This window comes from Chelonoidis abingdonii, chromosome 8, assembly GCF_003597395.2.
Source record: "Chelonoidis abingdonii isolate Lonesome George chromosome 8, CheloAbing_2.0, whole genome shotgun sequence".
NCBI classification, from domain to species: Eukaryota; Metazoa; Chordata; order Testudines; family Testudinidae; genus Chelonoidis; species Chelonoidis abingdonii.
The window spans coordinates 43,508,947-43,653,125 of NC_133776.1; the positions used below are offsets into that span (position 1 = coordinate 43,508,947).

Here is a 144,179-nt window from a genome sequence, read left to right on the forward strand (position 1 = left end):
TACAGGCCAGTCAGCTCACCTCAGTCCCTGGAAAAATCATGGAGCAGGTCCTCAAGGAATCAATTCTGAAGCACTTAGAGGAGAGGAAAGTGATCAGGAACAGTCAGCATGGATTCACCAAGGGCAAGTCATGCCTGACTAACCTAATTGCCTTCTATGAGGAGATAACTGGGTCTGTGGATGAGGGGAAAGCAGTGGATGTGTTATTCCTTGACTTTAGCAAAGCTTTTGATACGGTCTCCCACAGTATTCTTGCCAGCAAGTTAAAGAAGTATGGGCTGGATGAATGGACTATAAGGTGGGATAGAAAGCTGGCTAGATCATCGGGCTCAACGGGTAGTGATCAATGGCTCCATGTCTAGTTGGCAGCCAGTTCAAGTGGAGTGCCCCAAGGGTTGTCCTGGGGCTTTTTGTTCAATATCTTCATTAATGATCTGGAGGATGGCGTGGACTGCACTCTCAGCAAGTTTGCAGATGACACTAAAACTGGGAGGAGTGGTAGATATGCTGGAGGGTAGGGATAGGATACAGAGGGACCTAGACAAATTAGAGGATTGGGCCAAAAGAAACCTGATGAGGTTCAACAAGGACAAGTGCAGAGTCCTGCACTTAGGACAGGAAGAATCCCATGCACTGCTACAGACTAGGGACCAATGGCTAGGCAGCAGTTCTGCAGAAAAGGACCTAGGGTTTACAGTGGACGAGAAGCTGGATATGAGTCAACAGTGTGCCCTTGTTGCCAAGAAGGCTAATGGCATTTTGGGCTGTATAAGTAGGGGCATTGCCAGCAGATCGAGGATGTGATCATTCCCCTCTATTCAACATTGGTGAGGCCTCATCTGGAGTACTGTGTCCAGTTTTGGGCCCCACACACTACAAAAAGAATGTGGAAAAATTGGAAAGAGTCCAGCGGAGGGCAACAAAAATGATTAGAGGGCAGGAGTACATGACTTCTGAGGAGAGGCTGAGGGAACTAGGATTATTTAGTCTGCAGAAGAGAAGAATAAGGGGGATTTGATAGCTACTTTCAAATTCCTGAAAGGGGGTTCCAAAGAGGATGGATTTAGACTATTCTTAGTTGTAACAGATGACAGAACAAGGAGTAATGGTCTCAAGTTGCAGTGAGGGAAGTTTAGGTTGGATATTAGGAAAGACTTTTTCACTAGGAGGGTGGTGAAGCACTGGAATGGATTACCTAGGGTGGTGGTGGAATCTCCTTCCTTAGAGGTTTTTAAGGTCTGGCTTTACAAACCCTGGCTGGGATGATTTAATTGAGAATTGGTCCTGTTTTGAGCAGGGGGTTGGACTAGATGACCTCCTGAGGTTCCTTCCAACCCTGATATTCTATGATAAGACAGAAAAATATCATAATGCCACTATATAAATCCATGGTACGCCCACACCTTGAATATTTCATGCAGTTCTGTTTGCCCCTTTTCAAAAAAGATGTTAGAGTTGGACAAAGTATAGAAAAGTGCAAAAATATGATTAAGGGTATGAAACAGCTTCTATATGAAGAGAGATTAAAACGACTGGGATTGTTCAGTTTAGAAAAGACATGATTATGGGGGGATATGACAGAGGTCTACAAAATCGTAAATGGTGTGCAGGAATTTAATAAGGAAATATTATTTACCCCTTCAGATAACACAAGAACCAGGGGCTACCCAATGAAATTAATAGGCAGCAGCTTTTAAAACAAACATGAGGAAGTACTTCTTCACACAATGCACAGTCAACTTGTGGAACTCATTGCCAAGGGATGTTGTAAAGGCCAAAAGCATAACTATGTTTTAAAAAAAGAATTAGCTAATATCACAGAAGATAGCCCCATCAGTGGCTATTAGCCAAGTTAGTCATGGATGCGTCCCCATGCTCTGGGTGACTTGAAGCCTCTAACTGTCAGAAGCTGGGCTGGATAACAGGATGATCATTCAAAAATTGCCTAGTTCTTTTCATTGCCTCTGAAGCATCTGAAACTGGCCACTGTCAGAAAACAGGATACTGGACTAGATGGACCATTCGTCTGATCCAGTGCGGCCATTCTTACATTCTCAAGTCTGCATTCACAGCAATGATGTCTCAGCCATGAAACATAGCTATCTTTAGCCATGTGATATAACTGATTTGTTGCCCGGGGGGGAAGGGGAGAGGAGGAAGAGAAGTTTGGTGTAAGAGAAAAATGAGGAAGGATTTCTTTTATAATATAAATTGGTTGTATATAGATCTGATTCATGTTCATATTTTTATAAATGATTTTCCTGAATTTAAAACCCACCCATTGTTAAAACACACAATTATTTTAACACCCCTCTTCAGTACTGTATAAGTAGAAATAGCACTGTTTTTATCACTGTCAGAAATTATCCTGCAATTCTGGGGTTTATAGCACTATTTAGCAGTTTTGGTGATATTTCTAAAATTAATTTTCCACAGATTTTTGCCAAATGGCTAAATGTAAATATATGTACCATCATATTCGGCAACAGGCAATTATTGAGAGCATTTTAGGTCTGCCTACGAGAATCCTAAAGATAATATAACTGTCGGCCAAGGCTACTAATTTTAAGCTTCACTTCCTTTCCATTTGTTTTGGTCTCCTGACCTAAATGCATAGATGGTAATGTGATTCCCCAGTTCTTCTAGTGATTGTTCATATGGATTCCATTCTGTGTGCCTGTTCCCCATGCGTTCAGAACATTCCATCCAAAGGAGGAAGCCTCAAGTGGATTCATAAGTTTCAAGGCTAGAAGAGCCTGTTGTGATCATCTGTCCTGTATAACACAGGCTATAGAGAATTTCCCAAAAATAATATCTTAGAGCAGATCTTTTAGAAAAACATCCAGTCTCGATTTAAAAATTGCCAGTGATGGAGAATCCACTGTGACCCTTGGTAAATTGCTCCAGTGATTAATTACTCTCACTGTTAAGAATTTACGCCTTATTTCCAGTGTGAATTTGTCTACATTCAACTTCCAGCCATTGGATCATGTTGCACCTTTTTCTGCTAGATTGCAGAGCCCATTGTCAATTTGTTTCCCAAATAGGTACTTTATTGATGTGATCAATTCATACCTTAACCATCCTTTTAAGATAAATAGATTGAGCTCCTTGTGGCTCGATTACTAATCTTTTAATCGTTCTCGTGGCTCTTCTCTGAACCCTCTTCAGTTTATTAACATCTTTCTTGAATTATGCACACCAGAACTGGACACAGTATTCCAGCAGCGGTTGCAGTGCCAAATACAGAAGTAAAATGACCTCTCTACTCCTACTCAAGATTCCTCTGTTTTTGTATCCAAGGATCCCATTAGCTCTTTTGGCCAGCGTCACACAGGGAGTTCATGTTTAGCTGATTATCCACCACCACCCCCAAACTTTTTTCAGAGTCACTGCTTCCCAGGATAGAGTCCTCCATCCTGTAAGGATGGCCTAAATTCTTTGGTCCCAGGTCTACACATTTACATTTAGCTATATCAAAAGGCATATTGTTTGTAGCCAGGTGATCAAGATCGCTCTGTATTAATGACTTGTTATTAATGACCTCTTTGTTATTTACTGCTCCCTCAGTTTTTGTGTCATCTCCAAACTTTATCAGTGATGATTTTGTTTTCTTCCAGGTCATTAATAAAAATGTTAAATAGCATAGGATCAAGAACAAATCCCTGCAGGGCCCCATTAGAAAGATACCTACTTGATGATGAGTCTTCATTTACAATTAAGTTTTGAGACCTATGAGTTAGTCAGCTCTTAATCTATGTAATGTGTGCCATGTTAATTTTATATCATTCTATTTTTTTAATGAAAATGTTGAGTTGTACCAAGTCAAAAAAAAAAGTATGAAGGAAACAGGAAATCTTTTCCATAAACCCATGTTGATTTGTATTAATTATATTGCCATCCTTTAATTCTTTATTAATTGCCTCCTGCATCATTTGCTCTGTTACCTTGCCCAGAATTGATGCCCAGATTGGCAGGCCTATAATTACTCAAATCATCTCATTTAACCTTTTTAAATATTGACACAATATTAGCTTTCTCCCAGTCTTCTGAGACTTCCCCAATGTTCTAAGCCAGCTCTTCTAAAATTCTTGAATATACGTTATCTGGACCTGCTGGTTTAAAAATGTCTAACTTCAGTAGTTGCTGTTAAACTTCCTCCTGAGATACCAGTTGAATAGAAAGAGTGTTATCAAATAGACTGACCTATACAGCTAAGTGGAAAAGGATTTCTATGTGGGCATTTCATCAGCATCCGGTTCCCTCAACACCCATTTCAGCAGTATTTTACTGTTTGTTAGTCCAGAAAGAATCTGGACTTTTAGTTTCTGAAGGGTCAGTATAGCAGCAATATTTGCACGTCCTCTCTTTATCCAGGGCCACACAATATTTTCTCATCCTACAGCAGCTAGATTCCTTAAGAGCCTTCCTTATTCATGTTTTCCCCCCAGTTTGGGAGCTCTGTCTCTCTTGGAACTTCAATATAGTATTAAATGTTGATGGCTCCCTTTTTGAGCCCATAGCAACCTGTACCCTATACCGTGTATCACTGAAGACTTCTTTTTTAGTAGCCATTGCATCAGCTCAAAGGGTGGGGGAAATCAGGCCCTTCTGGTGAGTCTCTCGTATATAGTTTTTCATAAGGACAACATTACTCTTAGGATTCATCCCAAGTTCCTGGCCAAAGTTCTTTCAGAGTTCCATATGAACGAGTTTATTCATCTCCCAGTTTTCTTTCCTAAGCCTCACTCAAACCCAGGGAAAGCTCAACTTCATACATTTGTTGTAGTAAGGGCATTGTCATACTATCTTAACTGGACAAAATCATTCAGGAACACCTAGACTGCTAGTAGCTTTCCCTGATAGTGTTAAGGATCAGGCAGTATCCTTACAAAGATTCAAAATGGGTCTCCAGCTGTATAACAACATGTTACAAGATAGCCAAGTTAGCTCTTACTACATTAGAGCTCATTCCTCTAGGGCACAGGCAGCTGGTCCACATCTTTACAGACACTGTTCCTTGGCAGAAGCTTCCAGATTGGATACCTGTTTGGTAGTGCTTTCTTGCATTCATTATTTGTTGACTCCTAGTATGCAGGTCCAAGCAAGCAAACAACTGTTATTGGTTACCAAGAGCGGAATACATGTGGACAATCATTTGAACAAGAAAGAATGGAGATTCTTTGAGATGTGTTAGTCACATGGATTCCAAGGCCAACCCTCCTTCCCAGCAACTACAGAGTCCTGCTCCTCTCAGATTCTGGCTTCTCAAAGGAGCTGAGGGATGGTTGGACCCGTTCCACCTTTTATTCCTTTGGGCCAGCGTACACAGGACATATATAGGGTGTAAGCACTGTGTGTCAAAACAGGGGATCCACTTAGACAACGCCTCTTAAAGAACCATAGTTACTATCAGATAAGTAACAGTACTTTCTTAGCTCTTCTGTTTCTTCTCTAATATCTTTCAACTTATTTACATAAATGAGAAAGAGAAGAGAAAAAGGAAGAAAAAAAATCTAGTTACAGGAGAATGAAGAGGGTGGGAATGTCTGTACAGATACCTCCAAGCCAGCTCACAGCTAAAAGACTCTGTAGCTGGTAGGCAAGAATTACAGGGAGCCAGCAGAAATAAACCATCCTTCAGACCAAATCTTCTACTCAGGGGCTCTGAACCGTCTCATTGGCAGAGACACAGTAATGTCCCTGAGGTGCGACTTCATCTCTGTGACTTCTCTACCTACCTGAGAGCTTGTCACACAAACAGGCTCTCAGAAATCTGGCCAGTTCCATAGCCCCCATGGCTATCAGTGTTGTGGAGACCATTTTTTGTGCCTCTCCAGCTTGGGCCTCCGCAGATTGGCTGTCGATCCTTCGACCTATTGCTTACAACAGCCACTGACTTGTTTACTGTCATTGGCTAGTATGAAAGGTAAGGTACATGCAACAAGGGAAAATTGCCCACCAGTAATTCTATTTGTCAAAGTCCTTTCTTCTCCTTTTCTACATCATTCCTGACTCCTTCCCACTCTGACTTGTCCCCCTTCTATCCACACACAAATCAGTTGGACTCAGGTCAGCAAGCACTCAGGACCTAGAATCCTGCTAGGGGGTCGCGGGGGAGGAAGCAGTCAAAGATAGAGTCCTGATGTCACTTGGGTTCAGGCCCTGTCATTTTGAAATGTGGATGCAACTCAAGCCACAGACCCAAGTCAGCAGGTCTGTATAGGGCAGTATTGATGCATTAGCAAGTTCCAGCAATTGTAAACCCAGGTTTATAATGCAGTGTGGACTGTCAGGAGTGGGCTTGGAAACACGAAGTCCACAAGCCCAGGTCCCACAGACCTGGACTTAGTGTGCAGTGGAGATGTACTTTTAGAAGGAGTCTCTCAGAAATTTTACTTTGATGTAAGTCATCACTTTGCAACAGAAGCCCATATTGGCAAAGAAGTGGGCATATTGATGCTCGTACATTCAGTTTGACTCACCTTTTGCCTCCTTCCTTCTGGTAGGTGGAGCCATAATGCTGTCTGTAGTTGGTGCTGCTGGATAAATGGAAAACAAACCGAATACCAATGAGCCATTTTTCTACTGTAGATTAAGTAGTTAGCCCACAGTTCTGTTTGACACTGTCAGTATTTACTGTGTTTATATTTGCAAACAAATGCAGGGTTGGAAGTGGAACAGCTGGAGGGCTAAATAAAGGTTCACAGGTGTCATTTCAGACAGTAATTGTATACTAAGCTTAATTTCATTTGAAAAAATATGTATTGAGCCAGATGACCTATAAAGAGCTATCTCATTGTATCTTCTCCTGCTTCATGTCCATTACATGTATGTTTTGTGATGGTTGTTCAGGTTCCGCCAGTGTTGTGAAGATGCATATTTGATTCTGCGAAGACATGGAAATCTATTTATCACACTCTTTGCACTGATGTTAACTGCAGGGCTTCCAGAGCTAACTTCTGTCAAGGATATCCAGTATCTCAAGGTAAAAACAGAACTACATCTCAGTATGACTTAGCATTAGTTCTGTACATGAATTTATGGTCAAATAGCAAATGCATTTCCTTACTTTTCTAAACCCTTTCCCTAGGATTGCATTCCATATAATAGAACTTTCTTCAAGTGGTATCTAGTACTGAGGCACAGACCCATTTCCCTCAACTATTTTATGTGTAAGATCCTGGAATGACTAGTTGCTGTCTCTCAAGGGATCTGTGATGCATCCTAGGGGTACCAAGAGTTTTGAGGAACCTTGCTACCACCAGGCCTTAGCATGAGGAATGCTTGTGTATGCCTGCTGTGGGTCAGTTCCCCAACTCCACCAGTCTCTGGCAATGCAAGCAGTGCCCTCCAGGCCTCCATCAGCCCCACTTTCCTTTACAGGTTAATGATAGGTACACTCCAACCCCTGAGCAGCCCTGTGGAGTGCACAGCTCATGATCCACTAGACACTCTCAGAACTCCCAAATACTCTGCTCCCAAAGGTACAGTACAGCCAGCTTTATCAGTTATATCTTAGACCATGGCTCTTCTTACCACACAATACTTAGATATGTTTACAGTAAAAACAATATGTTTATTTAGCAAAGAATAGATTCAAGAAGCTAGTAGAATATATGATTTCATTTGATATGTTTGTATATTTTATAATATGCTTTCTAGAGCCTAAGCTTAACTAACAGGACGTTCCGATGTGTTTCAGAGGTTAGTTCACCCAAAGTTTCTCTGCAGTGTCAAACAGCCAGACAGGCTGTGATCCTCCATTCAAAAGACAAGCATGCTGGCAGCTTGTCCTCTCAGTGAAGGATAACTGGGTGCATCTCTGCACCTCCAGATATAGTTCCAATGATTCATTGTCTTCACTTGTAAAATGGGTAACCCCCACTGCTTGTTTTTTCCTATCTAGAAGCTCCCCTGGAGACATTACTATCATTTGATTTGCATTTTTTTCAGACTGTATGTAATTGTTCATTATGCAGATGGCACTAAACTGGGAGGTGTGGTAGATATGCTAGAGGGTAGGGGTAAGATACAGAGGAACCTGGACAAATGAGAGGATTGGGCCAAAAGAAACCTGATGAGGTTCAACAAGTGCAGAGTCCTGCACTTAAGACAGAAGAATCCCATGCACTGCTACAGACTAGGGACCAAGTGGCTAGGAAGCAGTTCTGCAGAAAAGGACTTAGGGGTTACAGTGGATGAGAAGCTGGATATGAGTCAACAGTGTGCCCTTGTTGCCAAGAAGGCTAACGGCATTTTGGGCTGTATAAGTAGGAGTATTGCCAGAAGATCGAGGGATATGATTATTCCCCTCTATTCGGCATTGGTGAGGCCTCATCTGGAGTACTGTGTCCAGTTTTGGGCCCCACACTACAAGAAGGATGTGGAAATATTGGAAAGAATCCAGCGGAGGGAAACAAAAATGATTAGGGGGCTGGAGCACAACTTATGAGGAGAGGCCTGAGGGAACTGAGATTGTTTAGTCTGCAGAAGAGAAGAATGAGGGGGGATTTAATAGCTGCTTTTAACTTCTTGAAAGGGGTCCAAAGAGGACTGTTCTCAGTGGTACCTGATGACAGAACAGGAGCAATGGTCTCAAGTTCAGTGGGCGAGGTTTAGGTTTGGATATTAGGAAAAAAATTTTCATTAGGAGGGTGGTGAAACACTGGAATGGGTTACTTAGGGAGGTGATGGAATCTCCTTCCTTAGAAGTTTTAAGGTCAGGCCTTGACAAAGCCTTGTCTGGGATGATTTAGTTGGTGGTTGGTCCTGCTTTGAGCAGGTGGTTGGACTAGATGACCTCCTGACATCCCTTCCAACCCTGAAATTCTATGAGTCTATGATAAGCACACAGTACACAATATACATATAGCCAGACAAGTAGATAAGCATCTCCTGACTGAAAGTAACTTGTTAAAAACCTTCTGGTGAACAGTCCCAAGGCACAGATCTTAAGAACATAATCTGCAGTATACATACATAACTGCTTACATATTATCCCTACATACATTTTGTGATGATTATGGGGACCATTGTGACTCAGGCTTTCAATAGAGACCTTATATGACACACTTCATCAAACTAGTACGTGAATACCAGACCTGGGGGATCTCTGACTCTCGTGAACCCTGTGCCCTCTGCCAGTTGGCACCAAGAGGTCAGATTCTGACCCTCTGGGCTGCTGATCTCATTAAGATCAGTGGGAGTTGAGGGTGCTTGCATACCCTCAGAGGTTTTTTTGTGACCTCACAAATTGGCCAAGGACCACAGTGCTGTAAAGAAAAAGGCTTTTCTTAATTTCTGGATCAAAATAAAGAAATAGTTTTAAAAGTATCTTATCATCTAGGTAGGTAGTTCATGTTCATATGAAAGGGCTAATGGAATGTTTTTCACAACAGAACAGTACAGCATGTTGCAAATTGCTTCACTCAGGTAAAAGAACATTTCATACCAGCTTTTCCTGGCTGTCACTTTTTTAGATTCTCCGTCAATTCATTTCTTTTTTGCCAGCATTGAGTTGCCATCTGCCTGTATGTTACTCATAACTTCTAGTTACTGAACTGTAAATTAGTGCCATGTTCTTCTTCAGTAGTTTTTTTGTTGCTTTAATAGTAAACACTGGCCAGAGTTGGTTAGTTTCTCAAAAACCCCTGTGATTTCCTTTTTTTTTTCTTTCTAACTTTATCATTAAGTCCAGAAAATATCACTGTATATTGATACAAGATTAATAGATTTAAGAGGTTTATAGTAGAAAAGGAAGAATGTGATTTAGAAAAATTAAAATTGCTGGGAAGGGGGGGGAACATAACTGGATTTTAAATTTCCCAACAGTAGCTTTTTGTTTCCTTTTTGTTTTTTAGGACTCTCTTGCCTTAGGGAAGAGTGAGGAAGAAGCGCTAAAACAATTTAAGCAAAAATTTGATGAAGCGCTCCGGGAAAGTTGGACTACTAAAGTGAACTGGATGGCTCACACTGTTCGAAAAGATTACAGATCCTAGATGGTTTTTAGATTTGCACTAAACTGAATATTACTCTGACAATAAGTGTTTAAAAAGGGAACTATAGGCTTGATGAACAAAATGTATTTCAAAACAGAAAAAAGGAAGTGGCCTGGAGAATTGCTGATTCTTTTGCACTCTGTTTCTGAATGCTTGATCCCAAGACTTTCTGAACAAATAGTAAATATCCTGGATAATCAGTTCCTGCTGACTTTGCACGCTGAGAGCTACTAGATACTTCATTCTTTTTTTTTTTTTTAATTATTTGGTACTTTAAGAAAGTGTAAATATTTTGTTTTTGTGTGTTGGGGTAATGTATTCTACACACTCGGGAGGTTTGGAGACCTCTTATGAAACTGCTCATTGTTTTAAAATTGGGGCTTAAAAGAAGGGTGAAAGTTTTTGATATCTTAATACTAGCTAAACATGACCATAGTGTGTGTATTTTTTCATATGAAATCTGCCCTACTTGCATAAATGCATTAATTAATTCTACTGTAAAGAGTAGCCACAGTTATTGTACTACAGGGAGGTGCTTAAAGTCTTGTTCTGCTGCTGAAAGAACAGTATACAGATATTTGTAAGATGTCTAATGGGAGTTCTTCAAAAGCACTTAGTTTTGGCCAAACTTTGCTCTCACTGACTTCACTAGGAGCAATTAGACCAATCCTGAATGCTTTTGAAAATCCCTCCTAAAAGATGTATTGTCTTCAATTCAATCTGTTTAACTCTTTGCGAAAAGCAAAGTTATTTCATCTGTCTGCAGAGAGTTGCTTGACTCAGTCTCCCATTTAAGTTCATAACACTGATGCACACACAGACACATTGTGTAAAGTATGTACAGTATATGGACAATTTTACTTAAATATAATACAAATACTGATTAACAGAGCCTATGTACCAAAATAATGAGGAAATTGTGCCACCAACTCGGTACTTAAGATTTTGTAAAAATAAAGTCCAAACTTAAAATTCAACATGTTATAAAACACAAGTGAGGAGTCATAACTCTGTTCTTACTGTATTTATTAAAAGCCTGCAGTAATATTACTTTTCCAGGATATTTGTGTTCAGTTTAAGATGGTTGCTAACAAAACTGGATTTGTTTTAATTTATTTAGTGAGGTATCAGTTTTTGAGGTGCGTAAATGGAGAGCAATTGTGATACGTGCAATAGAAACTGCTGTTTTAAAGGTGTAATATATACTGTTTCCGAACATTAGCAAGATGGAACTTAACTACTGTTCATTCTCCAAAGACCACTGGTAGCTCTCAATTTGTGTTGACATTTGAAAGAGAATTAAATATATATTTACCTTTGGACTAAACAATTGTTTTACACAGGAATTTCATTAAAGATGATTTTACTTTGTTCTTAGAGTGAATTGTTTTGTCCTCTTTAAAGACCAGACATCAAATCTAAGCCAGTTAGAAGTACAGCATTTTACACAATTACTTGATTTCTTTTTTGTCAGATATGAAAGAACCTAAATGTTGTTTTGCCCCAACTGTTGGGTATACTCTCTCCTCATTGTTCTGTGCTACTACTGATGTTTCTGGGAATGTCTGTTGTGTTAATATGCTAACATATCAATTGTTTTAGTTTCCTATCCACTTTTGGTAACCATGTACCATATCACCCCTCTGCTTTTAGGAGCAGACAGGAAGAAGGGAAGAAAAACTACTCCAATGGCCACAAATCTGTCTTCACAGTAAAGGGAAACATATCATCAGTCTCTGCCAGTTCACTGCCTAAAAATTAACATCTGTAACCATTGCTCAGTTGAATCAGCAGAACCACAGCTTGACATGTTTAGTTTTGCTATGCAACAAGGCAAATTACTCAAGGCTAATGTAGGTCTGATAGTTGGAGGCTTGCATTGGAGGTCATGTGGAGCCATACTGCAGTACCTCTGATAGGGACCAAGCTTCAAGGAAGTGCAATCTCTCCAAAAACTCCCGAGAGCACAGTGGGGAATGCACATATTGCATCCACCCTGGCTGGTGCAGAAGGATTGCAGGGCCATGACAGGAGGAATGATAGCCCACTGGTTAGGGCACTAGCCTAGGATTTGGGAAGCCATTGAATTTCCTGGTCCACCGTAGAGTTCTTGAGTGACCTTGCACAAATAACTAATTCTCTCTGTTCCTCAATTCTCCATCTGTAAAATGTGGATAATAACACTTCCCTACCTCACAGGGGCTTTGTGAGCATAAAGACATTAAAGATTATGAGGCTGTCAGATATTACTAATGGAGGGCATATAAGTACCTCAGATGGATAGATGGCCTTATCTGTTCCCTGCTTCCTTTTAGTGTAGCTAGCACCCCAGGGAGCATGAGCACTTGTACAGAGTCCTGCACTTAGGATGGAAGAATTCCATTCACTGTTACAGACTAGGGACCAAATGGCTAGGGGGCAGTTCTGCAGAAAAGGACCTAGGGATTATGGTGGACAAGAAGCTGGATGAGAGTCAACAGTTTGCCCTTGTTGCCAAGAAGGCTAACAGCATTTTGGGCTGTTATAGTAGGGCATTCTGCTGATGCTCCGAGGGACGTGTCATTCCCTCTATTCGACATTGATGAGGCCTCATCCGGAGTTCTGTGTCCAGTTTGGGCCCCACACTACACAGAAGGATGTGGAATGAAGTGGCGGTGAAGAACCAGCGCGCGGCACAAATATGATTAGGGGGCTGGAGCACTGATATGAGGGAGGCTGAGGGAACTGAGATTGTTTAGTCTGCAGAAGAGCGAATGAGGGGGATTGTAGCTGCTTTCAACTACCTGAAAAGGGGGTTTCCAAGGATGGATTTAGACTGTTTGTCAGTGGTTCCTGATGACGAACAAAAGAGTAATGGTCTCAATTGCAGTGGGGGGGTTTAGGGTTGGCATATTAGGAAAGACTTTTCTCTAGGAGGGTGGTGAAGCACTGGAATGGGTACTAGGGAGTGGTGGGAATCTCCTTCCTTAGAGGTTTTTAGGTCTCTGGACTGACAGCCGTGGCTGGATGATTTAGTTAGGAATTGGTCCTGCTTTGAGCAGGGTGGTTGGACTAGATGACTCCTGAGGTCCTTCCAACCCTGATATTCTATGATAACTGGCGCTTATCTTGGAGCATCCTTGAACTTCCTGCCTTCATGATTATCTTTTATCTTCCCCATATTTGTTGTTGACAATGAATGGCCAGAAAACTGTGAATCTGGAGGCAAACAGGTTGTTTTCTCAGCCTGGGACTCTTGTGACAGCTTCATTTAATTTAAAATGGAGTGTCTTAATTCTAAATAAGAGTGATAAATTAGTTTCCCCTATTTATGTTCTAAATTGAATTTTAGGCTGCCCTTCAAGTTTCAGTTTTAACGTGCTTCACATTTTTTGCTGACACGATACCTGCTGTGGAGAAGTGGCAGGAGAGACAGAAAGGCTAGAGATTTCGTCCTCTAAGGTAGGAACTCTGGGACCTTGACAAAGGAGAAGCTAATGGATCAGTAGCTGATATTTCAGCTTAACATCTCAGCAAAGAGTATTAGCTATACTGACATTTTAAATAGACATTTGTTAGGTTTTGGTGTAAACATCCCATTGAGTATAATGGCCATTCACTCAAAGATAGCTGCTGTTTTAGGCTGATTGCTGCCTTCAGGAGACCTCATAGCATCAGATTATACTTGTTTGACAGTTTTAAGATTTTCCTCAATGATGAGGATAAGAATATAAGAAAGACAATACTGGTTTAGACCTGGGTCCTCTAGCCCCGTACATGTCTTCTGACAGTGGCCGATGCCAAATGCTTCAGAGAGAATGAACAGAACCGGGCCTTTTCGAGTGATCGCATCCTGTTATCCAGTCCCAGCTTCTGGCAGTCAGAAGGTTAGGGACACCCAGAACTTGGGGTTGTATTCTGACCACTGGCCTGATCATAATGGACCCTCTCTTCAAAAAGAATTGATGAATTCTGGAACACAGTTATACTTTTGGTCTTCAACACATCCCCTGGGAATGGGTTCTACAAGTTAATTGTGCATTGTGCTGAAGTACTTCCTTATGTTTGTTTAACCTGCTGCTTTTAATTCATTGGTGACCCCTGCTTCTTGTGTTATTATGAGGTAAATAACGCTTTCTTCTTACTTCTCTGTACATTATAAATTCTCTGTCATATCCCCTGTGTAGTCTCTTTTCCAAGCTGAACGTCTCTTATTAATCTCTTGTCATATGGAAACTTTCATACCCCTACTCTTTTTTCTTGCCTTTCTCTATACTTTTCCAATTCTAATATCCTTTTTGAGGGGACCAAGACTGAATGCAGTATTCAACATGTGGATGTACCCTGGATTTTATAAGCTGAATTATGATATTTCTGTTTTTTCATCTATCCCTTTCTATAGTCCTACATGCTGTTAGCTTTTTTGACTGCCAAAGCACACTGAGCAGCTGTTTTCAGAGAACTATCCAGAATGACTCCAAAGCACTTTGTGCACCAATGGCCTAATTTAGATCCCATATTTTGTATGTAGAGTTGGGGTGTTTTCCTGTGCATAGTTTTCATTTATTACATTGAATTTATCTACCTTTTGCTGCCCAGTTTTGGAAATCCCTTTGTACTTCATCACAGTCGCTGTGAACTTAACTATCTTGGTAATTTTGTATCATCTGCCAACTTTGCCACCTCACTGTTTACTCATTTTCGATCATTTGTGAATTGTTGACAGCACTGCGTCCCAGTAAAGATCCTTGGGGGCCCTGTTATTTATCTCCCTCCACTGTGAAACTGATAATTTATTCCTCCTTTTGTTCCCTACCTTTTAAGCAGTTTACTGATCCATAGAAGACCTTCCTCTTACACTTGATGGTCTACTTTTACTTAAGAGCCTTTAGTGGGCAACCTTGTCAAAGGCTTTCTGAAAGTGCAAGTACACTATGTCTACTGGATCACCCTTGTGTACATGTTTGTTGACACTCAAATAATTATTATAGATAGGTGACTAGACATAGTTATCAGGTGAAGGGCAAGCATCGATAGTATAGTTTAGATCTACAGCAAGACCTAAATTCCACTGCTGTTGAAAACATGGAATCCCAACTACAAATTATGAGACTGAAACATCTGATTCATGAAGTTTCACATTATTTTAAGTAGGTGTTGCGGAGAGTCATTGTAATAAGTTGCCTTGTTATGCACTCTTTCCTGTTTAAAAAATATTACAGCCCTTCATTAAATCAGCCCCTTTAGCTGCATTCTCTGTGTTTGTAGAAGAGAAAATACACCTAGTCACCCAAACCTAAGATAAATAAGCCGTAATAGCACCCTTTTCCAGAGCCTACATTGTAAATTGTTTTATCTCCTCTCTTGTTTAACTTCATAATTGTGTAGTGTGTATGCTGCTCCCTAAAAGTGCTCCATCTTCTGTATATTCCTTCCCTCACTTCCTGCACTATCACTGCTTGATGATACCTAGATGGATAGTTGTGAACATCTGCTATTTGCTTGTTAGGTGCCAACTCAATTTGTTTTTCAAGAGAGGCAGCTTTCCTTGTTTTCACATCCTCACAGCTGTGTATATTTTGATTTTATAACTGTCTTACCACATCATTTTTAAACAGTCTGAATTGATTCAGATCATCTATCTTCTACTGAATAGCTGCTTCATATGACTTCATAATATAACCTGATCCTAGTATTTAATTTTTTGGAACTATTGAAATCAGATAACCAATACACAGTCTTAATTATTACAGTGTCAGACTATGATCATTTTATTCCTTTTGAGTAAAACAAAGATGTGATTTCAAATGTCATTCATTTGTGCAATCAGTATTCCTGTTAATCTTTTATAATACAGTGTTAATCTAACACTCATCTGTTAATACTAAAGATGAAATATCTTCAGACATGTCCACCTTTTTTGTAAGCTTTAAAATTCACCTGGAGTAGTGGTGCTGGGAGCTGAGATGGTCTTAGAAAGTGAAATTCTCTAGTCAGAGACCATCATTGAGCAGATGCATCAGTACAAGCTACCCCCCCGTACCCCAAAACTGACCTAAAAGGACACTTGTTAGGGATAAGGATAACTATTACAGTAGCAACTGGGAACCACAATTCAGGTGAAATATTAAAGAAAATAGCTCCTTCCCCAAGATTTTACAAGGCTGGTAGTCTCCATGCCTACTTACTTAAGGGTTTTTAGAAATACACGTGATCTCTCTAGGAGGGTTAAGAAATACACATGTGATCTCTCTAGTGATTTTTCTCTGTGAATAAGAACAGAAGCTGAGTTTTTTCCTGAAGGTGCTATGGGCCATAACAACACCCTTTAGTGAAGCTGTGAAATTAAACCCCACCACCACCTGAAATTCTTAACCAGGATAGCAAAAAAATGAACCATGAACATTTAAATGGGAAATAAAATTGAATCTTTCACATTTTGCCTGATAACTCTTTTCATGAGCCACCTCAGGGCTCTGGTCAGGGTACAGAGACTGAGATCTTTGTCTATCACCTGAAGAACCTGCTTATGAAAAATGCAACAGGCAGAGTTGAGATGAATTACAACATTGACATACATACACAGAGAGGCTTCAGCTTTATTAAAGAACTTTTTTTTCCCCCCCAAACAAGTACAGTGGGCAGTTACTGGCTGCTATTAATAACATACTTACAAGGGATAGCCTGTATTGCTAGATCTCCCTCACACTGAGTTCTCAGAACTGCCCCTACTTAGTCAGTGTTTAAAGTTATTTCTTTACCAGGGTAGAATTTAGAACCATTCTGTTTATCTTTTCCAGTTCTAAGGGGGGCTGGCAAACCACTCTGCTCCTGGCTAGGATAGCAAGGCATATTGTATCTGCAAGCTGCAATTCTGTACCATGCCCATACAAACTGTAGCATTGACAAAGTCTACAGGTACAAAACCAAAGGTGCATTTGGGTACATTTTGTCTGCTCTAATAGTTAGAAAGAAAGCTGGTAGGTTCTAGATGCTCCCTGCCGAGTAGCATGTTATGTCTTAGAATAGTCGTGTGTGTTTAGGGGGATAACAAAAAGGTTGATAAGTTGATCACAGATGAACTCTTACTGCTTGGGCATATAATTGAACTTTTCTTCAGATGTGGGCTCCTTACGACTGCATCCCCCTGCCCCATTTGATCACTCAGTAGAATTTTGCACAGATGCCCATTTTACACAACTAAAGCTAATCTAATCAAGTGCTTGACTGCTCTAAACTCCCACAAACAGTAGTAGGAATGCAAGGTGTCTTACAGGTGCAAGATCAAGCCTTTACTGTTGCTGGGAGCATCTGAGATGGGATATGGCTATCCTATGGCACAGGCAGCTGGGCCCTGTTTGTAATTTGTTTCACTTCAATAGAACAGATACATAGTGTTTGGCAAGACAGCCCCTTGATCCTAATTAGCCATGTGCGGGATGCTTTACACAACACCATTTCTCTGTCTTTCTGCAATATAAATTTTGAATGTCACATCCAGTCAATTCTACAATTTCAAGGAATGTTTGGGGCAGTAGGGGTCAGAACCCTATTTAGGGGAGATGATGGGCAAAACCATTTGTGGGGGGGAGACATAGGAAGTGCCCTGCCCTCTGTTTAGCAGAACCACAGCTTCAAGCACCTTTACAATTGTCTATACATCACACTGATGGCACTTTCTTATTCTTTGTTGGTACAGCTTCTAGCACAGTGAGATCCTGGTCCATGTTGGGGGCTGGTAGGTGCTACAGTAATACAAACACCACCTTCCACCGTAACAGTCTCTAACCTCTCTGCGGATCCTACTAATAGGGTTTAGTATGTTGACACACTTAATGACTCATCTCAGTGACAGAAAGACAATGGAGTGTGCACCCAGCCCCTGCCATTGAGGGAGGAGTTGGGAGACTCCTGTATGAGCAGAGGAGGGGATAGCAGCTGCTTTGAGAGATAAGGGGAAATGGTGGTGCACGCAGCTGCTGACGTGAGAGGGAAGAGTTGAGGAATAATGGTGTATAGGAGAGGAACCTGGGAGATCCTACACCCTGTCTGCCAACAGGAGGGGGGTGGAGATGAACAGAAAGAGCTCCAGACCTGGAAAGATGGTGAGAGAAGAAGCTACAGAGAGTCCCTCAAATAGAGGGTATGGGAGGATGGCTTATGGGGAAATGGAGAGATGTAAGGATCCCTGTGGATAAACAGAGGACTTGAGACACTAAGGCTATCTCTCTGATTTCACATACATGCTCACACAGTTTAAAAAATAAACAAACTGTTTAATATGCCAGATCAGTAATAAAAAAACCTCCTGAAACAGACCTACACTATACCAGCAAATATTATACAAACCAAAACAATTCTTAATTTACTGTCAAGATCTGCATTTAGGATTCTGCACTATTCTTGCTGCAGCTGATTAACCTTGTCATTGAGAGTGGCATGGAGAAAGCTGCTCCCTACATGTTTTAAGGGTATGGTATTACAGAGCAAACTTGGGTCCTGGTAGGCCTAAAAAGCTTTCAGCTCGCACACTTATAAAGCTACCTTACATATGAAGAGTTCACAATATTTAGGTTATTCAATGTGCAGCTAGTATATGTAGCAAGCATACAGTGCAATTATAGACCACAGTCCTGCTTTCAGATCCATGCTGACTCCAAGCCGAGCCTATATGGATCCAAGCGTAGGGCTAGAGTTTTAATGTTTTGAAGCTGCAACATCTTGCATAAACAAAGGATCTACTGTGAGTCCTTGATCACTCCTACATCCATGATGGCCTTTGGGGAGTACAGTACCACAGCGGGTGTCTCCTTTGTCATAGTGGTCCAGTAAGCTATGGGCAATGAAACTGCTTTCTGAGTGCAGTGTCTCACACTTCCAGCAGATGATGATTTCACATTTTGGACACATTTTCCCCGAGTGTGACTGCCTTAGAGAACACATCTCCTCCCTTAGGGGCTTCATTTTTTTGGAACCTTTCCTGTGTAAACATCTCTTCTTATCTTCAGAAACCCGATTCCTCCCCTGAGGGCTGAAACAACAGAAGGACAATGGTGACAAATTTAACCTATAAAGTTTTGATAGCAAAATGAGGTCCGCAGAAGCAGTTAATGCCCTTTTTTAAAACGCCCCTGAGGTTCTCTCTGTGGCACAGTCTAAACAACAGGTGCCATATCTAAACACTATGGAAGAATGCATGTGGAAGGAATAAGCAGAGTCTGGTACTTACAATATGATACAGGTCACAGGCCTTGCTTTTTAGAAGCTGGAATTTGTGAGGATTTTATCTGCCTGTTTTAAAGTTATAAAACAAACCTGTCTTGAATGCCCTTTTTCAGTGGAAGTTACTGCAGGTATCTTGAAAGAGGCTGTAATTTAGAACAGCAGTTTCTCTTTAGCACTACACACAGCCTCGCATATGCACTTTCCATGGAGCTGATCCTGCAGTGAGTCCCATGTGGAGACTTCCACAGGGCTCTGTGCAGGTGCAGGGGTCTGCTGTGCAGAGATCATTGCAGGCATCAGGCCCTAGTTAGTAAAACACAGTCCAAATATATCATACAAAGTGCCTGTTTGCATTTGTGAACTCACATGCAGCTTGCAATTACTAGCAGGAAAAAATGACAATGCTCTGTCCTTGGACAGAGACAACTGGAAAGGCTTTAAAGAGACACTGCTAGCACTCATGAACATGAATGCTAATGACCTGAGTATCTCTTTATAACAGTGCCCTTCTGCTGAGTTGAATGCTAACTAAGGTCTCAATCCTGCAAACACTTACATAAATAGTCCCCAAATAGTGTTTGCGGGATTGGGGGCTATCGGTACTTCTATGTACCGAGACAATAGGATCTTTAGAAATACATTCAGTCCATGTGATGACTGGCTCTGTTATGTCAGCTTGTTGGTGTAGTAAAATACTGAGAGAGTGGGCAGCTAGAACAGTACTAATTTTTTATAGCAGATCTGAAAAAGTCTCTAGTCCATTTTCAACTGTTCTCACTTTCAGATTAGTTTGAGGCCTCCTGGTCTTGGAAAGAATGATTTTCCTGGTTTTATCATTATATTTAAATTGACTTCTTACCCTGTTCTGTCCCCAGAACAAGCTCCCGAGAAGTCATGAAGAGCAAATGTAACCCACAAAATCTGTCATTGTTCCATCACAATTTGTCTCAGGGTCCAATGCTGCTAGTGTAACCCTACTGGCATTAGAGTTATTCCATATTTGGTCCAGTGTAATCTAGAAGAGAGTTTGGCTCTCAGTGTCATTTCTGGCTAGTTTATTTCAAATCTGTGCTAAGCATGTAACAAGCTGATGTGGCTATCAAGCCTAATGTATTAATGCTGATACGTACATGCTCTTCTTGCTAAGATCATAATTGCCTGGGTCTAATTACCAAAGACAGACTGCTTTTAGCAGAGCTGTAAAGAAAGCAGCTTTGAGCTATGGGTTCGGCTAGGACATTTTTTAAAATTAATTTGTTAGCAATACCCAATAATTTCTGCGCTGTGCATGCACTCAATTTATCTCATCCAAGGGGGATCTGGAGTGACTTGAATAACACTAAAACTCTTATGGAATCCCAAATAGGTAATAACAATGAACATTCCAATAGGGCTAACAAGTATGCAAAAAAGCAGTTAATCATGTTTGTCAGTGAAGTTAGCAGAAAGGAGTCTGAGCATACACAAGGAGCAAGCCTGCTGAGTAAAGAGGCATCAATTTTACATGATCATGTTTCAGAGAGAAGTAGTTTAAGCTCACAACTCAGAATGTGGTATCACACACTCCACCACACTTGCAACTTTCCAGTACCTATAAAGTTGTGTATTGATTTCAGCTGCTACCCATATATTGCTACCATACCATGTCTTCTGCCATGATTCTAGGATTCAGTACTGGTGCAAACACAGATTCACCAGCTTAGTAATGTTATTCCTGGAAGTGATTTCCAGGGCTGTCACAACTCAGGGTTGACAAGTACAGTACAAGGGTATCGACAAGTAAATGTGGGCACTGGGAAACAAATCCCTGTAAGTCATTCAACCTTTCTATACCTCAGTTTCCTGGTTTGTAAAAACACATCACAGGGTTGTTTGTAAAGCTTTTTGTGGGCTTTGGGTGGAGGATGCTTTAGAAACGCAAAGTATTATGTATAAGTAACCACCACTGGCTAATGATTATGCTATGGGACCCTTCACTGTGTCTATTACAGCTGCTTATCATGAGTCATTGAGCATTCAGCCTCCGACATACTTACAGTTTACTCTTGGAAGGCCCAGAGAAGAAATTCAGTGCAGAAAACCTTTTCTTAAACAGACGCTCTCTCTTTTTCCTTCCATGTTTCATGTCACCTACACTGTCATCTTTACTCTCCCTCTTTGCCTTCTGCCAGCTCATCTTCACTATAACAGCAACAATAAAACAAACGAGAGCAGGAGACAGCAAGTTCAAACATCTATGCTGCTGTCACAAAACAATGAGTAACAATGTGCAACTAAATTATATAAACATGTTTCTGTACTAACCTGTAGATGTTCTGGGAATACAGCTGGTTTTGTGGAGTTCAGACAGCAGGCACTTTCCATCAGATGGAGCAAACACCTGCTTTGGAAAATCCTGAGGGAAGAAGAAGAGGTAAGTATGGCTATTCTTACTTAACTAAGCTCTGGTTAGTAGCATGGCTGTTAAGTAAGATAAAATGTCTCCATTCTAGATGCTACCATGTACTATTAAACTAATTTCCAAAGAAATAGCAAGTTGCTCACTTGATAAAAGCAAATAATAGAAGATAATAAAACAATGCTGTACAGAGAAGGGAAACAGCAAACTGATTTCTTGAGATGGCACAAATATAAAGCTACTGGCAGGGAAGGCGCTTGGTCACTGCTTGAAAATAATTTCTTCTTTTTCCTGGTAAAATATTTGATTAATCTTAATTTCCGCATTGTGCTGCTTTGTCTCCAAGCACTATCCCTGTGGCCTCTGTGATTAAATTAGTCTCTCTGCTCTACATTTGATATTCAATAATTGCATTTACTTTTGGTTGATTGACTCACATAGCAGTTTTCACTTGCTCCAAATTGCTGGGAAGCAGCTTCGGCCCATCCTGCCCATTTGTTGTAGTTTGAAGTATTTCCCAATAATTGTTTCCTAAAATAAATCACAAAACCCTAATTTTTAGGAATAAACACAAATGAGGCAGCATTCTATTGAGTTAGAGAGTGATCAGAAAATCCATCATGGCTGAGCTATGTATTTTCCTTAATTTTAGCCTTTGTATCCTCACATAGATCATACAATACACTCCATGCCAGCACAGAGGTCTCTTGTGTACAGCTCTCATTGCAGAATCAGGACCAATCTAGCTCTCACTTTTATTAATTTGATTATAATTGTTTACCAAGAATACACTATGACATGTGAATGAGGAAAGTAGAAAGAACTCAGGAGCAGCACAGCCACTCAGCAGTTAATTCCACCCTCATGCTAAGTAGGCAGCTGCCCACATTTTTAGGAGAGCCGAGGGAAGACCTTCCCTTTTTGTGATTAATCTGGGGAATGGGGTAGTTTCCCTGTGTAGATTGAACAGAGGTGAACTGAAATGAAAAAGGTTGTGAATATCTCATTAAAATGCACAAGGAAACGGTCTCTTCAAAAAGTTCTCCAACATCAAGGAGCAAAGAAAGTTGCAGATGTCAGAAATGTTCAGACCTTACCATTTTAAGGTCTTTCTGTAGCTTTTAATGCTTTCCACAACCTCCTTCAAATTCAACGCCTGCCTGGAGAAAACGACATGTTTTTCTGTAACAGGGATACAGCACTGTCAATTTGAAGCTTTTCTATTAAACCAGCTTTGAAGAGTAGACCATAATCTGCACCTAAGTGGCAGCAGCTGGAGAGGCAGGAATTTCCTCTACCTCACAGTAGTGAGTTCAGAGCCCTGCAGATGAAGCCATTTTAATATTAATGCTGAAGTCAGGTAGCTTTTTGTTTTTTTCTTTAAACAGGAGATGGAAGAGAAGTGTAACATTAAGATTATCAAAGTAAATGTTTAGGAAAGTAGGTCATGATAAAGTAAAGGTACTCAAAGTGGACCTGTTCTAAAGCCCATTGAAGTCAGTGGAAAGACTCCCACTTCAGAAGACTTTGGCCAGGTTCTATATGTGGATTTTTACAGGATTGGGCCCAGTAAAATTAAATTGCCCTGTATTCAGTAGTCTAATGTAGCTAGTCCTTATGATAGAACTATTCTTGTCTTTACAGTTATGTATGTGATTATGTGCTGTGCTGAGCTTCTGTATGACTGAACGCTTATCTCTTTTCTTCCACCCCATTTATATTTCAGGGTCTTCTGCTTTCCATTGCTTTTAACACTGTAATTAATTGTCTGTGTGATTTTACTGGTGGTGTTCCTAATACACAGAAATAACAGCCAAGTATTCTTGGTTACCTGAAAGGCGCTTTCTCTCTCTCACACACACAAATCTCCAAAATATCATTGTTAAAACAAAATTGAAAGCAATTAGAGCTCAGCACTTCAGCCTGAAAAGTATCTCTAATATCTGGATCCTACTTAAAAAGAGCTAAGAGGAGACTAATGGTCTCCAGGTGGAACAACTACAGATTTGTGGGGAGAGAGACACAGAACAGCATTTCTAAGTAATTAAATGCTATAATTCTGTATTGCTCTAAGTAATGGCTAGAAAGGCATAGTACCTTCAGAGCCTTGGAATGCTGTTTGATCATTATGTCACCATTGACACTTAGAGATTCCATCTAAAGGCTTTCTTCATTCCTGATCTAGCTGCTTTGTTGATTAAGGAGTGCTATCCAGGTATTAGTTTAAGGGGAATTAAGGACATCCAGTTCTGAACAGATATATGATATTGTGTAAGGGAAAGTGACATGGACCAAATTGATAACTCTCTTCCATCTCCAGCTATTCTGGAGCAAAATGCCTGAGTGAATGGCTCTATACTAGCACTACAAGACATGAGTGTGTGTTACACTCCGAGAGATGAGTCTTTATTTTATTAGACTGATACCTTTGTTTCTACTTGTGTAGAATGTGTGCTGCTAAATGTCCACTAGTAATTGGCCTTGACACTGCCATGTTTGCACATGGGGCCTCAGCCCAGGAAAGAAATATTTATTTATCAGTTTAAAAGCATTCACAGACCAGTTTTACCACTGTTGGTACCTTAGCATGATTTTACCCCAGCTTGGGAAGACTGTCAGGATAACAAGACAGAAGACTACCCTACAGACACAGCTCTTCTGCCTGTCCTCGTGTAGTCTCAGTAGGACGCAGAGACCCTCAATAAGGTAGGAGCCCCACTGTGCTAGGAGTTGCATGTGTATGTAGTGAGACAGGGTCACTGGTCCAAAATAGCAAGTCAAAGGATAAGAGACAGGAAAGTGTCCTCATCCCACTGAGAGACAGAGCGATGAAATGACTTTCCCAGCATCACAGGAACTCCCCCTCAACCGCACGATCGTCCTTTTTCTCTAATCTAATACAAGATTTTATTTGAAACATATTGCAAAAAATCATCAAATAAGCTATTTGACTTACTCTTCTCATATCCTTTCAGCCACCACAGGGTGTCTCTGCATCTCTTCCTAGAATGACAAAAGCCTCTGGTAGCCTGGCCCAGATTAGCCAGGAATACCCCACCTTTGGAAAGATGGTTTTTGGGAAGGCAATATCTTTTATTAGACCAACTTCTATTCATGAGAAAGAGGGAAGCTTTCAAGCTTCATCAAGCTCTTCCACCTTTGGAACACAGAGCTCCAACCCTTTCAGTGTATTTGACACAATTTATATTTTAAAAGCCAAGAAAAAAATCACCCACTTCTCTGCGGATTTTCTTCAGCAACAGAGAATGATGTCTGGTTTGAGAATGCTGTTACAATAGGTGGCACTTCTCAATGAACAGCGAGAACTTATTTCCTTTAGTGGCTGACGGTGCTTGAAACCTGGAGATGTTTTGACGGGGTAGCTGCTTGTAGTTCATGAAACAAGGATGATCAGGTAACTGAAATCTAATCATTCATCCCTTCATTTGAGCTGCACCATGCATCTGAGAGCAGAACTGAGCTCTCAATGTCCATATTTACCAATGTCTATATACCAATGTCTTTGATGAAGCAATCGGTGTAGTAGCTTTGCCGGGATAATGGTGCTAAGTATTGCACTGCACACCTTAGCAGATCTGTTCAATTGTCCTCAATATAGGTTTAAAGTAGTGTTTATCTGCAATGAAATGAAGCCGAAGGGCAAGCTAGTGACTTAGCAATTACCTGATATAGTCACCTCTGGACTTAATACCCACATGCTGCTGCTGTGATCATTTTAGCTTGCGACACTTATGGGTGGTTGTTTTCTCTTTTTAAGGAACATGCTTTGTAATGTTAGAAATGGGTTAATTGTTTGGAATAAAACATGAACCATTCTGGACCTATGTCCAAACTCCAGTGCAAATGTGAGCCTGCTTGAAGCTTTTAGATTTGGAAAAGGTAAACTAGCTTTTTTTCTGAATTGCTTTTCATTCTCTACATCCTGGTCTTCAAGTCATTGCCCAGCAGGAATTTCAATACTGGGGCATGGGGAAAAAGAGGCTGTGGCTGTTGGGTCCATTGCTATATGGATCCCCTGGCAGCAATACACGTGTAACATTTGGGCTAGGAGGATTTCATCCCCTCAGCTTCCTTATAGGTCGCATGTACAAAGCACTGCTATGAAAACTTTACGTATGAGAGCAGGGTTTGGCACTTAGGGTCTAAGCAAATATCAGATGACCGCAAAGCCAAGCTTTTTCATAGCATTCTGTTTCCCTTGGATTGGGTTCTGGTGTGTTATATGCTCCTCAGTCTAATGCTTTAGCTAACTAATATGGGGCATATATTGCTCCACTCACCTGGAAACAGTGTGGGGTTACAAACTGGCAGGGTTTACTGGGATATGTGGGTAGATGGATGGGTGAAGACCTCTGCTTCTGCTCACTATCTTGAAAATGAGCCTTGGTGAGGTTCTGAATCTGAAACACTTTCTTTAGAACTCGCCACCGCCACCAGACCAACCAGATGCTTCTCCATACTACCAGCCCATCCATCTCAGAGGTCTAGATTCTCAAATATCCCCTTTTTGTACTGTTTAAAACTTTCCCTTATCCAGGCATAGATCTGTTCTGAGCCAGCTCCCACTAGAGTGAGTGGAAAGACTCTATTTGGCTACACAGGATGTTGGATAACACACCAACTAAAACAAAAATTCACATCATGGGGAGACAGTGCTGGATTTGCATTGGTTAACTGGTCTCTCTGCACCATTTCATCTCTTTATCTGATTATAGAGTGACTTGGATTTAAATGTTTTGTTGTGCTTTCTCTTCCAGAATGGGATTCATTTGCATGGTTAGGAGGACAACCAAAGAGAGAAGCACTGACAAAGAGGAAAACACCTGGGATTCAAGAAGGATCTGGGACTCCTAATAGTAGGGGGAGCAAAAAGAGGAAAGCATAAGAAATTGCACACATGTGGAGGTAAATAGATATTCTTCCTTGTACTTTGGCAAGTGCTGAGAGTCCTCTGCAGTCTGGCTTTATTGCTGCACCCGATCAGAAAAAAAATTGGTCTATCTAGTCTGGCATCCTGTCTCCAGTCAGAGCCAGTCTTTCATTTGCCTCTGAATCATCCAATACTGTATTGGGGGATTTTTTTTCCATGACCTAGCTGATATTTGTGCATGCTCTCCCTCTCTTAATCCAACAGTGTTCATCTATCAGTTGGATCTTTACACTCATAATTTAACTACAGACATAGAACAGTAATGCTTCCATTGTTTAAGGAAAAAAGATACAAAGGATTCTTTGAATAAATTCAAAGATGGAAATATACTTAATTTCCATGTACAATACAGCTGAGAATAAATGCTCTATTATTAAATCTAGAGGAGTCAGGATGCAGACAGCTGGGAGGAAAGTTCCATTTATATTAGTCACTCTAGGAGTTTATTCTGCCTAGAATTACAGAGGGTGTGCATCTGTGGCTTTCCTCTACTTCCTAGCATGTGATGTGAGGTGCAGGCATGCTCAGTAGCTTATGCCTACCACTCCTATCTCAGTAACAGTGCCTACAATACTAAGAGACAGGTTGCATCAGAAGCAGAGCTCGAAAGCCATCTTTGCTAGCTGCTGAGAGTGAGAGAAACAGCAGAATCTTAGGAGATCTGCAGACTGTCTGACAGAAAACAATGTGAGTATCCCTTGTCATAGGAGTTTAATGAAAATGAGCTGCAGTGTGAGAATTAGGGTTTAGTATGTCTGTAGGGAAGGAGTTTGGCTAAATCAGCATCAAAGCACTGTCCATCAGTTGTGGTGCTGAAACTCTGAATACTCAGCTGTGAATGGGTGTGTTTCTTACTTCACAAAGAAATGATAGCAGCATGGCTTTAAACTGACCGAGATCCTTTTTGAAGCAAGCTTGGGTTATGGGATTGTATGTCACAGATTCTGTCTTATATCTGTCAATATCTGTTTACAATTATATTCCCCCTAAATGCTTGTTTTATAGAAGCGCAATACTGTGGCTGGAAAGTTCACTGCTGTTTCTGATACATGAAAAGTTGCTTGTTTGGGTTTTGGAGAAATGGCCAAGTAGTATGTTGTTGTTTTCAAAACCAGGTACAAATTAACGCTTACTATGAATGTTTCTTTTTATGTTTGATTGTATGTGGTGTATAGGTGTGGTGAAAGGCTGGCTATGTGAATAAGGCATCTGAAGCTACTTTAACATTTGTGTAGCTGGCTGTCACATGAAAACTACATGGCATCCGTGTGAATCAGTGTCAGACTCTGAGGAGCATTTGCTGAGTGTGAGACCTCTCTTGTGTATATTAGGAATCCAAAGTTTGATTAGACTGTGATTCTGTCTTAAATGGTCTGCTGTACCTCTTAAACGGTGGGAACTCTGCTATGGCAGGCTGTGCAGTTTTTCCAGCTGCTGGACAGCAGTAAAAAGAATTACTAACATGTTTACAATTCAAAATAGTGCTAAAACAAACCCTTCAAAACGCTGGGCCAAATCCTCCAATCTGTACAGTTCTGTAACTCACAATGAAACAATGCTGATTTATACCAGCTGAGGATCTGGACCTTTGTCCTCACTATCTGGTGCAATATGGTAATAAAATATTAGATATAAAATTGTATTCAGCATCTGTCTGTTTCTGTGCAGCAGTGGATGACACTAACCCATCACTTCAGAATTATTTTATTATGTCTTTAAATAGCTGTCCATGTCTTTAACTGTGGTGTAAATGCCAGCATTAATTTGCTCTTTTAGTCGACCAGTAAAACCTATTTAGTTAATAGTTACTCTGGAAAAACATTGGTGTAAATGAGACTAGATCTGCCCATGTCATTTAGATAACTAGATTCTGAAATGCATCCTTTGATAACAGCCTATAACAATCTAAGGGGGGGGGAGGAAATGATGAAAGAGTGCATTTCAAACTAGAAGACAAAGGTATAACAAGATCCAGTGGCTGGAAGTTGAAGCTGAACAGGTTTAGCCTAGAAATAAGGTGCAAATTTTTAAAACGATGGTAATCTACCATTGAAACAATTCACCCAGGGTTGTGGTGGATTCTTAATCACCAGCAATTTTTTTAATCAAGATTGGATGTTTTTCTAAATGATCTGCTGTAACTCAAACAGGGATTAAGTCAGGGAAGTTCCATGACCTGTATTCTACAGAGGATCAGACCAGATGATCACAGCTGTCCTATCTCGCCTTATAATCTATGAATCTATTAACATGATTGCATAAATGTTCATTTATGACTAGTCAGTCCAAACCAGCTACAAAACATCTCAGAAGTATAAAAAGGTCAAATAATTCTAATACTATATAACATAAGTAGGCAGAAAAACATAGGGCCAGATCCTACTGGTATAGAAGTGAATGGAGATATGCTGATTACTGTAAATAAAAAGTTGTGTCCTGCTGTAAACTATTTCAATACAAAATTTTTAAAAAATTACATCCAGAATCTCATTCTGAGATCTAGAATTTTTTCATTTGCTTATTCACCTATTAAAATGTCAGAAAACAAGCTTTTATCTACAACATCCAGAATGTCTCTAAGCCAAAGAACTGCTGTCTGAAAAATATCCTGGCTTAATGTGCCCCTCTGAACTTCTCCAAATGGTTATGTGCTTGCCAGCTCATTGTATGCTATTGGTGCTGTTGCCTAGTTGTGTCTATATCAGGAGTCAGAGGATGACGTCAAATACTTTGATCTGTATGTGAGCTGTTCTTCAATGATTAATGCAACAGTTTCCTGCTGCAGAATTATCATCTAAACTATTCAAACAAGAAACAGTTTTTCATACTATCTTTCTCTTACTAGTGTGTATTTATAACAGATTTTTTAATTAGAACAGGTTGATTCAATATTAGTATGACTGGGTCTTTTGTAGAAAAGCTTGCATAAGTTTCTTTTTGATCTAGGAAAAAAGCGAAACTGTTTTTATGTCGGATAATCTTTCAACACACTAATCATACAAAGCCAGGATAAATAAGCAACTTGCTATTAGGCAGATATTGATGTATTTAGTTGATTTCTGTTTCTCTGTGAAATGGATGTACAGAAAAGGAATTTAAAACTCCTTGATGAATGTCACCACTATCCAACTTTGAGTTATTGATGAATGCCAGAAGGTAAATGTGTGTTAACTAACAACCTGTAGCAACAACTAATGGTGTTCATCAACTTGCAAAAGCTTATTGCTAGTGAACACCAAATACCAGGAAATGGCTTCTTTTCATCTTGTTGTAGAGCACCACAAACATGCATAGCACTTCACACACTTGTAAGAAGACAAAGAGCTGGCTCCTGAGGGCTTGTCTTCACATACTGCTCTACTGCTGCAGCGCTTTAGGCCTTGGCTACACTTGAGAGTTACAGCGCTGTTAATGGCTTCATAGCGCTGTAACTCATTCTCCATCCACACTGGCAAGGCATGTACAGCCCTGTATCTCCATGGCTACAGTGCTGGTTGTACTCCACCTTCATGAGAGGAATAAAGAGAATAATAGCGCTGCTGCTGCCGCACTGGCTACACAGGGGATTAGGTCGTTTATAACTACATCACTCAGGGCTGTGGATTTTTCACACCCTTGAGCAATGTTGTTATATTGATGTATGTCTAGTGTACAACTGTGTTCAGTGACTTCAGTAGAGATATGCTGACTTACAGCAACTGGGAATCTGGCCTCGTGAGATTACAGTCTGTGTGGTTCAATACAAATAATAAAGAAGGCTCAAAAGTTGGAGCAAACCTTATTGGAGAGAGGATCAGTACTGAGAGGTTAAATGAAAGAAGTGGGTTTAAAAGGAGGAATTTGAAGGAAGAGCAGGGGTCACTTCTTGCTTGCGAAGAGGGGGAAACAGTTCCAAGTTAAGGATAAGAAATGAACTGAGAGTCGGGGGTGGGGGGAGAGTTTGAGTGTCACCTCTTGGGGGGTGAAGGAGAAAATGATGATGGCATCAGGCATGTCTTTGATGCAATCCTGTTTATATACAAAGAATGAACAAACAGGAGGTCGTTTGTTTGCTCACAGTTCCGAGCCTCTCTTCAATCAGCACTCTGGCCAAAAAGCTTTCTCTCAGAGTGTGACACTGGTCCTTTAAGAGCAAGGCCACTGCACCTCTGACTTATCAGCTCACTCCAATTGGGTTTTAAGAGAGAGCACCTGAGCCATATGAATAGGAGAGACCTGAGAACACAGATGAATGGAACAAAGGAAAAGGGCAGGTAAGAGCTACCTAGAGGAGACTGAGTCTTCAGATAGTAGGAGGCTCTGCATGCTCTCCATGGAATAGGGTGACCAGCCAGCAAATGTGAAAAATTGGGACAGAGGGTTGGGGGGTAATAGGAGTTTATATAAGAAAAAGATGCTAAAATCAGGACTGTCCCAATAAAATCTGGACATCTGGTCACCCTACCATGGAAAGAGGGAGGAACTGGCTAGAAGGCTAGCAGAGAGGTTGTTTGCTAACTGCCTTGAGGTAGAGAGTCAGTGCTAGAAGTTTAAAAGGGCTAAGAGTTAGGAGACAGTGGAGAAGTTAGTCTGCTGATCTTCTTGAGCCAGAGAGTTAGTGCTGGAAGCTGAAGAGGGCTGAGTCCATGGACTGTGTTTTGGAAGGAAGAGTGATGAGACTGGTCCCCGGCAGTTGGATGGCCTGGAGAGTGAGGTTCTGAGACAAGAGCAGGAAAGAACTGAGAGTGAGTGCTATGGGCTCGTGAGTGAGGAGCTCGAAAAATTGCTGTACATTTCTCTGTTTTACTGTGGCAATTGGGGAGAACAGCTTTGTTATGAGGGTTCTATGGACTATTTTAGTTGTTTGTGAATAAATTATACCCAGAAGTGGTATTTTGAGTGGACACCGGGAGAGATTTTGTTCTTTTTATGGTTGGATTGAGGAGAAACTGAGTCAGATGCATGTGTAGGTCCATGGCTTGCTGCAGGAGGGCATCCCAGGCGGGCTGCCTTCTTGTGATCTCTCTTAGCTTTCTCTCAGGTTCATGTTACAAGGGCTTCTCTTGCTGTCTCCTGGGCTTTTCACTCTTCTGGCTGTTTTTGACTCAAACATGCACACAGCAGCAATAACAATCAGACCCCAGACACTGCGTTTGTGTTCAGTCAAGTCCTTTGGTTGTGGCTTCCAGCTCTCACTAACCAAAAGGGCATTTAATTGTACACTCATTTAGCCTGAATGGAAGGCAGACAGCATGTCCAACAACTTCACCGACCTTTGTGATCACCTATAGATCAAAGCCAAGCTTCTAGATGTCTGTCACCCAATCTCCAGGAGAGTGCACTGGGTAAGAGAAAATGCAAGTGGAGAGAGACTTGTTTGTCTGTGGAAAATAGAACAATGCCAGTAGAAGATGTGATTATCGGAAAGAAACAAAACCATCATCATCAATGACTAATTAAATTAATCTAGCACAGTGATGCCCAAACTTTTCCTGTCATCCCTCCCCCAACACACAGATTACTGCCTAGTTGGCTTAGCAGAGGAGCTTGGGCTGAAGGTGGAGCTGGGGGCAGATCTGGGAATGGGGGAGAACTTGGGGCTAGAGGTGGAACTGGCCTGGGAGCAGAGAGGGAATGAGGGCTGAGTGGGGCTGGGAGTGGAACTGGGTGTTGCTCCCTCCCTGCCCCCTGTGAGGGCTGACCCAAGCCCTGCCGAACGTTCTTCTGCACCCACCTAAGGGGTGCACCCCACAGTTTGGGGATCACTGCTCTAGCACAAATGAATTCTGTTGCAGGGCACAATTTTTCTGAGATGCACAATAAAACAAAGAACCAGAATTTTCCCTGGTGCCACAGTGTCTCTCTGTTCATTGGTAGGGATTTTTTAAAAAAAATCCTTATCTTTTAGCAACAAGAAGTATTCACTGGATGGATAGTCTGAAACTGGTTCTGTTAATCAAAACAAAACCCTACTTGGCCGATTTCTGGGCAGTTGCACTGAAGGCAATGGATTTACCCTGGTATCTGAGCAGAATTTAGCCTCTTGTAAATGTTTAAGTAGGTCTGTGTTAGCAGAGTTGGGTGATGCTTGGTTGGAGGTGCTAGCTGCTCAAAAAGGGATAAGGAGGGAAAGAAGAGGAGATGGAGCCATACACCCTTCTGACCGCTTGCACTGACCAACAAAGCTTGCTGCCTGCATAGATCCATGTTCAGTAAAACAGAATTGGGGCTGATGGAAGAATTCAGTTTCAGATTCCATTTGAACTTTACTATTGATAGAAATGATTCTGGATTCCAGCAAGACTTTTGTGTTCATTTAGGAATGGTCCTAGGACAGCTCCAAAAATCAGTGTTTGTAGGAAGCATTCAACCCCATGGGAGCAGTCAGGGCTTTTTTCTTTCAATCATTGGGCCAATGGCTTTTTTCACAGGAGTCACTTTTCATACAGTTAATTCAGTCTCAGATCTCTCTTGTCTTCCCTACAGTCAGTCAGAGATTCTCTCATGTGTTGGTTTCATGCAGTCATAATTCTCAAAGGTGTGCAATTTACTCAACCATTCCTGTCTCTTGCAATAGGAGCAAATGATTCCAGTGCTGCTTAGGGTGCCTGTCTGGGTCACTTACTAGTTCATAGCATCTGGAAATAGATTGCTCATGAATATTTTGGAATCTCCAGCGGCACGGTGATATTGGACCCACCTCCACAAGTCTCTTCCAGCTGCTGAAGCTTCCTGCAGCAGGGGGAGGCTCTTCAAAGTGGGTCTGGTCTCCCCCTGAGAATGAGAGTGGCCATGCAGGGGAAGAATAAGTCCTCTCCCTCCCCAGTCCACCTGGGACTTGCAGCCAGGAGTCCCCTGACTGGGGTGCTCCCAGCAGCAAGGGGGAGATCAGATTGCACGAGGAAGGGCTTATTTCACGATTCATGACACATTTTTCATGGCCGTGAAATTGATAGGGCCCTACTCATGAGACGTAACTTGTTGAAGTGTGGATCTGCAAACACAATCTTTTCAGAGAGAGAATTCCAGTTAATGAGTAGCTTTCATTCACCGTGTGGTGGCTGCAAGCGTGAGAGCCATTTGAAAAGCTGTATTATTTGAATGGGCATGACTCCATCTGGCTTAGGAGCAGCTTCCTTTTCTATCTGCTCTTTTGCCCAGGCAATGGAGCCACTGAATTAAAGGATTTGAAGAAGTGGATGTTGTAAAGCAAGTGGGTTCTGTAAAAGATCACGTAACTTCATGGAACGGGGAAGAAGGGCTACTCCAGTGCTTGTGGAACTAGTACTGAGATGGAGAGACAGTGCATCCAGGAAGAGGAACAAGGCAGTGACCCCCTCCCCCAGTGATATTTGAATTACTGTAGTAGTAAATGTATGTTTTCCCTGTAACCGTCCTATGGATCCAGCTCAACCCTGACTAGGAGACAGCAATTCTAGGAGTGAGAGATTATTGTCTTCAGGCCCAGTTGGTACTTGACCTCCCTGGGACTCATTGCAGTTGTCAATTAGCCCCAATTAATTGAGATTGTCTCCTTAATGTTGTGGTTGCTTTTTCCTGGTGCCTGTATGGAGCCCTCCAAGCTCTTTTCACCATAACCCGTTGAACAAGCACAAGATGATGGCCACCTTAAAAAAACTACCTACTCAGTTATGGCAGCCATATGTTTTCTGCGCACAGTAGTAATTTATTGAGAGCTCTGACTGTACATTTATTACTGTTTTGTCATTTGCAATTATATCATCACTTCTGTACTGGATGAAATAATTAGAATGGACTTCATCACTCTAATGTTCCTGTCCAAATAATTGGAAATATTTGAACAAGTTTCTCCCTTTTTCCAGATGCAATATTTAGAAGAAAATACGTGGGAAAGAGGTGTCTTTTTTTAGTCTCATAGCAAACAAGGCAAAAATCTGCTTTACAGATTGTATGTTAATGAAAGCAACAGACGTACCTCTGCCAGACTCAAACAGAAGCATCACTGAGTCATCACTGAGAGAATTCTTCTGGAAAGTGTTGAGATTCTCCTATGACTGTTTTGGGAGGTCAGAAGGGCATTATTTCAAGAAACATCTCTGAACTTTTAAATATAAATGGCACCTTTGAATGCATTCTGATGTGTTGCAGTATCTTCTAAATGTAGGCCAGCTAGCCCAGTGGATTTATGCACTGACCCTGCATAGGTATAGCTGGGGTCAAATTCTATATTTTCTCGAGTTAGGCCATGTCTACACCATGGCACCGTGCTATGGGCTGCATACAGGGAGAACACACACATGCAGACAAACATCTAACAAACCCTAGCCAATCTCCTTCTAACCGGCTAAAAGCCTCCATCTCTCTGAATTACTGGGGTTTGCTTGTTTTGAAGCCTCTATTTGCAGTGGGAATACAGCACTGTCTCACTAATGGAGAGTGCAGGCATTTCATACAGCAATAATAGTGCATGTGCAAGGGGGAAAGTGGCAAAGGAGAAGAAAATCCTAGTGATACCAAATGCTGCAAACTGAAATAGGCAGGAATTGCCTCAAGAGGTGGGTGCATTTCAGCAGTCAGAGAGAAGGGTGGTAGCCACTTGGACAACTGTTCAAAGTAAGCACTGCAGCAGTGTGGAACCTCAGGAGGGGAGAGTTTTAGCACAAAGAAAGAGTGATCCCCAAGAGACCAAACCCCATGTGAACTCCATGGTGCACAGTGGAGTCCATCCACTGCTACACTCCTTCACATGGTCCCTCTTACTGCACGTGATGTAGGCTGTTGCAGAGAAGAGAGGATGAGTCCATAGCCCCGCTTCCTACCTACCCCTTCAGGCTTACTTGTGCCTCAGGAAAACAAGTGAGGGTGCAGACAGCCTGCAACTATGTCTGGTGGGCCAAATTTTTAAGTGTTCAGCACCCCACAGTTCCCACTGTGACACTTGTGGTTGAATTTTCAAAAGACTCAACATCTAGCATACACCCAACATGCAGAACTCTTCGGAAAATCTCACCATCGATTTAGTTCTCTAAATGAGAGAGAGGCTGTAGATGTGTAGGGACATGATGACATAGCTCCTTAGGCCTCCCCACAACTCCTGTGCACCCACAAAAGGGCTAGGCAGGATTTGGTTCTGCAGAAAGACTCGAGGAAGCCAGCCAAATGCAGAAAGATCAAATTGCCCTGGTGTACATTGAAATACTGAGTTGCATAGTGTGCATAAATTCCTGCTTTTTATAAATACATAGACTCAATTTCCTAGAAATAATTAAATTAATTAATTGTGCCTAGAACCACTTATTCTCTACTTGCAAAGGTTAGTGGATAGAAATTCCATTTATTCATTTACATTCAAATACTAAAATAACTCTTCTTTATGAATCTGGCCTTAGACAGGGAAGGGCCTTAATTACAGCATGCACACAGCATTGCCTTTGCCCAGCTGTAGCAAGTATTTGCCTTATCTGCTACCACAATCCATCTCTCTGTGCCATTTAATGCATGAAAAGGCTGCTAACATGGGCAAAAATCTTTTGCCCATAATATTTAAAGTTCACAAACGTGGTTCTAGGATTGGGTTTTTATTGCTGATGTCTGTCACAGGCTCAGTTCAGAGTCTGGCTTAGCACAGAGGTCAGCACTGAAAATTTCTGTTACCTCTCCCTGGGATAAAGATGTCAAAAAAGTAGTAGTTAAAAATGTGTGTGTGTGTTGTTTTTTTTAAATGCTGCGTGGAAGCTGGTTTGTGGGAAAGCTTCCTGCATTTGCTGCTAGATTGGCTGCAGAATCTGTGGGATTTTCCTTCTCTCCTTCAGATACTTTGGCAGCATCCAGCCCTGGCACTTTACAAAGGTAAAATATTCACAAACAAGTTCTTGGTGACCATTCGGTTTGGGGGTGGGGGCCCAAAGGGGAAATCCCACTCAAGGCCAGGATTTAGACAAACACACAGAAAGCAACTAATCACCTAAACCTGTAAGGTGCTGGAAACCTACTGGCACTGACTTCACTTAGCATTGACAGTGCTGAGCACCTCATTGGAGCTAGCTCAACATCTTTCAAGATGGGGTCTAATCTAGTGTAAATTTCCTACAGACACAAAATACATGGACCTGCCCATTGTTCAAAGGTGGAAAGAGTAATACATGAGTATGCATTAAGAACTAGAAATACTAGTGAATAAACACAACTGTGACCTAGTTGGCATCACAGAGACTTGGTGGGATAATACACATGACTGGAATAGTCATACAGAACTATTCCATTCAGTTGTATTATCCCATCAAGTCTCTGTGATGCTAACTATGTCATAGTGCAGCTTGCTCAGGAAGAGCAGGCAGGGAAAAAAGGGTGAGGGCGTTGCCTGGTATAAAAAAGCTGTATACACTTGCACTGAGGTTGGAAATAGGAGATGGAGTTGTTGAAAGTCTCTGATAAAAGGGATAAAAAAACAAGGGTGATGTCACAGTATGGGCCTACTACAGACCACCTAACCAGGAAGAAGGGATGGATGAGCTAACAAAATCATCCAAAGCAGTGGTGATGGGGGCCTGCAGCTTCCCAGACATCTATTGGGAAAATAATACAGCATGACACACATGATCCAAGAAGATTTTGGAATGGATTGGAGACATTTTTTTATTTTAGAAGGTGGAGAAAGCAATTAGGGGAGAGGCTGTTCTAGATTTGACTTTAACAAAATGGGAGGAACTGATGAGAATTTGAAAGTGGAAGGCAGCTTGGGTGAAAGTGGTTATGAAATGATAGTTCATGATTCTGAAGAATGGCAGGAGAGAAAACAGCAGAATAAACATAATGGATTTCAAGAGAGTAGACTTTACAAAACTCAGAGGTGGAAGGTAAGATCCAATGGGAAGCAAGTCTCAGGGGAAAAAGCAGTTCTGAGAGAATAGGCAATTTTTCAAAGAGACATTATTAAGGACATGAAAGCAAACTAGGAAAGATAGGAAGTACGGCAAGGGACCATCGTGGCTTATTCAGGCCATCTTCAATCATCTGAAACTCAAAAAAGAGTCTTATAAAAAGTGGCACTAGGTCAAATTACAAAGGATGAATATTAAAAGAACACCACAAGCATATGGAGACAAAATTTGAAAGGCCAAGGTGCAAAATGAGATTAAACTAGCTGGAGTCATAAAGGGTAACAACTAATATATTCAAACAAATATATTAGAAGCAAGAGGAAGACCAAAGACAGGGTAGGCCCATTATTCAATCTGGAGGGGCAATAATGGAAAATGTGGAAATGGCAGATGTGCACAATAACTCTTTTGTTTCAGCTTTTACCAAGAATGCTTAGAGAGCTAACTGAGGGGATATCTGAGCCACTAGCCATTTTCGAAAAACTCATGGAAGACTGGAGAGGTTCCGGAGAACTGGAAGAGAGCAAATATAGTGCCAGTCTATAAAAAAGGGAATAAGAACAACCTGGGGAATTAGACCAGTGAGCTTTCAGTACTCAGAAAGTTAATGGAACAAATAAACAATCAGCTTGCAAGCACCTAGATGATAATAGGTGGTAAGTAACAGTCAGCATGGATTTGTCAAGAACAAATCATGTCAGACCAACCTAATAGTTTCCTTTGACAGAGTAATAAGTCTTGTGGTTAGGGGCACCTATAGGTGGGTTCAAACTGGTTGGAAAACCATTCCCAGAGAGTAGTTATCAATGGTTCACAGTCAAACTGGAAGGGCATATTAAGTAAAGTCCTACAGGGATCAATCCCGTTCAATATCTTCAAAAATGATTTACATCAGGGGTACCCAGCCTACAACCTGTGGGCCGTAAACAGCCCACCAGAGCATTTCATAAGGCCCGCAGTCTACTTCAACACAATATACTAACGGCCAGTTCATTAGCACTTTATCATTGTGTTTACTTCAGTTTATACAAGTGTGTAAATATACAATAATGTACATAGCTTGTTTCTGTCTAAATACATACAAAACAAGCTGAACTTAAAGTCACCTGTATTGATTTATATTTTAAATCTTATTAAAATAGGTAGAATATGTTTGGTCCACAGAAGTTTATGTGGCCCTCCTGTATAGCAAAGTTGGGCACCACTGATTTAGATAATGGCATAGAGAATACACTTATAAAATTTGTGGACAATACCAAGCTGGAAGAGGTTGCCAGTGCTGTGGAGGATAGGATTAAAATTTGAAATGATCAGGACAAACTGGAGAAATGGTCTGAAATAAATAGGATGAAGTTCAATAAGGACAAATGTAAAGTACTCCCCTTAGGAAGGAACAATCATTTGCACACATAAAAATGGGAAATGACTGCTTAGGAAGGAGTACTGTGGAGAGGGATCTGGGGGTCATAGTGAATCACAAGCTAAACATGAGTCAACAGTAAGACACTGTTGCAAAAAAAGCGAACATCATTCTGAGATGTATTAGCAGAAGTATTGTAAGCAAGACATGAAGAAGTAATTCTTCCTCTGTATTCCATTTTGATAAAGCCTCAGTTGGAATATTGTGTCCAGTTCTGGGAGCCACATTTCAGGAAGGATGTGGACAAACTCAAATATCCAGAGGACAGCAACAAAAGCGATAAAAGATCTAGAAAAAATGACCTATGAGGAAAGATTTGGAAAAAGTGTGTGTTTAGTCTGGAGAACAGAAGACTGAGTTGGGAACATAAGTCTGGCAGTTCCTACCATTCTGGTAGCTTTTTTGACTACTACTGCACATTGAGAGAAATGTTTTCAGAGAACTATCCGCAATAACTCCAAGATCTCTTTCCTGAGTGATAATAGAAAGTTTGGACCTCATTATTTTGTATGTACGATAACTCCTTGCTTAATGTTGTAGTTATGTTCCTGAAAAATATGACTTTAAGCAAAACGATGTTAAGCAAATCCAATTTCCCCATAAGAATTAATGTAAATGGGAGGAGGAGTTAGGTTCCAGGGAAACTTTTTTCACCAAAGTAAAGTCTATATATATATATATATACACACACACACCCAGTATAAGTTTTAAACAAACAGTTTAATACTGTACACAGCAATGATGATTGTGAAACTTAGTTGAAGTGGTGAAGTCAGAGGGCGGGATATTTCCAAAGGAATGCCTTACTGCAAAATGATGAACTAGAACAGCTGAACCCTCATGGGTTAACACCTTGTTAATGTAGCCTCATACTCTACAAGGCAGCACAAATGGAGGGAGGAGAGACAGCATGGCAGACCAAGACACACACCCTGTGTGTGAGAGAGAGATGCGCATTGCCCCTTTAAGTATGCTGACCCCATTCTAAGAACATTGCCTTTTTAAGTAGATCAGCAAGTTGAGACAGCTGCTTCTGCCAGCATGCTCCCTCCGTCCTGAGTCCTGTCTCCCCCGACCCCACTCTTTGAAGATGAGGTAAGCGGAGGGCAGGAGTACAGGGAAGGGGGGCACCCTGACAGCCCCCCTCTACACACACACACACACCCTCGTACAGCAAGCAGGAGGCTCCTGGGAGCAGCTCCAACACAGAGGGCAGGAGCAGAACATAGCAGTGGGGGGAGGGACAGATGAACTGTCTGGCAACTGATAGCCTGCTGGGCGGCTGCCACACAGGGAACTTAGGAGAGTGGGGAACTGATCGGGGACTGCCAGTCCACCCTGGCTCCAAGACCCCACCAGCTAGCTCCAATCGGCTGCTCTTTCTGCAATCAGTGGACAAAGCAGGCAGCTGCTAAACAACATTATAAGAAAGCATTGCGCAACTTTAAATGAGCATGTTCCCTAACTGATTAGCAACGTAACAACGTTAACCGGGACGACTTTAAGTGAGGAGTTACTGTATTGTTGGGATTATGCCTTCCAGTGTCCACTACTTTGCATTTATCGACACTGAATTCAATCTGCCATTTTGTTGCCCAGTCATCCAGTTTTAGGACGTCCCTTTGCAAGTCTCCATGGTCAGCTTTGGACTTAACTAACTTGAGTAATTTTGTATCATTTGGAACATTTGCCACCTCACTGTTTACTCCTATTTCCAGATAGTTTATGAATATGTTGAACAGCACAGGTTGCAGTATAGACCCTTGGGGGCCCCCCACCATTTTCCATTGTGAAAACCAACCATTTATTCCTAGTCTTAGTTTCCTATCTTTTAACCAGTTACTGATCTGTGAGAGAACCTTCACTCTTATCCCATGACAGCTTACTTTGCTGAAGAGCCTTTGATGAGGGACCTTGTCAAAGATCTTCTGAAAGTGCAAGTGATATTCTGGATCACTCTTGCCCACATGCTTGTTTACCCCCTCATATAATTTGAACAGATTAGTAAGGCATGATTTCTCTTTAGAAAAGCCATGTTGATTCTTCCCCAACATATCGCACTCGTCGATGTGTCTGATAATTCTGTTCTTTACCATTGTTTCAACCTGTTTGCCTGGTACTTAAGGTGGGATTGCCTCTGGAGCCTTTTTTGAAAATTGGCGTTACGTTAGCTACCTTCTAGTCATCTGGTACAGAAGCTGATTTAAGCACTAGTTTAGCAGTTATGCAATTTCATATGGGAGTTCCTTCAGAACTCTTGGTGAATAACGTCTGGTCCTGGTCACTTGTTACTGTTTAATTTATCAATTTGTTCCACCTTTATTGACATCTCCCCTAAAAAGAATGGCTCAGGTATTGGAATCTCTCACATCCTCTGCAGTATAGACCGATGCTAAGAATTCATTTAGCTTCTCCATAACTGCCTCGTCTTCCTTGAGTGCTCCTTTAGCACCTTGATCGTCCAGTGGCGCCACTGATTGTTTGGCAGGCTTTCTGCTTCTGATGTACTCACATGTTTGCTGTTAGTTTTAGGCTTTTTGCTAGTTGCTCTTCAAATCTGTTGGCCTGCCTAATTATAATTTTACACTATTAGGGATGATTGTAGTGTTGAAAGAAAAAATTAAATATTCTCCATAGAAGTGGCATACTCTACACTGAGGAGCAAATCTATTCCAGATTCATCCAATATCAGCATCCTGCTTATAATAGCATTCAAACTCGTTTAGAGGCAAGATTAACACAATAAGATATTTAATTATTAGAAAGTGACGTTTTACTCCATATTTAAGGACTTACCTACTGTATATCAATGTTGGTGTTAGCAGAGACAGAAAAAATAAACTTTTAGCTGTTTTAAAGGTGAAAAGTAGCCATCAGCCATGAATTCTGTTGGAAGACTATTGTACAGCTATCAGGCTTCACTTCGAGTACATTTTAAGGGGTTTTCCCATAGCTATGGTTTCTTCAGTATTCCACGCACTTATATATTGAAAAGACTCATGCCAGAAGCCTTATTGTTTCCAGAATGTTAGGAACTAATAGGAAAGGGATAGGTAAGACAAAAATATCATAATGCCACTATATAAATTCATGGTGCACCCATATCTTGAAAACTGCATGCAGTTCTGGTCATTCTTTCTCAAAAAAGATATATTAGAATTAGAAAAAATATGGAGAAGGGCAGCAAAAATGATTAGAGGTATGGAACAGCTTCCATCTGAAGAGAAACTAAAAATAATTGGACTGTTCAGTTAAGAAAAAACATGTTTATGAGCGGATATGATAGAGGTCTACAAAATCATGAATGGTGTGGAGAAAGTGACTAGAAAGTGTTATTTACCCCTTCACATAACACACAAACCAGGGGTCACCCAGTGAAATTAATAGGCTGCAGTTTTAAAACAAACATAAGGAAGTACTTCACACAATGTACAGTCAACCTGTGGAACTTGTTGCCAGGAGATGTTGTGAAGGCCACAACTATAACTGGGTTAAAAAAAGAATTAGACAAGTTCATAGAGGATAGATCCATCAATGGCTATTAGACAGAGTGGCAAGGATGCACCGCCATGCTCTGGGTGTCTCTAAGCTCTAAATGACAGAAGCTGGGAGTGGATGATGAGATGGATCACTCGAATATTGCCCTTTCCTGTTCATTCCCTCTGAAGCATCTGGCCCCAGCCACTGATGGAAGACTGGATATTGGGCTACATCCACCATTTGTGGACCCAGTATGGCCATCCTTACATACTGTAAGTTAGTTTAGATAATTTGAAAACAGCAAGCAGTAGGTACATAGGAAAGCAGCACAGAGTATGTTTTATGAGTAGCATTCAGTGGAAGAAAGCAGAGTTCAAATTAGCATAATTTTGATCTGGAGAAGAGTTTTTGAGGAATCTGGCAATGAAGATTAAAGATCCCACAGCACTTCTATTAAAAAGTTAGCAGTTTTCCCTAGTGGCTTCGGCCAAAACCACCTTCCTTCACTGTGCAGTGGTCTGTTCATAGGTTAACAAAACTATTTCCTAACTCTCTTTTATTTAACACTTTTCATCCCTATATTTCAAAGTGACGTACAAAGGAGGTAAGTATCGATAGCTGGCTGCTATGACGAACACAAAGGAGGATGGATGTGTTTCAGTAGATTTGTACACGATGATATGTACACAAGCCCTTAAAGGGTCTTTGAGAAAAAGATTTACATAAAGGGAAATATTTATTTCTATTATTCTCCCTTTTGTACCTCTTGGAAGATGATTTTGCATGTTGCTTATAGAACATTATACGTAAGTGGCAAAGATCTTGGTGTAATGATTTCATGATCTCTAATAATGTTTCTAAGATTCGTATCGGGGAAAAAAGATCAGATAAATTAGGGACTCTTACTCTCCAGACACTGATAGGGAAATATTGTAAGCAGAGGCTGATGTTAACAATTTCTTGTGTGAGTGGGAGCAAAGGTGGGAGTGTAGACACATAACTCACTGCACCATGCCAGCACCAAGTCTCGTTTGATCGCTTCATAGGCCGAGTGAGTCACTGCTTGAATGTGACATTCATTATTTTCATAGTGGCATGTTGTTATCCTGCAGATGATCTACCTTAGAAATTGCTTTTCACTGTAACTTCCAGATGGTAACTTGTCCTTATTCAGAGCTTTGGTAAACCTGGGTTTTAAGAGTCCCAACTTCTTCTGAGATTGCTTGCTTACAGTTCTTAAATGCTCTCCAGCCATCACAATTTAGCTATAGCCTCTGAGTGATGGAACATTATCAGAACAATTCCTCATGAAAGTTGCATCCTCTGCTTTGATATTTTTGTGGTTGCACTGAACTACAAATATCTGTGGAGGCTGTAATCCTCCATTCTGAGCCTCTAGAACTTCTGTTAATATGTTACAGCTCCAATGGTGACAGTGTAAACAGAACTGCTGTGGATCTCTGTCAGATAGAGCCAGGGGAAATCCTTCACTTTTAGCTGCTATTTCCACTCATTTGCTCAAAACTGAATAGCATTCTTCTTGGGTTTCTCCCAAAAGCAAATGCAATAGTCTATTCCACTCCTTAGTATGGTATGAGGCTGATTGTGTGGTACAGAGTCAGAAGTATATTCAGTTATGGTCCAGGCAATGGTGAGGTTAGGGTGAGAGCCTAATCTATTCCACAAGCCACGGATACTTCTGAAATTTCAGACAAGCACTTGCTCTGTGCTATCCTTCTCAGTCCTCCAAACCTGGAATCAGTGTTTAGTGTTTGCCAGGTTGGATCAGACCTGGGGCCCATCTCATCCAATATCCTGTTTTTGACAGTGGCCAGCATAAGAGTCTTCAAAGTAAGATGCAAGAACCCCACCGTAGGCAGATGTGGGATCATCTGTCCTCCAATAAGTTCTTGTCTTAACCCCTAATAGTTAGAAATTGGCTTAAGCCTTGAAGCATGAGGTTTTTATCCCTTCCAAAATATTTTTCATTAAATATTTAAACCCTGGATATTCTTGTTATGCATATAAATATCCAGTCCTTCTTGGAATCAAAGTTCATGGCCTCAGCAACATCCTGTGGCAGAGTTCCACCGTTAAGTGTTGAGTGAAAAAGTATTTATTTTTATTCTTTTTTGTTTGGCACATTTCGGTCTCACTGAAAGTCCCCTTGGTGACCTGTCCTGATGCTAACCCAAGGGGCCTGAGAAGGTTTCTGATGACATGAGAGAATATGGCTTCTAGAGGGTACAGACTGGGAGCTTCACGAAGTGTGTGTTCAGGAATTTAAAAGTTGAACTCAATAGCATAAGTGCTGAATGCTTGTTTAATGTCAAAGGCATCATTGCTATAATAATGAAATGTAGATGGAATGAAATGTAGGTTCCCTTCTCCTGTGGAGAGGACCTCTGGCTGTCTGGGTTGGTTATCTGGTTATGTGTGTTATGCACGTCCCTTACCTTGATTTCCATGGGGCTCCGTCTGGGTGCAAAGTCTCCCCACAGGAAGCTTGGTGCAGAATTGAAGCCTAGAAAAGCCAGAACCTGGCTGAGTTCCTCAGGCTGATTTCTTGTGGATTCTGATTTGGGATATAATCTTTGAATATATGGTCTGCTTCACTGAGGCACATGTTTTGTATAGGCTGATATCCTATCCAAACAGTGAGCAAAGCATGATGCTTCAGAGGAAACCATAAATGTTGTCCAGAGCCTATTGTGTCCCCATATCTTTTCTCTTCTCCAGCTCACTAGTAACTTTTCAGTTTTCTTTATTAAGGACAATACTTCCATGTGTGTTTTTTGCACTGTTTGATCTAATGAATCTCATGATATATTTGTAGCTTCTTGTCTGTACACTCCCAGCTAACATACAAACATGCACTGAGTTTTTGTGTGTTGAGTAGCCCAGGGTCAGCAACCTCTGACCCTAGCAACCTACTTGTTACATCATTTCCATACTCTGGTCTCCACCAGCCTTGGTTACCACTGGCCCAATGACCCCAGATGTGTCTGCCCGAAATGTCCACCCTCTCCTGGACCACTTAGAGAAGTAATAAGGTTCCTTTGCACCTTTAAAGAGTCACAAACACATTACAGCTTATTACTCTAACGGGTAAATACAGCCGTCCCTTCAAGCACAGCATTCAGTTGGTTTATTAACAAAAGGACATAGGTTAAGTGATACCAAGTAGAAGGAAAACAGTTAGGGTTACAAACAAAAGTAAAAATATGCTTTCTAATGGTGAAGACCTTCCTTCAGCAGCTTGCAACCTTTTGTTCAAGGTAGTTTTCTCACTAGTCTTCTATTCCCAAAGGTCTCAACCCGCCTAGTTGAAGGAAACATCTTTCTCACCCTGCAAGAGCTCTGGGCCTTTGTATCCATTGAGTAATGGAGGCCAGCATGGTTTCTTTTCTTCCTTTATATCTCTCAAACTTACTATTTTGTCTCCAGAGTCAAGGTGACTTCATGCTGTTCTTTCCTTCCCATGGACTCAGCATCCCCCTGCAGGTTCATGTGTAAATGGCGCTTCTCTTGCTTTTGGTCACACCTTACTTAATTTTACTGGAGATGGGTAGATAGCTGCCTTCCCTCCTGTATGGGAGAGAACCTGTTTCTCTTCCTTTGTTTGGTAACAGACTCTAAAGCACAGTATCAGTGAGTATTCCTAATTCCTCATATAGTGTTAATACCTACATTTGACAGTGATATGAAATGCCGGTGTGTTATTAGCTTTCATAAAAGACTTTAAGTGACACATTTTTTATAATACAGTAACATTGTCTTCAAGCAGTTGATTCAATTGCTTATCATTTGAGGTTCAGACCCCCATAAGAGGCTATTTTCCCCATTCACTAGGTTGATGGCTTTACATTTTATGTAAATGTACCTTCATTGTCTCTGCCTGAGAATCAGGCTGGTCAGACAAACAAGTACATTTTCCTTTGTTTAGGGTAGACTGGGTTTAGGCATTGCTTGCCAAACACATTTTAAGACTGTAGTTCTAACATAAAGCCATAACTCTCTGTACAATCCCTGGACATACATTACCCCAGAATATTAATGACCAGTCAATTATTAGTTTTCCAATGATGTATGACGTGCCAACTTTTGAATCTATATCATGACAACAGTGTTTGGTGCAGTGAGTATGTCAGGCTTGACAAGTTGCTGACACAGAGAAGTGAACTATCGATGGTTCCTTTCTGTCACAGACACACAGTAACCCACAGCTGCATTGCACAACGTGCAGTCTCACTGATACTAAATGAATTCCATTGGGATGCAAGTTGGTGCCAAATTTGGCCCCATATCTTCAAGGCAGACCAGTGGGAAAAGTTACAGACCGCTCCAAAGGGTGGCATGGAAGGGAAAAAAACCCCAGGCCTGTATATTCTCAGTGGACCATAGCTACTGGACTTCTGTTGATTTAGAGGCCCTTTTGGGCATCATGAATCCCTGTTTAGCTCTGACAGGCATTGATGTATGGAGCTCTTCAGGAATAAAAAAGATGTATCTCAATGAGTTTGTCCCTTACCTTTCTAGCACAGAAAAAGAAGAGATTTTTTTTCTCTCTCACACACACACGTGCAAATGGATTCTATAAACCTGCCCAGTGTTATATTTATAAATACAAATGGAATCCGTGAAGAGCTGCTCTTAGCTGTTTTAAAACTCTGACGTTTCCTGTAATTTAAAGGATTAAAAAGACCAATACATTTAATCTCATGGGTGTTACATGATAAGATATAAATGTACCATATAAAATGTGTGAGATCCCTAGGTGAGAATATATTCAGTGCTTAAACCAACACCTATGCCTAACAGCATGCAGATATCTTCAGATTGTCACAGTTTTTAATGATGGGTGCTTTGTGCAAATGTGTATAGACAAGCAGCAATTAAGACACTTCTGTGCTGCTCCGCAAGAGCTGTTCAACATACGGACACTCTGACTCAAAGCAGGTTCCACTTGATTACTGAGTGTTTTGCTGTATCCTTGGAAATAAAATCTTGAGTTTTTTTTCTTCCAGAATATCTTTAGCAAAAGGAGTGTTCATTTGACCATCTCTGAATGGCTAATCGGAAAAGTGACTAAATTTGTGAAAACAAATTTGCATGCGTAGGGCCTGATCTAAAGTCCACTGAAGTCAATGGCCATTGTTTCATTAACGTCAATGGGATTTGGATCAGGTTCTTATAGCAGTGACTCCTAATCAACACCACTTTAAGCTGGTTAATTGCATTTCCAGTATGGATCAGACTGAGTCACTTGCTTCATATTAGATGCCCAATGCAGCCACATGGGCCCAAAACACTTGTTTGGAGAGAACCACATTACCAACTTTAATGGCAGCAAAACTTTAACAAATATTTTAGATTACTGAAGCATCTCTCTGACATTGTGGGTAAGGTCCTCAAATGGGTGTAAATCTGTGTTGCTTTATTGACTGCAGTGGAGCCAGATCAGTTTACACCAGTGGGGAGTCTGGGCTGCTGTAATAAGATCACTGATCGAAGAACTACTATTATTTAAACACTAATGTTACAGAAAGGAGAAGGTATTTCAAGGATTACATATTGTATATATCCAGCACCTTCCTTCCCCACCGGGCTTCCATGAGCTAAAGGTAAGGTAGGAATTTGATTTGTATGTGGATAGGATTCTGAGAAGGAAGTTGCTTAGAAAGAACCCATGGAGTGGATGTTGGGAGAGGGTGTCTAGGATGCAACCCAGGTGCGAAGATCCTGTTTGACTGGCTAAATCAGTGTAATAATTCTATGTGGCTTTTAGGAGAAGACCACAGCAGAGAGGAGGGTGGGGGGTCTGGCAAGGCAGGGGTAGGCCGTTGAGAGGGAGGCTTGCTTATCTGATGTTGTTACACGTAATCTTCCAAGTTCTTTTGCACAGAGTGTGAGCAAATGTTTAGACTTGGGAAGACGTGCCGTGTTGTTAGTTTTGTCATGCAAAGTTCTGTGTGGAGGCAGTGGTCCTTGGGAGGGAGCTATGTGACAGCTGGAGAATTAGCTCTCTGCCTAGGTCTCTGATCAGTGTCAGTTCTTGAGCGGGAGTTGCTCTCTGGGAATTGGGCACTGGTGTTAGGCTGAGATTCCTAGAAGAAGGGATTGCTCATATGCTATCTGGCCGGCTATGTTCCAGGACTGAGGTATGTGTGTAAATAAAACAAGTTACGAACAAAATATCCCCAGACTCGATATCATGAATTTATCCTTCCATGGGAAGTTGACTTGGAAAGCCCCAGACATCAGCCTCTCTCCTCTGTGGAGCAGTAGCAGGTATCAGAATGGGACTCTGGTACCAGAAGAAGGGGCAATGATACATTTATTTCTATTTGGAAGAGCCAATGAATGCCCCAGGTTTAAAATTTCTAGAAATGAATGTGAAAGCTTGCCTTCTGTAAATGCCTCTGCCTTCTGTAAACGCCTGTGCCTGAAATTTAAAAGAATTTAAAGGGAGAAATAAAGGATGATTTTAACTGAAAACAGTTTTAATAGCTAGACTAAACCAAATTAAAATTCCTAAAATGTACAATCTCAGCATGATACAAAGAGAAACCCACATATCTTTGCATTGTTTAAATGGTGACTAGTGGATCAAGGAAGACTTAAAACCTTGTAGGGAATTTTTTTACAACCCCAGGGATTGTGAATATTTTTCTGATTTTGCTGGTTTAAAATTAAAAAAAAGACCATTCTGGTCAGGAAATAATGACTAATGGGTATGTTCTCAGAAGATGGCACTTCCTGGTTTAAATTTAATCAATAGGCATAAATAGGTAAAAGTAAGCCACATAATTCTCTTCTGTTGCAGTGATCATCCCAGAGTGTAATGAATCTTTCCTTCCCTGGTGTTTTCCAAATTTGGTTCACGCAACTGAGTTACTGTGGGGTTGTTTCTTCATCTAAATGCTTTAAAGATTGACCTTTCTAAAGAAGTTTAAGGATTCCGCCCACTTCCTGAAAATGTCTTCTCTCAAGGACGCCAAAGTACTTTCAAATAAAACAGTATGTGGAAAGCCCTTAAACGCTGTGGTGCTGAGGAGGTTTGCCTCAAGGTGATGGTGGTGGTTCATCACTCTTATAGCACCTGAAAACATGGTAAGCACTTTGTAGAACTTATAGTAGATATAGGGCAAATGAAAAACAAAGGGGTTGGAGAAGAGAGGCCAAGGGTTATAATAACAAAAGCTGAAATAACGATCAGACTATCCTTCCCATCTAGTTAAGGTACTGAACTTGGACTCAAGACATCCAAGTGTATTTCAAACCTTTATCAAAGACTTCCTGTGTAATGTTGGCCAAGTCCTTTAAACTATCTGTACCTCAGTTCCCTATCATTTACATGGGAACAATACTATTTCCTTTGTCCATCTTATCTATTTACATTGTAAACTTTTCCAGGCAGGGACCATCTCTTATTGTGTGTCTGTAGAGTGCCTAGCTTAGTTGGGAGCTCAAGGCACTACTGGTAGTACAAACTAACTTATGATAATTGTGGTTGCTGAGACAGTTAAGCACCCATCTTGATTTGACTTAATCTGACATTTTTCCTCTCTTGTCTCTCTCACACATGGGTATGACACAGTATAACTTCTCCAAGTTGGCTCATGGGCCCTACCAAATTCACGATCCATTTTGTTCAATTTCACGGTTAGAAGATTTAAAAAATTGTAAACTTCACGATTTCAGCTATTTAAATCTGAAATTTCAGCATGTTGTAACTGTAGGGGTTTGGGAGGGAGTCACAAGATTATTGTAGAGGATGTTGTGGTACTGCTACCCTTACTTCTGCACTGTTGCCTGCAGCGCTGGGCCCTCAGCTGCCACTCTTCACCTGCCCAGCTCTGAAGGCAGCACAGAAGTAGGAGTGGCCATACCACGATCCACCTAAAATAACCTTATGACCCTGTTGCAACTCCCTTTTGGGTGAGGACCCCCAATTTGAGAAACACTGGTCTCCTCAGTGAAATCTGTATAGTACAGGGTAAAAGCACACAAAAGACCAGATTTCACAGTTCATGACACATTTTTCATGGCCATGAATTTGGTAGGGCCCTACCCATGGGGATAGTTTCCATCCCAGATGGGCACAGACCCTTTATCAATGACAAAGAGAACAGATTATGTAGTGAGTTTAGGATTTGATGACTACTCAAAGCACATTTGATTTGTATGTGAATCCAGCTGCTCTGGAACTGTTCAGATTCTGACCTTCCCCAAAGATATTTGTCTCAGTCACCAGTGAGCACTAACTGGTTGGTTTAAAATGTCAATGGTGTAAACATCTCAATCAGTTTCCTGTGAAGCCTACACTTTGGGCACTGGGGCAGAAAGTGTGAGTGAAAGTTTCCCTGTGACTCAAAGTAATCTTGTTAAAACTAATTCTAAACCATGTAAAGCCAACATATCTCAAAGAATGCTATATCTGCTCTTCTGCGGCTAATCCAAGTAAGTGCCTAGAAACTCAACATTTGGAAGCTTAGAAAAGCTCCATAGGAAGCGTTAACTGGGAACACTGCATAGTCCGATTTGAACCAGTTGCAAACCAAACCAGCAGGGGCAAAGACGGGATGTGTGTGTGTGCCCAGTCCAGAGAAGTCCATGGAATGGACTGAGCTGGAGTTGGTGTAGTTTATATTGTTAAGAAAATGACAATTGATAAGCAGATAACTTGTATGAAATCAGACTTCTTTGGAGGAAAAACAAATCCTCTCCTTCCTCCTATTTCTTAGTGACTGTTTCCACAGCAATCCATTATGAGGTGATAACGGGAGATTATGACTTGCTGGTGAATGGGCATACCCCTATAAGGTGTGTGGTTCTCTGCATGCCTCAGAGATCTGCTCTATCTGGACTTCCTCTTCTCCGTTTGTAGGAGACTAAAGGAGTTCGGCCAGTAGATCCATGATAAAAAGGATGAATGGCCATTTTTCCAGTGTGGAGGGGAAATATGTTGGTCATTAGGACTACTGTGACCTTAAGGGAGAATGATTGACTGAAACGGAAGACTTTGGAATAAGGGAGCCTCCATCCCATATGCCAGATTAGGGAAATATCTGCATGAATCTCCAGTTTCCTTCTCAGTACATAGTGGGCTTCAAATAAGTATCATCTTAGTTTTGGGAATGGGAAGTGCTGGACTCATACCTGTGTAATTGTGTCTAATTGAGAAGCACAGGTATTGCCAGACTGGATCAGACCCAAGGTCCATCTAATCCATTATTCTGTCTCTGACAGTGGCCAACACCAGATGCTACAAAGGAAGGTGTAAGAACCCCATAATAGGCAGATGGAGAATAATGTGCCCCTCCTCCCCATATTAGGTCTCCTTCCAGTTCTACTAGAGATTGGTTTACACCCTAAAGCATAATATTTAATATCCTTTCCACAAAATTTGTGATCATTGGTTATGATAGCTCAGGATGTTCTGGATACCCATATAAATGTCCAGTCCCTTTCTGAATTTTGTTAAGTTCTTGGTCTCTATTTCCTATGACAGTGAGTTCCACAGTTTAATTATATTTTGTGTGGGAAAAAGTATTTCCTTGTATTGGTTTTCAGTTTCCCACCATTTAATTTCATTGACTGTTCCCTTGAGTTTTTTGTGTTATGAGGTGAGGATAACTGAAGATCCTGATCTATCTTCTCTCTTGTTCATTATTTTATATACTTTTATCATATCTCCTCTTGTTTGTACCCGTTGTAAGATAAACAATCCTGGTCTTTTCAATCTCTCATTATATGAGAACTTTTCCCGCCCTTGATCATTCTTGTTACTGATCTAAATGGTGTTCAAATAAAGGAAATATCTATTTTGAGACAGAGTTATGCACACAGTATTCCAGATGAGGCTTTACACAACACTATACTATTCTTCGAATTATTCACCATTCCAATTCTTATGCATCCCAACATTTTGTTTGCTTCTTTGACTGCAGCTGGTCTTTGAGCAGAGGTTTTTATTGATCTTTCTACAGTGATTCCCAAATCCTTTTCTAGGGTTGATACAGTTAATTTAGAAAGGGCTAAATTAGTAAGAGCTAACAGTAGTTTAATTTTTTTCCCTCCGAAGTGCATTATTTTGCATTTACCAACACTGAATTTCATTTGCCATCATGTTTCCCATTAACCTACCTTGTTTAGGTCTCTCTGAAGTTCCTCACAGTCCTCTCTGGCCCTGACTAGCCTAAATAACTTCTTCATCTGAAAATTTTTCTACTTCACTGTTCATTCCTGTTTCCAGATCATTAATAAATATTACAGCTACAGGACCTACTAAGGAACTTGAAGATACCCTTCTGGTAACATTTTGTTATGACAGAAACTTACCATTTAATTCTACTCTTGGATTTTGGTCTTCTAGCCAGATTTTGATTCATGACAGTACTTTGCCTCCGTGACTATTAGCTTCTTTAATAGCCTCTTGTGTGGGATATTGTCTTTGTGAACAGTCACCCTGAGCCAAATCTGTGGTGTTACTCCTCTGGAATTAGTGGAGTTACATCAGATATACACTTGGCCTGTTCACTTTTAATTTTAAATGGTCAAGTGTCTTCTCAAATATTTAAGAACAAAGTGCTATCTCATACTATCACTGTATGAGAGAAATAGATTGGGGTGTTTTTTCTCCTTGGAAAGAAACTTCCTGGAGCAAAAATATCTTTCCTATGGAAAGATAAACACATATGGAATGTCCATCAGCTGACACTAATGAATTATAATAGAATCAAAAAAAGATATTTGGAGAAAATTAGATTAAAACATAAATATTTTGGCAGTAAGAGCTTTTAGTCTGGGAAATTTTGTGGCTAATGATTTATCTAAAGGGCTGTCCATGGGATATGAACCCCCGTTCCCACACTTGGGGCAATCTTAGATTACAATGAGAAATAGATTTATATTTTGCCTAACTGGTCTTGAAATCATAAAACAAACTGACACCTTTGATCAATTTGAAATGTTCCCCACTTATAGGCTGAAACACCCTGTTGGAATATCAGCAGCCACAAACATGCAAGATAGCGGCAATTGCAATGACTTTTGAAGGACCAATTGACTTCAGAAGGGGTGATTTGACTGTTATGGTCTTGTAGGACTAGGAATAGGTAGAGTTTATCTGAGGATAAAAGGAAAGAGATATTTTGTGGGGGTGGGGTGGCTCACAGGTGGAGTATTTCTGCCTACATTTTTGAAGGCCTCAGTGTAGTCCTTTTAAACCAATCTATTAGAGGTGCTTCTGTGGCCTCTATTACCAGAGCATCTGAGCATTGCACAGTCTTTTAAGGTATTTATTCTCACAACCCCCGTTAGGAAGGGCAGAGCTCTTATCCCCATTGTACAGTTGGAGAATGGAGGCACAAGGAACCAAAATCATTTGCCCAGGGTCACACAAGGAGTCCATGAAAAAGCAGGGAATTGAATCCAGGTTTTTCAGGTCCCAGGCTAGTGCCCTAACTACTGCCCGTCCTTCCTCTCCTAACTCAGGGTGAAACTTGGGCATACATGGGATTTTAACTGGTGCACAAGACTTGTTGGTCTGAAGCACAGAATAAGCTGAGTTCATTTTTTGGGAGTCACTGAGAACTAGCCCAAACCATTTGTAGGAATACTGGACATGCCGTTGTCAGTTCCCGTTTATTTCTCCATGTGCCTCTGTTAAGCAAGAGAATATGTAAAACACAGAGTTTGGAATCTTGGCTATTGTTTCCCTGTCCCCTATGTAATGACACCCAGAAAGCCCCACATCTAATAGAAGGAGCCTGATTTTTGTTGCTAATCTTATCTATGAACATCTCCACATCATCTAACCAGCATCAGTAGCTTGTATATTTCAGTCTCTGGGATTCTTTCTTTAATTCTTATTGAAATCTGGCTCCTCCTTCTCAATTTGTTAAGGTAAAAGAGAAAATTATTTAGGTATCCATAGGATTAGATAGTCGCGGTAGGGGAGAGGAAATAGGAATATCCTATACCACCTTCTGTTATTCACTCAGTTATAACTTCCTTAAGTCAGTTCTGCTTACCCTTCCATTTATATTGATTGTTAGGAATTTCAGAAAAAAGATGATCATTTCAGAGAACAGCTGTCGAATAGAAGTGCTTGCATACAAGGCACACGTCATTTTATGATTGGGAAAGATAGCTGCATAAAACTGGGTTTATTTGGAGGTAACAGTTGTTTGTATTAGTTTTAGTAATTTTCTATTACATGCTTGTGCTTTTCTTTTTTAATATACTGTAAATGTACTATCCTTAATAGTGGTGTGTGTTCCTTCACCAGTGGTTGGAGGTGTTAATTTGTAATGTCAAAGTAATATTGCTATCTTATTGGAGATTATTAAATAAAAGCATTTTAAGAACAAGCTGTGTTCCTGGTGCCATTACAGATAGGGCCAAATCTTGCTCACCATGATTGCACAAGTAGTTCCATTAAAATCAACCTGAGTGGTTGTGTGAGTAAGATGATCTTTGGCTCATGCTGTTCACTTCAGCTGAACCTGAAGATATGTAACTAAAGCTTATGCTGCTCTGATAGAGACATGGGAAGATTGTGGATGTTACAGTATTTAAAAACATTTGGTAATTTTCTCCTTTCACAGTAATTATAAGATCTAAAGATAATTTTTAATGTCTCCACAGATGCAATTACAATAAAAAGAATAAAACCAAGGCATAAGTTATTTATCTGCAGAAATCAGCTATAAAAGTGAAATAGTCTTCATGCAGCTCCACCTGTTCTTCTAAAGGCAATTATTTTGTTATTCCTCTGTCCTCATTTAAAATCAATTTTTTAAATAAATTGTTCATTCTTCTTCGAGTGCTTGCTCATATCCATTCCAGTAGGTGTGCGCGCGCCGCGTGCACGTTCTTCGGAGACTTTTACCCTAGCAACACTCGGTGGGCTGGCAGGGCGCCCCCTGGAGTGGCACCGCCATGGCGCCTGATATATACCCCTGCCGGCCTGACCGCTCCTCAGTTCCTTCTTACCGCCTGTGTCGGTCGTTGGAACTGTGGAGCTCAGATTATCTGTTCTCCACCTCCCTGCATTCACTCGTATCCTCTTGAATATTTGTATATAGTTAGAACTTTAAATAGTAGTTAGTAGTTAGTTTTCGTTCTTTAGTTGTTTGTAATTAGTTAGTAGGGATCGCGGGTTAGCCCGTCCCCTACCCGGCACCGGGCTCATGCCCGGGTCGCCGGGCTTCAAACCGTGCGTGGCCTGCCGTCGCCCGATGCCCACAGGCGACCCGCACGATTCTTGTCTGAAGTGTCTGGGCGACTCCCACCTGACAGACAGATGCAAGATTTGTAAGGCGTTCAAGCCCCGCACCAGGAAAGAGAGGGACGTTCGCCTTAAACAGTTGCTCATGGAGGCAGCGCTCACTCCACCGTCCTCGGCACCGCCGCCCAGCACCGGGAACAAGCGCCTCCTCGGCACCGCATCATACACCCTCAAAGAAGACACCTCACCAGTCTCCGGCACCAACTCCTGGTCGGCACCGCTCGCGCTCTCCGAGAGGCAAGAAGCGTAAGCCTCCTGCGGCCACTACACCAGCCCCGCAGTCAGAGCGCTTGCCCACAACAGACCGCCCGCACCGACTCCTGCCGCGGCATCGAGGTCTGTTGCACCGTTGATCGATTCCGGCCTCGGACAGGCCGTCGAGTCCGGTGCCTATTGGCTCCCCGGCGCGTGCCCGGTTGAGCTCATTGTGCCTTCAACCCCGGAGACATTCTCAGCCGCACGAGACCTCATTGCGATGACGGAGCCTGAGCTGCCTCGACCCCCGGCACCGCCGGTGCGGGTCCCACAATCTCTGGGCAAGCCGGCTCTCGTGAGACCTTCTCCCGGCACCGTGGGACTTCGTTCCAGGTCGAGGTCACGCAGACGGTCCCGTCTCACCATCGCTCCGGATCCCGCGGCCGCTCGCAGTCCCGGTACCGTTCCCCTTCACGGTACCGGACGTACTCGCGGTACCGCTCACGGTCCCGATCGCCGTCGCGGCATTACCGGCCGTTCTAGATCTAGGCACCGCTCCCGGCACCGTACGTCACGGAGCCGGTCTCGGCACGGAGGGTCCCGGCACCGATCGACCTCCAGGCACCGCAGGTCTCGCAGCCGATCTCGCACGGCGGCTCCCGGCACCGGTCGATCTCCCGGCACCGCGCTGGTAGTAGGTCCCGGTCGCATTCACGGCACCAGGCGGGACTCCAAGTATCGTTCCCCGGCACCACGTGGACGTGATTCACCGTGGACGTGATTCACCTGGCCGTAGAGACGATCATCTCCCACTCTCGGCCCCGCCGTGGCCAACCCGCCAACCATCCGTTTCCTCCCATGGCGACTCGGCGTCTTATGGGGATTCGGACGCTCAAGGCCCTCAGCAGTGGCCCTTTTGGACTCCGTGGGCATACCACCAGAGCCAGGGGCGTCACCAGCCACCGCCTCGCTCAGTTCCCTCTGACCGAAGGGCACCTGAGTCCACGGTGAGCAGACCACCTGCGGACACACTATGGGAACAGCCTCCCGCCTGACCAAGCCGCCTCACCCTGACCGGCCATGGATGCCCACCGGAAGAGTCTCTTCAAGACCCTTTGGTCCCGGGAGTCTCGTCCTCTTCTTCCCCGGACGAGGCTGTGGCGGGAACATCCACATCAGGGCCACCGCCTATCGACCTCAGGGCTCACCAGGACCTTCTACGACGGTTGCTTTGAACATAAACCTACCAGTAGAGGAAGTCCCGAGGTGGATGACCCCGTGGTCACTATCCTCTCGGCGGAGGCCCCAACCCGCGTAGCGCTCCCTTCATTCGTACCATCCAGGCACGAGCCGATACAATCTGGCAGACCCCGGCTTCGGTGCCGCCCACGGCAAAAGGGGTTGAGCGCAAATACATGGTCCCGTCCACAGGGTACGAATACCTGTATGTTCACCCTCCGCCTTGCTCGTTGGTGGTCCAATCAGTCAACGAGCAAGAGCGGCATGGTCAACAAGCCCCTGCGCCCAAGTCTAGAGAGGCAAGGCGCATGGACCTCCTGGGCAGGAAGATTTACTCTGCTGGGGCCTCCAGCTCAGAGTCGCCAATCAACAGGCCCTACTGAGCCGTTACAGTTTTAACACTTGGGAGGCAGTGGGAAATTTACTGACCTTCTCCCACAGGACTCCGCCAAGAGTTCTCGGCGCTCCTGCAGGAGGGTAAAAGGTGTGGCGCGGACCTCCCTTCAGGCCTCTTTAGATGCAGCAGACTCCGCAGCTAGAACTCTTTTGCATCAGGGTCGCTAGGGGTGTATTCGTGCGCTGCAGGCCGTCCGGTTACCCACCGGAGGTCCAGTACACGATACAGGTACCTCCCTTGCCGGCCAGGGTCATCTTTCTCTCAGAAGACAGACCTTCGCCTCCAAAGTCTTAAAGACAATCGCTCCATAATGCGCGTCGCTGGGGATGCACACGCCGCAGACTCAAAGAGATGCCCTACCGTCCCCAAGCCCCGACGGTTCTACCCCCCCACCTCGACCGAGACAGGACTTTCTCCAGGCGCAGAGCCAGGACTCTGTAGACGCAGTCGTGCCCTCGGGAGCGGTACTGCGTAACAACTCCGCGTACCCGGCCAAACCACCGACGGGACCGAAACTAGCTTTTGAAGGTGCCACTCCGAGGCACTCGTACCGATTTTCCTCCCAGGATCCCTCTCAGTTCCAACCGCCCGCGCTTTCTTCCCGCTTACCTGTCCCAGTAACATCAGACCGTGGTCCTCAGCACGTGGTGAAGCGGTGGCCGGGGTACCGTCTTCAGTTTGTTTAGACCCCGCCTTCCCACCCTCCCTCCTCGTCCCTCTTCAGGCGACCCTCTCACGAGCAACCTCCTCCTACAGGAAGTTTCAAACCTCCTCGCAATTGGGAGACCATAGAGGTAGGTTCCAGAGGCCGATGAGAGGCAGAGGCGTTCTATTCCAGGTATCCTATTCCCAAGGCAAAAGGCGGCCTCGGCCCCAATCTTAGACCGTGCGTAGCTCTGAACAAGTATATTCAGCGAAGCTCAGGTTCCGCATGGTATGCCTGGCGAAACATCATTTCACTTTCCCTTGATCCCGTGAAGTACGCTGCTCTCAGACTATGATGAGCATTTTTCATATCGCGAATCTACCACCGCACAGGAGCGTTTCTTCTGTTTCGTAGTGAACCGTTCGTCACTACCAGTTTGCAGCTTCTGCCCTTTCGGTCTCTCTCGGTCCCCTCGGTTTTACCAAGTGCATATGGCAGTAAGTCGCGGTACCTACCTCCGTCGTCGTCACATTCATGTCTTTCCCCTACAACTCGCACGACTGGCTGATTCGAGGAGCTGTCGAGCCCAGTAACCGGGCCGTATGTAGCATTCATCAAAGATCTGTTTCTTCTAGTCATCAATTCTCGCACAATCCATCTCGTGCTACCATAACATGTGAATAGAATTATAGCCTGCTGGACTCGAATCGCAACACCAGTCTTGCCTACCGCAGAGGCAAGTTTCTCTGCATTCAGGGCTCCATGCCTCCCCACTACCACTTGCCCACCACCGTCCTCGGCCTCCTCAGTCACATGGCCTCGTCACCTTTGTGACAAAGCACGCCGAGACTACGCATGACGCCTCTTCTGCAAACTCTGGCTCGCCTCGTCTTTCGGCCACGCAGGATTGCCCTGGACATTGCATAGTTTCAGTACCATCACACATATTCGGCTCCCTCACACTGGTGCTGGAACCCCGCCCTAGTGTGCGTCCTTGTCGGTCGCATCTGCCTCAAACCCGCATCCCTTGCGATGGATTTGCTCCTCTCTGGAGTGGGGACCTTCGGCATCCAGACCCAATGGTTCTTTGGTCCTCACCAGCTCCACATCAATGTCTGTACTAAGAGCGGTTGTGGTAGTCCAGGGCATTCAGGAAACTACAGGGCGTTGTGTTGCCCATTTTCACGGACCAACACTAGATGGCCATGCTATTAATTATAAACAAGCCAAGGAGGGAACACGATCTTCTCCCCTTGCCAAGAGGCTTCTGAAACTGTGGGATTTTGTTATCCCAGTTCCATCGACTGTAGCCTCCTTCCCTCCCGGGTGCGGTATATACTCTAGCGGACTGCCTGAGCATCGTTCCTCCGACTACACGTTAATGGTCCAGTTCCATCCGGACATCCTGTTTTCTGTTTTCCGGAAGGTGGCTCCCCAGATAGCCTATTCGCTTCCATATGAGAAACAGGAGAGCTGTTAGATGTTCTGCTCCCTGCCAAGGGCCCTCCCGGGCTCCTCTCGACGCCTTCTCATTCCAATGGACGAGGGAGTCTCTGGTTGTCTGTTTCCATGCTTCTCCTTATGTCCACAGGGTCACGCTGCTTCAAAGCCTACGCAGGACAGGCAAGCTGTCCTGATCCTCCGGCGATGGCCAAAACAGTATTGGTACACCATGCTGCTCGACTGTCCCTGGTGCCTCCAATATCGTACCTCTCTACCTGGCCTATATACGGACATCGCGAGGCTTCGTCACCCAGACCTCCCGTCCCATATCACCTTGACGGCGTGGCTCCGTGTCTGGCGCTGAACGAGTCTTGGAGCACCAGCATGCTCCGCCAAGGTTTCAACAGTCCTTTTATGGAGCAGGCAAACCCTACTACGCGCGCCACTATATCTCGCAGAAGTGTGCAAGCGTATTCCTATTCTGGTGTGCACGGATGTCTCCATTGTCCCTACCCTGCCGTTTCCAGTCTCTGTTAGTCCTGGCATCTACTTGCTCCTATCTTCAAGGCCAGGGCCTAGCCGCCTCTCTTCCATTAGGGTCTCTTGCCGCAAATCTCTCCACCTTCCATCCTGGTAGAGCCAAGGGTACTTTCCACCTTTTTCAACCCCTCGTTTCCGCAGTTCTAACATGATTGGAGGACTCCTACCCTCCGGTTAAGCCTCCTTCCCCTACGTGGGATCTGAAGCCTGGTACTCTTTTAGACTCATGGGGGCCCCCTTTTGAGCCTTGTAGCAACCTTGCTCCTTTACTATATCTTGTCATGGAATTGTACGTCCTTCCTGGCTAGATCACCTCGACCAGTACGCGATCATGCCATAGCTCTGTGCGTTGGTCGTAGACCACCGTTACACCATCTTTCACAAAGATAAGGTGCAGCTCCGACCACACCCAGCCTTCCTTCAGGTATCCTCACCATCTCCATCTTAATCAAGATATTTCCGCGGTCTTCCTTCCCGAAGCACGCACACATGCTCGTCACGATCTGTGATCAGCAGCTGCACACTTTAGATGTCCGCCGGGCGCCTCGGCATTTCTACATCAGCAGCCGACTAAAAGCCTTCAGACGGCTCGCCCAAGTATCATCAGTGTGGCAGACGTATGAAAGGTCTCCTGTTACTTCACGCGGATTCTCTCATGGTAAACATCGTGTATCCGCGACGAGCTACAATTGGCTCACGTCCGCTTGGCCGGCTCGATCACGCCCATATCTACTCGCGGCTCAAGCCTCTTCGGCTTGTTCCGTGGCCCAAGTCCCATTCAGACATATGCCGGGCGGCTACCTGAGTCGTCGTGCCACACTTTTACATCGCCTCACTATGCGCTGGTTGACCAATCTTGAGAACGCCGTCCGCTTTCGGTTCAGCGGGTCTTGCTTTCCGCAACGTCTCACTTCCGACCCCCACCGCCTAGGTTAAGGCTCGGGACATCACCTATGGAATGGATATTGAGCAAGGGCACTCTGAAGAAAACAGAGTTACTACCTTTGTACTGTTGTTTTCGAGCATTGTTGCTCATATCCATTCCACACCCGCCCTCCTTCTCCTCTGTTGGAGTAGCCGGCAAGAAGGAACTGAGGAGCGGTCGGGCTGGCAGGGGTATATATCAGGCGCCATGGCGGCGCCACTCCAGGGGGTGCCCTGCTGGCCCACCGAGTGTTGCTAGGGTAAAAGTCTCCGACAAACGTGCACGCGGCGCGCGCACACCTACTGGAATGGATATGAGCAACACATCTCGAAGAACAACAGTTACAAAGGTGAGTAACCTTGTTTTCATTGATGTGCAAATGCCTTCTTAAAAGGTGAAGTAGAGTCCAGTCTATGTGGTGGAATTAAGGTATTGTTGATCATGACTTAAAGTAAACATTCAGATTTTCCTCTAGATCAGACTCAAACCAGTAAGTTACTAAAGAGGCTGTCTTTGTCCTACATGTAGAACTCAATCCTGTAGCCCTTAATTGTATGAGCAACCACATTGAAGTGGCCTTCAAGACCATATAAAATCACACATGACATCCAAGGTGTCTGTTGTTTAGCAGGAGTTCAGAGACTCTCTGTGTCTGTGGAAGAGTTGCAGAGATATTTTCTAATTGCAAAGGCATCCTATAAATCTTCAGGTAAGAGGAGGAAGGCTGGTCTTGTGGCTAAAGCACCAGTCAGGTGTAACAGAGTGGTCTGTCCCCTTCAAGGGCAGCAGAGGGACTGAGGCCAGCCAGCCCTGTTTCAAGGCATGGTGGCCCCTTTAAGAACAGGCAATTCTGGGAAGGATCACCATGCCAGGTCAGGAATTCGTTGGAGAGTTCTGCCTCAGCCATGTGACTACCTGCTGAGGATGATAAAGCAGCCCTCTTGGCTCAGTCCCGTGGAGCCTGGCATCAGGAGAGACCTGCAGGAGCCTCTCCTATGGCTGAACCAGGACAGTGGAGGCCTGGGATAGTCTGCCAGGGTCCAAGCATAGCCTCAGGATGGAGGGCTCTGAGACCCTGCAGTGCTGCCTACTCTTGTGATTTCTCCCTCTGTCCCCCTGAGTGACCGGGTTTTGGCTGGGGCTGGAGCCAGTCCTGCAATGATTCAAAAAGCTCCAGCCTGCTAGCAAATTTAAGCTCAGCCAGAGCATAGCCAGTCAAGGCTGCTGCAGGCCTTGCCCCTTTCCCTTCCCCTCAGTAACCTGGCACCATTCCCACAAAAAAAGAGAAAGGAGCAGAAAGAGTCCAGCTGCTCATGGCAGCTCTGTTCCCTCCTCCCTGCCTGTGAGCAACAGGGGGTGGATGGTTCCTCTGAGGGTGAACAAAACCCTGCCTCCCGCAGTCGAGCAGGGAGTGAGGGGATGAGTCTGCAGCCCCCCAGGCCTGGGACATGGGAGTGAAGAACCCCAGGAGGAAATGGGAGCAGGGCTGAGGGGACAGCAGTGATTTGGAGGTTAAGGAACAGAATTAATTGCTGGACAGGGACAGGCAAAAGTGAGAGTCAGAGCTCCTGCAGCAGGGGCTAGAATCACTATACCCAATGCATATGGGACAGTTGGCAACACCAATTGTCACGCACTGAAGATGGGTATGGGGAGTGCAAAAATCATAGACAAACCAAACCCACCCTACAACATAGCTTCTTTTAAAAAAAAAATCTCATGACTTTGGCGCCAAAGTCATGATTTTTCAGACTCTGACTCATGATTTGTGAACCTTTGTCATTGTCAGTACTGCCCTGCTCCATGGGAGGACGAGTCTGAGCCCAGGGTTTGGGGCTAGTAGCAGGCTTAGGGGAAGGTCTCTCCAGAGAGGCCGGGGTGAGGTGGGAATAGCAGAGTTCGCTTGCTCGGAGGGAGAGCCAAAGCAGACAGGACCTGAAGCAGGAAGGATGTGAGCCTGAAAGGGCCAACTGTGTTTACTGGGTGAGCACCTGAAAAATTAGACCTAAGAAAGGGAAATGTTATGTTTATTTTTAAAATTCCTGGACTGATGTGAGTGGATTGGAGTGAAGAGCCAGCCAAGAGGGAAACTGATTCAGGCCGTCTCCTGGGTCATGCCAGAGGGTGGCATGCTCTGTGCCTGCACCCTGCATTACCCAGCTTTGCTGCAGGCTTCTTGTATGACCTTGGGCAAATCATTTAATCCGTCTGTGGCTCATTTTCCCCCTCTGTGAAACTGGAATAAATGATACATCCCTGCCTCACAGGTTGTTGTGAGGATACATCCATAAATGCCCAGGAGGAGCTAAAATGATAGTGATGGGGCCGTATAGGTTCCCGGAGAAGAGCCTACAATGGCTGTCCTTTACTCTTGCCTGGCATTTCACCATTCAATATTGTCTACAGGCAATGGAGCTGTCACTAACACATAATATTATGCTTGGTATTGGCAATGCACTTTGCAAATTACAAGAATTTTTTAATTTCATTAAAAGTCTGGCTTTTGTGTGGAATTTGAGTGACGACAGAAGCATTCTGAGGCATAAAATATCTCAAGTTTTGAAGTTTGAAAATATAAAAGGACAGATTATGGGAGTGAAATATACAAACTTCCTCATGTTTCAGTGGAATCCAGCCATTTTATGAAGAGTTGAATTTTATGGCTACAAAATGGAATAGAATAAGAAACTGGGTATTTTTTCTGCAAAACTTATGGGGGAAAATATTCATCATATTCACATAGCACTCCAATTTTGCTTATATAGACAGAAAAACACAGAGGCAGCCACTGCTTTTTCCCTAGAAAAGGATAATGAAACTGCTTTTAAAGATCTTACTTTGCTGGGTGTATGGATAACAAGAGGGAAGGAAAGTAAATAACAAAAAGTGGTGAGAATTAAATGCAGCAAGGCTGGCATTGGTGGAACAACTGTGGAAGATCTGCATCTTGTTACTGTCTGCATACCAATGCAAAAAGTAGCTTGAGCTAAACACTTGATATTGGATCTCTGTTCTAAGAAAGATCTATCAACAATTTCCCAAGCACATTTAATTGTACAGGGTATTTCTTCAGACACCCAGTGACCCAGGATTGCCTAGCCTGTTTTCATGGTCTCCTAGTCACAAATACACAGTCTGTTTTATTTTCATCACATGTCCTTTAATCCTCAGTTTCCAAACATGACAGGACATAGCACAGGTATATAGCAGGAGACACCTTTCATTAAACTTCTCTCCTCCGCCCAGCTCACCCCCTGAGCTCCCCCCTTACTTCCTCTTCCTCTCAATTATAGATCCTCCCCATTACCCTGAGCCAGTTAACTCATTAGCCCATCAAGCGTCAGTAACACCCCCCCCCACACACACACAAACAGGTTCGTGTATTCTAATTAAACCTTCAGCCTTCTCTGTGCTCCAGCAAGCTCAGTGACCAGGGTGCTACTGCCGAGTACTCTGTCACAGGGGCCATGACTTCAAAACCAAGTTAATCCCACCCAGTTTCTCAACTGTTTTTCCTGGCCATTTCTCTTCCACACACACGTAGGTAGTTGTCTTTAGCGTAGTGGCCCCTGGAATGACTCACTGTATATGTTACAGTTCTTGGTATTTTGTTACCAAGTAGATTTTACTGTAGAAGCAATACACGTAGGGACAACTGGCAATTCCATGCACTATTACAGGAACTGTTTGTTATGGTATTGTGGCCACTACCCATAAGCATTTGAGTCTGATTCTCCTCTCTCAGCAGTTTTACACCAGTGTAATTCAATTGACTTCAGCATAGATTCATAGATTCTAGGACTGGAAGGGACCTCGAGAGGTCATCGAGTCCAGTCCCCTGCCCTCATGGCAGGACCAAATACTGTCTAGACCATCCCTGATAGACATTTATCTAACCTACTCTTAAATATCTCCAGAGCTGGAGATTCCACAATCTCCCTAGGCAATTTATTCCAGTGTTTAACAAGCATAACTGCTCCTGATTTACCCCAGTGTAAGTATGGGGAGAATCAGACCCTCTGTGTTATGTCTGGTACCTGCTTACCTCCTTTGTTTTTCTGAAATAGAAAATTTGAATATTTGTACCACACCAAGTATTGAAGCTGTCACTAGCTGCGAAACTTGTTAGAGTACGCACGGGAGTACATATTAGGAGTAGCCTAATTCCTGGATTTTGCTGGAGCAATAAAACTTATTTTGGTACATGGCAAATGGCTTCCTCAGGGATTTCTTTACATCAGCTCTGAATACCACCCACAAGTTCTGATCATGGTTTTGTTAACTCAGTGGTAGCAATTCTTAACTCATTTATTTTTCACGCTTCCTTTCCAGGCAGTTGAAAACACATTGTACTCAGTTCTGTCCACACACAGCTCCTAAGGACCATGTAGAGATTTGCACAAATGTATCTCAGGGTAGATGCCCACTCACTGAGCTCAGTTTGCAGCTACAAAAGGGACAGGATCCCCATTCTCTTCCAATTTTCTCCATTTCCCAGAATCTTTAAACAGAGTAACTGGTTATTTTTATAGCATCAATTTTTCCCATAAAACATGACCCCTGTTCTATTTCCAGAGATCTGCTGGCAAGGTAGATGATGCTAGTCCACAAAAATACTTTAGTATAGTAAGGCGTTACTATGAGTTGATAATGTTTGCAGACCAAAATAGTCATGTTAATTTCATCTCTATTTAATAGTCAGGGAGAAAACAATCAAAGTCTGGCAAAAGAAAACATCCAAAAGCATCAGACAAAATCCCCCATCTTTATTTTGAAGAATAGAAAAATTTAAAGCAGGAACAAATGATTAATTCTAACCCCATACATTCAAAGCAGGAAAGGCTTAGATTATCAGCGACTTTTCTAAACATGACAGGTGTTGATAGCTTAGTCTTTTTTTATTGCCTCAGTTTTCTTTGTATGCAGAGAGAGAACTTACACTACAGAAAGTGTTAATGTCTTCACACTTTCTTACATTTTTAACCACATAATTTATGTAAAACCATTACGAGATGAGTCATTGCTTTTACAAGGTTAGTGTGTCTGTTTATAGATCTGTGTGTGGTTGTAATTTCAATATTTGCATGAAAGGAAAAATAGATCTGCCTTGAGCTGGTGTTAGTGTTTATTCAGTATTACAATCACTCTTAGGGGCACTAAGTGCTAGGTACTGTACAAACACACACTAGGAGACAGATCCTGGCCCACTGAATTAACAATCTAAATAGACAAGACAGACAAAAGGTTAGAGAGAGAAAACATAGTATCTCCATGTGATAGATGGGGAAATGATTTTGCCTAGCAGTGAATTGTAGGGTCATATTATTCCGTATTTGGATAAGCACCAAGTAATCACAAAGTATTACGAATTTTGGCTTGAATAATTATAGAAGTATATTGCTCATTATCCCGATTCTTAAAATTTTCACACCAGTAGCAAACAACCCATAGGCTTAAATGTATTTGGTTAGCTTGTTTGGCAAACGCTTCAGAATAATGAATGTTAAAAGAAATTTGCTTTGTGAAAGATTAAAGTACCAAATAAGGTGCTTATTTCCTAACAAGCATTATTCACGATGAATAATTCAAACAGCTTTGATGTTTCCTAATTATATTGATCAATCTTATGTGTGGTGTGGAATGAAAAATTTAGAGGAAATGCAGATATGTCATGAGTCTTCCTTTGTATCCTTTAACTAATTCAGTAATTTACAAATAATTTAATTTAATTCAACAGCATGATCTTCCTATATAAATCTTCCACCAGATTAGTGGCATCTGAAATCTACATAATCATCCCTACTTTATATCATTCAGCATTTTATCTACAAATGCTGTCTGATTTAGCTACATGCAGTTTCCTAAAATAAGGGTACCTTACCCCATGATACCAGCATCTCACTGCACAGTACACACTGGGCAATAAAAATTATCCATCTATAGTTTGTAAATTTTCCTCTCTAAGAACTGTGCCATGTAAATTAATTAGAGTAGGGCTGCTGCCTGGTTAACTGAGCACCTGATATACAGAAATTGTAATTTATGGGTTCTGCCTGTAGATAGTGGTGAACTGAACCATACTCAGTTTGCACAATTTTTTCCAATGGATGGGCTATAGGGAGAATTCCATTATTTGGAAAGCAATTTGCAAGCAACTGCTTGTATTTTTGCTGGCTTCTTTCTCCTTCCTCTATTTCTTGATTCTGCATCTTGCAGTAATTGCATAGACTTCAATAAGGTAAAAAACTTTCTAACAATGTGCCCAAGTTTTTTGTTTTTGTTTTTTTTTAAATTCTGGGTCACATCCTTAGCTGGTGTTTGTTGGTACAGCTCTGAAGTTGATGGAGCTGTCAATTTATACCAGCTGAGGATTTGGAGCTCAGTGATTGAACTTTGCAATTTTTCTAGAATACTTTTTTTTTTTTTAATGCAAACCTCCAGGGTATTTTAACAGGGGCAAGTTGGCAGGTCAGGAGATCATTTAGTGGTATCTGCAAATTATTTTAAATGATGTATAATATACCTAAGATAAGTAATGCAGATCAATGAAAAAAGTAGTAAGAAATAACAATACTTTTCTCTGTGTGTGTGTGTTGGAAAGTAAATCCCAAATGACCTTTAAAAGCCATCAGCAAAAGGGGGTGGGAAGGGGAAGACGAGGAATGCAAGCACACAGCTTATTAAACTTTCCTCGTCCATTTTCTCTCACACTAAAGCTAAATGTTCACCAACTAATGTGATTCCATACAGGACTACTGAGTAGCCTGTACGCTGTTGGAATTACTATTTATTTGCAGGAAGACTCAAAACACTAAGTATGTGGCACTTGAACTGCTTACTGATGTTTTTCAATAGGACCAGGTGTTAAGAAGTTTTTATGTGGTGTGCACCTAGTCTAAATGTTACTTGCCTGCCTTATATGTACAGTTTCTCCCTCAGACAAAATATTCAGTTTCATCACAGGATAGAATGAACAAACAAACATTTGGTGCCAGTTTGTTCCTTCTGTTCTCTTATAACCATTCAGAGCATGCTGAATGACTGAACACAGCACAATAAAACCAAACACAACCCAGGATGCCTTGTGAATGTTGAATGGTCCTCTGCTAATTCAGAGCTGGCTTGTGCTACCTGGCCTCAAGCTGAATAGTGCCTTCCTCTATAGAAGACCCACTGATATCACTGAGGCATGAGTTACTATACAATATAATAGTGTCTGATTCTGCCACTAAGCTGCTTTTTTCATAGGCTTTTCTCATCTGCTAGATGGAAGTATTAAAACAATACTACTTTTGTAACATGCTGTGTTCAAGTTTGACTTTGATTTCACAGTGACCTAAGTTAGGAGTAACTCCATTTAAGTCATTAGAGTGATACAGGTGTAAAATCAGTGTAAAGGGAATAAGCTGAAGATTTCACGTGCACAACAAACCCTTCAGGGAAAATTCACCATGCAGAAGGCACAAAGAGGCCAAGTTAAACAGTAATCATAATGTAAGATTTGTAGATCAAACTTCTGTGCTGTTAGTGTGAGGCCTTAGATTTTGTTGTTCTTTGACATAACTAATTTCCAAACAAATTAACATGTGGAAGATGGAATAAAGGAAGGAGTCACAAATATATTTTTGTCATTCCTATTCTGATATGTGCACTTCATTCCACTGTTTAACATAAAATATGTTCTATGCAAACCTGGTTAAACCACCGAACCGCTGGCAAATCAACAAGAGAGAGAATTGGTAGAATTGATGTTGCTACTTTATTTTTAGTTCAATCCAAGGCATCTAAGTATAGCTGGATTCTCTGGACTTTGTGTACGCTGAAAGAAAGTGTTTTTTTCACCTATACATGTTATGAATCTAATTATGATAGAGATCAATAATTAAAAAGGCTCTTTCATCTGAAACATAGTTATGCATATAGGCAAACCGTAAAGTAATGCGTGCTGGAGGAAATAATTTGAATTACTCATGCCCCTTCTAAGGTAACTGTGTCAACTCAAGAAAAAGTCCTTCAGGCCAAACTGAAGTGTTGCTGATCAGAAAGGAGAAACACGTCAAAGAGCAGGTCAAGACATTTGATGACAATACAAATTTGGTTGGTAAAGGTAGTGGTGTTCATGTAATATATTTAGACTTCTATAAGGCATTTGACTTGGTGCCATATAACATTTTGTTCAAAAAACTGGAAAGATATAAAACTAACATGGCACATATTAAATGGCTTAAAAGCTGGCTAACTGGTAGGTCTCAAAATGCAGTTGTAAATGTTGAATTCTCATTGAGTTGAGGGCGTTTCTAGTGTGGTCCTGCAGGGATTGGTTCTTGACTCAATGCTGTTTAACATTTTTATCAGTGACCTGGAAAACAACATAAAATAATCAATGATGAAGTTTGCAGATGAGCCAAAAATTGGGGAGTGGTAAACAATGAGAGAGACAAGTCACTGATAATGTGACTGGGATCGCTTGGTAAGGTGGGCACAAGCAAAAAATATGTTGTAATATGGTTAAATGTATACATCTGGGAACAAAGAACATGGGTCACATAGGCCACACTTATAGGGTAGGAACTCTATCCCGGGAAACAGTGTCTGAAAAAAATTGGAGGTCATGGTGGAATGTGAGTTCCCAGTGTCATGCTGTGGCCAAGATGGCTAATATCCTTGGTGTCACTCTGCTGTGACAGAATGCTGAGAGCAAGGGCGGCTCCAGGCACCAGCACGCCAAGCGCGTGTCTGGGGTGGCAAGCCACAAGGCGCTCTGCCGGTCACCGCTAGGGTGGCAGGCAGGATGCCTTCGGTGACATGCCTGCTTAGGGTCCGCTGGTCCCGTGGCTTCAGCGGACCTTCCACAGGCATGCCGCCGAATCTGGGGGACCAGGGACCTCCCACAGGCAAGCTGCCGAAGGCAGCCAGCCTGCCGTGGTTGGGGCGGCAAAATACCTAGAGCCGCCCCTGGCTGAGAGTCAGCCACTGACCCAGCACTTAGGTCGTTTAGGCACGAACTAGTTCCCCCAGAGAAGCCCTGATTGAGGGGCAAATGATTTAATTACCTAATCAGACTGTGGGCTGATGGGCAAAAGGAAAGCTAACTCTGTCTGGTGAGATCACTGGAGAAAGGGCTAAAGATAGAAGGACACTGTGGTTAGAAACACTGTAACATGAATTGTGACAGTGGCTTGATTGTGGAAACATCAATAAAACTCAGATGTGTTGACAAGCAAGAGGTGTCCAAGGCTGTTTGTGAAGGACCCCAGGGCAGGAGAGGAGCCTTCCCTGTTACGGATGCGTAAGCAATGGGATCTTGAGTAGGAGTAGAAAGGTTATTTTACCTCTCTGTATTTGGCACTGGTACAACCGCTGCTGGAATACTGTGTCCAGTTCTGGTGTCCACAATTCAAGAAAGATGTTGATAAATTGGAGAGGGTTCAGAGAAGAGACATGAGAATGATTAAAGGATTAGAAAACATGCCTTACAGTGATAAAATCAAGGGCTCAATCTGTTTAGCTTAACAAAGAGAAATTTAAGAGGTGACAATATTTCATAATGAGACCCTCAGTCTAGCAGAGAAAGGTATAACGTGATTCAATGGCTAGAACTGATCATTCAGACAGGAAATAAGGTGTAAATTTTTGACAGTGAGGGTAATTAACCATTGTAACAGTTTACCAAGGGACATGTTGGATTTTCCATCACTGAACATTTTGAAGTCAAAATTGGATGTTTTGGGGTTCCCCCCCCCCCAAAGATCTGCTTTAATAATTATTCTGGAGAAATTCTATGTGTTACACAGGAAGTCAGACCTGATGATCACAATGGTCCCTTCTGGCCTTAGAATCTATGAATTGTCTCCACTTTCCATCAAAGGCATGTTGCCCACTTCGCGAAAGTGATGTGATGTCTTGGGATCTAGTTTGATTCCTCACTAAGTCTGCATGTCCAAGTAGCATCAGTTTCTAAAAATACCTTTTAACCTCCAGCTTGTTAGAAACGTTGTCCTTTCCTCCCAGATGAGGACTTGGCCACATTGATCCCCACATTTATCACCTGCAGGCTGGGTTACTGTAACTGATTGTATCTGAAGTTGAAGATGCACGGGCTACAACTGGTAGACAATGTGTCCACTTGCCTTTTCCAGGGCTTAGACCACTAGTGAGCACATCATAGCTGTGCTCAAATCCATCCGCTGGCTCGTAGTCAGATTCTGATGACAGTTTAAGGCAGGGGTCCCCAATGCAGTGCCCATGGGCACCATGGCGCCCGTGGGGGCATCTAAATTCACCTGCATCCTGTCCGGTGGTCGAGCATCTGCCGAAATGCCGCCGAAATTCAGTGGCATTTCGGCAGCGACGCCTCTGGATGACGCTGCTTGCCGCTGACAAACAACGTCATCCAGAGGCGTTGCCACCAAAATACCGCTGAAATTCTGTGGCGAGGCCTCTCGATGACACTGCTTGATGTCGGCAAGCGGCATCATCCAGAGGTGTCTCCGCCAAAATGCCGCCGAATTTCGGCAGCATTTCAGCGGATGCTCGCATGCTACCACGGTCCTTTGTCTGGCACCCACCAGACGAAAAGGTTGGGGATCACTGATATAAGGTCTTGAGCCTAACTTTCCAAGCAACTAATGGATCAAGCCCCAGCCACATCAGCTTCTGAATATCTATCTGTGAACCATTGTGGCAGCTGATCTTCTCTGAAATAATGCAGAAGCCAAAGCATAGGAGAGCTGGGGACAAAGCATTCTTGGTCAAGGGGTTCTGGCTATGGAACAGTCTTCTAGAGGAGATCAGGCAAATCTAGACTCTTGCCATTCTGAGGAAATGTAGCAAAACCTTCCTCTTTGAGAGAATAAAATCATAGGACTGGAAGGAGCCTTGACATGTCATCTAGTCCAGGGGTGGAGAGTTGTAGAGGCCTGTGATGCCTGGGCTCCAGCAAATTCAGGGCCTGGGGAGCCCAGGTCCACCAATGTTCATGCCGAGTCTCTCCCCTGGCCTCACCTGCCACCCCTGCAGGCCTCCCCTGGAGCATCCCCCAGCCTTGCCTGCTGCCCCTGTACATCTCCCCCAGGTATCCCTGCCTGCCCTGGGCAGCAGGTGGCTTCCCCCTGCAGCTTTGCACTGAGCTCCCTCACAAGCCACAGCCGCTGTCGGCTGCAAGGAAGTGGTGCTGGGGGCAGGCTAAGGCAGCTGCTGCATCTATGGAGGGAGGAGGCATATGACAGCCCTCCCCCCCCCAGCAGGCGGCTCCGAGTCCACTCCAAGGTGTGGGGAGGAGGGATTATCCTGGCTGGACCTCCTGAGCAGCAGCCTGGGGGGACTTGGGTGAGTGTAATGCCAGGGAGGAAGAGGGAGAGGGCCCCCTGACCCCGCTCCCCCTGAGCTTGCTGCTGCCAGTGGGGAGAGGGCTGGGTGGAATCATCCTCTCTGGCCCCCCACCCTAGTCCCAGGGCAGCCTGCCTGCTGCACCCCAAACTCCTCATCCACAGCTCAGCCCTATGCCCCACGCGCCACACCCCCCACCCCTCCCATACCCCAGCCCAGAGCCTGCACCCAGCACCAACTCCCCCCGCCAGAGCCTGCACCAAGCACCCAAACACCCTCCTGCACCTGGAACCCCAAACCTCCTCCCATACCCCAACCTCCTGTCCCAGCCCACACCCCAAACTCTCTTCCACAGCCTGCACCCCAAATTCCTTCCCACAACCTGCCCCCCCTTGCACCCCAACCCCCAAGGCCAGAGCCTACACCCAGCACCCAAACTCCGTTTCAGAGTCCACACCCCTCCTGCACCCAAACTTCCTCCCAGAGCCTTAGGCAGGTGTGCGTGTGTGGAGGGGGGGTGCCCGTTCTGGGCACCACCAAAAATTACACAAACCTGCCACCCCTGATCTAGTCCAGTCCCCTGCACTCATGGCAAGACTAAGCATTATCAAAACCATCTCTGACAGGTGTTTGTCCACCCTGCTCTTAAAAAGCTCAAATGATGTAGATTCCACAACCTTCCTAGACCATTTATTCCAGTGCTTAACCGCTGACAGGACGTTTTTCCTAATGTCCAATCTAAACCGCAATTTGCTTGCTGCAATTTAAACTCATTGCTTCTTGTCCTATTTTCAGAGGTTAAGGAGAACAATTTTTTTCCCCTCCTCCTCGTAACAACCTTTTATGTACTTGAAAACTGTTATCATGTCCCCACCTTCAGTCTTCGCTTCTCCTTATGGATCATGATTTCTAGACCTTTAGTCATTTTTGTTGCTCTTCTCTGGATTTTCTCCAATTTGTCCACATCTTTCCCTAAAATGTAGTGCTCTGAACTTGAAGCGATACTCCAGCTGAGGCTTAGTCAGCGCAAAGTAGAGTGGAAGAATTACTTCTTGAGTCTTGCTTGCAACACTTCTGCGAATGCATCAGAATGAGGTTTGCTTTTTTTTTGCAATAGTGTTACACTGTTCATTCATATTTATAGTCTTATTTCGACTGTGAGACTCACAGTATGAGCACTCTTTTTATTCCCAAATTCATGCTACTCCACTCCAAAAAACTCCCCTAAAACCAACCGAACAAAAAACTCTTCCCAAAGTGGTGTTTTACCCTGAATAGGGACAAGTGCCAGACAGTCCATTAAACCCATTAAGGACTTGGCTATTATTACTGATTTTTATGTGGAAGATGCTCAGATACACCAGTGATGGGGGCAGTATAAAACCCATATATATATAGGAGGAATAGGATGGAAAATATTAGAATGCCATTATGTAAATGAAAGCTATGCTCTCACCTGGAATGCTATGTTCATTCTGATCACTCCATCTCCTAAAGCAGTGTTTCCCAAACTTGGGATGCTACTTTTGTAGGAAAAGCCCCTGGTGGGCCGGGCCGGTTTGTTTACCTGCCGCATCTTCAGGTTCGGCCAATCTTGGCTCCCAGTGGCTGCGGTTCGCTGCTCCAGGCCAATGGGAGCTGCGGGAAGTGGTGGCCAATATGTCCCTTGGCCCGTGACACTTCCAGCAGCTCCCATTGGTCTGGAGCAGTGAACCATGGCCAGTGGGAGCCACAATTGGCTGGACCTGAAGATGCGGCAGGTAAACAAACCGTCCTGGCCCACCAGGGGTTTTCCCTATGCAAGCAGCATCCCAAGTTTGGGAAACACTGTCCTAAAGAATATAGCAGATATAAAAGGAATTAAAAAAAGGGTGACAAGAATTATACAGGACATGGGAATCCTTCAGATGGGAAGACCTAGAACAGCTTCTCGAAGAGAGACATGAAAAGGTGTATAACAATGAGTGGTACTGAGAAAATAGATTGGCACCTTTTATTCACTATCTCCTAAAACAAGAACAAAAGAACATTCAGTGAAATTGATATGTGGCAAATTCAAAACTGACAAAAGGAAACAATTTTTGGAATAACTCAGTGCTAGTGTGCAGGGTTTCTTAACACAAGGTATCCTTGAAGTGAAGAGTTCAGCAGGATTCAAAAAGATTAGACATTTATATAGATAACAAGAATATCAGAGGTAAAATAGTAAATATTTTTCAAAGAGTGTTGCCAAGGGGATTTAGGCTCCTAAGTGGCTTAGGCATGTTCCAAAATTTTGCTTTATGTTTATAATAATGCTTATTGGGTGTAAAAGCCTCGTCTTGCAGTAACACATTTCTGAAGACCACATTTGGCCCAATCTTCTGAACTACTCTATCAGAAAAAAAACAACCCACTGAGTTAGATAGGGAGGAGCATTGTGCAACATTAATGCTCTTTTGTATTTCTGTTTTTTATAATCTTAACACTCGTGTAAATTGTTACCGCCCTTCTTATTCTTTAATGAATCAAATAGTGTTGCTGGCTGGTTAGTCAAAACATAACCTGCAAAGCACAGAGAGAGCAGCATTGGGATTCTGATCATGTAACCTACAAGAAACTGAGAGAAGGATTTATTTTTTACTTTGCTCATTTCCTCCACCCACCCGCCACCTCAGCATGTTCTGTGATAGTGATGATTCACCTGCAAAGCTACTGCAGCATATAGGTATTGCAATATATTATTTGTATCCATTCTTCATCCTTGTCTACTCTTGCTGTGATTTGGCATCACTTAATGATACCTGTTCATTTTTATCTGGTTCTGTAAATTATATTATACTTACTAGCCTAACAAATGATTACTCTGTGAGTGAGTGAACCTGCTATTTTAATTTTTTTTCTACTCAGTAAATGTCATTACAGGTGTGGTTTGTTGTAGTGGCTTCTGTTGACATTTTCATATTTCTTTCCCATTCTATTCCCCATCATTGGACTGTAAGAAAGAAACAAGGAAATTAACTGTTGTGATTTAAAAAGATGCAGTTTGAGCTCAGTCCTATAAGGTGTTGCACATTCTGGTCCTGATCCAGCAAAACAACTTTAAGCATGTGAGCAATCCCATTGACTCCAGTGGGCCTATGCATGTGCTTAAAGTTAAGCATGTGCTTAAATGCTTTCCGGGATCAGGTAAGAGTGGTCAGCACCTTGTAGAATCAAGTCCTTTTCAAGTATGAACTTCTTGGATTCTGATGGAATGTGGCACAGGAAATCAACACCTTACATTGCTATAATTGTTTTCTTAAAATAGCTGAGCTGTTGCACAGTAATTTATTTTGCTTTTCTATACTAATGAAAATAAATTCACTTGAGAGAACTCTGAATTTCAGCGAGATATCACTTTTTAAGTTCAGTTCCTCAAGGTATTATTCATAAGCAAAGTTCCAGCACCAAATTACCCTGTCTTTTTTATTTCCAGAAAAGTGAAAAAATCTTGAGGAAAAATGCTGTAGATTTTAATAGAAAATGCTAATCTTTCTACATGTGCAATCATGCACTCAGATAAACAATACCACTAACTATTTTAGATGCAACATTGCCTCTGTACAATTGAAGGACACACACACATGAAAAGACATCTCAGCTAAATACATTCTCCTTTAGACCTGGAAACCTCAGTAACCTGCTCTTTTATTTCAGCAGTAGTCTCTCAAAGAAGATTCAAAAGGCTGAATATTTTCTCATTTTAAATTGTACTGTGGATGATCAAAATCATCTTCAAACACCCCTTTTACATATGTATAATTTAAAGGAAGTATTGAAAAGAAGAAATATCTATTATTAAAATGCACAAAGTGAACCTCTGTTCATATGCCTTAAACATATCTTGGGCCTACAGAGACACAATGATTTTGTGTAAATATTTCTCTGGGTTTTTTTTCAACACAGTTAAATTAGGCTTTTGAGTAAAGGGTTGTTAATATCATGCAACTTACACTCATATGATATTTATTCTGAAATATCCCAAAATACCTTACACATGTTATTATGGCAGTATCTGGTAGTGATTCCATAGTTAGTGCTCCATTCTAAAATGGAGTATAAATTCCTATTTTCTCTAAAAGTAGTTGGACATTTGAGGTGAAATGTTGGACAGGATTGTTTTAATGCCTTTTGAATTTCCTATGAAGTTTGTTAGTTTCTTTCTTAGCAATTCTTTGAAATATGGCTTTGGTTGAAGTTTTCTTCTGGCAGGCCTACTTTCATTGTTGACAAATAAGGCTTTAAAAAAAAATCTACACATAACATGACAGAGAGTTGGATCCACAATATATCTGACCCACACTAATAAAAGTAAGTATGAGAAGTTAAGCTGCTTATATGTATCCTTTTCTCCTTCACTCACAAGCACACACCTTCCCATTACCACAACTACAGTGCACCACAGACCATCTGTTGTAACCTTAACTCTACCCCTTTTTGGTCTTTTTGCATATACCCCTTTAGCAGAGGGGTTTTTTTTCTCCCAACACAAGTAATTGTGGATGTTTAGTGGAGTAATTGGTTGTGTTAGGAGGGGGTGATTTGGAAAAGGGTTGTGTACAGAAGGGTGGTTAAATGGGGTAATGAAAAGTTAGCATCCATAAAGGGGCAGCATTAAGGTCACTGTATGTGGTCTGTAGTGGAATGTAATTGTGGTCGTGGTAAAGTGTGTGTCCGTGGGTGAAGGAGAAAACGATGCATGCCGTCAGGTGGCTTAACTTTTATTTCCTTGATTTTGTGGGTGTGTAGCAACCCTACCTGCTTCACAGCAAAGGTTTTTTGTCATGTATAATTGTTTCAATCACCACTGAAAAGTACCTACCTCGAAGGTCAAATGTAACAGCTGTTTTTTAAAGCAACACCACATGACTATTTAGGAAACTAAGCAACAGATCCTTATCAGCTGACTTTATTAGGAGCAGAGTCAGGCCTAAAGTAGAGAACTTTGCATCTGGCTGAAATTGCAGGAGGAATTTAGAAAGGGATACTGTAATTTCTGAGATTGTAATTTGGCCAGGACACTCAAGTTAACATGCTTTCTTAATATTTTCAAAACATACTATTGATTCTTCAATGAGCAGTAGAAGTTAAAAGGAGTTTAGTTTTACATCTCAACCAAATGAAGTCACTTCCAACATTACATTGCCTCCTAACCTTCTGCCAGAGCAACCACAGGGAAAAACACCTCCTCCTGAATCACCACTACTTCTTGCAGTATTGGAGTTTTCCTTGCTGTTCTCCCATTCACGTACTACGCTGACTCAACATGGCTTAACTTGTGAGACCTGAGAAGATCACAGCAGTCCAAAGAGTAAGTCTTCACCCTAGTATCTACACCTGTAAAAGACATGATATAACATCTAGTAACATCTGATAATGACACATTATATAATGTTTTCTAGTACAGGGACTCTTCCCATCTCTTTCTAAACTAATTAGCAGCATTTCCAGGAAGAAATATGCTTTGTGACTTGGCCTTGTTTGTGACATCTTTTTCTTAAGGAGTATCATACTTTGTCTGTCTTCAGGGTGAACCGACTAAACATGAAAATGTCAAAATGAGCACAAATGAAGCAATCTTGGTAGGCTGGAGTGAATGAAGTCCTATATTAGTCAGCAAAGACCAAGGCAGTACAGTCAGACTTATTGCAGTTACAAAAGAAGAAATCTGGTGTTAAATTGTGGGCTCATGAAGGCTGAAAGGCACCGTAGGGTGATCTTCCTGCATCAGATATTTTGTAACTTATTTATTTTGATCTATAAAATATGTTTAAAAAGCACAGATCCAAGATCTACATCTGTTACATACATTAAAAATGCAGGGCCAAATTCCTTGAAGGAGTAAATGGACTACACTCTTGATTCCAAGGAGTAGGTGTAATTTTGGCCAATTCTTCTGGTTGCATCCTTGAGTTTACCCACTTCACCACAGAGCAGCAGTATTACAGTATTCCAGTTTCAGTTAGGGAACCAGACGTATGATTATATGCATATTGCATTTAAAAATAAACTCGATGGTAGGGACCCTGGGCCCAGCCCTGCTGCGGCAGGATTCAATGGCAGGGCATCCACTGAGTATAACTGCAGTAAAGTTCTGGGTGCATTTGTCACCGTGTTAGGTTTTTATCAATGACAAGAGAACTGAAGATTTTGTTAAGTGTATCTGAACTAAATTAAATTAAAGTGAATCCTGAATAAGACCGTCCTATGGTTAGGGTACTAGCCTGGGACTTGAGAGATCTCAGTTCATTGCTGTACTCTGCCAGAGATTTCCAGTGTAACTAGAATGGGCTGGGAAACTGAATTTTAATTCTTAGAAATTTTTTCAATTTCAGAAATTTCATCCCAAATTGGGACAAAAAGCCAAAAACTCAAAAATGTTCACAGAACTGAAATCCTGCAGTATTTTGTTGCAGAAACCCTGAAACATGATTTTCTGAAATGAGATATGCTCCCTGGGATCACCAGCTGCCTGGCTGGCAGGCTGCAACAGACCAGGGACCCTGGAAATCCAGGCAGACTGAAATTGACACAATTTTTGCCCCTTTCACTGCTGCCCACCACTGAATAGAAGTGATGAAACTAACCAGATCCTTGTTAATTTATGCCACCTCCCAAGCCCTGAAGCTCCTGACTCAGCGGGCTATCTCGCATCCAAGCTGGGGAGTTAGCAGGAAAACAGACAGGCAGCTTTTAAAATCTGAGTGACAGGCAAGGTTCCATCAAACGACTGCCTGGGTGCCATGGGAAGGTCATATATATCGAATCAGTTCCATAGTTTGATTTCAACAAATGACTGAATTTCAACAACAAAAAATATTTTGGATTTTTTCCAAGCAGGTCTGTGTGTGACCTTGGGCAAATCACTTTGGCCAAGGTTTTTAAAGTATTTAGGCACTCAAACTGATTTGGCAGCTGATGGGATTTTGTCTCCTAAGTGCCTTAATCTCTCTTGAAACTGAAATGTATGCTACTAAATCAGTTAGGCATTGCAACTCTGAGTGCAGCAATGCCTGAATACCTTTAAAAATCTGGACCCCAGCTTCCATCTGTAAAATGGGGACAATAACTCTTCTCTACCTTACAGGGGTGTTGTGGTGATAAACACATTTAGGATTGCGTGACCTTCAAATACTGTGGTAATGGAGGCCATATAAATAGCTTAGATAGTAGATACAATTATTCAGTGAAGGTCAGGTAGTCATATTGTTATACAAAATCATTGGGTAACATCAGGTTTTAGTGCCTTACTGTAAGAGTTCTATGAAGAACATTCATGCATTGCAGTATGTCTGATACATACCCTCTCACTAGATATAGCTTTCAATACACAGCTGAAAAAACAGAAATTAATACAAGTGAACAGTCATTGTTTTTAAGCAGCACTGCATTTGTGTGCATTAAAATGTCTGATGTTAGTTTTATTAACAATATTTATAATAAATAAGTTATTTTTATAAGTATCCAAGATATTCCTTTTTTTAAAAAAGAAAGCACCTCTTTCTGATCTTTATAGCGTAGGAAGTTAAATAGGGTGATTTCCCACTATCAGGCTGAAAAATGCACGCAGCTGTGAACTGAGGAAATGTGGATCACAGGTGGTTAGTTGTTTTCCATAAAGAAAACCCAGTTGATGTAAAGCATATTATCTTTTCTGCTTATGAATCATTTTGAGATCTCACTTATATATGTGAATCACTTATTTCACTTTGCAAGTCAGGTCTGATTCTAATATGATTTATATTTGTTCACCTCTTTTTTTAATCATGCCACAGGTGGTTACAGAGGGTTTTCTCCCACATAGATTTCATGGAAAATGAAGACAGATAAGACGGAGTATTTTTTTTTTAATTTGGGTAACAATGTTAAAGTCAAACTTAGAGCTAAATCCCGATTACGCTACTCTCATGAGTAGAATCATGGGCTGAGACATACAATTCCCATTGAAACTAATGGAAATTGTGGGCCTAAATGCCCTTGGAGGTTTGAAAATCTCAGCCATTGGCTTCAACAGTCTACTCAGATTAATAAAATCAGTGGGATTTAGCACTTAGTAAAGGCATGATCCAAAGTTGATGGAGGTCTTTCCATTGACTTCAATGGTCTTTCATCCAGGGCCTGATCCAGAAATAATGACTTCAGATGTATTTTAGGACATTCTAGATATAAGTGTTGGTTTGAAGTGTTCTTGCTAGTAAGAATATTTATTAATTTGCAAATTAATAAATAGAGTAACTGGGCCTGATTTCAGTTGGAGTAGGCTGTGCTCAGCACTGGCAATCAGCCCCCTTGTTCCCACCTGTCACTCCTCCCATTACAAGCTGTCTCTGCTGTCTAGTTAGTTTTTCTGTTAGAAACTCTTCTAACTTTCTTGTGAAACAAATCTCATAGGAATGAATAGAATCTTATCCAGAGCCCATTAAAGTTAATGTGAATCCTGTATGGGCTTTGAACCAGACCCTAAAAGATAGGAAATGCTGTTAGTGTTTTATTATTAATTATTATTATTTCCTTCGAAATTGATTATATCACCATGCCAGTGAGGTGTCTGGATGTAGCAGGCTGAATCCTGAGAGTGACCTCCCACTGCCCAACATTAGGCAAAAAACCCTGTATGTGCTAGATGAGGTCACCTCCTCGGTCTGATGGATTGGAATGAGCCTGATTTGTCTCATTAGAAACTACTATTTGTATCGTGGCAGCACCTGGGTTGGCTCCCATCAGGATCAGGGCCACATTGCTTTGGATGGTGTACAAATATAGGAAGTCCTTATCCCTGCCCCCAGGGATTTATGGTCTGAGTCTGACCCAGGTCCTGCAAATACTTGTGCACATGTCTAACATTACACATTTGAATAAAACTCAATGGAAATTTTGAAAGATATTTGCAGGATTGAGAGCTAAGAAAGGCACTTATACTCTGAGTCCTCTAGGTGGAGGGAAATACAAACTCCTTGACTTAAATAAAGCCAGAACAGTAGCTGTCTACCATAGCCTATACTCTTTTATGTGACATGTAATTCTTTTTTTCAGATACCTACCCTCTTCCATTATCCAGCCACAGGAAAAAATAACTCGCATCATTATTCTTTTAGGATAATTGAAGGCTACAGCTTTATTGTACAACATAATCTAAGCAATACCCTTTTTAAGAGTTTGCCACGACTCGCAAAGAAATGATGACAAGAAAGCCCACCTGCTCTAAACAATGGTTGTGCGGAGTTAACACTTCCCCCTTGAGTCCCTAAACCAGTTTCTCAAAGGTGGGAGGAATCTGCTTTATCCTTAGAGTCTCTACAGAGTCAAATGTATCTCCATCCCTCACAGTCCTGATAATATAACACTTTTATTATGAATTCTTTAAATCAGGAATGCCAGCTCATACCACTGGGGGTGTAGAAAATGTTATTAATGCCTGAGAAATGAATCCCACATCCTTTTAGTTAGAAATGGACCTTTGGGAAAGCAGAGATCTGAATCTGGATTGTCATAGTGGGTTAAGCAAGACCCAGATCAAAAACTTCACTATCAATCACTGGCATTTAGAATAGATCTCTGCACTTAGGGCACATCTCTGATTTACTCCTGGGTATATAACTTACTGTAATTCTTCAGTTTGGATTTTACTCCTCCATTTGCTGCTTTGTACAGTTGGTCATGAGATCTAAAAAGGGGACAGAACCAGGGGTGAAAGTAACACAGAGGACTTACTGGTACAGGGGCTGACTCCAGCCCCCAGAAGGGGTCGGGCCTCGGACAGAAGAGGCGGCGCTGGAGAGGGTCAGCATCCCCCAGCCAGCCCATCTGTGCTGCATGGCCCATGCCGCCCAGGGCTCCACTGATAATGTAAAGGGCCTGGGGCCGCGGTAGCAGCAGTGGCAGCCGGAGCCCTAGGCCCTTTTAAATGGCTGGCCCCAGGGCAGCTGCTCTTCGCAGATGGTCTGTGGCAGTGAAAAGGAACATGTGAGGAAGATCTAAAGGTTTATCTTTATTTTGCAGGGGGTCAAGGTTGCAATAAATAATTCCTTCCTCAACATGTAACAAAAGAACTTTAGAATCAGTGGAACATCCCTACAGAATACAGTTTAATAGAAAATGATAGCTTTGTTAGAGAACCATCTATAGGATTTAGTAGAAAACTGTATCCCTTCTATAGAACTCTATGGAGTAATTCAGAAACCTGTAGAAAAAGTGACCCTAGTGTGTCGGGTTCCTCTGATGGCAGGAATTGTAGAACTTCAAATATTATGGCAGCTGGTCTTGAAATAGCATTGTGGGGATCTACTGGGCCTGCTCAAGGTATCCCCCGATAGCCTAATCCAATGGCCGACCCTTCCCACTGAAATTGAATCAGCTGGAGAATAAATTTTAAAAACAGCTATGGCCCAAAGATATTGGGATTCCCCGCCCTCCCTCTGATAGTTCTATTCTGAAGATTAGCTAGCAACAGCAAGAAAGGTGCTTTGGGCCTAAAAGAGAGACAAGATAGCTGAGATTTTCAAAGCAGTGCAGAGGTTTTAGCCACACCTAACTGTATTGGAACATGTGTGGCTAAACCCTCTGCACTGCTTAGAAAGCTCAACCTACAATCTTTAAAAAAAATTAAAACAGCAATTGGGGGGAGGTTTCCTACCTTGACCAGTGGAAAGGACCTTAGCACTCAGTAATCAACTGACAAGCTCCAGTTGCCCTGCCCCTGTCTTCCTGACACCCAAGTCCTTTCAACTAAAACCCAGTCCAGAGGGTGAGCCCATCTTTTCATCTCAATGTGTAAATGGAATAGAATTTTAAAACTTGCTAGCTGACTTAAGAGGAACACCTGATTTTTATAGACTACTTAATATATGTGTATACTCTACCCTCTGATGGGTAACAATCTTCTCTCTGGCTAGGACAGGATAACATATCCATCAGCAAGTATAGCTCTTCGCCTCTGTAATTGTATAATTTTCAGGCATTTTATATTTATTACGTTTCACTGCATTCAGTGAACACATTACTTGTGTGCGAACATGATAATGCCAGAGTTATGGAGTGTCAGGTCGTTAATCTCCATTCTGCACTCAGACCATCAGTCACATGAGAGTGAGTCATTCTCTGCAACCTCTTGTTGCTTGTAATGTTCAAGCAAGTTAGAAAAGCGGTGAGGTAAGGGAGGCAGTCCAGAGGAGGCAGAGTGTTCTTGGCTGCTTAAAAAGTACTTGTGAAAAGAGAGAAAATGAGCAGTATTTTTTCGGGGAAGTATTCTGTGGTTAGAATCTGATGTGCATGAATTAATATCCCTAGAATCTAGTTCCATTACATGTTAAATGCTAGTAAACTGGCCAAGTTGGGTTGTTGTTTTTTTTAATCCACTGCAGTGTCGCTTTCCCTTTTATAATAAATTCTCTCTGTTGCCTAGGCAACTGGGTACTGCAACATATATTTCCTCCACTATCTCATTTATCTGAATGCTACAGTATGCGGTGTGTCAGAGTTCACAGTGGTGTAAAAACGGACTGCAGGTTCACAAAGATGTGTTCCCGTTGGCACAGCTGCCATTGACTGGAGTGGAAGAAGAGTCAGGTCTTTATTTTGTGAACTGAGGAAATGGATGAGAACTGTGTCAATAAATTAAGCTTAGGATCAAAACTGACACATGAAATTGTAAATCTCATGAATTTGTGATCCTTTTAGAAGGGAGACAGAGAGAGATGGTTCTTACTAATCTAGTGGTGAGATAATTAAAGTTAGTCAAATGCAAGTAAGAAAGGCAATATTTGTTAATTAGAATGAGAGAGGATAAATGAAATCATCTAAATAGGAACCTGAAACATTTTTGATAATGATGTAATTGTAAATACACAATTCCTGCATAGTTTTTAGCGAAGTGCCTAAACATTTTAACCTATTATGTTTCTCTGTTATGTTCTCCCTTCAACTTCACAAACCTAACATACAGTGTCAAGACGAATCTGGCTTTTTAAAATTAACTACAATCCCTGTAGTTCTTTGGGAAGGAAGACAGAGAGCATGTCTACACTACACCGGATTAGCTACATCATAACCCAATAGTATAGCTGCAGCCTAACGCAACAGAAGGTTTCTTTCTGTGATGTAGGAACGCTACCTCCACAAATGACGGTAGCAACATCAGTGGAAGTGTTCTTCGGTTTATATAGCTGCATCTACATTAGAGATTAAGGTTGGCATAGCTACATCAGTTGCGGTACAGTTTTCACTCCCCTAATGGATGTAGCTATGTTGATCTAACTTTTGAGTGCAAATCTAGCCAGAGTGAGGACTCAGATTTCTAAGCAGTTGTAAACACAGAAATATCTTTGGGTATATGCAACGTATTTTGTATGGTTTCAACTAAGGACATATTTATACCCGATGGCTGGAATTTTTAAAAAGTATCTAAACTCCTAGGTTCCCTTTGAAAATCAGAGCTGCTGAATTCCCATTGAGTTCAGTGGAGTGCATGATTTATATGTAAAACAGTTAAGATGTACTACTGGCAAGTAAAGGCAAAGTATTGGATTTGACAAAGATCCAACAATTGTGAGGTCAAGCGGAGAAATTAAGATATAATGGGGAATGCTGGTGACCATTTCAGAGATGGGTTGAGAGAAACTTTGAACAGGGCTATAAGTGAACACCTCAAAATAGAGAGGCGGAGGAGAAGCATCAGATGATAAGTTCTGATATTTTTATTTTACACACCTAACACAGAAACCTCAGACCAATTGATTTGGCATCTGACCCTGAATTGCCATCTGAACAACTCCATCAGAAAATGTTGCAAAGCAAATATCTGATTAGGAGTATTGATTTACATGTCACATTGTTTTGAGATGACCTGAATTCCTGCTTTTGCAAATGATTGTAGTAAAGAGGAATGAAAGAGCCAAATGTCAGTATGGTGGATATGTCTGTAAAAGAATACTGCCTCACTTTATGTTTTCTAACAGAAATGGTGTAAGTCAGTGTAGATTCTTTTAGACAGACATAAAAATGGCCCTACGAGTCAGACCAAACATCCATCTAGCCCAGTATCCTGTCTTCTGACAGTGGCCAGTGCCAGGTGCCCCAGAGGGAATAAATAGAATAGGTAATCATCAAGTGATCCTTTCTCAGCTTCTGGCAAACAGAGGCTAGGGACAACATTCCTGCCCATCCTGGCTAATTGCCATTGATGGACCTATCCTGTTTGTTCTTGTTCTTGCTGGTTTTTGACTGCAAATGGAAGAATACACAATGAACTCTTTCTTTTTGATTCCCACAGCTCCTTTTTGTTATTTAAAAAGATTTTTTTTCAAAGTCTGTGTCTTTTAACCCACACAAGAAGGTAAGCGTTGTGGTTCAGTAGTATCAGGCCCGGAAACCACATAGACACATGTTCTCAAAATCTGGATCCTAAAACTGGACCCACAAAAAATGTGCAGAAAAGTAATTGGAGCCCCCAAAATATCACAAAACAGGTTCACATGACACAGTTACAATCCCTTCCAATTTCTTCTTTGCTTCAGGAAATGATGCTATAGCGATTTATTGATCCTAGCAGCAAATGATGACACCAGTTTAGCTATGCTAGTCACAAGTTAGAAGAGTTTAGAGCTGAGGCTCCATCCATCCCCTGACCCTCCCTACCCACCTGCTGCCTGCTTAATACTCTGTGCCCAAATCCGAGGTCTGGTGGGAATAATTTCTACAGGCTGGTCTACACTACATCGCTAGAGTGACATTTCCCACATTAGGTTAAATTTATAATGTGCTTGTCTACACTACAGAGCCCTTCCTGCTGACCAAAATGGCTTCTAAAATCAATGCCTGTACTCCACCTCAACGAGAAGAGTGCTAGATTCAACCTTCCTGGGTCCAATTAGGGGTAGTGTAGACACAGCACAGTGTATTTTGACTTGTTTGGCCACCAGGAGGTGTCCCAGAGTGCTCCAGTGCACTTCAGCCAGGTAAACAGGAAAAGCCCCTGGAACTTGTAAATTTCATTTCCTGTTTGATCAGCGTGGAGAGCTTACCACCACAGTTGACCATGGCTGCTCAGGTAAGCAAATGTGCTCCAGCATGGAGCATACAGGAAACATTGGATCTGATTGCTATGTGGGGAGAAGAGTCTGTGCAAGCAGAGTTCTGAACCAGCAGAAGAAATGCTGACATCTGTGTGAAAATCGCACAGGGCATGGGGTAAAAAGGCTACACCAGGGACACACAGCAGTACTGTGTGAAAATAAAGGAGCTCAGGCAAATGTACCAGAAGACATGAGAGGCAAATAGTTGCTCTGGTGCTGAGACACAGACATGCCTCTTCTATGAGCAGCTGCAAGCGATTCTAGACGGGGACCCCACCAGTACCCCAACATTCTCCGTGGATACGTTCCAGGGGACCCAGGCGGCCAGAGGCAACAACGAGGAGGACATTGTTGAGGGGGAGGAGAATGTACAGCAGGCAATGGAGGATCCATTCTCCCCAACAGCCAGGTCCTTTTCCTAACTCTGGAGCCATCCCTTCCCAGGACCCACTGGTGCAGGACTGTGATGGCGGGGAAGGCACCTCTGCTGCGTGCACACTTGTAATAACACTACAGGGGTTAAATGCAATTGTGGTTAATGTTGAATTTGAGGTAAACAATTGGGATACAGTGGCGGCCAGTGCAGCCATACAAAGGGTGCTCCCTGGAAAAGTCTGTTCATGTGGCAAGAGTTTCCACACTAAAAAATGTCCCCAGGTTTGCCTTCAGACCACCTACCCTTCTGTGTGTGCTTACCATGCCTGCCTGCAAACCAAAATCTGCTACCCAGTGCTCTGCCATGTGCTGTATGTCGCTGGCAGGCTCTTCTTTTAAAAAACAAAATTTGGCCAAGTACCTCAGGGAATGTATTTACTGCTGTGAGTTTTCATTCATTGCAACAGTTAACCTGTTGTTTTCAACAATGTATGCTTTTCCTTGCAGCTGCAACATTTTCTCTAGTGCTTCCTCCACTCCAGCACAAAGGCTGTCCCAGATCAGAAGGCAAAAAAAATGGATAAGGAAAGATATGTTCTGTGATTTGACGCATTCCTCCGAGGCTGATGGGGCCCAGTTGCATGCATGGAGGCTCACACCCTCAGAGCACATGCACATTGACCAAGAGGGCAGGAAAGCAAGCAGGGAACAAGAGCGTAACACACAAGACGAGATGCTGCGGTTTGTGGAGGAGCAAACAGACATGTTGAGGCATCTGGTTGAGGTGCAGGAAAGGCAGCTAAACCTTAGAGTGCCACTGCACCCAATGATGAACGAGCTGCCCTCTTCACCAAGTTCCGTATCCTCCCTTCCCAGAATGTGGGGCAGGGTGAAGCTCCATTATCCCTTGAACTCAACTCTGGGGGATGATTCATGGAGCAGAAAGCTCTCATTCCCACAGCTTTGATTGCTAGACAGTGCAGTTGTAATAAGTTATGTGTCTTTTCCCCTCCCTCTCTGTGTTATCGGGCCCTTACCAGGTTATCATTGCTATTCATTCCTGTCTCTGTTCTGTGTTTGTTAGCATAATAAAAAAGCATGAATTGAGTACAAGAGCCTCTTTATTCACTGGACATGCTGTGATTGGTGGGGGTTAGTTTACAGGGCAGTACATGTGAAAAAGGGGGCAAGTTGGTAAGGAACAATACACAGAACTGTCACATCAGTGTTGAATCATTCATTAAACCGGTTTTCAAAGCCTCTCGGAGATGCAGTGTGCCTCGATGTGCTCTTCTTATTGCCCAGGTGTCTGGCTGGCAGCCGGGTGATCTGCCTCATCCCCCTACCCTGCCAGAAACTTTCCCCCGTTACTTTCACAGATATTATGTAGAACACGCAAGCAGCAACAACAATCGGAATATTGCTTTTGCTGAGGTCTAACCTAGTGAGTAAACTGCACCAGCGCCCCCTTTAGGCAATTTCTACCACCTTTCTGCACTTGCTCAGCCTATGCTTGAACTGCTCCTTACTGCTGTCCAGGCTGCCTGTGTATGACTTCATGAGCCGCAGGAGCAAGGGGTAGGCTGGGTCTCCAAGGATAACAATTGGCAGTATGTGTGAATTGCTCCATTCCATGGCTTCCAGCACAGCTATTTGTGTGGCATCACATTCTTCAGTGTACCTGTTCCTGGCTAGGCTCTTCAAATACTGCAGGATGAAGCGCCAGGTGTTTGTGACGCTGACAACAGCATACAGCTGAGCGGGGCTCATGCTTGCAGTACTATGGCATCTGAATGAGTAACCCAGGCTTAGGCACAAAAATGATCATTTGCCATTGCTTTCAGGGAGGGAGGGAGGAGCCAAGTGCATCATGAGAGGCTGACGATATGTACCCAAAACACCTCATGAAAATGTTTTTGTCCCATCAGGCATTGGGAGCCTAACGCAGAATTCTAATCGGTCGCAGGAACTGTGGGATAGCTGCCCACAGTGCATCACTCCATGAGTCGATGCTACCCAGGGTAGTGGGGATGCACTCCACCGACGGAATGTGCATAGTGGGGACATACACCATCAATTTTGTAAAATCAGTGGCTACAGATTGACTTCAATAAATTCGACCTAATTTTGTAGTGTAGACAAGCCCTAGCCCTTATGCACCAATTCAACATAGCCTTAAGCATTTGCTTAAGTCAACTCCTTTTCGTCCATGGGATTGATGGTATGTCTACACTGTGATCACAGGGTGTGACTGCAGCTTGTGTAGTGTAACAAGATGGCTTGCCCCACACACTGGAAAGCCTGGGCCTAGCCCACCCAATTGCCTAATAAGCCATGTCAAGTGGTTCCCCTATAAAGAGCAGCTAGAAGCTGCAGGAGTGAGCGGGCTTTAGCAGAGTTTCCGGGAATGTGGGATTAAAGCAACAGATAGGAAAGTCCTGGGCAGGATCCAACAAGAAAGTAAAACAGATGGATCTGATTTGGGGACTTTGAGTTTTACTTTTAAGTTTATTTTCTCTGAACAAACCAGACCCCAAGAAGGACTGTTGTAACTGGATGAGCAAAAAGGTGTGGAGTCTGCATAAAAGGGTCTGGAAGAGGGAGAATATAGAACAGAGCACTGCAGAGGTGCGTCCGTCCACAAGGGAGCACTTGGGTGGTGAACAACCATCTTCCACATAGACCTGAGCTAGTTTTAATCCAGCTAGCTCTGGAACTGGAGCAGTGATCCATGGCAACACAGGCTAGCCACCTGAGTAATTGCGCACAGTTCCAAGTGAGCTTGTACAGTACAAACTACTGTGGCTTCTCCGCTCTGGTACCTGAGCTAACTAAATTAAAACTAGCTCAGGTATATCTACATGAGCTGTATTCATGCCAAAGGGATTGTAGTATCCACATACCTTGAAGCACATGCCTAAGTCTAAGCATTGATGTAAGTGCTTGGCTCAGTAGGGATGGACTACTGAATTGTGGCCTCAGTGATCATTCCAGAGTGTGAAATACAGAGGTGTCATTTTAAAAAATGAATACATTTGCGTGTCTGATAAATGTGGGGAAATCACAGCCTGTCAGTGCTGTGCTCATGAAATATCTGATCACTCTTGCAAAGTCCTCGTTCCTGTTTGATAAGATTACCTTGTGTCTCCCAAGAAGGGCTAGTCTTTTTGCTCTGGTATTTACTAGAAATGTGGGGACAGTTTCTGCTGCAGTTATCTTGACGGTGTTTTCAGTGTGTTATCACTTTGTTCTCAGCTATTTACTGCAATGGCATTCATTCTATCAGGTTATATGTTTCCTTACAAAATCTGGTCTGCTCTTGGGGATTTTGTGCTATAATCCACCTTTGTCTCAGTTCTCAAACAGTTTTATCTCCTTCCCCGTTTCCAGGTCTGTAATTCAAGTAGCTGGTAGAAAATGAAGCTTTTGTATTATCCAAACTTGATTTGGTTTGCTGGGAGTTTTTTTTTAAAGCTGGATAAAGGATACCATCTACTTATAAATTGGAATTCTTTTTATTCCATTTTTTGGAGAAAAGTCAGTTCTGACCGGAAAGTTCCCTGTTCCAATTTTATTTTTCCTCGTGTGTGAAGTCGCCTTAGTTGATGTTGTGGTGAGTGGAATTGTACTCACTGTGGTGACTATATGATGACTGCACCTTTAAGGTCTGGAACTTTTTATGTGATAAAAGCTCAAAAACCATGTCAGTTGACAGTGGGGCTGGATTATGGCATGGACACAACAGGCACATGGGTCCTCAGATCCTAGAGTGGGACTACATCAGAATTTCAGTTTACAAAAAATACTAGCCCTGACGGCTGTGAAGAAAATCTTAGAAGTGTAACCAATGCAGTGATGGCTGCCTGAGTCTGGAGACAGCCTGACACAATCGCTCTGAGAAGAGTGAGCTGCTCCGTTCTTCTGACTAGGATGTTTTATCCCAAGGCCAGAGGTGAAAGTAAGCTGGTACGGTATGGCGCACCGGCAAGAGCTGGTACACAACCAACCATACCGGCAAGGGGCAGCTTCCCCATGCCGGCAATTTAAAAGGGCCCCGGAGCCTCAGGGTAGCAGTGGTGGTTTAAAGAGCCTGGGGATTTAAAGGGCCCACCCCTTCTGGTTCAGGCTCCGCCCTTTGCTCAGGACCCCAGCCCTGCATACCAGTAAGTCCCTTAAGTTACTTTCACCCCTGTCCAAGGCCCACTGTTCTGGGAGATCCTGCCAGCACCTCTCCATTGGGGGGCTGCATTTGTGGCAGGCAGAATGGAGTGCAGTGGACGCAGCCCACAGCTTAACCAGACACATTCTGGTGATTGAAGTTAAACTGCGGTGCTCTCCACCACTGCTCCCATGGGCAGGGGTGGGGGAGGGGGTGGCAGCAGTGGCGGTGGCTGCTGCTTCTGAAGGATATGAGGGGAGTTGTCTCTGAGTAGGGAAGAGGAGCCCCATCACCACAACGCCAGATGTGGGGAGCAGAGCCATGGGAAGGGGTTGTGGCTGTGTGGGGAAACCATAAAAGATCCTATGTCACAGTGTGGGTAGGTTATAACAAGGAACCATTCATTTTGCTAGTTTGGTTTATTTTTATTGTTTCATCCGATTAAAGCCATTGTAATTCATTATAAAGGAGTCACTGTCTTATTTGAATCTGAAGACATAATAGCAATAATTCAAATTTACAGAAGCTCACTTTAAATAACTGTATAGCAGAATGTCACTGTTTGCCACATAGTTGGATCAGAGATGCCACAGTTATTCCTCTAAGCATAAAGGAGACCATATAGTTTTGATTTTTTTACTTTATAAACCTAATGCAGCCATTTCCCAGCTGAACCTTAATTGCTATCTGAACAAATCCATCAGTACTTTGCAAAGTACAAAAACTGTAATTTGTAAATGAAAACCCCGCCTTACTTTCAGATTATCTTAAATCCCAGGCTTTGCAAATGATGACAGCAAGGAAAATGAAAGATCTAAAAATTAATACTTCTGAAGAAAAAATCCTGCCTCATCTTAAATTTCAGACTAAGAAAAACCCCTCTTAAAAGCAACTGCTGATGATTTTGGAAACTCTGACTTAGGAAAATAAGTGCAATAACTCAGATATCAATGTGGCAAATTTTGACTCTAAAAAACCCTCAAAACACTGCACTGAAATAATATTTGTTTTATTTGAGTGTGTTTAGCCCTATAAATCATACTTTTTTTTTCAATCAAGCCAAATGAGAAGATAAATTAGTCAGTCTATACTAGCATAATAAATGATGATCAAATTTTAAAAAAAAAGTCTCAAGGTACATCTTTTCCCCCACCCTCCATGTATATTTAACTGTATAAGCCCCACTAATAGCATACGAGATGGTTGAGGCAGTCATAATAAACTGGTTAAAATATTAATTAATGTGTTGGTAGTGCATAAAATGTAGAGTAGCATATTTGGCTGAGGCTTACAGTAAATACTGTGTAATTAGAGGAAGCCCTTGCAGAATATTGCTTGGTGGTACATGAAAATCAAATGTAGAGGCAGGAACTTGGAACAAACATAACTCTTTACAAAATGAAGGAATCTATCTCATCCAATAGTAATTTTAAATCTTCTTATAAATGCATTTATTTCTCCCAATACAGTAATACTGTGGAAGTTCATTAGTGTTCATTGCAATGTGTAGCAAATTGGGAGTATTATAAATCATATAAGCTAATAGCCATCAGATTGCAGTCTTCTACATGGATGACAGTCATCTCTTTGAGTGCTGAAGGCCTCTAATGGAACATTGAAAAAAGGGGTGTGTTTTTTTAATATGTCTCCATTAAAATAGTCAAAATTCCCTAACAGCACAGGAATCTCCATTTTTGCCCCCTTATTGGAAAGGACTTTCACCATTCCTATGATATCTTGGGGTGTTGAGAAGACAACATCATAACCACAAATTTCTTCCCTGATGTGTAAGTCCACTGGTCTCAATGATCTAAATTCTCTTTTCACTCATATCAGTTTTAAAATGGTCTAACCCTTTTGACTTCAGTAGTTACTCCTAATTTACACTGATGTATATGATATCAGAAGCAAGCCCAGTAAAGTTAAACCACAGATGAATTTGGACCATTCCAAGTGGATTAGATAACAAGTACAGGAAGATCATCAACCACACATACTCTACTGAGGACTGCTGCACCAGCCATAGTAACCATGGTTGATGGCACAATACTCTGCATTGTAAAATGAAATTCCCAGGTCTGGATCAATGAGAAAATTCAAAATCTCTTGGTGCAGCCCTGGAGGTAAAGCCTGATAGCGTCAAGGCATGCACACTTTCACTTGTCAATGGAGGGTTTTAGAATACTGTACATAGGGCTGGTTTTTGTCCATCCTGGTGACGTGGCCAGAGAGGATGCAAACACCTCTTTTGAATGTAGTGAGCAATTGGACGAAGGCCAGATCTCTGTGAGATTATGGCATTTTGCACAACATGGAACCCCTTTATGTTCAGGATTTGTCACTGGCAGCACATTTGGAATGCGTCTAACCACTCCAAGTCTGCCTGTAGGAGGGGTCTGGTTTCTGACATGTTTCGCAGTACAGGTAGTACATGGGTGTGATAGGTCTTGAACTTTGTTTCAGTGAAAAGACCTTTTTTCATTCATAGCTGAGACATGGAGTTCATTCAGGAGGCAGTGAGATCTATTCATAGGAGGATGTTCAGTTTAGTGCGACCACTTGAAATCTGGTTGCAGCCTAGGTAGATTAATTTGTCAATGTTCTTCTCAATGTTTGACCCCCTCACCTGGACTGAGGTTTCTGGTGGCGTAGCTTGAGGTTCTGGACTGTGGTCGTCTGTCATGAGATGTACAATTCCATAGTGTGGCTGGTGTTTCGGAAAACTTGAAGGACAGGACTGAAGTTCTCTGGCTTCTCACAAGCAAGGTGGTGTCATCACCATAGTCTTGGTCAGAGAACACTTCTTGACCAACCTTGGTTCTGATGTATGGAGCAGCAAGTCCTAATATCCAGTCAATAGCTTGACAGAATAGTGCCAGAGTGAGAATCATCCCTGTCATACACCTGAGGTTCCATAGAAATGCAATGAAAGCCATGGACCAGCATGCACTCTCACACTGGTACTGCTTCATATATCATATGTTGACAACAAAGCAACTTTTGATTTGATTGACAAGTCAGCCCTTTGGCTGCAAGATGTTGGCATCCCAGTGATCTTTACATTGGTATGGTACAAGTGTGTGCTTTGGTACAGGAAGGTGATAAATTAGAATTCATGGCTAGGTGCAATTAGTTGGTAATTGTGGTGAGCTACAAAGCCCATAATTGAATATTGCTACCTCAAACTAGGGAGAATTCATATTATCTAATGAACAATACCATGGCTGAATCTGTATCTACAAGACAAATTGCCATTGGCCTCTATTTCTTCTAACCTTTATCAGCAAAGAGCACAGTAAAATCTTGGTATGAAAGTGAGAACATAAAGCCAATCTTTCTGGCCATTGAATCTGGTCAATTGGAAGTTGATGACTGACTTCTTTCCAAAAACATCAGGCAGAGTCACTCTCTGCTTTGAAGGGATTTCTTAGTTTGTTGTCTTAAGCCTTTACACCTAGTTATGAAGAAGCACAATATTTCTTGGTGTTTTTAGACAATTTTGTGCCAAGATACAGAGAGCTAAAATAAGGTGTCTCTTTGTCTGCTATGTATCCATAACCATATATATGTACTCTATTTAACATACAGAATATCAATTCTATACTAATGTTAAATGTGTACAGTTAAGAACACAAAAGACAGTAAATAAGCAATTCAGAGTTGAGCACAATCTTAATTCTGACCCCTTTGTTTATCTGTGTCACAACGTTGTCCTGTAAAGAACAGATATTAATTAAACTACCTACTAAGATGGCATATAGGTTTATGCCAACAAATTTTCAGTATTTCTTTTTCATATTAAATTTATTTTTATCCAAGTACCAGCCAAATTTGAAGAAAATCACCTTAGTTATTTTAAAGGTCTGACTAAAGCTGCTCAAAAAGGTTTTTGTCCAAAAGTGGCCTTTGTGAAAAGTTCTGTTTGTTTGTTGAACTAAACAATTGTTTATCATAGAAATATTCCTTTTTTAACAAAATGTTCTACAATATTTGTTTCCAGTTAGCTAATAATTTTAGTAAACTGTTTTTCTTACTATAAACCAGGATTTTGTTAAAAAAAATAAAATGGAAAATATTATACAAAATGAATAATGGGCCCATTTTAAACCCTGTGAAAGGAAAACAACCTCAAAATGACTTGTGAAAATTAACTGTTTTTTTCCTACTAACTCCACTTGTGAATGAGTTAAATCTGCAAGCTGAAACTTTGTCCTTCAATTTTCAGATTTATTCAAAGCTAGTGTGTAAGTATGGCTATGTAAGATCATTTCAATCTTTCAGCCTAACTCGAAAGAGGGTGTATCTAATGTTGGAGATGAAACAAATGTTGAAAATTCTTCCATCTCAGGACACTCTCAAACTTTACTGAGACTATTCAGTTTTAAACAGTAATTGTTTTATACTGAACCGATTTTCTATAAACTTCACTTGGTTTGTAAATCATATGGAGAATTAAAATCAAGCCAAGTCTGAAGCCTATATGTGCTTGATTCCAACTTGCTGAACACATGAAGTGATAAATATAACAGTAAGAAGAGAGACCATATTTCAAGACCTAAGCAGAGGGAGCCAGAATTAAAATGTTTCTTCTCTGACAAGAAACCCTGATAAACTGGCACATTTTCATTGATTTCCATATTAAATTGATCAGTTGGCAATTTAAAAGAAAATTCTACCTCCTGGTTCCACAAATTAATGTGGTGCTCCAACAGTCAGCTTGGGTTCTTTCCAACCCATCTATCATGTCCAATAATAAATATTCTGGTAGGGTCTTCCAATCCACCTGTGAAACCCTGTTCTCTTCAGATTATCTGTGGCACCTGTGTAACCTAACCTGAGGCTAGTAAGGATACCCACGTGTTGCTTAGGGCACTATTTGGCTTGCAGAGTTTTTATTATAGGTGAAGCAGGTAACACCACCTATTTTGGGGTTGCCTAAGACTTTCCACTAGTTGTGCTTAATATAATTTGATTTTGCCTTCTTCAGAAAATACAAAACAACAAAAAAACACCACCACCCACACAACATAGGAAATTATATACAAATAACCATCTTAAAGGAAAGCCATAAAGTCAAGCACTCCAGAGTTGGGAAATGCCAATTTATGGTTGCCTGTGAAACCCTAATTGTGACCCTTATGTTTATGCATTATTATATAGTTTTTAATTACATGATAATAAGCTATTTTTCTATAGGGCCCCTGCCTCATTCAGTGTACAAGCTGGAGGCACAAGAGAGCAGAACTAAGATTATACAGACAACTGTAAATCTGGCATTTCCTAACTTCAGAGTACTTGACTTTGTTATCTGAATAACTTTCTTTTAGCATATTTTTATATGTAATTACTGTGTATTAACAGCAAGATGGAAAGAACCCAGCCTTGTTTTGGGCCTGCCTCTAATTTTCTCATGACGGGAAGGGGGGAAAGTCTAGTTCTTTTTTCGAGCTATCTAGGTTCATATATAGTCCCTCCTCATGTAGTACTGAGCCCCAAAGTTTACCTGAATCTCATTACCACAGAACAGATTATTTTTAACTTTCTAACATAGTGAAGTTTTATTCGGAAAAGGAAATGAACCAGGAAATCTCTCCAGAGGATTGGAAGGACATAAAGCTAGACATTAGGAGCAGTACAAACTCCCCATCATGAAAAAAATGCTGGTGAAAAATTATGATTAGATATTTTCACACACCAGTCCTGCAAAACAAAATGGACACCAAATTAAAAACAAAATGCTAGAGTGAATGCCATGGGATAGGAAAGTAACCTTCACCATTTTTGGAAATTATCCCAAATGAAAGCCTTCCAGTGTTTAAAACCTAGCTCTCTGGGCCACAGACTGACTTTGTGTTGTTTGTGCAGTGCCTGTTACAATGAGGTCCTTATTCTTCTTTGGGTCCATAAGCACTGCTTTAATGTGAATAATAATGACAACAGAAAATTAATGTCATCATTGTTTAAGGGATATAGCCTCTGAATTCCATGAACGTGGTAAGGAATTGTCCTGATTTTGCTGCATTTGAACAAAGGTTGTTTCACCTTTTGGGAACTGCAATTAATATGGCTCTGATCCTGCCATGAACTCCATATGGATAGACCCCTACTAAAGTCAAAAGGAGTCTGTGCAGACATAGTCTGGGACCTAATTATTAAATCTCTATGGTTGCAAAAATAAATACTGCCTATAGAAATGTGGTTGATGATAGTGAAGAGAGAATGAATAATTTACTGCCTTTATTAGAACACCAACTGAAGAGTCTGAGGCAGGGCGAGCCAAATAGGATGAAATTATTTTAAAAAATAATTGGTATAACTCTATAAAACCAATAGGCCAGATCTGCTGCTGGTGTAAATTGGCATAGTTCGGTAGATTTCATTGGAGCTATACTGATTTATGCCAGCTGAAGATCTGGCCCAGTTAGGTATAGCTACTGTAACTCAGGCCTAGTCTATACTAGCAACGCTAAAATGCTGCCGCTCTTCCAGCGCCCTAAAAATACCACCTCCATGAGAGGTGTAGCATGCCTCCCAGCGCTGGTGCACTGTTTACACTAGAACTTTACAGCGCTGAAGCTTGCTGCACTCGGGGGGTGTTTTTTCACTGTGTAGAATGACAAATTGAAGTCACAACTTTACCTTGGTGTCTACATTTACAGCATAATAATAGAAGACTAGAACATCTGTTTCCACTAGAATTATTCCATCAAATTGGTCGCATGTTCTTTAAATGCTTTAAATTAGACACAGAGGCAAAGTGTGCTCTTTGTCAATGGGGTTGCGTGTGTGTTATCGAGAGCAAAATTCTGCATTCTGTAACATATACATAATTTATATTATGGAAAGAATTACCTACTAATTTGGTAGAATGCCTAAAGTCTTTCAAAACCTATACCGTATATTGAGATATCATGTGATACATCTATTTATCATATACCTGTGACTACCTCATCTGTCTTTAATCCACCTCATCCTGGATTTTTACTCTAATGTTCCAGTCCCTGGGTGGCTTTGAGCAGATACCATTTTTTTAGAACTCAACCTGCCAAAGATATGTTTCTTCCTTGTCCCTCAGCATTTTAAATGTCCCTCCCCCAGAAAATCAATCTAGCCCAAGATCTGGGATGGGCAATATTCAGCCTTGTATTAATAACAGCTTCTCAGCTCATTGTTTCTCTGTACCTAAAAATGTAATGAACTTAGGATCTGAAATGAGATTTTCATTCCACATACCCAGCATCTTGATAGAACTCAACATTTGTTTCTAGCCCTAAAAAGGAATAAGACATTGGACTTCAAAAATTGTAACATTTTATGTATTAAAAAAGCCCCTCTTGTAAACACAAATCATCAGCTGTTATATAACTCAGGGTGCTGACATGCATTACAACAAATTGCTTTGGCTGACTACTACCTCACAGAAATGATTTCCTTGCTAAATGAAGCAGCCCAGGTGGGTCAGTTTAATTGCTGACAACACTGAATAGCAGCAGTGAAACTGACTGATCTGGGCTGTTTCATTTAGCAAGGAAGCCTTGAGGGTCACAACTCTGAGGTAGCCCTTCACATGAGCTGCTGAGGAGCCAGGTGAGGGAGCTGGCAGGAAAGCTGGCAAGTTTTGAAACCTGCCTATATTCCATTGGAAGATTGGTTGAAATTGACACATTTCCACAAAACATTTTGCATTTGATAAATCAGGATTTTACAGTGTAAAAATGTTCTGCTAGAAATTTTCCAACCAACTCTAGTAAAGAGAACACCTCCGTCTTGCCAGTGTTTGGAGTATAGGAAATCTGGAATAATGTGGGGAAAATTCTGTGAATGCTTCCAGTCCTTTTGGCTGAATTAACCTGTACAGGGGACAATGTGGTCCCTGAACACACAACTGAACCCTAATTCCAACCAAATAAGAAGGCATCAGTGAGACTGGTGAGAAGACTATGGTATAGCAAATTAGGGAGTGCTTCTGATTTATGCAAATTCATTTTAGGCATAGATAGGGAGGCAAAAGTGCCTTTTAAATATTGGGCAGAAAATGTGTATAGAACCGAGCACCCAGCTTTTTAGCCAAACTTGGGTGTTTTCATTTTGGGGTCCTACAAAGATTGGGATGCAGAAGCATGATCAGAAATTGAGGCTTGGTGCAGTATGGGGGATGGGTAGCAACCCTACCCAGCTTGTCCTTGAAGAATGTGTCTCCCCTATAGGTTACCCTTACTAGCCAAAGCAAGTGGCTGGTTCAAATAATACCTCTTTCCATGTATTAGCATTCTGTAGCCTCCGAGATTTTAACAAAATATAGCCAGGGGATGGCTGCGTTGTTGTGTTTTTTAAACTAGCAAATGGGTATTTCACAATTTTTCCACATAAATTACCTTGTTGGGTTGATGGGAAAAGGGTCTTTTCCTCAAGAGCCATGATGATATTTTACAATTTCAACTGTAGGATCCCAGAACATCCTCCCAAAACGTTATCCATACAGGGTGCGTTGTTTGAATTGGTTGTACATTATGGTCCAGTTTCTGATCTTTGTTATAGTAGTGTAAATGCAGAGTACTCCCACTGATTTCATTGGAGTTGCTATGATTTGAGGCTGGTGAAATTTGTTCACAGTATAGCTTTTTGTGTTCATGGCAACTGATGGGAAGTTCACAAAGGATGTGCTATCTATCATATGACTCAAGCCCTTTCAATCAAAGCTTGATAAATGATTTATCATAATAAAAGAAGTGTAATATGCAGCATTGATCTCAGTAAGTGAACAACAATCTTTCTGAGGGGCTCTTGGACTTGACAAAATGATGACATATGAACACTGAGGGTGCATTTGAGGAATGAACACACCTCTATGAAATGCAAGGTGTTGTGGCAGTTTTCTAATATGGACGTAATTCCAGTCACATTAATTAAGCCCTGGTAGAAAGGAGTGATTCAGAGAGACACTGTGCTCCCTTGGGCTGTTGTTATGGGGGATGCATTGGGAATGTAAGAGAGGGATTTGTTGAGGGGTCCCCAGTTCAAATGTTCAGGGATTTCCTCAGCAGTTATTGGAAGATTTTATTTCTGTTGCAGGAGGAATTGATGGGGAACCTTTAGAAAAGGGAAAGAGTCACAGGTTTGATGTGTGGGCTTGAAGAATGGCTGCTTGAAATCATTAGGACCTGTCAGGCGAGTGGGATGATTTGCCCACTGAAGTTCAATCACCAGGACAGATTGGATCTGTCAGATCATCTTAAGGAAATGTTTTTTAAAAGCAATTTTGAAGATGACCGTGCTGGTCTTGTATGTAAGGTGGGACATCTGGGTTCTGTTTCTAGCTCTGCCACATATTGTAATCTGTGCTCTTGGGCAAAGGATTTTAGCCAGGTCTGTTGCTCTGTAGTGGCAGTTGGTGTTTGATACTGCCCAGGCTGGGTTGGTTAAGTACTGCAGTGTTCCTCAGAGATCCTCCCCCTTGCCATAAACAATCCTCAGCCTAAATTTCCTCCCAGCTCTTTCTTCCTCTCCTGTTATTTGTCCTCTTTCTTGATGCATCTCCTTGCTTAGCTCACTCTCAGCTTTGCTCTGATTCACCAGGGTGGTTTTACATTCACAACACTGAGTAGAGGGGGCAGGTTCTCAACCTTATCTCCCCTCAGCGGCTCAAAGACGAGGGGAGGAGCCATGCTGAGTGACCACATCAGCTCTCTTCCTGCTCACTCTATCAACTAATTTAGATCAGTGGCTGGAGGAGGAGCTCTGAAACTGCTCCCTGCCCCCAAAGCTCCATCTGCTGGTGATTGGCCATACTGCTAAGCTGGGCTGTAACCTAAGTCAGTAGGCCTAGCTGCAGGGCAAAATCCTCCCAGCCTGAGAGAAAAGGAGAAATGTAGGTCTACGGCTTGACATTGCTCAGCTAGCTTAAGGCCCCAGAAGGGGCTGGTAGTGAAGCAAAGTATAACAGTGGAAGAGAACTGGATGGTGGGGGAGTCAGAATGAGAATGATGAGCAGAGAGTGAACAATGCAGGTAAGGGTTGCTGGTGGGGAGCATTTGAAGTGGGTGATGCAGGATGGGGAGTGGCTAATGACAGATGAGGATGTGCACGGAGAATGGGATCATGGGTGGTTGGTAAAGAGGCAGAAGCGAGTCAGGAATGGGGAAGATGAGAAATTAAGATAAGGTAACACAGAACAAGAGAGGAGGAAGGGAGGAACTATTCTAAATCATTATTAGAAAACGGAAGAGAATGGGACGAAAGAGAATCAAAACAGCCAAAGAAGGCTTAGCATGCCATGTATTTTCTCTCACTTTATACACAGCTAATGCTTATAAGAATCTGAGTCACTGCCCTCCCCAGCGCATTGGTTGCAATCAGATCACTTGAACTGAGGATTTATGAACCCTGGGGCCAGATTTATAGAACTAGGCACACCCACGTTTTGCTCTTTGTACTGCAAACCCAGCCATTTTATAAAGAGTTGAACCTACTTTTTCAGTTCTCCTGGTTGTGCCACCAGTGCAAAGTGGTTTAGAGACCAAGCCTCAAGTCTTTTTTTTTTATTTTTAAGCCACTGTAACAAAGTTAGGCCCCACCTACACATGCTCGCTGTGGTTGCTGTTTGATGCCTAGTTCTGCAGTTGACGAATGAATGGATTTACCCTAGCTGCCAAGGGAAAGTTTTCTAAAGCTTTCGTGTATCTGCCTAACCCCTGAGAGGGGCTTTGTTAGACTGTATCTTGCATTGCAAGCAGGGCACAGCATGGCTAGTGAAAACATGGAAATGAATTGCACAGAAGCTAACTGAACTGCTTGGTTAGATGCCTGTTATGCATTGTTCCATGGACATTCTGAGCAGCACTTCCTCCTCCCTGACTTCCACTGCTCAGCCGGGGAAGAAAGATGATTGATAGCTAATCGAAGGGCCCTATCCAAGGCACACAGGATTCCTGTTGACTCCAGTAGATTTGCCTGAATCTGAACTGTTTAATGGGGAAAACGAGGGGAAAATTGGTCGGAAATCAGAAGGCCCCAATTTTCAAACTTGGTTCCCCAAAGTCAGGCAGCTAGTGTCTAAGTACAGAGTTAAGTGCCTAATTTTGGCCACCTGCAGTAACTGACAATTGATGGAAGGCTAGAAAACTCTGCTCTTTATCAGTGCATGTACACGCCTTGGACTGGTAGCAAAGTGAAGGTGCAGACGAATGAAATTCAAGGCATGCTCAATGATTTTCTGTGCTTCTGGTTTAGGTCAGTCCCAGCTCCCACCCAAGGTGCCGGAGGTTCCACAATTCCTGGGGCAGGAGGGCCTCCTCCCCCACCCAATGTGACCAGTAACAGAAGATTGCAGCAGACACAAGCTCAGGTCGATGAGGTGAGCTGCACACAGCTGGGGCACTGATGAGATTTTAATTTTTAAGATGATTAAATGACTGTTTGCCCAGCTAAAGATCCTGTTGCCTTTACTCAACTGCAGTGGAGGGGGGGGAGGCATCTATGGAATGAGATTGACATGAGATAAGGTTTTTAATAGGAAGATTGCAGAAGAGCTCATTAATAATCTTTATACCCCTAATACTTCTGCTCACAAAACAAATTGACTTAGAGGTTACCTCTGCCATTGTTTGTAAATAGCCAATATAAATATAAACCTTTTCTGGGATTACGAAGACATAGGCCTTGCCCCTGCAAACTATTCCTTGTGGGAAGGAGCCTGTGTCTGAAAGCCTGGGTTAGTTTCCAGGGTCAGGGCTGTAGTTAGCAATAAGGGCTTTATTTAATTTATTTGATTACTATTGAAAACTAAATTCAGGCAAAGACAACAGTTGAGCATGTCCACAGAGCAACAGCTCCAAGAAGTCCGCAGCTACTTTTTGAATGATTGTTCAGTGTGAGACCTAGTTCCAGCAAGGATTCCCTCTTCACTGGGGTGATAATTTCCCTTAAGAGTCTTACTCCTTGTCACGGATCCACAGGATCAGGGCTATGAGCCCTGCTTTGGAACAGCTTCTGGGAGGATCCCTTCAGTGAGCCAGACTACCTAAGGGTCTCACTCTTCCTTGAGGGTAAGTCATATGGCTTCACTGCCTCCATAGCCTTGACTTCTGGGCCTTCCGCAGTCCTGCTTCCCACCATTAACTCCTTTCAATGAGTCCCACTGAGGCGGATCTCTAAGAGAGATTGGTAAATCTTAGGGAGCAGCACATCTTCGACAGCATCTTCAGTGACCTTCATGCGGTGTTGTCAAAACAGAAAGGTTTATTGGTCAGCAGGAACCTAGCATAGAAAGTCCTTGGTTAGAATAGAGAAAAGAAAGTGGCTCTGGGCTAATCAGAGTGGACCATGCTGTTAAAGTAGTGTGTCCCTGATGGCTCTTGCTCTGAGTGTGTACCCTCTTGTTCAAATTCCCAGACCAGTCATACCTGGCCCCTCCTCAGTCCTTTGTTTGCCAGTTGATCAAACACAGCTGGATTCCTACAGGGAAGGGGAGTGAACCATGGTCATTAGTTGCTAGGTAGCAAATATCCCAAGGTTTGACTTTGCTATTGTCTTCATGGATTCCCCAATGACATGGGCCAAACTCACCTAGGCGCCATTGACACCTTTGTCATAGCCTGCCCAAGAGTAAATAACCTTTCCCCATGATTCATACAAATATTAAAGAAAATTCCCACTCAGTCACATTCATCATGCCAGCAATCATTTACCACCATATTCACTGAACTATTGAAGCTAATCCTGGGTGCAACCCATCCAGCTAATCTTGGGGTTTGATTGCTAATCTTGGGGTTTAATCATGGATGAGCTGCTGACTTGCCGTATGGCCAGTTATGTAGTGCAGACTTTAGATGTGTGTACTAAGTACAGTACGCTGAAGACTTCCTAGGCAATGGTCCGTTACCTAACTGAACATCATGTAGTTAGGAACAACTGGTTGTATATAACTCTCTCTTGCTCTCTGTGGATCCTTAATGCCAATTCAGACGTACAAACAGCAGTAATATCAATTCAGCTAGTGTTGGGATTGTCCCCAAATGCACCTTGCAAGTATAGGAAAGACATTTACAGAAATCATCCAACCTGAGCTCATTATTCATACAATTAATGTTATATTTTAGACAGAGTTTGCCTCATTTAGAACCTTCTTCAACTTCATGTCCTGGATGCTCTTCTGCTGATATTTGAGGCAGATCAGAATAGCATCCAACTACAGAAAAGTTTAGGCCCAATTCTTTTCTCCCGTTGGTTTTACAACAATGTAATTGCATTGACCTTAATGGAGTGACTTCTCATTCTCACTGTGGAAAATGAGAAGCGAATCAAGTCCACTGTGTCTCAGCCTCTGGTGGGACCCTACCTCTGGTCAGAACCATAAAATAAACTTCTCTACCCACGTAGACTGCATCATGAGGGTGCTGTGAGCATTTACGTGGCTCAGCATCAAAGCAAATGGCCCTCCTTGGGAGGTGAAATGTGATTATTTTATTGCTTAAAAGGAGCTACTTCAAATGCACTAATGGAGTTCTTCAAGCAGGAGAATGGAAATAGGTTACAATAATAGACTAGCCAAACCAAAAGCCTAGAACCCTCTGAAATTCTGAAGACCTGGTTCTGAACTTTGTGGCCTGAGGCACACTTTAGTTCTGATATGTTTAACTCAGGCCTACTGGAGTCAGCTTCATAGGCCACGTCTATACGGCGCGCCGTATCGGCACGTTACAATCGATTGCTCGGGGATCGATATATCGCGTCTCATCTAGACGCGATATATCGATCCCTGAGCACGCTTACATCGATTCCGGAACTCCACCAAAACCAACGGAGTTCCGGAATCGACATGGCGTGCCACGCACATCGATCCCGTGCGGTGAAGATGGGTGAGTACATCAATTTCAGATAATCGATTTCAGCTACGCTATTCTCGTAGCTGAAATTGCGTATCTAAAATCGATTTTCGCGCTTCGTGTAGACCTGGCCATAGTGATGAGAAGTTTGAATGGAGAGGCAGAATCAGGCCAATTGTCAGGGAAGTCACTCCCTGATGAGTCTGGTAAGTGGACAGCAGGTGACCATCAATCCCAGGGTGCACTTGAAATGTCCAGGTTCACTTCCATGGTTAGTTTAGACTTAAGAGATAGAAGTTGTTGTAGGTCTATTGTCCAGAGGAGACATATAAGGGAGCAGGCAGAACTCACTTTTGGGAGGGGAGGGGAACTCAGCCAATGGTTAAATCACAGGCTGACTAGAATCAAGGAGGCAAAACTTTGTTGGGATTTTCAGGAATAGGATATATGTATCAAGCCAGAGCCCTTGAACTTAATGAAACTGTGTTGATTTTCACATCTGAGGATCTGAGTCATCATGCTTTACTTTTATCTTGCCCACTTACTGCAAGTCTTTTCCTAGGAAATGTTTTTGTTTCAGTGTGTCTTGTGGCAAAGCATCCTTTAGGTGGCACCAAACACTTGCACTATGGAAATCAAGCAGAGAAGCTACAGTTTTAAAAATTTTATTAAAGGAAATGTTTGAAATGAAATATACACAGGTTGAGAGGGAAGGAACTGTACATCTGGGGTCAGGCTTGGGTTATGGGGGGTTACAGATACCGTTTGCAAAGATGAAAGGATACATACATATCACATAACTGGGGTGCAAGGGTTTTTAAGGTGTCAGTGAATAAGTGGGCTTGGGTTCGCCACCCATGGAATGTATAAGGAGTCCAAGTCAGTATCGATGGAGTGGATAGGTACATGGGTGGGGTGCATCCATTGGTCCCTCCGGGAAGGTTCCATTTCATTTCACAAGAACAGGAACAAATCTTCACTTGTGAGTAAACGTGAAATCTCACACTGACTTCAGCAAGGCCAGGATTTCACACTTAGAGCCTAATTCTGCCCCCACTGGAAGATAATGGGAGTTTTGCTTTTGACTTCAATGGGAGCAGGACTGGACCCACTATCTTTTGTTTTCTCTTGTACATAAATACAAGATGCATCTTATAACTAATCCAGCATGTAGGTTTTCACTGTGTCCAAAGTGTGTGTTTGACTCTACGTTTTTTACTGCTAATTATTATTCTTTTGAACAGATTGAATTAGATTAAGTACAACTGACATAGTCTGCAGTATTAATAATTTATAAAGAATTGCAAGCTAGTCTCACATTTACTGCTGCCATAAGTGGGAATAACTTTATTGACTTCAACAGAGGCTGTGCTTACATAAGCCGTTGATGAAGTTGGATCAGGATTTCTGTTTTTAAGCATTAATTGGCTAAAAATGCCCAATTGATGTAAAATATATTTCAATATGTATAAAATAACTGAATTACTGTGTCTTTTCCCTGTACTTTCTGTGTGTGTCTTCCAATCTATGCTCTTTTGGGCATCAGGCCTGTGTTGGTCTCCATGATAAAATTAACAAAGCCAAGAATTTTTCTATGCAAAATGTTCTTCCCTCTTCCAATACCAAATAGGATTTCAGACTATAGTTGGAAGATCATCTTTTCTGAGAAGGAGCTCATAGGTTGTGGTCGCTCCTATTAGAAATTCTTGTCACGCTTACTTCTATAGTTATGACAGGGCAACTATATTGTTAAGTCATCAGCAGTGAAAACAATAGTTTTAGGCTTGTGTTCCTAACCAGCACCATGAGGTAGCACATACTGCAAATGTGCTGGTGTCTGCTCCGTGGTAGGTACATCAACCAGGTTCCTGTGACAATAGCAAAGCAGCTAACTGGGTTAAAGCACCAGTGCATGTTCCTCTAAAAACCTTCATGGAAATAACTAGCATACATTTTAATGTCTTAGTATTTTATAGTCTGTAAGGACACTTGAGCTCAGCATGATTATGTGCACCTTACTGTCTGTCTAGGGCTCCCTTGAGTAGCCCCAATATAGAGGAATTGTGTATATAACAGCAAGCCATAATTTCTACCTTGATAGCAAAGGGACCCTTTCCACTCGCCATGATATGTCAGTTCTATGAATACAGCCTTTCCATGTATGGAGTGTGCTAACTGAGGGTTATCTTTTCAGGTGGTGGACATCATGCGAGTAAATGTAGACAAGGTTCTAGAAAGAGACCAAAAGCTTTCAGAGCTTGACAACCGGGCAGATGCATTACAAGCTGGTGCCTCACAGTTTGAAACTAGTGCAGCCAAATTGAAGAGAAAATACTGGTGGAAAAATTGCAAGGTAAAAAGGATAGGTATCTCTTGTTAAATCTGCCGCATATTAATTGTTTACTTTCACTTTGTTCTAATGAGCCCTTGTAACAGTAGGTTGACTTTAAATGACCCTTTTTCTTAATGCTGAAAAGTAAGATATATTACTCTTTAAACCAGTAGGATAATCTTTGGAAGCTATAGTGACTTTGAATAGAGATAGACTTAACCTACAGTGTGGCTCAGAGAACCACAGATCTTTGTGCTATATGAAATTTGAATCATAATTATGAGGCTTCAGCCAATTTCTGGAGACAAGAATGGGAGAACATAAGAATTACAATACAGAATCAATCCAGTGATCCATCTAGTCCAGTATCCTGCCTCTGAAACTGTCTAGCACTGGCAACTTCAGAAGAAGGTACAAGGAATACTGCAATAGGCAGTTATGGAATAAGCTTTCCCAAGAGGAAGTTTATTTCTGACTTTCCCCAAATAATTAGAAGTTGGCTTCTATACTGAAGTTTGAGCAGTTATATGCCTTCCAAAGCTCTTGTTAAGTGTCAGTAGTTACTATCTTAACTCCAGCCAACTTTTGGATTTCACAAACTCTCTAGAACATTTTGCAAAAGTTGGGGGTTTCATAAAAGTTTTTAGATTTTTTTTTGCAAGAATTTCCCACCCCACCCTCATCTCACATAATTCAAACCCAATTGTTTCTGTGCGGAAAATTGATTAATTTAAAAATCTAAGTGTGAGAGCATGTGACACGAAAACTGAAGAAATTGATACAACATGCAAAAACCTCAGCCCCAACACAATAAAAATACACTTGAAAACATGCACAAAGCCAGTATCTGCATAGCATACATGAGGAGTGGAGTGGAAGAGCCTTTCTGTCCTCGTGGGGATTGATGAACCTCTTTCTCCTTCACGGAGATAAGCTTCTGGAGGAGGAAGCCACTGGACCCAGGGCCTCCTCAAGCCACCGTGGGAAATAAAGGAAGAAGAGAATCTCTTCAGCAGGGCTAGATTAAGGCTAAGCAAAGACTGAATTCAGCAAAATCTTGCCCCTATCCCTCAACAGACTCATCCTCTCCCTTGAACAAGGAAGACCCCTCTTCCTTCCCATCCTGAAACCACCTATTCTTCCACTCCAATATCATCCTTTCCAACCCCCACCCTCCCCAGCCCTCCTTCTTCCTGTACCCATACCAAACACCCATCTATATGCCTCCCCAGTGCAAGCCCCAGCCCAGTTGCCTGGCTTCATTTCTGTCTCCCCTAGAAATCTGTGGTGCTGCTGGCAATTCACCTCCTTCCCAAGTAAGACCAGCTGTCCCCAGAGCTGGATCCTGACCCCCATCCTGACCCCCTGCAAAAAAAGTAAAGTGAAGAAAGCTCCAGACTTCAGGAGCCAGAGGAGGAGTAGAGGAAGAGGAGAAGTGGCCAGTACCAATTGTTGACTCTTCCTTCCATTAGGGCCTATCTTGACTCTCACAAAGTATGTGCTTTTCAATTATGTTGGCTAATCCAGTTATTTTACTATGATTAAAAGCCCTGTTGAGATACTGGTGAATACATCTGAAGCCATATTAGCTGGCCATGTTGTAACTTAGGCTACAACACAGCCAGTGAACACAGCTGAAAACATGTTAGCCTGTATCTTAACAGATGCTCTCTCTGATTCTCGGTCCTAGGAAATGCTACATTTGGGGCCTATGAAAATTGATTACAGGGTGTCTGTGCAAGGACTAAGAACACTGGGACAGAGTGAACAGCCCACCTAAAGACCAAACAATGAGTGACCTTTTACAATGCAAAGACCTCATTTTTCTTCCTTTAACTCTCTTTATAGATGATGATCATCCTTGGGGTAGTATGTGCAGTCATTCTTATTGTAATGATAAGTAAGTAATTCATTTTTTACAATCCAAATAGCTCTGTGATTTCCAGTGTCCTCATGTCGAAAAAAATAAAATATTTAGGAAGATAGTCTGACTGTGAATATCCCTTTCAAGTGTCCTGCTGTTATAAGGAGATATACTGTAAATTTCACTGAACATTCATTGACCATGGGTTGGAAACATCCGAGTTTTAATGGCACCCACTCTGTTATATTACATAGTTTCTCCCAGTTTAAATGTCACCATATCAGGATTAGATAAACTTTTGTGCAATCTCAAAGAGCTTCAATCCTACTCTCATTAAAATCCATGACACAAACCCTATTTACATTAGTGGGAGAAGACTCACTCCTGTAAATTAATTCACTGTTATAGAATCTGAACAGCAGGTCAAATTTTAAGGTACATAGGGGTGCTTAGTGTGATGCCAGTCAATGGCAGTTAAGCATGTAGGTGCTTTTGAAAAATCCCACAAGGTGCGTATCTGCATCTTTAGATATCTAAAACCTGGCCCAAAGCTGCCTTGAGTTCTCGGTTACACAGGGAATATCTTGTGTCTTGTATTCCACATATCTATATAATATCTGGAAATAGAATATGAACAGCGGTCACAGTGGTGTAGGCGGCAAAGCAAGAGATCTCATAATAACAGGACTCTGTGTTCAGATTTCATACACAGATAGAGACATTAGTATGAGAAAGGAAGGATTACAAAGTCTTTTCCTTTCTAATATACAACTCTGTGTTAGTAACAGCTGTTATGAATGAAGTTGTTTCTTTTATGTAACTTTAATATGGCACTAGATATTAAAACTGGGGGGTTGTTCAGTCAGACAATAGTGCCAGTAATCCAAAAGAGATTTAACAGCAAGTTGTGTTATGGGTATGTACTAATACCTTCTTCTCAGATTACCTACTTCACCTTCAGTCTGTGTATGTTTGCTTCTGTTATACTTACAAATGATCAGTAAACATGAGTTAGGTGCATGATGTAGTGTATGAGTTATATAAAAGCTGGCACCACTATGACCTAGAATGGTTTTTGGGTTTCATAATTCTGAAGCTACAAGAATGGAAATGGTAGCACAGGTAATGGAGGCTTAGCCATGCCAAGTATGTGCCCACTGGTTTCAGTGGGCTTGTACCCGATACACCTAAGCCATGCCTCTGCTAAGGCGACTACATTGGTATTTATACTCACACTAGCTCACAGAGAGCTAGCCCGAGTATGTATACGCAAGCATGGGAACCACACCCCTAGCTTGTAGTGTAGACATAGGCTATGCTTTGAGGTTGTTTATATAATTGTTAGGCTTAGTGCAATACTTGAGAGAATCAATGCTTTAAGGCTCAGGGGCATACATTTTTTCATAAATACTTCTTTGCACTCCAGGTTGTTGTTTTTTCCATTCCAGTACTGCTTAGAAGTCTCTCTGTATGTACATACTTTGTCTTACTTTAGGACCCCACTAGGCTAGGCACTGTATATACACATAATGAGAGACAGTCCAAGCCCCAAAGAGATATCAGTCTAAATAGACAAATCAGATAGAGGTGGGAGAAAGTAAGATATTATCCCCATTTCACAGATTGAGAATTGAGGGGCAGAGAAATTAGGCCCTGATTCAGAACAGCATCCCTATTCAGGACAGCACTTAAGGATCTACTTAAATCCCATTGAAGTCCATGGGATTTAAGCACTTGCTTAAAGTTAAGTGTGTTCTTACGTGCTGTCCTGAATAGGCACCTAAGTGACTTCTCTGGTTCCTTAAAGCACAGTATCTGGTACGGGTCACATCCATTTCACTGGGCTAAATGTTGCTGTGTAATTAGAGCTTTATCAGGCTATGATTGAAATTGATTGGAGTGGAGCCCTTGATTTGAATGACGATAGGATCACACCTTCAGTGATTTACCCAGCACATTTATTCTATAGCTCAGACCACCACTCTTTCCAAAGCAGCCCATTCCCAGACATTGGGATACCAAATACAAGTTGTTATTGTAATAACACGACAGTATGCTCCTTAGGCAGAGCTGTGCTAATGTGCTTGCCTGTTTTTTGACTGTATATGCTCATGTCTGTGGACTGAAGTTCAATATTAACTATATGATAACATCTGTTTTCTTTTTCCTTCTTTCCTTCCTAGTTTATTTCTGCACATGAAAAAGCAACGAGGGGAAGGCTTGGCATGGCTTGGTTCATCTTTTCTGATGTTCTCTTATTGAACTCTGCTTTTTAATTCCTGGTGTCTTGGGGAGTTTTGCCTGTAATAATCCGTAAGCATTCAGTGTAGTGTGTTTGGTATTATGCTGTTTCCACATGAAATTGTACCAGCTAAATACTGCCAAGTAATTCCATGCGTTGTCTTATCATTGAGTCTTAAAATGCATCCACAATGATCTTCAGAAACTAATATATGAAAAGCATCTTAAACTTTTCAGAATCATAAGAGAGCAGTTACGGGGAAAGTCCTTACTTTAAAAGGACATTGTCATGTAGTTTAGGCCCAAAATTAAGATTTGCATTAAATAGTAGGGCCCAAATGGTCAAACCTGGGGGCCTAAATTAGTCTTCAAAATCCATATCTAAACACACAAATAAACATGGCCTGATTCATCTAGAGCACCTGCTGATTCTGTTTTAGTCAATGGGAGTTGCAGATGTTTAACGAATTTGAATGTCAAATTACTTGTATTTAGGTGTCTAAATATGGACTCTAGAGCCTAATTTTAGGCATCCAGGTTTGAAATTATTTGGTCTAGGTTCTGTACAACAATAAGAATGCTTTCATGGATTTAAACTTTCCATTGGGTTGTTTCCTATACAAGCACTGTGGCAGCATGCTAGTGTATGAGAACCAGATGAGAAGCAAGAATGACACTGACAAGAAAACAAACGTCATAAATAACCAAAAAAACTTAGATAGTTAATAAGCCAAGATGGCAGCCCTCAGATTTATGGTTAATGTATGGCATCTGAACCCCAGTTCTGCATACACTTATGCCCATGTTTAACTTCAAGCACATGAGTAATCTTACTGAAGTCAGGGGCTATGCCCGTATGCATCAGTTTTCAGGATTGGGGGCCTTTTCCCATGGAATCTCACCAAATCAACCATTTGAAAATCAATCAGTGGGAGATTGTGGGTGAGAATTGTGGTGGGGAGAACCTATTAAAGGACAGTTCTTTTATAAAGTGGTCCATGGAATGAAAATGTCACAGAACTGCTGATCTGAGGCATTATTATTAGTGACACAAGTAAGGCAATCTATATAAATCTTAAACGAACAGCATCCCCTTTTTAAAGGGGCTCTGTTGAGATTTTTTTTTATACTTTTTTAAAACTCACTGTTTATATTCTGTTTACAATGGCCCTTGTTGATTATGGAAGTTTGAAACTGAAATAGATTTTCATTTCAATTTTTTTCCCATTGTCCACACACACACACACTGGCCTGTTGTTATAGAGTTGCTCACAAGTGGGGAGCTTCTGGCTTTGTATTAGAATTTTTTAAGCACTGAATAATTTGTTTAGAAGAGGGAGGGAATACTATCCAGAGAGAATGATATTGGTTTTTGTTTTCAAACAAATATAACAAATACAAATAAAGATGTGTCAAATTTGGGGCCTAATGATCCTGACAGGGTCCATGTAGAGTGATAACTTTTCTGCAGGATTTTGAAAGGGTAATTGTTGGAATAAATACCTGAAGAAGTATTTGTTTTTTTGTTTTTATCTTTGGCTGCCATAGCCAAAATTTGTAAATGTATTGATACATCTGTAAATATTCTCATTGTAAACCACCATTAAATATGGTGTTAGAGAAGACCCAAAACAGACAGTTAAGCCAATCAGTATATATAGACGAATGTGCCATTGTAATGGACGTATATACAAATTGTACTTAAGCAGATTTCTGAAGAGAAAATAATGGTTAGTTGAAAGCTCTAGTTACTTTATTGGTTGCTGTCTATTCATTGCTTTATTTTTACATGTTCCATATGACATAGAGAAATAGCAGATGCCCACAGCCTTAATGAAATGGAAATGTCATTTTGAAAGTTACTGATGTATTACCGGGCTTAATGATATGTCCTGCTTACTTCAATCCTGTGAGGGAATAAATGCACAAACTCCGAAAGCTCATTGACACAGGTTAGAACGTTTGTTTACTCTAAAGTAATTAAGGGCCTGATCTTGTGAGGTGCTGAGTGCCATTCCCATTGATTTGGCAGTCTGCAGGATAGGGGACTTCCAGAAAAAGGCTAAGCAGTCTAATCTAAAAACTATTTTCTAACCAGCAAAACAATTGTCTGTCTCTTGTAAAAAGTAACTGCCACTCTAACATTTAGTAATACATTACTCCCTATGTAAACTGATTTATTTCCATGAAATTGCTAAAAGCTTGTATCGATGAGGGATATTTGCACTAGTGTAATTATGTCTGTGTAGCTATACTAGTGAAAACCCTAATGCAGCCACACTGCCTTGGTGCAAAACGTGGCTTGCACTGGTGCAGAACATCTACACTGAGAGTAGTTAAATAGGGGAACCCCCCCCCCCATTCTGTATACACAGGCCTAAATTACTGCTCATTGTGAGTAAGGATAGCAGAATTAGCCTCTCTAGGTTCTCAACCAGGAGTACACATACCCCTGGGGTATGCAGAGGTCTTCCCCGGGGTATATCAGTTCATCTAGATATTTGCCTAGTTTTACAACAGGCTACATAAAAAGAACTCATGATGTCAGTACCAGGGTCGGTGCAAAGATGTTTCGCGCTCTAGGCGAAACTGCCACCTTGCTCCCCCCGCGTCCCCACCCTGAGGTGCCCCGTGGCAGCTACCCCCCTCCACCCTGAGGCACCCCACCTTGCAGCAGCTCCCCACCCCAGCTCACCCCTGCTCTGCACATGAGCACGAGCACCCCGAGCAGGCTGTTGCCACTTCACTTCTCCCACCTCCCAGGCTTGCGGCGCCTAAGCTGATTGGCGCCGCAAGCCTGGGAGGTGGGAGAAGTGAAGCAGCTCACCCCTGCCTTGCCTCATCCCCGAGCACACCATGGTTGCTTCACTTCTCCTGCCTCCCAGGCTTGTGGCACCAATCAGCTTAGGCGTCACAAGCCTGGGAGGTGGGAGAAGTGAAGCAGCGACGGCGTGCTCGGGGAGGAGGCGGGACAGGGGTGAGCAGGGGTGGGGAGTTCCCCTGTGTGCTGCCTCCCCTTACTTGCTGCAAGCGGCCCTCTCTGCGCTCCCCTGCCCCAGATCCCTCCGCCTAAATGCCGGCGGGGCCTGGGGCAGCCGAAGATCGGGCTGCCGCGGTTACTGCTGAAGAAAATGGCACCCCCCAAATCCCAGTCCCCTAGGCGACTGCCTATGTTGCCTAAATGGTTGCACCGGCCCTGGTCAGTGCAAACTAAAATTCCATATGGACAATGACTTCATAGTGCTCTTTATATAAGGCTATGATTTTGGCATGGACAGGATGCAGGCAATAAATAAAACCACAGAAAAGTACACAGGGCTAGAGTTTGGGGATAACAAGCAGGTCAATTGCCCAAGGCCCCATGCCACAGGTGGCCCTGCAAAGCTAAATTATGGGCATCAGGGCTCGGGCTTTGGCTTCACAAGTGAAAAACAGGCTCACATGTCACTCTGAAATGTAAGTACAATATTTATATTCCAATTGATATATTTTATAATTATATGGTAAAAAGGAGAAAGTAATCCTTTTTCAGTAATAGTGTGGCTGTGACACTTCTGTATTTTTGTGTCTGATTCTGTAAGCAAATAGTTTTTAAGTGAGGTGAAACTTGGGGTACTCAAGGCAAATCAGCCTCCTGAAAGAGGTACAGGTCTGGAAAGGTTGAAAATCACTACTCTAGGGAAAGCTATAAATCTAAAGGGTAACAAATCCCAACTAGCGACTGAACCAAAGTAGGAACTTTAGGGGAGGATGGAAAAGGGGAGTTGGTGTTCCCGGGTAGCTCATGCACATTGTAAATCGCACTAGAAAATATTGACTGACTTATATTTCCAGGATTGCAGAATGTGCACTCGCTCTCTTTTTGGGCCTTCTGTGGAGGTGTCCTGCATCTCCTAAGTAGTGTACTGTAATGTGGATCATTGCTAGACCTCGGAGCTTATCTACAAGGGGAGAAATTAACCAGTTTAGCTATTTTGGAATGACTGCTGTAGCTATTCAGGTAAATTTAGCTATTCTGGAATAACTCCACCAGGTGGACCATCTGTTTCAGAAGAAAAGTGATTTATTCCTAAATAATTACTTAGCTTTGAAAGTGGAGTAATTATTCTGGAATAAAGTCATTTTTTTTTATTTTGGATTAGAGTGACCCCTTGGGCAGATACTCTGGAATAGCTATGTCGATCAGTTTCCCCACACAGAGAAGCCGTCAGCAAATAATTCACAGTGAACTGTTTATCCACCAAATGTCACCTTTTGTGTCTTGCAAAATGCCTGCCAACAAATTAAAATGTCCTTATCTTTGGTAATGGAATGTGTTAAATGAATGTTTTTAACTCTATGGATTCATCATGAATAAGTCACTTGTTAGTAGTTGACCCTTGCTATTTGTGCTGTACTAGCTAGTTGTGATTGGTAAGATAAGTCGCACAGCAATGTTTCTAGTCCTTGACTGGATGAGTGAGCAAGCACCTCCTTCCCTGCCCAGCTCATCTTCACAGCTTACAGAGAGGGACTGCTGAATGGCTTCCAAATGGGGGGATGAAGTTGCTCAGTCGGTGGTAACATGGAACTGTGAAATGCTATATTCTTCTGCATTGTGGAACCCTGTAGCTGTAGCGTGATGCAGGTTACAATCTATGACAATATAAAACAAAAAACCCACTGCACCCACCAAACCACAGTTGCATATCTCATTAGTGCTGGAGCCATGATTTATTTTTCTTCTAAATTTAAAATAAGTCAACCCAGAACTACAGCTGCCTATGAGAACGTCCAATAAGTGTTATGTATGAGCAAGGATGAGTTATTAATGGTTAGAGTGCAATGGGCCCAGTTATGATTGCTCTAGCTCATATGTGCATGGGTGGGGCTGGTAAAAGGGTTCATGGGGTGCTTCTCCATCCACACCCCAGCAATTCCACAGAGGAGGCAGCCATTATTTGGCAGTCTGTGAGGGTCACCACCTGGGGGATTGAAGTGGGGAACTTCAGTTCTGAAAGTATGAGTCTGTACAGTTAGAGCTAAAGAGTCAGGCTCTGTAACTGACCACTGTACCAACCTCTCATCTTTTGGGGATCAGGCAGAGGGGAACTTGTAACACATGCTGACCCTGACCATTGGATTACACATGCACAACAATGAAGACCAACTAGCACCGTTAGCAGAGTACACTACACCAGAGGGTGGATGGCTGAGGAGGGGTATGGCCAGGATTGCTCTAGCTAGCGCACATGTGCATGGGTGGGGCTGGTAAAAGGGTTCATGAGGCGCTTCTCCCCCATGCACCTGTTGCAGCAGCTCTGCCCTTATTCCACAGCTGTTACAGGGGGTGCTATTGAAGCTGTTCCAGTGGTGGTATGTGCTCCTGTTCTGCACAGACATAATATTTCCAAGGATCCCTGCTTGGGCATTTGACTTTTTCCCCTTCTAACACAACTCTCCTTGCATTATTTTGGCACTAAAATGTAATATATGGTATGTAAAATGTGAGTGAGTTAACATTGCTCTGGGAACGCAAACCTTTGCACTTCCTGACATGTCTATCTAAATATGTTGCTATAACATAGGTTTCTTCACTTAATAGTATTAGGCAAGGGTACTGTCAACACATTGCAAGTGGCATAATTAAAAAAAAATCTTATAAAGATCAGAACTATAGCCCTGACCCCACAGGACTAAGACCTATTTAAAGACACTGTTTAATCATTTTTAAAGCTGGCATTTTTAATTCCTTGGGATCTAGTATAATGTTAATCCTATAGCAGTTCAAGGCTGATGAGGTCTTTTCTAAGCAGGCAGAGCTCTTGGCACTTCTTCTTTTTTTAGACCAAGGTCTGGGATGAGTGATTAAAATACCTGCAATAAGTGAACAACACTGTAATAATTACAGTAGGAAAGAAGTATAAAAATTAAAATCCAGTACATGTCTAGCTTGACAGCAAGGGGAATTCCCACAAATCTATTAGCAGTCTAGCTCTGCTCCTGAAGTGTGCTGTCGTTTGCATGATAGAATTTGTATTAAGCTCAAATTATAATTTCTTGTTTCAGTGCTATCATTTTAGGACAAGATTGTGACATTAAGCCGCTATCCTTATTCAGGTGACAGTAAGTAGGGGCTATGAAATGGCGCTGTCTCCCAGAAGTATATCTGCTATGGCAGGCAGAATGCCTCCAAGAACTCTTTGGAAGTATTGGCCTCAGTGGCCCCTTCTTCACCCTTTTACAGGGTGAATTGGCCTGTGTTCCACCCACATGCTAACCTAGCCCTTCTAACCAATGAGAGAGGTGTGTGCGTATAGTCCCACCTTCTCCCTTACTCCCCTCTTTGGGGATCTAGGTCCATGCTCTGCATTAGGAGCTCTATCTTACCAGTTGCTAGGCATACTGGCTCTATCCAATATTAAGCCTATGATTCCACCTGTCCTTGTGCACAGGCATGTCTCCTTTCACCTGTGCAGGGGTGTAGGGCTTTAATTCAATCCTTATTGAAGTCAATGGAAAAAATTTCCCATTGAGTTTAGTAGCCATTGGATCAGGCCATACAAAGGAAGCGGAAGCTCTTTGTACTTTCCCTTCCTTTGTCACCACATAGAACTGGGCACAGTGCAACCCTAACTGTATTCATTTTAAAAACCTATAGTTTAACAAGCTCTGTATAGAAAAATAATTGTCAGCATCCTTCAAAGAGTGTTACCTACACAGGCACTGCACTAGAATTTGTAAAGGAACAAACCAACACTACTCAGAAATCATTCTTTCCTCCAAATTGCCTTTCCCAGAAACAGTTCCCATTTCATTTCAAAAGAGGTTCTTTCTACAACTAATTTCCTGTCTATAATTCATGAAAGCAGTTCTTCGCTGATGCGCTCAGTGGCTTTATTTCTCAGCTGTGAACCAGTGAACTCCCTGCTTTAAACACACACAGATCTAAGCCTCCCAAGGAGCTTACATTTTTTTTTCTGGTTTGCTAACATTGAAAAGCTACATCTTACAATAAAATGGAAAACCTAAAAAAACTGTGGCAGTCTAGTTACATACAGTTTTGCTGGAGTAAACACTTGGTTATTCAACAATGACTCATTTCTGCAGTAACCTCATTCTGTCATGACTTTATCACATGCACTTGCTCGCCAAAGCAACAGACCCAAATGCTGCACTCTTTTAAAACATGAAAATATTCTCATAGCTAATTCATAATTCTCAAGTAAAATAGTGAAGCCTTTGTAAGTTCCGTAAGTGTAACAGAGCAATGTGACCTTCAAAGGGAAAACACTTCAGAGGATATTAAAAATAATTATGAAAAAGTCTGCTAACTCTTTAGCTCTAACCCCATTTTCCTGCTTCCCTGCTACCCCCACTCCCCATGAGGGTAACCAGGTGTCCCAATTTTAGGGGCTTGGTCTCATCTAGGACCCTATTACCCTCCACGTAGAACCCTATTTCCCCCCCTCACACACACACACTCCCTTGTCTCGAATTTTTCACACTTGCTATCTTGTCACCCTAACCCAAATACTCTTTGTTCCCCATCTGCTTCAAAAGCCAAAGAAGGTAATTCGAATTTCTGCTTTTGGAGCATATTGTGTAGGGGCAGAGTGCATTCAAGAGTGCATTGGCCTAGCTTCACTTCCATTTCACAGAAGTTCCCTGAATGGATGTTTCACCATTCACTTCAGTGGAAGCAGGGTTGGGCCCATGCTGAGCCCTTTAGAAAACTCCACCCATAATGCCTTCAAGTCTTCAGACTGGTTTCTTATTGGTCCTACAAGTGAGGTGAAGGGCAGAGTATGGTCCTGCACCTTTATTTGACAGGGAAAAATGGAACAGGCATGATGCTCGCCATGGACTGATGGTTATCCAGCCACTTTTGCTAAACCATTCAGCGCATCTTGAATTATTACATGGTCATTTTAATTGGCCTTTTAGTGCCTTAAATAACAGGCCAATCATCAACATTGACAGAAGAGGGAGTAAACCACACAATGATGGCACAGTAATGCTAGCACAATAAGGGCAAGGTACTAAACTGGGACGAGTGGTGAACGTCAATGACATGAGTTAAATAAAGCAAATGGAATTTAAAAACCCTGAAGGTTATTGAATGATTTTGTAGCTGACTATACATCAGTGCCCCTCACCTACATAAACACAGGGTTCTTGCTGCATTGTTTAAGTCTCAGTCACATAAAAGGGTCTGGTGTATAATATAGCGGGCACCATTCAAAACAGCCATTAGTGCAAATGGGAGATGAATTTACCTCCTCAGAATTTGTCATTTAAAGCATAGGAATATAAGAAATATTGCAGTAAAGTGAAATATTGCAGTGTGATAACTGTATTTTTTTTAAAGCTACCCATTTTGTGTCTAGAAAGCAAAGCCATGCATTTGCTGTTTGAATTCCAGCAGCGCCCTAAGGCCCCAGTGAAGATCAGGGCTCCATTGTGGTCAGTGCTATACAAACACATATGAAAAGTCTCTGCCTCAAAAAGTTTACAAAACCTCAGTCTGCCAGGAATAGGAATCTGTTTTAGTTATAGAAGAATTATTTTTTTAACTACTAGTTCTGCTCCAACTTCTACACTTTTTTCCATTGCTAGTTTACACCAATTTACCTCCATCAATCCATAAACCAAAGTTGTGGGAGGGGATGCTGATGGAGGAGAATGGAAAAAATGTGCATAGAATTAATTAAGGCCCCCAACATGCATATATGATCACTTGTTTTCTAGCTTGTGTGGTGAAAAGAACTTGAAAGAGTTAAGAGCCTGGAATATTTTAATCCATCTTCTGAAGTTAGTTTTGTCAGCCAATAAATTGCATGTTTTTCTAAAAGAGAACCCAGTAACAACACCTGCTGTCATTTTCTGTCTATGATCAGTAGGATATATTGCATTTAATGGACCCATGAATTTACAGATTCACAGCATGTCATTGCTTCCAGTGCTTTGGCTATTAATTATAATATTGATCTGAAAGGATACAGCAGTTTTTTTCATTTGTCACTGTATTGTTGGCTTGATCTGAAGATTTAGCTGTAGGCAGTAATTAAGATGGGCCCTCCAACTGTACAGGGAGACAGTCTGATGTTTCAAAGAATTAAGTACAGATGTTTATGATGTTTTAGGGAAATTCAGGGTTCAAGGCAGAGACATAATAAGCATAGTGAGTTTGCATGTAGCTGTTGTTTTTTACCCCAAAGATCAGTTATGAAAGAGCTTGGTAGGCATAAAAAAATCCAAATATTTAGTTTCAAAATCCTATGCATTTATGAAAAAATATTGCTGTAGTAAGACAGATATGATAAGCCTGACGTTATTGTATGAGTTCTCTTCCTCCCACCTCCCATGCTAAAGAATGGGATTAAAAATAATGAAGAAAATATGGAAGTGCCTGAGAAATGAGCACAAGTTTGCATAATAAAAATCTGACTCATATTTTGGGATGACAATTCATATGACGCCACCAATTGATTTTCAGAATGAACCACATCCACACAGAAATATTTTGTCTAGAAAATTATCTTAAGAATTTTGTCTTACTGAAAGGATAGACCCTAACGTGCCATTTAACCTGTGGCTTGAACAATCCTCTTATCTGTGGGAAAAAGATTTCCCAAGAGAAAGCAGTTCTGCAGAATTTAAGCTTTTGTTTTTAGCCTTTATGGTCATAAAAACCACTTTCCAAATATGAAAGAGCAGATGTAGAGGGGCTCTGCTGCAAGCTGTCCCCAGGGGCAGCTCTAGGCATTTTGCCACTTCAAGCATGGCAGGCAACCCTGAGTTTAGCAGGCCAATGCTCAAACCACTGAGTTAAGTGCAAAAGAAAAGAAGTCAGTAGTGCTATTTGGAAAATTTTTCTGTTCAATGACAACATAGGCCAACTTCTGTAGTGCACTGTGGCCCCTTTGCACTATTCCAGCATGCAAAGGGACTCATAAAAAGGGTGAACCTATTACCCAGGGAATACCTTCAACAGCCTCTAGTGTAAGAGGCATGCCAGGAATACGCCAGCAGTGTCATGGATATGGCTGGAGCATGCTACACTTTGGCTAGTCTCAGTTGCTATAACAGCCTCCATTTGAAGCCATTACAACTTAGAGCAGCCTCAGATTGTGCCAGTGGTCTCCAGTACCTGGCCTATTGTCACAATTCAGCTCTGAGGAAGGGAGGGAAAAATTATTTTCCTTTTTTGTATTTATTAAGCTTGTCAGCACATCTAGATAGTTGAGAGTAGTTTTGCCCTGCTGAATCATAAAAGCTCAATGTAGACATTGGCATCCCGGCAATATATGTCCTGCATCTCTAGTTGAAGGCTATTAGCTCCAAAGTCCAGTCATCTTTGCACAGGAATATTTATCATCTCCTTCCCCACATCCTCCCCAAGAGATACTAAGGGAAATTTCAGAATAGAAATATTACGTGAGAAATTAAGCTTGTATCTCTCTTTCTGGATGATCAGAAGAGAAAGAAATAGGCTTTGTATTTTAGACAGGTGATGAAAAAGTGAATGTCTCTCTTACCACCCCACTTCTCTATAAATGTTCTAGTTTTCTAAAAGGTTTTGTTGTTTTGAATGTGGCATTTGGTAAATAAGAAGCAATTTCCACTAGACACAGATTCATACAGTAAGCCACCCCCCAGTGCTGCCTGTGAGACACTGATTTACCATAAAGATTAGGGCAGGCTGTGGCTGAAAATATTCCCTGCCCTAGATTGGAAAAATGTATATTCACTTGGCCAAATTCTACCCTTGGATGTGCTCAGAAAAGCCCTGTAGAAGGCAATAAGAGCTCTGAAAGCACATCCAGTGATGTAATCTGGACCCTTGTCTTTTCTGTCCCAATACACCTCTACCTTGATATAACGCTGTCCTCAGGAGCCAAAAAATCTTACCGCATTGTAGGTGAAACCGCGTTATACTAAACTTGCTTTGATCCACTGGAGTGCGCAGCCCCGCACCTCCCCCCACCACTTTACCGCATTATATCAGAATTTGTGTTATATCGGGTTGTGTTATATCAGGGTAGAGGTGTAGTATGTTCAGATTATAGTCAAATTCGGGGCTGGTGCAAGAAGCTGCATCCCCACCTACTTTGAAGAATTCCTACTGAAGTCAGTAATTGCTTTGTGTACTAAGTTATACCTGATTAGGCCAAGTCTGTCTTTGAACCAAGATCTCTCTGCACATATAGAGGGTGATCCTTTGCCTTCTAAAGTCATTGGAGAAGCTCCCATTTACTTCAGTGGTGAAGGAACAGGACTACAGTAGCCATTAAAGTCAATAGGGGTTTCACATGCATTAGAAGCCTGATCTTGCACTCTTGAGGTTGGTGACAAAACTCCTGTTGATGCTAGTGATACAGTATCGGGAGTGGGACAGAGCGAAGAGGCCTCTTTGTATAGTTCAGTGGTCTGTTTTAAGTCACCAGTTGACAGGCCAGCACTCCTTAAACACAGTTGAAAAGTAATATGAGATTAAAAACACCTTTCTACCTCTCACACTTAATCCACTGAGTGCTGTTTTCCCTAACTAGTAGAATAACAGAAATAAGCATTCAGTTGCCCTGTCTAGGAGAAACTATATTTCTTAAAAGCCCCCACAGTAATGTTAATTTTTTTGTACTGCAGGTTTGTCAAGGTTCCTTCCCCACTCTGAACTTTAGGGTACAGATGTGGGGACCTGCATGGACACTTCTAAGCTTAATTACTAGCTTAGATCTGGTATCGCTGCCACCATCCAGAATTTTCAGTGTCTGGATCACTCCCTTTCCCCCCCAAACCTTCCCCTTCCTGGGTAGCCTTGAGAGACTCCTTCACCAATTCCTGGTCAGGTCCAGTCCAAATCCCTGGATCTTAAAAACAAGGAAAAATTAACATACCCCTCCTTTCTCCCACCAAATCCCTGGGAGTCCAAGATCCAATCCCTTGGATCTTAAAACACAGAAAATTAACCATCCCCTCCTTCTCCACGCAATCCTTGGTGGTCAGATCCAATACCCTTGGATGTTAAAACAAGGGAAAAATCAACATCAGGTATTGAAGAAAAAAGGCTTTTAATTAAAGAAAAGAAAAGGTAAAAGAAAACCCTTCTGGGAGAGATTAGCAAAACCCAGCTACTCTCAACAGACAACAATCAAAACACAAAGAGGATGTTCCCCTGGAACAAATTTAGTTACACAAAAAAATACCTAATTTGATTCTACCTCTAATTGCATAAGACAGATTACAAAGAAATAAACGTAAACCTATTTATTCCTTTCTAAAACTTACTACTCTGATAAGAGGCTGGTTCCTTGATCTTTTTCACTCCGGCTGAAACTGAAACTCTCAACAAAGGAAAAACTTCCCTTCTTCCTTTTGAAACATCTTGTTCCTCCATTGGTTCCTCTGGTCAGGTGTTAGCTAGGCTAGGTGAACTTTTTAACCCTTTACAGATAAAAGCGGCATTAACCCTTAACCATCAGTTTATGACAAGGTTAGAAAAGATCTCTGTGCTCTGAGTGGCATCACTCACTTTGTATATTTTACTGTACTAAGCAAACGATTGTTGTTTGTGCCACTAAGAAACATTCGTCATGTCTTATAGCTATTTTGAAAAACTGTTGTAGAGCCAATAATTTTTCTTTGATTGCTTTACCTGGAGGTCAGTGAAACTCCATTTCTAACTGAGAAATTATGCATGCAGACACTTTTATTTATTTTGGATGCTAAATTAGTGACATTGTTTACAAAGTTTGATATAACTGTACTTTTCATGTATAGTGATTTCTGAAGTGGTAAATATATTTTCCAAGAGTACTGTATACATTTGTAACATGTATGTTTGTGCCAATAAATTTTTGTTTAAGATGTTTGTGTGTGTTTTATATGCACTATACACATGATATTACAGCCTCTTTCTTTTCTTTTGATTTTAAAGGGTTCCTGGAATGTTGAAAGTAAGGCTCTGAAAATTCACATTAGATTTTGATTTATAGAATCTAACAGGGAAAGCTCTATTGCATAAATACCAATATAGCAAATTGTATGTGCAACCATATTTGGGGTGAAGAGAGATTGGAGGTAGTGATGCAACCACCAGGTATTGTGGGTCAGGGAGAGCTGGGGGGGGGAGAATACACTAATCTTGCAGCCACATGTATATATTATTTGTTGCCCTTTCAATTGCAAAAGACTTTTTTTTAACACAATGCATAGTTAGCCAGTGGATTCTATGATCACAAAATATTATTGAGGCCAAGAGTTGAGCAGGATTCAGAAAGGTCTGGGCATTTATATAAAAGAAATGGTTTAACCTATGCCCAGGGAACATAACTGTCTACTACAGAATTTCTTGTACCTTCCACAGAAGCAGCTGATACTGGCCATTTTAGAGGATACTAGACTGGATGGACTACTGGTCTGATCCAGGCTGGCAATTCCTATATTCCTCATTACTTGTTTAGTATCTGAACGCTTTGAAGGAGAAAGCAACAAAAGGATAGTAAACAAAGGGGAAAAAATGGATGGGCATATGTACGCACCTTTCCTCCTTGTCCTCCCAGGGATTGCACCTACCTGTTAAGGCATGGCGCAGAATATAAACATCACAGTACCTCCTGCATAGTTCTGTTTCATCGTCCATAGTGATGGGCACAATGCACCATTACAACTGATTGAAATTTTTTGACCAAACCTTTTTTCAGAGAAAAAAAAGCAGATTGGTTGAAACCAAAAGTTTAGTAAATTTGTGTCAAAATCACTTAATTTTTTTCAGGGATGATAAAAAATCTGAAAAAAACCCAAAGCATTCTTTTGATATTTTCCAAATGAAAGATTGTTTTTAATAAAATGAAAGGAAATAATTAAAAGTTGTTTCAAACAAAAATCAATGAAAAGCATTTTTAAAATGCTGAAATCAAACATACCATTTTACCTACAATGACTTTTTTAATTGCCAGCTATCTGAAAAAAATCTATTATTCACCCAGCAAGTCTCCTACAAATCAGTTTAAAGTTTGCATTTGTAACAGGAAAATAAAAAAGTAGACAATGCCAAAATGTATCCTGGAAAGAATATACTTTATTTTAAAACTTGATTTTCACAGGAAAAGCTAGAATATCTAGCAATGACTATGGAGCAACATGGAGGGGAAAGCCCAAAGGGAAGCATTAAAAAAGGCAACTCAGGAAATGAATAAATGTATGTGCATTGGGGTATGAGTGACTATATGGGACAAACTATGTCAAATGGTGGCTATGGATTTGGTTTTGATGCGCACGCAGGACTAACGGTTAAAAGATAATGACTATGGATCAATTTGCTGGTGTGACTAGCTGCAACTCCACTGAAGTCAGCTGCGATGACTAATTAAACTACAGGTAATTTGTCCCTATAGCCCATTTTCCCCTCACAAAGAACCTTATCAAACTATAAAAACACTTTTAAAGTAGAGATGGGTTATATAAGGGGGAAATTCAAGTTAAGTTTATGGGCTTGGTAAAAAAACCTCTCCTATACAGATTGTATGTAAATTGCCACTGTTCAGCTAGCAGCTTTGGTATTATATGTGGAAGTCTAGAGAAAGGAAAGAAATGGTGAAGGATGCATATACTAGGTCCAACTGGATTCTTCAGGCACTAACCGACAAAGCAAGGGTTTTTGGATACGTAGTCTGGGTTTCAACTGGCTCATGACCCCCTTCCTGATCCAGCAAATGGACAGGACCCCTGGTCCACAGCAGGCCCCAATCCTTAGGATAGGGTTGGAAGGACTGGGCCTGCCAGAATCCATGTTAGGGTTGGGGTTAACTCTGGTAAGTTTGTTAGCATGCATGCTGGTTCTTTTACTGTTTTTAATATGTTTTCTCTGTAATGCTCTTTACCTTAAAAATAAAATAGGCTTGCATTGGAAGTACTGCATGGTGTCTTAGAACTGTTGACAATCAGTCTATCAGTTTCTGAAGAGAAAGCAAGCAGGTGTCCTGGGGAAACCTGTCTGTGCTAGGAAATACAGAATGAAGAAAAGGAACTCTGTGGCTTGGAATATGCCAGTCAGAAGGGACAGAGTTGTAGGACTTCCCCCAGAAAGGCAACAGCTGGGGAGCTGGATGCCAAGAGAGGGTGCCCTTGCTGAACCACTGAGGGGAAATACAAGTGCAGTTGCCCTGCACTGTGATGAGATCCATTCGTCCTGGGTGTCACTCACACACGTCAAAATGGAAAGAGACCCCACATGTAAGTGGATTTCTGAGTTAAAATATGTGAAAGAAAGTGAGTGAACAAAATACGTCTGAGTGCTGGTGACTGACCCACGATTTTAAAAAGGTGCCGAACACCATACAAATGGGCATAGGTAGCAATGTTATCGCCAACAGCTGCAGTCAAATGAGAAACCATGCAACCTCAGTATCTTCAGTAAGCTATGTGTAGACAACTCTGGATGGTGACGATTATTGACACAAATACTTCTACTTTCCTAGAGCTCTCAAACAGCTACCAAGAACATCCACAGAGCCCAGTCTAGCAGCACAGGAGCATTTCTCAGTACATGGCATAGATGGCTATCGTCAAAAGTGTTTTTCAGCCACAACAATTATGAATAGACAGTATGCATGATAAGAACATTTTAGCATGGGGCTTACATGTCCTTTGTAGAGCAGCTCTGAGGAAAATATTGTTCTACTGCAGAAATCATCCCAGATCCCCTTTTACTTCTATCTCAGCATCTGAGCCGGCTAGCCCTCACTTAGCAGCTAATAACTGCCACTGTTGCTGAACCACCCTGACAAATGCAGATATACCTGGCTTCATCATCTTCCTTTTGGAGACTGCCATATTGCAGAACCAGGCAGATGTTCTCTGCTGAATGGAGTCACCAGATGATAAAATTGCTAGAGATTATCTTATCACTGAAAGGATGTCATTGTTAGTAGATAATGTATTGTACCACTCCACATTATTTACAGTATTACCTCTTGTGTGCATTGCTTAGCTTTGCAGGCTCCACAGTTATGCTTAGGTAGTTTGAAGTCACGTAGAGTAACAATTTATAGTCTTCCCTCTATTTTATCTGGTCTGATTTAATATTCCATTCTCATACAGCTGTAGCCTTATGGGCCAAAATAGTCATTGGTGCAATCACAATTAGACTCATGGGTTACATCAAGGATGTATTTGCCCGATTTCCCTTGTTGCCTTTTCTACTGAAACATGTCATATTGATTTCTCGTACATCTTTCCTGTTGACAAATGGGCTGCCTAAGCTTTTATCTAGGGCAGACAATCAGCTAGCAGCCTCTTTTCAGATTACTCTAGTTTGTTTTCCTCAAAAATCTCCAAGTCTGGATATTTTTCAAAGGATTTTGATGTATAGGAGGCAAAACCAAAAACATGGTCCATCTTGAGCATTTCTTCTGGATCAGGGGTCAGTAAACTGCGGCACGTGTGCCAAAGGCAGCATGCAAGCTGATTTTTACTAGCGCACTGCTGCCAGCCGGGGTCTTGGCTGCCGGCCCTGCTCAGCCTGTTGCTGCCGGCCAGCAGCGGCTGAGTGGGGACGGTGGCTGGGACCCTGGCTGGCTGATCTGAGGTTCCAGCCACTGGCTCCCTGCCGGCTGGGGTCCTGGCCATTGACCCTGCTCAGCCTGCTGCTGGCCTGGGATACTAGCCACCAGCCCCGCTCACCTCATTGCTGGTCTGGGGTTCCAGCCGCCCAGGCCCCTGCCAACCTGGGTCCAGGTCTCTGGCCCTGCTCAGCCCTCCTGCCAGCCTGGGGTACCAGCAGCCCGCCCAGGGCTCTGCTCCTGGCCTGGTCCCAGCACTCTGCAGTCCTTATAGAAAATTACACTACAATTAGCTTAAAAACTTGAAAACTTAAAAACTTTGTATATCACAGTAATTGTTAAAACATGTAAAATGTTAATAAATACATAGGTTTATGAAACAAAGTAGTTGTACTTATGTGCCTGTGCTTAATTTGTGTTTTCGATGATTTACCTTCTAAAAAAATCTCGGCATGTCTCACACCCCCAGAAAGGGCATCTCACACCCCAGGTTAAGAACCACTGCACTAAATTGATAAGATCTGCCTTTTAATTTAATTTTAAATGAAGTTTCTTAAACATTTTAAAAACCTTGTTTACTGTGTCTATATTATATAACTAAACTATTGTTGTATGTAGAGAGAGAAACCTTCTAAAAACGTTAAAATGTATTACCAGCACGTGAAACCTTAAATAAGAGTGAATAAATGAAGACTCGGCACACCACTTCTGAAAGGTTGCCGACTCCTGTTCTGGATGATTGTTCAGTCCTCTCCCCTCACTTTAACTGCAAAAACTAGTAAGAAACGTGAACCAGCTATGCTCTTATTTTTAATGCCTAGTGTCATTGCCTAGGTGATGCATAATGTACAGAAAGCTTTCTCTTCTAGAGACTCTGGGTTAAGTTCCACCCACACCAGAAAACAACAGGTGTCCTTAACCACCTTGCATGGCAGAAGGTTATGTGAAATTGCTGCTCTCCAAGGTCAGCGTGATTGGAGATTATATGTGGGGGCTAGTAAAATGGAGGCATAGTCCTCCATACTGAGCTCTAGTAAAGATCCTGTTCTCTGCACAGCACAGTGCAGGGTAATTATAAAGGTTGGGGTGTGGGTGGAAAATGGGCATATTAGGGCAGATGTGGGCAGACACACAATCCCAAATATGCTAATGAGGCCCTTATCTATACCGTGCTCTTTGGCTTTGTTTATGGCAGCTGCACAGCAGCATGCTCATCAATACAAGACTGGGTGCACCTTTGACTCATAGACTTTAAGGTCAGAAGGGACCATTATGATCATCTAGTCTGACCTCCTGCACAATGCAGGCACCAGAATCTCACCCATCCACGCCTGTAACAAACCCCTAACCTATGTCTGAGTTATTGAAGTCCTCAAATTGTGGTTTGAAGACCTCAAGCTGCAGAGAATCCTCCAGCAAGTGACCCGTGCCCCAGGCTGCAGAGGAAGGCAAAAAACTTCCAGGGCCTCTGCCAATCTTCCCTGCAGGAAAATTCTTTCCCGACCCCAAATATGGTGATCAGTTAAACCCTGAGCATGTAGGCAAGACTCACCAGCCAGCACCCAGAAAAGAATTCTCTGTAGTAACTCTGATCCCACCCCATCTAACATCCCATCACCTCTGCCTTACTCACCATTTCTCACCTTGTGCTTGTATGTGTAACTCCACGCACTTGCACCATGTAGGCATAAGTCCTAGCTGAAAGGGGGCAAAGCAAAAAGTTGTGAATACTTACTATTAGAAAAGAGACCTTTTACTTAACAACGCTTCTGGGATGGACTCAAAGCAAGTCCCAGTATGCCTACCCCAGAGCGTTGAGAGAGGCTTGAGCTGAATCTGAACCTTCTTACCATTGACGGCTCTATGTATTTTGCCATCCCAAGCGCAGCAGTCAGGCGGCTTTTGATGGCATGGCTGCGGGAGGTCTGTCGGTCCTGCGCTTTCAGCATACCCGCTGCCAAATTGCTGCCGAAGCCACGGGACTGGTGAACTTCCCGCAGACATGCCACCAAAGGCAGCCTGACTGCTGCCCTCATGGTGACCAGCAGGCCTCCCCCTGCGGCTTGCTGCCTCAGGCTCTTGTTTGCTGTGCTATGCCTGGAGCCGCCCCTGCTTCTTACTCAGGCCCATCTGTACCAAACAGGTGACTATCCAAGATGCCAGTTTGTATTTCATCAATGGTCCTCGTGCTTGGTCTACCCATTGCTGCTATTACACACTGGATTTTTAATGTTGAATTTTAATTGCATCCTTGTTCTCTGACATTTCACCTGTGCCAGCTCTTCTCTTCCAGTTTTGTCTCTTTTTGCAGATCACAAAAAGTTTTAACAGGTGTAGTTAGTGCCTTCTTAAGTAAAATCAAACAGGAGTTCTCTACCACAGCCCACTTCCTTGCAATAATGACCCAAGAAAACTCAGCATTGCTACATACACATACTGGCAGTTAACCATTTCATAGCAACCTGCTTCACAAACCAGGGCTTTATCTGTCTTTAAAACCAAGCAGGAGTCTAGGAAGGAGGAAGGAAGAGGGAAGATGACTGTAGAAATTTCCAAACTCCCTTCAAACAGCCATTTCCTAGCTAAATAACAGAAGATCAGTCTGAAAGCTATGGGCCAATGGAAAAGGAAATCAATATAGTTTTAGAGGGAGATGTATAGTAGTAAGTGATCTAATTTCGAGTACACAAAGTATATGTACCCTCTAGTGGACAAGTGAATAATTTCAAAAACAAAGCTGGCCAGTAAATACCTCTCTTCTGTGATACTGTAAAGTTAGAGCCAAATTCTACCCTGTTTGCATAGAGATACTGTTTTAAATTGCACACCAATTCTTTTTGTAAGAGCTTATTTCACAAAGGACACAACTGCTGTGAAAGAGTGATAGCTTGAAATTATAGTCCACCTGAACCAGATTCAAAATAGCACTGGACAGATTAAGGGCTCCAGACTTGGTTACAAATTCCATGAACCAGCCAGTGAGCTGTGAAACTGTGACTTTCTGATTCTTCCTCAGTCACCTCAGGACAGTCTTCAAATCCCTCAGGTAGTTGCAGGTTTTCAGTTCTCTCTGGACTGTGGACTCCAATACTTTCTTAGCCTTCTCTAATCCCTTGTTTGCTTTGTCCCACCCCCTGTGGTCCATCATGCTGAATCAAACTTCTGTTTTACATCATTCTGCTGGTTAGTGCTATTATCTCCTAAGCATTTGCTTTCCCTCCATCTCCCACATTTTCTCCAGATGACAGTTATGACCCCCTTACTGTCCCAGGGCTCGTTCTCCTATGTGATAGCATTTCTCCTCCTGTATTCTCTGTTTCTATGCCCAAAATTTCTCAGATTATATCTGCTTGCCTGTATGCATTAGCTCACTTTGTTAAAGGAGCACTGCAGGTGAATAGGCTGCAAGTATAACCACCCCTTTCCTATAAAAAATAAAGTTATGACTCTAAATTTCTTGTATCTGATGCGGCACCGGCTCCCTTTATTCTTTTATGGTCATCAGAACCCTGCAAGAATGAACTGCACAGATACATGTTTGTCCTGCCAGAATATGAGTGATACATGAATGCATCTATTTTATGAATGGACAGTGACTCATAACCGGAGTCATATGTGAGATGTTGCCTGTGGCTTCCTGGGACATAAATGTCCCAGTGTCACCTGCCTTAATGATAATGACCTAACCATTCAGAGAGAATTACCCAGTCCAGTTGTGGATGAAACTTGTGTCCATCTCAAAGACACATCATGCCTCACCTTCAATATATGGTTTAACAACACACTATAAATAAGCAGAAACTAAAGGGTAGAACAGAAAGTTAGTGTCCTTCAATCAAATCAGAAGGGTGTTCTCAGACTACATTTAACCTATTTTAAGACTACTGTTTAACAAATAAATATGAGCAATTTACCCTCCGCAACCATATCAGATTTCATCTTTTTTCCCCTCACAGTTTAATCCTCTGTAAGAGCAGGAAGTAGCAAAGTAGAACACTGCTGATCAGCTGGCCTGTTGTATTAACACATGAACTGGCAACTCTATCATGTCTTTAAAAAGTAAAAATTTAAAATCTACAAAAAGCACGGGTGCTGATAAGTGCCAATGATGGCATTATGTAGAGATGTGACCTACTGGCAAGAGCAGGGGCCTGTAGCTCAGGAGATATGGGTTTTATTCTCCACTTACTCCTTGCCATACCTTGGATAAGTTACTAATGACTTGATTTTCAAAGTTGCTCAGCATCCACAAAAAAAGCCATTATTACCCCACACTATTCCACTTCTGCACTCAGTACAGGAATGGGCCAACTGAGAACTGGGATCTTGCAGTCCTACAACAGGAAGAGAGAAATGGTTTAGACAAGAACTTGAGCACAGAGCTGTTTGCTGGCATTCTGAAAGCCTTGTGCTGCCATACCTGCTTCCACTATCTTAATATCCCTGTTCAAGAATGTACTTATTTATAAACAAATTATCTTAGAATATAGTATCCTGTGTATGTATCGTATCTCTCTCAACTAGGGTGACCAGATGGCCTGATTTTATAGGGACAGTCCCAAAATTCAGGGCTTTGTCTTATATAGGCACCTATTACCCCCATCTGCTATCCCCATTTTTCACACTTGCTATCTGATCACCCTACTCTCAACAAGGAATTGACCCGCTACTAGCATTCAAATTACCTGCCTGTGACAGAAAGCAGATGCTGAGACATGGATGCAAGCATATTGTTTGTTTGTATTGGACTGCTGGCATGTGCATTTCATGGGCCTAAACCTTGACTCAGCTTGAAAATTGAAGCTTAATCAGTCTGTGGAAGTGCACTCTTTATATGGTGTATGTCACCAGGGATGTATGGCACTAGTGTGCCATGACCTGCTCTTGCTGTTCAGGTGGAATTTAAGATATCAGTATAATTATCTAAGTAGCTTAGGGAACCTGTCTATTTGAAAGCCTGCCTCTCTCTCTATTTATATTGCCACAGCTGTGATCAGTAGGCACTCAAGCTGACTCCTGCTTGGTATAAATGAGAGAGACACTCAGCCTGAAGGGTCCTGAACTATGAAACGTGCCACCTTCCTTTGGTCCAAAACAGCCCAAACTTTGCTGACATTCAGGGCATGCTACAAGGCCCATTTCTTTGCATAGGGAGGATTAAGCTCAAGGACTGATACTTAAGGGAGTAGAGGTATTGTTGGGAATTGATTTGGTTGTGATCCAACATATTCTTTGGGTTGGAGGTGTGGAGCAACTGCTGCCTTTGTTTTTTAATTGATTTTATTTTTAATTTGTGGCAGAAACACCTATAGCCCAGAATAGGTGCACCCACTGAAAGGAAGAAATATAAACATTTAAAAACTAGATACTTACGTTGAAATTTACACCTCCCTTCCATATGCTATCCCAGCTTGACTAGTAACCATTTCTCTGGGTCACATTAAAACAGCAGGCTGTAGCCACTTTCTCCTCACAGCTCCTCCAGCTATAAAAAGAAAGGTGCCAGTCCAGGTTCCAGAACACTCTCTGACCCTCCTCCAACTTCCCTCAAACTCCCTTACTCTAGCTCTTAAGTGTTTCTTTTGAAAGTCTGTATATTGTTTGATCTCTCAGCAATGAGTATGGTATGGAGAAATTACACTTCTACACCATCCATTCATTAATCAGAGACTAGGGATATTGACATGTTTTTTCTTTTAGTAAGGAGAGAAAAATCAGTCGATGAGATTAATTTTGAAGAACATCCTACTTCTAAATTAGCCCTGTTGAACTACATAATTAACAATGCACACTAAAAGCCACAATTTGTGTAATTATTTGATACCAATTAGTAATAGTGAATGAAAGACTGTCGCTGCACAGAGAGAGAGAGATAACAAAGTGAATGTATCTGGTGCTAAATTAAGAGGCATAATTACACATCCGTACAGATACAGAAACATGTAAGGAATCTGATACAAATAGAATTTTTTAGAGTTGTTAATGCTGTTAAAGCCATAAGATTCCCCAGATGAAAGGAATGGACTTTTCCCCTCTGTTTTTCCCACCTGACACCCAGACAAATGGTCTCTGTGAAAAGATTCTAAAGCCTGCAGGGCTATAGCCATCACCAAGCCTGCCCCATGTCAGATTCCTCTACAATGTGGAAGAAAAGACTCCCTGTGCAGACTGTTTCATTTTCAGCCACTGGTTGCTTCTCAGATTACTGAGGCTTTGGAAGCAAAGACTGACTCTGCTCCACTGGTCACTATATTTTCCCCACCATATTAAATAAAAGGAATAAGAAGTCTGCTAGTATATACAAAAGCCATCAACTTCTTACAGCAAGCACATAACTGAAATCTTTCTTCAGTGCTGAATGAAGCCAGCAACAGCTACCAGATTATAAACAACAATATCCAGCTAATAATGACAGCACAAGACCGGAAAAACAAAATAAAGCACGGTAAATTACCAGCCAAGGGAAGAGTACAAAGAGGCTTGACTTCCCCCCTCCCCCCAAAAGGCTACTAAAATGTTCTTCAGAGATGTAGGAAAAATATTCCAAAAACCTATCAGCTTCCACTCTCTACCCACAAATGAATAATGAGGAGTGCAAAGCTTCTATAATTGAATCTAGAAGCAATATCTTATTGCTCCAATATTCTGCAAGGTAAGATTTCATTCTGTTTATTTTGCCTTCACTGTTCCCTGTGCATGAGCTCCCTAATGATCCTCAGATAGCTAATATTATTTATATTGAGCAGCCTCTTTTTTCCTTATACTTCCATTCTTAAAGAAAGTAGGCTTTGCCTGGTTGATTGTAGTGGTAACATTTAACTCTGATACTCCAGTATTATGAACAGAGAGTATCATTGTGCTGTTAATCCATGTAGAGTGTCTTGTAAAGTCAATAATATTTTCTAAAAATTATTACAAAACCTATTGATTTAAAAAAATTGTGGGTGAATTTGTTTCTCATTGAAGTGAGCATCCAACAGCTCTGCCTCTAGGATCAGGCAGCTCACTTCACATTTCCAAGCCCTGTTATTAATTGACAACTGAAGAATTCATTTGGGGCCATCCAATGGTATTCCTAGCCTTCTCAGATTAGCCCTGTTGAACTACATAATTAACAATGCACACTAAAAGCCACAATTTGTGTAATTATTTGATACCACAGTTGACTTTGTGGTCGTGGGTTTTTTGATATAGTTACACACAACATGGGAATGTAGAATGCAAACAAGAAATGTAACAATATAAGATGTGAGTTTGTTACTTAATCCTGCGTACTGTTCTCCGTCCTTCTCCCTTGGGTTTATTACCTTCATTTACTGTAACACATCTGAATTTAAGCCCCAATTCTGCAAAAACTGAAGTATGTACATATCTTTACTCATGTGTAGTCCTATTTACTTCATTGGGACTAAACATGAGAGTAAATTGCACACATGCTTATATGTTTGAAGGTATGGTGGGAATCCAAATTATTCTCTGCATATTAGCTTACAAGGAAAAGGATAATGATTTTTTTTTAAACTGCCAGTCTAGTAAGATCAATCTTTATTCTTTCTGCCCCTTACATCATCACTAGTAATGAAGTCTGTAGCTATTGACTATTTAGGTGATAATTCATGAGTCAAAATGGACTCCAGCTTACCCTTTCATAGGTGTATTAGCTCTTTGGTGCTGGCAGGAAACACTTGTTTTAGTCTGTAAATAAACATAGCTTGAAGACACACAGACATGTTATACTGAGTAAAAAGGTGACACTTCCAAGTTTTTCTGACCATAATTATGTAACCCTTCTGCCAGTCAGAGTTGACAGCAACCAGGGCCAGGTTCAGCATTTAGGGGTTCCTTTTCAACAATACAACACAAACTGGCTCAAGTCCCCACCCAGTGACCTGGGACAATTACACACCACTCCCTGGGCACTTCCCCTCTCACAAGCACAGAGTCTGAGTGTAGCAAAATAACTTTTAATAAAAGGAGGGAAATAACGCAGCATTAATTTTGGGAAACATCACAAACAGAGTATATAAACATAAACCCTGAGCAAAAGACCCACCACCAAGTAAGTTGGGCAGTGTCCTTTCCCCTTAGGTTCTTAAGCCCAAGAGGGAAGGGATAGCTCAGTGGTTTGAGCATTGGCCTGCTAAACCCAGGGTTGTAAGGTCAGTCATTGAGGGGGCCATTTAGGGCTCTTAGGCAAAAAATCTGTCTGGGGACTGGTCCTGCTTTGAACAGGGGGTTGGACTAGATGACCTCCTGAGGTCCCTTCCAACCCTGATATTCTATGATTCTAAGGCCAGGTAACCCAAAAGTCCCTTTCATATGCACATCCCTCCTCTGCACCCCACTCACAGTTGCTGTCCTTCAACATTATAGGCCCAGAGTTCAGAGCTGCATCTCCAGAATTCAGCTCCCACCCTGGGTGAAGGGGGAGAGGGTAAGGAGCCACCTTACTCACTCCACTGCTTGGGTACTCATTCGCCACCCGCCCCCTCCAGGGCTCTGCTCCAACACTCTTGGCCAGCCACCCTGCTGGCTGCTCACCTTGCCTCCCTGCTGGCCGCACCTCTCCACCAGTTGCCCTACTGGCCACCAAGATGTCTTCACTTAACATAGCTCTTACTGATTTCAGCTGTTAGTAGCAGAGCTTCGCTGCTGGTGCACATTAGACAGTTTCTTGGATCAGAGACACTGTACCAAATTAGATCTAATATTTAGATGTAGGTTGACACAACAAGGAATAACAATTCTTTATTACTTCTGACCCAATAATGAGACCGGGGATCCAACACCAGCCACAAATGATCATTTGGGCAAGCAATCCCATCATGCTGAGCACCTAGGCAAGGCGGGTGTGTGCATGCAAATGAGACCAGTTCCTGAAGTCTTTTTCCACATCTCCCCACTAGATGTCAGGGAGAGCTCATTCACACATTGTGCTTACATCCTCCTCCCAGCCAAGAAGTGGTGGTCCTGATATATCACACTCCATATTATACCAAATTAATTAGTTCCCTCCAAAGGACCTCAGGAAACCCACTATGGTTTCCACAAGCCTGTGAACTAAGTGTATTGGTTCTTCACTAGCCACCCCAGGTGCATCATAAGTTAACCAGCTTACTGTCCTTATAACCCTGTCCCACCTATTGAGAGTGGGCATTGCAGGGGCAGCGGGCACATCTTCTTGGGCAATGGATGGTGAGGGTTCCTTGGAGGATCCCTCAGCTACTGTCATAGACCCCTGCATCTCTGATTCTAATAGTGGAAGGCCCAAGGCAGCCGGGACACCTTACACCTGTATGTCTCCATTGTCCAATAACCTAGATGTGTCATTGCAAGGTGTTCTCACTGGTGGGACAGGTGTGTCAGCAATAGGCCTAAATACTTCCGCTATGGGTTTAGGGCTGAACAAGTGGCGCTCTCCCTTGGTTCAGCTGATCGAGAATGAAATCTCATCTCCATTCTAGGATATATCATGGCAGTGTCTTCCTTCTCAGACACACTCTCAGATATGCTGAGTAGGGGTAGGTTAGCTGCAGGGGGCCCATTGTCTATGTTGGATGGTGGCTTTGGTCTAGCACGTTTGTTCTGCCCAGTTGCCATGTTGTGGGCTACTTCGTAAGAGGCACCTACCAACTCCCCAACAGGGAGTAAAAGGTTTCTATGTACTGTCTTTATTTGCCCTGGTCCCACTTTGGGTTTAATCTGGTAGACCGGCAGATCTCCCAGTTTTTCCACCACCAGGTAAGGTATTGCTTTCCATTTGTCAGCTTTCTTGTGTTTGCCAGCAATACCCAAATTTTGCAGCAGAACTGTATTCCCTGGCTGTATCTCCTCCGAACGCACCCTAGCGTCATACCAATGCTTCTTATGGTCTGAGTTTTTCTGAGCTGAAGATGTAGCTAAGTGATAAGCATCTCGTAGCTTTTGTGTTAGTTGGGATACATATAGCTGATGAGTCTCATGGCTATGTCCATCTTCTGATATGTCAAAGCACAAGTTTATGGGTAAACTTGGTTCTTGCCCAAACATAAGAGATATGGGGTGACTCTTGTAGCATCGTTCTTTATAGCGTTGTAGGCATGCACCAAAAATGCAACATGCTGGCTCCAGGTTGCCTTCTGCTCTGGCCGTAATGTCCCCAACATATCTAACAGAGTTCGATATTAAACCTCTCTGGTTAAGGATCACCTTGCAGGTGGTAAGGTGTTGTCCTAGTCTTTTTAATTCCTGCTATCCTCAGCACTTTCTTCAGAAGGTGACTCTCAAAGTCCCGCCCCTGGTCAGTGTGTATCTGAGGTGGGAATCCGTACACCGAAAAATATTTTTCCCACAATATTTGAGTGATGGTGGTGGCCCTCTTGTCACGTGTGAGATGTGTCTTCTTATACCATGTAAAATGGTCAGTCACTACTAAAATGTTCCTAACATTCCTCTTGTCCAGGTCTAAAGACAAGAAGTCAATGCATACCAACTCCAAAAGTTTGTTGCTGATGATGTTCTTCAGATATGCAGCTCTAGCGGGCAAAGTCTTCCTTTGAACATATCGAGCGCATGTCTCACATTTCCTGCAAACATCTTCAGCCATCCCGGACCAACAGAACCTATTATGAATAAGTTCCAAGGTCCTCTCCATCCCTAAATGTCCAAAGTCATTATTCAGGGCCCTCATGGGCTAGGGCTCTGTACTCTTTTGGTAGCTCTAGTTGCATTTGTTGCTTTTCTAAAGGGTCAGTGTTAATTCAGTGCAGCACTCTCTGAATCGTCTTAGTTTGTTCCATTCTCTCAATAATAGCTTACCCTCAGGGTTAGGTGGGATAATCGCAGCTGGTCTTTGCCCCTCCCTTATGGCAAGTAGTGTATCACGAATTTCAATATCTTGCAGCTGGGCTTCTTGCCAGTCAGCAGCATTGAGCATCAGCAGTGGAGATTGGTCCAACACAATATAGTTCACTGAGGCAGAAGGCACACTTTCATACCCAGAGCTTCTGCAACATACCCAGCAAGGCTCTCATGGGCCCTTGGCTCTCAGTGACTCACACTGCAAATAGCTCTCACTCCATCCATAGGTATCTCAGCAACTCCAGATGCCTCTGGACACCGGGACAATGCATCTGCATCTACATTGCTTCTCTCTGATCGGTACTGAATGCCGAACTCGTAACTAACCAGGGCGGCCACCCATCTCTGCCCAGTAGCATCCAGCTTAGCATGTTAACACAAGTCAGTGTATTGTTTGTCCACACTTGTAACTGAGCATCATACAAGTATCAAAATTTGTCAGTGATGGACCATTTCAAGGCCAAGAACTTCCACAATGCCTGTTCTCGCCTAGCTGGTCATTGGTTTGAAATCTACTGCCCTGCCCTCAGGTGACCAACCATCAACAACACCCTTTAAATTCCTTCGGAATTTTGAAAGGCCCCTTCCTATTTGCTCGGCAATGCATGCAGTGGTCTCAGCATATCTTTTCAGGTGACCATGGCTGCTCCGTGCACCAGGCAACCCCTCAACTTGGAGCAAAGCCAAGCTGCAGGACCTCATCAGCATTTGGAGAGAGTAGGCTGTCCAGTCTCAGCTGCACTCCAGCTATAGGAATTATGATATCCACAGACAGACATCACGATGAATGATAGAAAGGGGCCATGACTGGGACACAGTGCAATGCAGGGTCAAAGTGAAGGAGCTGCAGAACGTCTACCACAAAGTGCAGGAGGCAAACAGCCACTCTGGTGCTGTGCCCACGAGCTGCCAGTTCTACAAAGAGCTGGACGCGATACTCTGTGGTGGCCCACCTCCACTGCGAAGAGCCCCTTGGATACTTTGGGGGCTTGCATACCAGTCGAGATTGGACCGAGCCAGGAGGAGGAAATCTTGGACAATGATGTGGAGGCGGAGTGGGACCCAGATGCAGAGGATGACTCGGTGTTCAGAGATGCATGCAGCAAGGAGCTCTTTTCTACCCCAGAGGTGGCTAGCCTGTTACAGTGGTTGGAGCTTGTCAAAGTGGTAACAGGAGAGGGGGCCCCTGGTAAGTGGCTTTGATGTTGGGAATCACTGAAGCGAGTTGTTGCAGGAAGAAGGCTTGCAGAAAGCTGGCTAGTTTTCTGTGTGCTGAGCATAGGCGCCAACTCCCCTTAGTGCGCTGCGTCCCAGCTCCTCCCTCTACCTCCCAGTGCTTCCACCCCTCCCCCCCTGGCCGCCACCAAATTCTGGGAGGGAGGGAGAGGTGCGGGAATGTGGCACGCTCAGGGGAGGAGGCAATGAAGAGGGTGAGCCAGGACGCGGATTTGGGGAACAGGTTGGAATAGGGACAGGGAGGAGGCAGAGTTGGGGCAGGGACTTTGGGGAAGGGGTTGGAATGGGGGGTGGGGTAGGGGCAGGAAGAGGTGGGGCAGGGGCAGGGGCTTATGGAAGGGGTGGAGAGGGGGTGGGGCCAGGGGCAGAGCAGGGTCGAGCACCCACAGGAAAGAGGGGATGTCAGCGCCTATGGTGCTGAGCTTGCCAGAAGGGATTTGCAGAAGGCAGGCTTGTGTCTGTGTGATGTGCATACCACCACATGCCTAGTCAGAGTGGCAGAACAGGGACTCCCTCACTTCACGTGAATCTGCCTCAGAGATCTCCACAAAACTCTCATGAAGATACTGGGCAATCCACAGCGGCAGGTTCTTTGGTAGAGCTGCTTTGTTTCTTGCCCCGTTAAGGGCACCGCTCTGCCATCACTGTCACTCATGATGTGTTAGCCAGAGTGAGCAGCATATTTGTTAACAGTGCAGGATCCATGCCTGCCGACCTAAGAGGCAGAGAACGCACTACACAAACTGTTGAAAGATGGTGCCAAATATGGACAGAAGCACCGGGATTTCTGGGATGTGAAGCAATGCATCATGAGGCATTGAGACAGGACCAAGATGCCCCGCGACCCCCTCCACCTTCCCACAACACTTAGCGGCAAAAAAAGAAGAGATGCTCTGTGGGATAGCTGCCCACAGTGCACCACTCCCAAAGCTGCTGCAAGTGCTGCAAGTGTGAACATGCTATTGCACAGGCAGCTGACAGCGTGAACACACAACAGCGGTTTCCCTTCAGCGCTCTCAGAGTGGCGATATAACTGCCAGCGAAGAAACTCTGCCAGTATAGACACACCCTAATAAGAAGGGTAACCAAAAGCTGTTGTTCTGTTTAATCAGGTTAAATAAAAGCTTAGTGGTTTTCAAAGCCCAGAGGGCAGAGGTGTTCAGTGGGGTTGTAAAGAGATATGCAGGGCCCTGAAAATAGAGGACAAGCAGCCAGGATCACCCTATGCTCACAGTCAAATGTCCCGAGAGAAAGCTCAGGCCTGTTCTAGAGTGGTAGCCGTGTTAGTCTGTAGCAGCAAAACCAACAAGGAGTCCTTGTGGCACCTTACGGTCTAACAAATGTATTTGGTTCTAGCCCATGAAAGCTTATGCCCAAATAAATGTGTTAGTCTCTAAGGTGTCACAAGGACTCCTCGTTGTTTAGGCCTGTTCTAGACACCCAGAGACATCAATGTTGAAGAAAGTGTGTACTCAGGAAGGGGCAGGTTGTGACACATAGTGATGTGTGCCAGATCAGAACATAGGCCCTGAACCTACAATGCATGCTGGTGGATTGCTGTGCCCAGATGGAGGTCCACTAACTTTAGTGAGATTTTGTGGGCAGAGGGGTCTGCCTTTCAGGATTGTGGGGACCTAGATAAAACTTCAAGCAGGATGCGATATAGAACTTTGACAAGTTTTATGAGAGGAAAACTGGAATGGTCTAAATGTGTGATAATTAAATAGTAAATTTCACAAAGTGGAAAACTTTGAGACAGGGCTGCCCGGGGGCGGGCGGGTGGGGCAAGAGGGGCAATTTTCTCTGGGTCCCGGGCCCCACAGGGGCCCCCACGAGTTTTTCAGGGCCTCTGGAGCGGGGTCCTTCACTCGCTCCGGGGGCCCTGGAAAATTCTCGCGGCACCCAGGCCCCCGAAGCTTCTTCCGCTCCGTGTTGTCATCGGCGGGGGGTCCTTCTGCGGCAGGAACTATCACTGAAGTTCCCCGAAGACCCGCGGCGGGGGGTCCTTCCGGCACTTCAGCAGCGGGTCCCGGGGATGGCCTGCAGTGGCAATTCGGTGGTGGGGGGTCCTTCTGCCCCGGGACCCACCACTTAAGTGCTGGGTCTTCGGTGGCAGGGGCTCCCCGCCGCCGAAGACCCCAGGCCCCCTGAATCCTCTGGGCGGCCCTGCTTTGAGATGAACATATGCCAAACACATACTAAAAATGAGAGGTTGATTTTGGCCTCAAGAGTAACTTGTTCTGGTGCCAATAATAAACTAGCTCCTGATTTTAAAGGGGCAGAACTCTTTAAGATTCTCACAGTAATGTTAACTCAACCACATTGCACACATACAGTCTCTCTTTTTTATTTTAAATATTTATTGAAATATGTAAGAAACACCATGTAAAACAATACCCTGCTTTTAACCTTAAAATGTAGAAAAGACTGAGAGCAGTAAACAAAATTATCTGTTTCTTGGTTGGGTTCTTTTGATCCTGCAAATATTTACACTGTCTTAATCTCATTTACATAAGTAGCCCCCATCTGGACTAATATACATAAAGTACACAGTACTTGGCTACTATGATGGCAGGCAGTATATAAACTGTGAGGTGTGCAAAAGTGTTAGCAAGATTGAAGTCTAAAACTTAAAAAAATATTTCTCTAACAGTTTAGTCCTGCTGCACTTAGCAACCATTTTATTTGGTGTGTTTCTAGCAAGACAGGAGCCAATATGGTGGCTGGTTGTTTCTTTGGCTGTGAACAAGAATAATTGATTATGTCAGCAGGGATGTGTACTACTGTAGGAGTAATAGACCTGGTAGCCTCTTAATTAATACCAGTGTTATCAGGAGTAACTTGCTGTACTGATACAAACTGCTATAACCACTGGAAAAGTGGGACGAAAGGAGAATACAATCCAATTTTCATTAGCACACTGCTGTGAGAAAACAGTAAAGGAACTCCCATATTTGGAGATGGCAAATGGTTTTTTCACTTTGGCTTTAAACAACCCAATAAGAAAAGTAGTTCACTTAAAAGTATATGGAAAAGTGGGGAGGAGAAGGGGGCAGGGAATAGAACCCTGACAATATTCTCATTGGTTTCTGTTTAGCCCCCCCCCCTCCCCAAAAAAACACAACAAAAACAAAACAAAAAACAAACAAACCTGGACAGCATCTCTTTAAAATGAGCTGGGAGCAAGTGGCACTGGTAAGGTACCAGGTGGAGTACTGTCTATAGTTTTGGATGCCAGACTTTAAGAAAGATATGGACAAACTAGAGAAAGTTCGGAGGAGGGCAACAAAAATGATAAAAGGTTTAGAAAATCTGACCTATGAGGAAAAGTAAAAAGAAGTAGGCATATTTCATCATGAGAAAAGACAGAGGGGTGAGGGGAAGCAGACCTGATAATAGTCTTCAAATAGCTTAACAGCTGTTATAAAGAATCTGGCAATCAATTGTTCTCCATGACCAGGAAGGATAGGATAAGTAGTAATTAGGGTAAACAAAGAAGACTTAGGTGAGATATTTCTAACTATAAGGGTAGTTAAGCAGCGGAACTGGTTTCCAAGGTAGACTGTGTCATTGGAGGATTTTAAGATCAGGTTTGAAAAACCCTTGTCAGGGATGGTCTAGGATGGTGTACTTGATCCCACCTTACTGCAGGAGGCTGGACTACATGTCCTCTCCAGGTCCCCTTGAGGTCTACATTTCTCTGATTTAAAGGTCTCAACCAGGATGGGGCTAAGCCCAGCACAAGCTGGCAAAAGGCAGCCCCTGCCCCAAAGGGCAGCCTTGTCTTCAGTGCTAAAAGTGTGTGGGTTTTTTTTTTTAAACCCTCAGGGTAAGTGAACATGCGTGTATTACCCCACGGTAGGAACAGCGGGGTGACCATGTGCTCTCGTTTTATCAGGTCAACCCTAGCGGGGAAGGGCTGGTCAGCTCCTGGTTTACTTCAAGATACAGAGTCCGACCTACATCAAAATGTCAAGTCTACGCTGAGTTTTCTTCCTGGGCATCACTCATGCCGGCCCAAAGTAAAACCCATCCTGGGCGGTGCTTACCACGCCAAGAACGGGGCGAGGGGAAACTGAGGCACACAGCCGCGAAGGACCCTGCCCTGGTCGGCCAATAACGGGGCTGGGCACAGAACCAGTTTTCCTGCTCCGGCCTTTTAGCCAAGGCTGCCTCCTGCTAGCTCGGTTGGGGCCCGGCCGGCAGGTCGCCTCCGCAGAGCAGCTTGCGGGTGCGCATAGGGGGCGCGCACGGGGCTCTGGGCACAAGGGGAAGGTAAGGGACGACGCACTGAGGCAGCGCTGGGATGGGGCGCTCATGGCTGCCTATGCAAAGCCCCGCCCCTTGTGACGCACGCATTGATTCCCTCCC

At 42.5% G+C, this 144,179-nt stretch overlaps 2 protein-coding genes across 4 annotated transcripts in view; both read left to right on the plus strand.

The window, feature by feature from the left end:
• Nucleotides 1–11,380, plus strand: part of PIK3CB (phosphatidylinositol-4,5-bisphosphate 3-kinase catalytic subunit beta) — a 225,015-nt gene extending 213,635 nt beyond the window's left edge. For all 3 annotated transcript variants that reach the window (XM_032771148.1, XM_032771156.1, XM_032771139.2), the window contains 2 exons: nt 6,856–6,988; nt 9,864–11,380. In XM_032771148.1, the coding sequence (XP_032627039.1) occupies nt 6,856–6,988; nt 9,864–10,001 (271 nt within the window). In that variant the 3' untranslated portion in view covers nt 10,002–11,380. The remainder of the gene's footprint in view (nt 1–6,855; nt 6,989–9,863) is intronic.
• A 15,748-nt stretch (nt 11,381–27,128) lies between these two features.
• Nucleotides 27,129–113,800, plus strand: LOC116819460 (vesicle-associated membrane protein 1-like). The gene is made up of 5 exons (XM_032771193.2): nt 27,129–27,241; nt 102,159–102,282; nt 106,947–107,105; nt 108,933–108,984; nt 111,132–113,800. Coding segments are annotated over exons 1-5 (354 nt in total). The 5' UTR covers nt 27,129–27,239; the 3' UTR covers nt 111,149–113,800.
• Nucleotides 113,801–144,179: the final 30,379 nt, after the last annotated feature.

Bases quoted from the DNA above. Each gene is read 5' to 3' on its own strand.
- LOC116819460 (XM_032771193.2), top strand. The intron at 102,283-106,946 runs GTGAGCTGCACA...TTATCTTTTCAG, and splicing joins CACAAGCTCAGGTCGATGAG to GTGGTGGACATCATGCGAGT. The intron at 107,106-108,932 runs GTAAAAAGGATA...CTCTCTTTATAG, and splicing joins ACTGGTGGAAAAATTGCAAG to ATGATGATCATCCTTGGGGT.